This window comes from Strix uralensis, chromosome Z (assembly GCF_047716275.1).
Source record: "Strix uralensis isolate ZFMK-TIS-50842 chromosome Z, bStrUra1, whole genome shotgun sequence".
Taxonomy (NCBI): domain Eukaryota; kingdom Metazoa; phylum Chordata; class Aves; order Strigiformes; family Strigidae; genus Strix; species Strix uralensis.
The window spans coordinates 85,938,099-86,082,277 of NC_134012.1; the positions used below are offsets into that span (position 1 = coordinate 85,938,099).

General features: G+C 41.3%; 2 protein-coding genes across 3 annotated transcripts in view; both read left to right on the forward strand.

Moving 5' to 3' along the window:
* The first annotated feature begins 2,629 nt into the window (after positions 1 to 2,629).
* On the forward strand, positions 2,630 to 104,074 carry PLCXD3 (phosphatidylinositol specific phospholipase C X domain containing 3). Of its 2 annotated transcripts, XM_074856409.1 has the most exons (4): positions 2,630 to 2,868; positions 59,400 to 60,108; positions 84,459 to 84,595; positions 104,009 to 104,074. In XM_074856409.1, the coding sequence occupies exons 1-4, from the start codon at positions 2,766 to 2,768 to the stop codon at positions 104,056 to 104,058; spliced, it is 999 nt and encodes a 332-aa protein (XP_074712510.1). In that variant the 5' UTR covers positions 2,630 to 2,765; the 3' UTR covers positions 104,059 to 104,074. The 2 variants fall into 2 exon arrangements, with proteins under 2 accessions (XP_074712510.1, XP_074712511.1); XM_074856410.1 differs by lacking the exon at positions 104,009 to 104,074 and having other exon boundaries at positions 84,459 to 90,739.
* A 13,763-nt stretch (positions 104,075 to 117,837) lies between these two features.
* C6 (complement C6) overlaps positions 117,838 to 144,179 on the forward strand; it is a 26,661-nt gene continuing 319 nt past the window's right edge. Inside the window, exons 1-18 of the mRNA XM_074855414.1 lie at positions 117,838 to 118,170; positions 119,404 to 119,561; positions 120,271 to 120,427; positions 122,751 to 122,895; positions 123,542 to 123,683; positions 124,533 to 124,671; positions 126,652 to 126,852; positions 130,987 to 131,227; positions 131,932 to 132,054; positions 133,017 to 133,183; positions 134,092 to 134,317; positions 135,534 to 135,705; positions 136,785 to 136,896; positions 137,319 to 137,451; positions 138,420 to 138,611; positions 139,142 to 139,232; positions 140,607 to 140,848; positions 142,770 to 144,179. The exon at positions 142,770 to 144,179 is cut by the window's right edge and continues 319 nt beyond it. Of these exons, the coding sequence (XP_074711515.1) occupies positions 119,404 to 119,561; positions 120,271 to 120,427; positions 122,751 to 122,895; positions 123,542 to 123,683; positions 124,533 to 124,671; positions 126,652 to 126,852; positions 130,987 to 131,227; positions 131,932 to 132,054; positions 133,017 to 133,183; positions 134,092 to 134,317; positions 135,534 to 135,705; positions 136,785 to 136,896; positions 137,319 to 137,451; positions 138,420 to 138,611; positions 139,142 to 139,232; positions 140,607 to 140,848; positions 142,770 to 142,951 (2,823 nt within the window). The 5' untranslated portion in view covers positions 117,838 to 118,170 and the 3' untranslated portion in view covers positions 142,952 to 144,179. The remainder of the gene's footprint in view (positions 118,171 to 119,403; positions 119,562 to 120,270; positions 120,428 to 122,750; positions 122,896 to 123,541; positions 123,684 to 124,532; positions 124,672 to 126,651; positions 126,853 to 130,986; positions 131,228 to 131,931; positions 132,055 to 133,016; positions 133,184 to 134,091; positions 134,318 to 135,533; positions 135,706 to 136,784; positions 136,897 to 137,318; positions 137,452 to 138,419; positions 138,612 to 139,141; positions 139,233 to 140,606; positions 140,849 to 142,769) is intronic.

The following is a 144,179-nucleotide window of genomic DNA, read 5'->3' on the forward strand; positions in this document are numbered from 1 at the left end:
ATAGTTTAGGCATTATTACATATAATAACACATTTTTAAATTACAGGGTTTTGCAGGTATTTGTTTTATTGTGCTCTGAGCTACACCCCAAAGCTTTAGAGAATGGAAGAGATCAACAGAGTATTAGCAACATGTTTAACCTTTCAAAAAACTGTATACTTCAGTTTTATCTCAGAAAAGATAGAACACATAGTGGAGTGGATAAAAGTTCAGCAGCAGTTTTGCAGGTAACCAGTGAAATCCATTAATAACTTAACTTAAACTGATTTGATCCAATCATGTTGATAAAAACAGTCATTACTCCTTACTTGAATGTTCTTCAGAAATCTTGAATGTTTTTTACTATAATTCCCTCCTGTCCTTTGAAGATGATGTAAAGTGACATCTTCCATGTTTAGGTCATTAGTGGGTTTTATGTCTTTCTATCCAAATTGTGGATTTTTTTTTTTAAGTTTCTAATACCAGTGATTTTGGAAGGGTAGATTATCATCCTAATAGGCAGGAAGAAACACTGTGAAAATTAAACATGTCTCAGTGACTGTTTGCTTACTCCTTCCCCTTTTCCATGTACTACTCAACTCAGATTCAACATCTCCCCTGAGGTCAACCATCTGTTCATATTTCCCCAGTCAAATCCCACCTCAAGAGCTATTTCTATTACAAAATGTGAGTCAGCAAAATTTCATTTATTTAAATACCTCAGAAATATTCACTCATTTTCCAAGAAATCGTTCCATTATTTTGTAGCTGAAGGACAAGTTTTTCTTCATACTTGCTCTGGAAACCTGGACAGAAAGAGAAAAGAGGGTTACTATTAGTTGTTTTCTGCATTTTTATTTCCAAAGACAGCTGTTACAGAAAATGACTTGGGGTTGTTCGTTGACAAGAAGCTCAACATGACCCAACAATGTACATTTGCAGCCCAGAAAGCCAACCGCATCCTTGGCTGCACCAGGAGAATTGTGACCAGCAGGCAGAGAGAGGGGATTCTCCCCCTCTACTCCGCTCTTGTGAGATCCCACCTGCAGTGCTGTGTCCAGCTCTGGGGCCTCCAAAATAAGAAGGACATGGACCTACTCAAGCAGGTCCAGAGGAGGCCATGGAGATGATCAGGGGGCTGGAGCACCTCCCCTATGAGGACAGGCTGAGAGAGTTGGGGTTGTTCAGCCTGGAGAAGAGAAGGCTCCAAAGAGACCTTATAGGGGCCTTAAAGGGGGCTACAGGAAAGATGGGGAGGGACTCTTTATCAGGGAGTGTAGGGATAGGATGAGGAGTAATAGCTCTAAACTGAAAGAAGGTAGATTTAGATTAGGTATAAGGAATAAATTCTTTAATGTAAGGATGGTGAGACACTGGAACAGGTTGCCCAGAGAAGCTGTGGCTGCCCCCTCCCTGGCAGTGTCCAAGGCCAGGCTGGACCGGGCTTTGAGCAACCTGGTCTAGTGGAAGGTGTCCCTGCCCATGGCAGGGGGGTTGGAACTAGATGATCTTTAAGGTCCCTTCCAACCCAAACCATTCTGTGAGTCTATGATTCTATGCTGAGTGAGAACACAAGCTACAGGACCACAGCTGACCCTCCTAGGAATTCAAGGTGGACTGATAACTGATCCTGGCTCAGGCACGGCTCTCTCCAGGCACTGTTTTTGACAGATCCACCAGGTGAATTTCAACACGTGTATCAACAACTTCGGTAAAAAACAAACAGTCATGCTGACGTCAGAAGATCAGTCTTGTTATAATAGTTCAAGGTGGCTCACAAACCTTTATCAGGTTCATTCATTCATTGATCTGGAGGCAGTAATGTAAATGCTTTGTTAATGCCAACACTTAATATGTGTCTCCAAAGACAGATAGGTTGGGAATGAGAATGGAAGATACTACTTTGGATCGTCCTCAAAGGACAATAAAAATTTATTGCCAAAAATATTACAGATCTCCAAGGAATGTTCAAGTAAGGAGCAATTCTTTTTTTTTTAATGTGAGTAACCCACTGGAAAGGGAGAAGTGTGTACCAGAGGCAGACAAGCTTGCCACAGGAATCTGCCGTGAGAGGTGCCCAACTCCTACCCCAGAATTGATCACCAAGGTCAGGAAGGTTATTGCAAAGTCTCAGGGCTACGCGGGGAACACAAGCCAGCCAGTGCCCCTGAACGCCATCGCCGGAGCGGAGCCTTGTCGGCTACAGCTCCGCGGCCCCGGCCGAGCTCTCGGGGGGCTCCGCTGACTGCACCCGACCCGGGGGGACGGCGACGGGCTGAGCCGGCCGCCTGGAGAGCTGCATGTCGGCGGGGGCCGGGGGCCGGTGCAGCTGCGGGTCCCCGCCAGGGCCCGGGCCGTGACCCTGCTCCCCGCCTCACACCCGCTCAGTTATTTCGGGTGGGCTCGCCCTGCCGAGCACCCCGGGCCGCGCCGCCGGTGATGCCGCCCGGCCCCGCCGCTGAGAGGGCACACGGCGGCGCCGGCGGGGAGCGCGGCGGCCGTTCCCAGGGCTCTCAGAGCAGGGCCCGGCGCTGCGCCGCGGGGAGGCGGCCGGGGGCAGCGCCCGGGCTCGGCGGGGCGGGGGTAGGCGGCGAGAGGCGGCGCCGGGCGGGGCTGGGCCAGGGCCAGGCGGGTAGAAGCGAGCGGCGGCGGCGGGAGAGCGGCAGAGGCGCGGCGGCGGCAGCGGCAGCGGCGGCGGCAGCGGCAGCGGCAGCGGCAGCAGCAGCAGCAGCAGCAGCAGCAGCAGCAGCAGCAGCGGCGGCGGCGGCGGCGGCGGCGGCAGCAGCATGGCTTCGTCGCAAGGGAAGAACGAGTTGCGGTTCGCCGACTGGATGGCAGCTCTGCCCGGCAGCATCCACCGCATCCCGCTCACCAACCTGGCCATCCCGGGTAGGTGCTCCCGCCTCGCCGCCGGGGCGCGCAGCCTTGAGCGCCTTTCGCTGCCTCACGCGCTGCCCTGGCTCTCCTCTGGAGATGCCTCGTCGTGCTCAGGCATGAGCGGGAGGGGCGGGGGGGTGCCCGCAGGACGCGGCTCCTGCGGCCCCAAACTGTAAGGAACTTGGAGGCGATGGGTAGCGGAGCGCACGGGCTGCGCCTGCTGTGTGCGGGAGGAGCGCCTTCCCGCACCGCTTTACTGGACCTCATGTACGACCAAAATGCCATGAATTGCCTGTTCCCTCGTAAACTTGTGCCGCGAGGCCGGGTCCGAGCTCGGGGGGGGGGCGGGGCGGTGGGGTGCAGGGCTGTCGGCTGTCGTGAGGGTAGACAGATCGCGCCGGTGTGCGACTTCATCTCGGGTCGCCTTCAGAAAACATCCGATCTCACCGTGAGAAATGGCAGGTCATGGTACTCTATGAACTCTTTCACTGCTGCACTCTCTGCATTTTTTTAGTAAGGTATTAACTGTAACTGTTTAGACTTACACAAAATACATATCAGAATCCAAAACTGTAATTGATTCAGATGAGCCCTGGTTTGAGGGAGCACCTCATTTTACAAGACATCTTTATCAGCATCCTGACCCCTTTGAGATGAGGTTTCAGAGATGCTGAAGCTGTAACATCTCTTAAGCCCCTTATGAGAAATGCTCACTTCTTGCAAGTTTTGTGTAGCAGCTGCTCATGTTACAGCAATTTTTATAACACTAGTCAAAGATATTTTTTTAAGACAATGTAATTGCAGCAGCTATTTGCTAGAATGTGTTTTCTATAGTTCCGTTTAAACACCGGTGTGTCCTTTTAAAACCATGTCTCTTAGTTTTTTACAGCTTACACAAGCTATGTCTGGTATTTTACTTGCTACACTGGTTTTTGCTATTGGTTGAATGTATCCTGTATAAATTTGTGTCCCTCCAGGGCACAGGAATCCAGCATCTGTAACTGTTAATGTCAAAGTATGTTTGGTGTTAGTAACTTTTCATTAACCCACAAGCTGTGGAATGTTCTTGCAGAATGTTGGCTATGATGAGAAATGAGACTGCAATTCATTGGTCCTTTGCAGGTTAAATCTATTATTTTAGAGACTTCCTCTTGGTTTTGAGGACATTGTGATCAAATTTACTTGCTTCCAGATGCAAGAAATTGCCTTTGATATGCATTCCCTTTAACTGGCTTTCCTGACTGAAGCACCATGAGGCCATTACTGGTGCATCTATCTCACCAAGATCTCTTAGTTACTTTCTCATAGCCTCTTTGTAAAATATTTACAAACTGAAAAAACAGTTTTTCACAGTGGATGTTCTTCAGTGCTTTGGCAGTAATAATACAAGCTTTCACTATTTGTTAACATGTTTAAATTTTTGACAAATACATAACCTACTGTGGGCTGTAAATTCCAGTTAATCCCAGTACAGCATTAAGCAGCGGGCAAATTCTGCAGCCTGTAAGTGCAGAGAATGACCCCTTACATTGGCAGAAGGGTTTTGTTCATGTAACAGCCATGCACACAGTCTTGCTTTTTGTGAAATTAACAGCAAAACTTACATGACTTGAGTGGCATGGGGTTAAGAGCTTTGAAATTTGCCGTTCTGTTATTGTACATTGACACGAACTTCACTTAACTGCCTATCTCACTTTTAAAATGTCAACTTTGGCAAATAGAGCCTTATGGGGAGGGGGGCAATATATTTCATATGAATTAGTCAGTTATGGAGCATGGCACACAGGCTGTTATTATCTTCTAACAGCAGATTTATTATATTCAACATACAGTATGGAAATACACAATATTAGTACAAAGGCAAACATGGGATTGGTTTCATCCTTTAAGAAGAAATAACCTTTGAGACATTCATGTCTCATGTAAGTTTCCTCCTATATGACCACAGCTAAACATTAATGCTAGGTGTGCGTGACAGCTATTAACATGTAACTGCTATTCAAGTAATTAATGCAAGGAACGTGTAGAATCCAAAACCTCGTATGTCAAATAGTTTTAACTTGTGAATTTTCAACTGTTTTGGAAACTAACATTTAATTACTAATGTATTCATACAATTACTGCTATATCTTCTAAATAGCATTTTGTTTACATTGCTTTTTTTTTGTTTCCTTGCCAAAATAAGTTAACAGTACTTTTTTTTTTTTTTTTCCTTTTCCCCCAGCAGGATGTAAGCTTCCCTTGCGCAGTAGGAATACTGATTTTGACCTTAATTCAGCAGGATAGAATTCAGTTCTGGAGCCAGCGTAACAGTCCGGTGCTAATGTTGAAGAAAACTATTAGCTTGAAAATGTTAGAATGAATTTTCCAAATGAATGTATCATCACTTAACCAATACAGAGGATGTTCCACTATATTAGAGGAAAAATGTTTTATTAGAAATAATCAGTACATTTCTCACTGTTTAGAAGGAGTTCTTGGAACTCAGATGATACACTGGTTTTGCACAGACATGCATGTAATATTTTAACTGTTGCAAAGAGAAGCAGAAAACCCATAGTATTCTGTCATTATTATATTTAAATGATACTGTTGAAGGTATGTTATGTTCGTATTATATTTAAAAACATGAGCAATCACACATTTTTCTTTTTTTTTTTCCTAATTGGTCAGTTTTTAAGCTTATGCAGACACAAATTTATACTATATATCACCAATTATGTTTCCATAGTCAGTGCTGAATTTTGTTAGTATTCCAATAAATTCATTTACTCATTTCATTCTCTACAGTTCAAGCCAGGTACTATTATTTTCCTAAGACCAGGAATCCAGTAGATGAGGCAGAGTTATTTAATATAACTTGTGCCAGCTTTGTTAATCAGAAACTTTTCCATTTGGATTTCTTCCAAATATGAGGATGATGTGTTATACCATGACATTTTCTTCTTTTCTTGTGCTGTCTATGTCCGTGTTCTCTTGCACTGCAAATGGCAGATTTTCCTCAAGTGAAGGATACCATTAGCAAATAATAGTATACAGTATTTGGAAATAAAAGAATCTCTTCGATTCCAGAAAATACCATGCATATTTAGTCTTCTATTGCCATGACAATTAGAGCAATGACAGGATATATTCTTAGGATTACAGCCCAAGGTGTGTGTCTCCTAGCATTTGTAAACTGCCTTTTATGTTAAAAGATCTGCCTAGCTAAACTGACAACAGTCTGGTGAAGAAAAAAAAGTGGAGGATTGTGGATTGGTTTTGTTGATGGTTGGGGGTGGGGAATATCTTTTGGTACTTGGTAAAATGTAGTTTTGTTCAAAGCCTGTGCCTCTTTGATCAGGGTAAGAAGTAGTTTTTTGTTGATAATGTATGTTTATAGAACTGAAATCTTTGTGCTCTGAGATCAAGGCTAGAAGGTGACGTATAGAGAGCCTATGTATTCTGCTGTGTTAATGCCCTCTTCTTAATCCGGGTTGAGCATATAAACTATGTGCAATGCAGTAAAGTAGACATCAGTAGGCAGCATTTCCTTATGAATTGAGACCCACTTACTGATCAATTAACTTTCTTACTGACAATCTGTAAATATGTATCTAGTTTTACATCAGTGTGAGTTTTTGTACAAATAATAAGTGTTATACATGTTGCCTTTTCCCCTGATGTTAGTATTCCAAACTTCTGAGAAGTCTAGAAGAATAATTTGTGATAGAAAAGAGTATTTTCCTCCCCAAGTAACTAATCCCTCCACCAAAATTTGTGCTAGCCTAAGATCTGCCATATGAGCAATCCTGATGTGTGCTAGGGACATGTCTGTCCTTCATATAATGTAGAAAAAATCTTCTGAATGAGTTTGAGGCCCAAAATATTCCTTGAGTGCATAATTTTGAGAGTTGGGACTCCAGGTTTTTGTTTCATAGGAAAGTCTTCTACTGTCTTTGAGCAGATAAAACCTTTGGCCTCAGTATTTGCTCTTGTCACTGGAGGATTCACTGTGAGCAATACAACCCTCAGTGAAAATTATTTTCACAATGATACCAGCTTGGCAGCTATGTTTGCTTAATGTTCCTTAAGAGGAATGCACAGGACCTGACTGGCTTCTTTTGTTTCTCAGATGAGATTTTTTTTTAAATTTTATTTTGACCTATAAATTTCTTTGTCCATCAGCCAGAAAACAATTACTAGACACAGCAGAGCTAAAGTTGGCTCATTTTAAATGAGAAGCTGTTGGCAGGTGGAATTTTTTTATGCTACCCATCTTTAGAAAGAGACTCTGAGACTTGAAATTTGTATTTTTCACTATCCCACTATCATCATGCTTTGAAAAGAAAGAGCAAGACTTCACAGAGAATTAGTTTGCAAAAAGAGAGGATGTGTGATAGTGTCAAAGGTGTATTAAGAGATGATAGATGATACAGGGAGACTTGGGAAAAGCATGCATGTGACTGTATTTTATATTTTAGTAATTTTGTGAATGACAGCACTGCTGAAGTAAAATAACACCATTTCAAATATTTTAAATTCCTGTCTTCTGTTGTAATAACTTGCAACTGTTTAAGTGATTGCTTCTTGGGTGGACACTTCTCATTCTCAGCCCCAAGGGCTAGAAATACTTCTTTGTTGGTTATATAGATAGGCAACACTCACTGTTTAAATGTTATTAGGGAGCTCTTTAATTTTGAGCTTGAATAGCTGATAAATTGGATGTTCTTAGAGTGAAGAGTGATTGTCTTTGGGAAGCAAGTGGGACCTGTTTCATCCTTGTCTGTCCACTAGTGATCAACAGGGTACCTCCACTTCACTTGCCAGGTCCGATTCTGTACAAAGTTAGCTCCTCCTAGAACCATAAACTGATGATGTGGGTAAACTTATACATAAACCTATAATGCAGGTTGCCCATTCGCTTCTGACATGCATGTAAGTATCTAGAACTGTTTCTTTTTCCTGTGCACCCTTTACTCTATTTCAGTGTTCTACCTGAAATAAGTACTTTATTTTCTGCTCAGAAAATGAGCAAAGATCTTCATAACTGGCCTCCCTAACTTTTTTAGGCTAGCTCTCTTCTTCCTTATTGAGGGTCGTCTTTTTACATAATTTTTATCCACAAAACAGTCTCTCACTGGCCCTGCACATGCTAATGTGTCATTTCCAACCCTTTCAGAAATATTTCTGTGGATACAGTTTCCTGTGTCATTCAGCACTTATTTCCCCTGCCATCATGTGTTTCTAGCATGCACAAAATTAAGCTGTTTGGTTCCTTGCACTGCTGTAAAAATCTAACAGTTCAAGCCCTTCAGTTACTTGCCCATCTGCTACGAGAAGTAATTTGAAACTGCTTTTGCTTGGTTTCCCAACAGGAGCTGTTTATTTAATCCCTCAGTCTCTGTCCACTCTGTCTCCTGTGGCTTAGTTCCAGCAGAGCTGGCTTCTTCTCTGACCTGCCTTGCATCCCACCACCATGGCAGGTGCGGCAGAGGGAATGGCTTTATTGCCATCTGGAATTATTCCTCTGTTTCCACCTCATTGAATTTCTGTTTCATTTCATCTCTTGGCTGAAAACTTCTTAACTGTTCTCTGCATCTAGACTGCCCTTCTGACAATTTTTAGCTTTGTGTTTGGTATGTGTTTTATGTTTGGTAGCATACTACAGTTCTTACCATAGTGCAACTTGTACTGTGTCTTTCACACAAAATGACACTTGATTTGAAGATGCTCAGACACACTCAATTGTGCAAGTAATTAAAAATGCAGGTGCAAAGTAGACAAAGTTATGGAGACTATAACTTTAAGACCCCTAAGAGGGTTATGTAGTTTCTTCTACTAGAAATTGATTACATATCTTTAATAAATACTTTTCAGATTTAGTAAACAGATTCATGTTTAACAGTTCTGCTCTTCAAAGAGCAGCCAGTTCCAGGGAGAATAACCTTCATGCCCATCTTTTCCTTTCTTCAAAATAGGTACAAATTATGGATGCCTAATTTGTGAACAGATCTGCTTGTACAGTTCTTAGAGAAAAGCCCATGGGACACTGCAAGCATATAATTTGGAAGAAAAATTGTTCAAAATCTGAAAGTTTGTATTTTAATCTAAACTTTTGCAAGGTTGAATGTTTTTTGTGTTTGACCTACTGTAGCATACCTTGGTTTAATCTTATCTTTTCCATTATTTTGAAGAGCTGTGTGGTTATCAGCTAAGAACTGTACAGAAACAGTGAAATGCTGGGGTAAGTCAATGTAAGCAAAAGTAACAAAGCACTTCTTTTCCCCTCTCAAGTAACCTGCCAGAAATGGGAATCACTAGTGATTTCCTCCAGGGGACACCCATCTGCAATAAGGGCTGGAAGGAGGATATGGGAAACTATAGGCCTGTCAGTCTGACCTTGGTGCTGGGGAAGGTTATGGAGCAGATCATCTTGAGTGCCATCACATGTACAGGACAACAAGGTGATCAGGCCCAGCATGGAAAGGCAGGTTCTGCTTGACTAACCTGATGTCCTTCTATGATATCGAGTGCACCCTCAGTAAGTTTGCAGATGACACCAAGTTGGGTGGGAGTGTTGCTCTGCTCGAGGGTAGGGAGGCTCTGCAGAGAGATCTGGACAGGCTGGAGCGATGGGCTAAGGCCAACTGTAGGAGTTTCAATAAGGCCAAATGCCGGGTGCTGCACTTCAGCCACAACAACCCCCAGCAGCGCTACAGGCTTGGGGAGGAGTGGCTGGAGAGCTGCCAGTCAGAGAGGGACCTGGGGGTGTTGATTGACAGCCGGCTGAACATGAGCCAGCAGTGTGCCCAGGTGGCCAGGAAGGCCAATGGTATCCTGGCTTGCATCAGCAATAGCGTGGCCAGCAGGGATAGGAAAGTGATCTTACCCCTGTACTCGGCACTGGTGAGGCCACACCTTGATTCCTGTGTTCAGTTTTGGGCCCCTCACTACAAAAAGGACATTGAATTACTTGAGCGTGTCCAGAGAAGGGCAACGAAGCTGGTGAAGGGTCTGGAGCACATGTCGTATGAGGAGCGGCTGAGGGAACTGGGGTTGTTTAGCCTGGAGAAGAGGAGGCTGAGGGGAGACCTCATTGCCCTCTACAACTACCTGAAAGGAGGTTGCAGAGATCCGGGGATGAGCCTCTTTAACCACGTAATAAGTGATAGGACAAGAGGGAATGGCCTCAAGTTGTGCCAGGGAAGGTTTAGACTAGATATTAGGAAGCATTTCTTTACAGAACAGGTAGTTAGGTGTTGGAATGGGCTGCCCGGGGAGGTGGTGGAGTCCCCATCCCTGGAGGTGTTCAAGAGGCGGGTTGACACAGCGCTGAGGGATATGATGTAGTTGAGAACTGTCAGTGTTAGGTTAACGGTTGGACTAGATGATCTTCAAGGTCCCTTCCAACCTAGATGATTCTGTGATTCTGTGATTCTCTGATAGGGTGGCCTGCTCAGTAGATGAGGGAGAGGCCATGAATGTTGTTTACCTTGACTTTAGTAAAGCTTTTGACACTGTTTCCCACAGACTTCTCCTGGAGAAACTGACGGCTCATGGCTTGGACAGGCATATGCTTCTCTGGGTAAAAAACTGTCTGGATGGCCAGGCCTAAAGACTGGTGGTGAATGGGGTTAAATCCAATTGGTAGGCGGTCACAAGTGGTGTTCCTAAGGGCTCAGTATTGGGGCCAGTTCTGTTTAACACCTTTATCAATGATCTGGACGAGGGTATCCAGTGCATCCTCAGTAAATTTGCAGAGTGTTGATCTTCTTGAGGGTAGGAAGGCTTCTCAGAGGGATCTGGACAGGCTGGAGCGATGGGCTGAGGCCAACTGTATTGAAATTCAACAATTGTGACCCCTGCACTTGGGTCACAACAACCTCCTGCAATGCTACAGGCTTAGAGAAGAGTGGCTGGAGAGCTGCCTGGCGGAAAAGGTCCTGGGGGTGTTGGTCAACAGCCGTCTGAATATCAGCTGGCAGTGTGCCTGGGTGTCTAAGAAGGCCAACAGCATCCTGGCTTGTATCAGAAATAGCGTGGCCAGCAGGACTAGGGAAGTAATTGTCCCCTTGTACTTGACACTGGTGAGGCCGCACCTCGAGTACTATGTTCAGTTTTGGGCCCCTCACTACAAGAAAGACATTGAGGTGCCGGAGCGTCTCCAAAGAAGAGCAACAAAGCTCGTGAAGGGTCTAGAGCACAAGTCTTACCAGGAGCGGCTGAGGGAACTGGGGTTGTTTAGTCTGGAGAAGAGGAGGCTGAGAGGAGACCTCATCACCCTCTACAACTACCTGAAAGGAGTGTGTAGCAGGGTGGATGTCAGTCTCTTCTCCCAAGTAACGAAGGATAGGACGAGAGGATTTAGGCTCAGGTTGCACCAGGGGAGGTTTAGATTAGGTATTAGGAAAAATTTCTTCACTGAAAGAGTTATTAAGCATTGAAACACTCTGTCCAGGGAAATGGTTGAGTCACCATCCCTGGAGGTATTTAAAAGATGTGTAGATGTGGCCCTTAGGGACATGGTTTAGTGGTGGACTTGGCACTGTTAGGTTAACAGTTGGACTCAATGATCTTAAAGGTCTTTTCCAACCTAGATCATTCTATGATTTCAGTGATGAATAGTTTCTGCACTTTCATGTATTTGTGCTTCTGATAGAAAACTCTGCCGGTGCTGTGTATGTTTGCACAGCTATTCCACTTGTGGTCATATTTCACATTTTAATAGTGAGGGTTCAGTTTCCTTACTGGATATAGATAAATAGCAAAGAAATAATTTGTGCCAAGAAGTGGTTGGTTAATCTGAAGTTCTGAAATAATTTTGTTCTACCATTTTTTCACATGGAAGAACAGCTAAACAACAAAACTGTTAAATTGCAGTTTATAATACCAATAGTAACCCCTCCTTAAATTGTCATTTGTCCAAAATGCTTGAGGCAAAGCTGAAGATCATTGTTCCCTCGTAGATTAGTGCCTGGTAGATGAGGACTAAATGTTGAAAGGTACTGAGGACTGCCAGCTTCCTTGGAAGCTGATGTGCCTCAGTCTTCCATTAGCTCAGGTTCAGGTATCCAAAGAGAATCTTCACTGAAATGTTCGTACTGTAGCGAAATGTCATAACTACTTAAAAGTTGGTTTTCTTTAGGTGAAATGGAATATATTGTTTTCCCTGTTTGGAAGTACAGATTTGGTCTTTTTCTGTCTGTTCTAAAACCATCTCACAGTTTTCACTGTGATCTAATTTTTAAGAAAATTTCTAGAACAGTTTTTAAATGTTTGCCACCTTTTAAAACTTCTCTGTTCATATTAGATAAAGTTTAATCTTTGCTTTGTCTAATCTCTTATCTGGTTAGATTGCATACCTCATGCATAAATACTTCATCTTAGTGTTTCAACTATGAAATAAAATATCGCAGAATATCTTGAAAAAGAGAAAGGGAGGAAAGAAAAAATGGATTTCCTTAGTTGTGGTTTCAGTCTTCACTCCCATCTGTGTGTGACGCTTACGATGTTTCAGATGACTGGAGATGTATGACATGCTGCAGCTATGAAGGTGAAAGCCAATCCACAAAGTTTATTGGATTATAAATTTTTGCTTCTGATTTTTAAAAGCCAGAATAAAGGGCACTGAACTAACCTGCTCTTTAAATAAATTCTGCAGCTTTATTTTTTTTTTTTTCCAAAAAAATGAAAGTGTTGGCTTAGGGCCTCAAAGTGTATTAGTTTGTTGGTTTTGCTAAACCCTTTTGTTAAAACTTCCTATTCTTCAAAAATACACACTTCAGACTAGTCTGGATGTTCACACCAAAGCCAAATGACATGTTTGTAAATCTTCTGAACCAGCATGTGAGTGGAATTGTCTTCTGATGTTTCACTTGGATGCCTGCTATTAAAGGGTAGAAAAGAAATGGAGAAGTTTTAGTAATTTTCATTATCTGTGAAGCTGCTGTATGATCTTTAGAAAGCTGTTAGAAATCTCTGCCATTTTTTCATCTTTGTAGACTGCAGCTGGTAATCTCAAGAAGACTACTGATACTGAGGCTGGTCTTGTTCTTAGGAGGATAACTGGGTCAGGAAGTGTGCTCCATGGGTTGTGGAACATTTCACTGACCCCTAGGCAGTGCTTTGGGAGAAAGGCCATTTGTCTGTTTCACACTGCAAAGCTCACACAAGCTTTTGATGGAGTGCTGCTCTTCAGCCATGTGAATAATACCCAGAAGTTGCTTTGTCAGCAGAGAAGAAGTTTGAGTAGATACTGATTCTAGTTGCTAGTGCAGGAATCCCAACTTGTTTGCTATTTTAGGATCAGTCTTGTTTCTGTTGAAGCCCTTAAATTTTGCAAGACTGTTCTAACTATATAGATTATGTTCATAAGTACTGTCTCAGAAGCCATGGCAAGCTGGGGAGGTGGCGTTCCTTAAATATTGTGTGTGTACATGCATGTTCTCATCATGTGATCCAAAAAACTGAGTATTTTGCATTGGTTCCCTCAGACTTAAACTGTCTGCTTTGACATCTCAAAAGTGGCTTGTCTATGTATGATGGACGGATCAGGACATCACTTTGAAGCTACTGCAGAAGACATCTGCTAGTTGCTTTTTCCACTGCTGGAAAGCAAGGAGGACTACATTTGCACTCTGTATTGCAGTGCAGTAGGAAAGAATCATTAGTGCACTGAGGTGAGCTGCGTTTGAACAGAAACTCCCAAGTTATCCTCAAAAAGGAGGAAGGTGTTGACTAGAAGTTCTCCTGGAGGTAAAGATCTAACCTGGACATTGAATAACAGATGCTGTGGGTTTGCCTGTGTTCATCTTTGTATCCTCATTGCACTGCTTTTAGGGAGTTGCATCACTGGATCTCCAGAACCTGTTCTCAGCAGGTGCATGCTGGAATTAGCTGTGCTTGCGTATACATATTGGGCCTCAGAGCACACCACAGCAGTCAGCAGTGCATTTTTTTGGTCAACAGATTGCATGTTTAAAGTCAGAAGTACTTAGACCATGTAAGTATGTGAACCCAAGTCTGGAATTTTCTGTTTTGGCAGTGTTTGTGGGTTGTTTTGTTTTTTTAATGCTTCAGATTTTTCCCCAAGTTGATATAGTTCTCTCACTATCTCCAGGACTGAAGTTCAGGCTTTTCCAATGGCACAGAGATGCTCAGTTTTGATAAACTTTAATCTTCAAAGCATTGCTCGGTTGGAGTTCTGACTTAGTCTGCCTCTGAAGCAAAATTGACAGCCTTTATGCTTTTCAGTAGGAGAGTTTGCCTCAAAAGAGTCCTGTGTGGGATGGGAATGGGGAGCCTATGTATTTTGTCCTTCTAGTCATGCTTCAAGGCTTATCTAGTAGTGTAGGCTCTTGCTGCAATAGGGAGCTGGACTCATGCTGCTAGCCAAGTGTTATTTAGTGCATGTGCCTAGTGAATGTTTTGAGAAACATTTTATAAATTGACAATAAAGAAGGAGAAATGAAGCCAGCTTCAGTAATTTTTGGATGTAGTTGTCTTATAGGGGAAACAAGCCAAGAGACTGTGAAAGACATAAACAGTGCATATACATATGAATGCTGTTGCTTCTAGTGTGCAGAGGCAGGAATCTCTTTAGATTGGTATATGGAGAAAACTGGGATTTCTAAGATCAGTTTGAATGAACTGACTGTCAGTGATGGAGGGTCTTCTGGCTGGAAACGATGTGAATATGAACTGATAAAACCAGACACTGACTTATTTAAGAGCTTGGGATGATATGGTGGTGGTACTGAGGAGAAATGGTTTGCTTTTGTGCCATTATGTATTTGGCCCTGTCAAATCCTCCTGCTCTGCATGGGTCAGAGCAAGTCACTGAAAGGTTGGCTGGTCTGGTCCACCTTATGATTTCAATTTCTAGCTGTTTTGTTAATGTAATTCCTACACCACAAAATTCTTTGAGGTTGCATCCTTTACACAAGACAGTAGTAATCTCTGCTGTGGGAGAGTGACTTCAGTTTTGCAGGAGAGCCGTGTAGGTAAATGGACAAATAAACATAATGAGTATTGAAGTGAGCCAGGTTACGTGGTGTGGGAGATGCAAGGGTGGAGATCTAAGGCTAGGGTGAGAAGTAGTGTGCTGAAGGACATCGAAGGTGCCACTGGTTTAGTGCCCTGACTCTGGTGTCTTCTCTGGTCTGTGTCAGGGAAAGGGCTTAAGGATGAGGTGAGAATAAAGGGATATTCCCACACACATATATCCCCTTACTCTTCTAGCCCGTGGATTTCTTGAGCCAGAAGGTTGCATCCAAACTATTATGTTGTACAACCTCTGATGGACTGCTTTTCCATTGGCTTTCAAGACAGCTGTGTTCATTAGTCTGTAAGGCTGGAGTAGGGACTTTCCCTGTTCCCCTTGGCTGTTGGAGACTGTGAGGTTTGTACAGTTGTGGGGAGAGGGCACAAGGGTTTGTGACACTTGCTCAGTGATGGGAGAATGTGACTGGGACAAGAGAGGACTGAGACAAGTTTGGATCCCTGCCTCTGGAACAGCTTAGTTTTTTGACACTGAATAGATACTGGATAGAACTACAGAACCTCCGCTGGGAGCAGTGGATGCAGCCTGAATGCCTCCTTCCTAGCTGAGCATGGTAGCTTGTCTTGTGGTCTCCTGGGTCCTGTGAATCTCACCCACTGCTGTGGAGATGTAGGGGCATGACTGGAGGACATCCTCTTCATTTTCCCAATGCTCAGTAGTTTCTGGCTATTCATGATCCATATAAATCAACATTTCTTTGCCCTGGAGGAAACATATATCGCTCTGACATGCATGCATTGTGCCACCTACCCTAGAGGAACTAACACTTGTGGTGGCCTCTTTCCAGTCCAGCCTGCTTCTCAAGTAAGTCTTCAGGCAACAATAAGCCACCAGTGTAATTTTCAGACTGGATTTTATCTTTGTTTGGCATTGCTTTCCCAGATGTGCCAAGAGAGATAAGATTTCTTAATCTTTAAACTACCTTTCTAGGCTGTGAATTAGCTTGAATTTTATCAGAGAGAGGGGAGGTGATGGTCTTTTGTTGTCATTTTAAGGTTTTAATAATAGATGTTTTCATATTTTGAATGGTATTCAGAAGTGCCGATAAACAAACTTAATGCCTTGAAAGCAACTTCTCCAACTCAAGAGATAATGCCCTTTCCTTTTGAAATTGCTATTGTCTACAAGACTATGCTGTTCCTGGAACACAGAAGTGAAGAAACTAAATGCAATCCCTTTCACATCACACTTTCCTTCAGGTGTCATTTTAACTCTGTCTTAAGTGTGGGATACAGGCCGGAGATACTTAGTTAGAGATTATTTAAAGCCATATGGAGAAGTATTCTTCTAACATGGAAATCACATTTAAAAGTAAGTGAGGATAGGCTAGCAATTATGTCACTCTGTCTCAGATAGTAATTTGTGAGCTCTGTTTTAATCTAAGAGACAAAGTAATGTGTTTTCAAAACCCACTAGCTTTTGGACAAACCAGGAAAGATCCAGGAGGCAGAGAAGGCAACCTTATGCTTGAACATCATGCTTTTTTGCATGAGTTCAACCCAGTTCGCAGTTAAGTTTGGGTGGGTTTTTTGTTTGATTTCATTTTGGACAGTTTATTGGATAATAGAATTCACTGACTGCCAGGAGAAATTTTGACATTAGTCTCACTGGGCCTGGTTTTCCACTGCCTTGTACCACATGTAAATGCAGATCTGTATGAAGTGTTACTAAATCAGAGCAGTAACTGTGTAGTTTTACTTTGTGCAGCGTGGAACTGAGTCTGTCTTGGTTAGCTCTTGATGAATAAATTGCTCAGAGCAGTTGAAGAAGGCAATGCTGATTAGATGGTGGACTTAAATATGGCCCTCTAAAATACCCAATGCAACCCATTTGTCAGAAAGATAAGTACCATCTTGTGTTGCTTCCAGTCTTTAAGTGAACCATTATTAAATAGCTACATGAAAGAAAAAATAATCTGTCTTCAAAGTGAAAAAATCGCAAGCTTTACAATTCAGCCTTATTCAAATATTCCATTGTCTTTGATTATGACTTAAATATAAATTAGGGAGCAACTACAGAAAAGCAGGATTTGAGATTTTACCTATTGCATTTTGAAGTCAACTGACAGACACACTGATGACTAATAGTGCTAGATCAGGCCCTCAGTTATTGTACTGAGTTAAGGAACATGCAGAATAGGAGGAAATAGCATATAATCTAATCTGTTTTGAGATAGTGTGCTATGAAATACCACTAAGTAATATTTTGGTTTTGGTCTGCATTATAATGATACTGAAGCCAGCTGGCCTTTCACAGACTTGCTCTTTACTGTAAAATTAAGAAAATATAAGAGGCTTTCAAATGTATTAACATTTATCTATAATAATATGTTTTAATATTTAGGCAGCAGTGTTTCAAAAACAAGCTAGCTTATTTTCAAAGTCTTAGCATATCTTTTAAGATGTTTATATAATTGAAGTCTGGAGAACTCTTGGGACAAGTAAAGGGTGTAATTTCTGGGTTTTGTCTCCCAGTTCAAATGTAGTGATCTGTTCCTGGAATTGCTATGGAATTGAGATACACATAGAAACAGAAAATATTCTCCAAAAGAGGGCTTTAAAATGTCCATGGTGTATTTAAGACCATGTATGGGTGTTTCATGACAGAAGTATTGGTTTGTTTTCTGAAGCCTTGGAGCACCAAGGCTCTCTATCCCTTTTGAACAGCTTCTTACAAAAGACTTGCTTTAGTCTCTGATCTCGGCTGGATTTTCATGTCATATTACTAACTGTGGCATAGTCTGAAAATAAGTAGTTTAAACAATACTGAGGTGCAAGGGGAGAGCAGAAGAGCAGCTGTCAGAAACACAGCATAGATTTGTGTATCACATTAAAAATAAGGATTTACAGAGTTTTTGATGCCTGGACTGGGTGCTGAGAAGAGCAGTAAAGCTGGGGATCCTTGAGATATCATAGAACAAGTGACCAGACTGGGTGACTTTGATACCAGCCCAGCTGAAGTGCAGCAGACACATCTCTCTAGTGATGTGTAAAAACACTGATGATTGGTAGTATCACTGAGCTAGGACAGAGCTTCTGACTTCCAGCTTTTGCTGATGCTTCCAGAGGGAGATGTGAGATCAGATTCAGTACAGTGGTCTTACAGCCAAAGACACGTACTTAAAGCTTGTCTAAAAGAAACAGTCAGAGCATGGAAAGCATGTGCATCATTTAACCATCTCCATAGCTTCTGTACTGAACACAAAGTGTAAAGGATTCATATTCTGTATTACGATAAAATGTTTTCTGTGTTTCATGGACCAGAAAACTAAATGGCTTGCTTGAAATGGGGGAGGCTGAGGCAGGAGTATGAACCCAAGTGTTATAGATCTTAATTTAGTGACTTAGCCTTTGAACCATGCTTTTTCCTAAACAGTAGTGTAGTTTAGAATTTATGTATTCTGCTCTGACAGTGAATTACAGTGTTGTATAATAGAGGACAAAGAGGGTATCCAAAGCTTCTCATGACAGCTGACATGTTAGATTTTGATGTCTTGTATGTGAGACTTCTGTGGTTTGCACTTTGTCATACCACCAGCGAAAGGAAACATTTCCCACAGGAAAGCAATACAAGTTCATTAGTCATCAGCGGGTGTGACGGCATATGGAGTGCTAGATTATATCGCCCACCTCTGAGGTGGTTTCTGAAGAGCAGGATCACTCAGAGGCGAGATCAGATCATAAGCAATTGTGGCAGATCCCTGCAGGTTAGAGAGCGAGCCCCAGGAGACTGGGTTTCTGGCCTTGTTTGAAAATCAAAGAAAGTGTTACAGCAGCATCAGTTACATGGGACATTTGCAAGGTCTGCAGAGGAAGGTCTGCCCGGTTAGCAACAAATTCTGAGTTACGTTAAGGGTTGTGCATGTTGTCCAGTAGAGTTACATGCAAACACTGCCTTGCTGTTGCACTGGATGTTTCCTGGTGCCATCCAGCAGCACTTCTTCCCCTCTCAGTGGTTGAACCACCAGAGTGTGGGGTTTATTTCCTAAAGTGAAGATGGTTGAGCAAGTTGTGTATCACTGTATTCTTTAATATATGCTAGTGGGGAGTGGGACAAGGTGTGAGCACTCAAAAGCCTCCTCTAGCACTGTCTGAAAGCTTGAAGGAACCAGTAGTTTCATCCATTCACCCAAAATCATGTGAGAGAGAGAATATAGTAAGTTAAAAGGGGAATAAATATACTGAAGGCTGGAGGGATGAGGACAAGCCATTTAGGTTACTACCGTAAATCCCTGCCTGCAGATTAGAGGGTGAGCACTGACAGATTTAGCTCCCATCTCTTTGCAACGCATTGCTTCAGAAAGCATCTGAAGTGAAGCCCAGGAGTGGTTTGCTGACTGATTTCACTTCTAAGACTTGAGCAAAAGTGAACACATGCTTTCAGAAAGAGGAGGCACAGATATTATGCTGCTATTGGGAAAATAAGTGAAATTTACAGTAACAAAAAACACATTTTACTGCTAAATAAAAGGATATACCCAGGCACTTCACCAGCTGCTAAGTTCATTTGCGGGCTCTAAAAAGACTGCTTTGCTCTGTCATTCTTACGTATGTTCTGAAAATATGTATCACTGCAATATCCCTATCTATTAAATTTTGTCCTCAGGACCTCTGTTCAGAAAGAACTGTCTGTATACCATTGCAGCTCAGGCCTTTCTTTAAAAAAATGTGAAACAGAATTTGTTGTGGAGAAGTTCAAAATGAATGTTAAACCATACAAGAAAAAGGTTTCTGTGAGCTCCCAGCAGAATGGGGCTGTGTTCTGATGACTGGGCGCTGAGATCAAGCTATTTTGCAGTATTGAAGTATTCCACAAGTGCCAAGCTAGGATATTTAAAGTGAAAACTGTTGATGGAAGATTTTTTTATAGCTCCCAAATTTAAATCAGGATATGGAATTGCTGAAGGCCTAAAATGATGTTTGCCAGTAGGCCTGTGCCTGCTGTTACACTCTTCTTGCTGCTCTCCTTGACAGTGAATTCATGTTGACTTCAGAGAAATAAGCTTCAAGTAATTTCTTCGGGTGGGGGGGAGCTGATGAATGAAAACCACAGGTTAAAACTTCTTTACAATTGTCTGTTGTGTATGATACTAAAAAAAAATATAAAATCTTCATAGTAGTGTTTGCATCCAATCAATCTGAATGGCTTTCAGGTGAGGACAGCACTAAATGGGTAAAACTGGGTTCTGGGCAGCGTGTTTTTTCACTGCTACAATGTTTGGGTCCTATTTAATTTAATGTTTTTTGTTAATAACCTAGATGAGAACAAGCTCATTATGGAAATATATGAGTAATAACAACTGAAAGGAGCACATGAGGAAAACAGTAGCCTGTATTGTACCACAGTGAAATGAACTTCATTTGGATAAAAATAAACTAATCCGCTGGGGCAGAACTGTAGAATTATTCAAGAGGCAGTTGTTTTTTCAGAAGAGGGATTTAAAACATGGTAATTCAGGAAGAGACCTGGAGAGTAGCAGTGGCTGGGATTTTGGCAGGTGAGGCAGCTGGGAAGAAATCGCCACTGCAGGCTTCAGCTGCATGCTCAGAGGCACAGTGTGTAATGTAGAGATATGGTAGTCTGGTGTGGCCACAAATGAGGTACGGTATTCATCGTAACTCGAAATACAGACAGAAATGGAAGCTGAAAGTGAAGTGACAAAGCCCTTTGAAGTAGTATGTCAGTGTGAGGAGTAGTGAAGCACCCAGGTACAACTCTGGAAGTTGGGCTGAGATCATCAAGAGGTGACAACAACAGGAAAATGTATCAATGATTGATTAACTTGCTATGTGATTCAAAGAAAATAAATGAGGTATGATCCTTTTGAGCTCCTTTAAACATGGATTAGAAGGATGCCTTTGTTGTAAAACAAAGTTACCATGTTAACAGGTGGGTGCCCAGCCTGACCTCAGAAACCCTCTCTTCCCATCCTTGACTCATCGTCAGGCAACGTAAGTTGAAATGTGGTATTTTTCAGTCAGCCTCAGTTGTAGTAATGAGCTATAATTCACAATAGTTCATGTGTAAAAATGTGAGGGCTCCTGGGGGATCAGGCTTATGCAATCTTCTTGAAGCTGCAGCTTGGCACATCTTCACCATCACTTGTATCTATCTTCAAATCTCCCTTCTCTTCCAGCAGCTTTAGCTGTGGGGCATCTTAGGGAAGTTACGCTGCAAGTGGATGAGGTCAGATGGGTTCCACCAAGCACTGGTCATCAGCTGTGCAGGGGACTTTCTGCTGCAGGTTGGCAGCACGTCAGTGATGGTTTACTCATGAAGTAACCTTCCATGGAACACTTCCAGAAACTTCTTAAGAGGTGAAGAATGTTCAGCCATGTCTCATTGATTTCTCTTGAATTGAGATTACCTTCTGGCAAAAATATTTAGGACAAATAGTTTAGAGAGTAACAATTAGATGCTTTTACAGTTTTTCATCAGGCACAAGCTTGGATGGGTGCTATAAATTCAGAAAATTTGCTGCTAGTGCACACTGCGGTTGAGTTACTGGAACTGTTGCTCTATAAAGATTGATGCTGCTAATGCCTTGGTAAGGTTGTTCTTGCCATGCTGTGTAAAAAGCCTGGGCAACCACTGGAAGAGTGAATTTTCTTAAATGACTTGACCTGCTCTCTGAGCTCTTCTCTGCAAGGGGGCATCTTAAACTCTGTCAAAATGCAGTGCTCCTTTTCAGTGAAGTTTTGTGCTGAGTAGCTCTATCTGGTAAAGAGCCAAGATCTGTGACCTTGGAGCCTCTCTCTAGATGGTTGTGTGTGTGCCAGAGCCTAGCCAATTGAATTACATACTGATAATTATGCAGAAATCACTCCTCATCAAGAAACAAATTTTGAATTCTTTTTCTCTTACCAGTGAGGCTTTCTACATGAAGAAGCCTACTGGTAGGACTGCATATACCTTAAGAAACCTTTTACAAGTTGGAGGATGACAACTGCAGCTGAGCCTTAACTAGTCATGGGTGTAATTCAGGTGAGAATTAAATTCATGCCTTAATGCTTTGCTGGAATCAAAGCATGTTCTGTCTTAGAAGAAAATCTAAAGCAGGGAAGATGTCAGGAAATATGTTAACAATTAAATGTAGTATTACCTTCCAAGGTACAGTGATACTTTGAGGTTAGCTGTCCCTGAGCCATGAGGACACACCCGGCCAAACACTGTACCAGGGCAGTTGCCTGACAGCCATGCTGCCTGTTCATCAGTCTTGAGCTAGCTGAACCATTATTTCTGGCTACTGCCTACCTGTCCTTACTGCTCTGCCAGAATTTCAGCCTTAACCACATGGAAAAACTTCTGCAAGATCCAGGCAAAGAGACAACCGGGCCTCTCCATGTGTGTTTCTGGGGTGCTAGTCATGTCCTGTGTTGCAGAACTACTTCCATAAGATGAAGGTAAACCAGAGGTTTGGTGATGTGGAAAAAAATGACTAGTGTCTCCCTATCTGAAGCTTATCTTGTAAAAATGTATACTTAAAAAGAATTCTTGTTAGTTTTAACTTACACAGTTTCTGAATGTGTGTGTTTAAAATGCTGTGATGCCTAGCAGGTAGCCCACATGGTATCAAAGTAGCCTCTTCTTGAGACAATGATGCTGATTTTCTGAGCTGTCACTGTATCTGCAGAGGAAAGGAAGAACCAAGCCAAAACCCACACAATTACCACAGTATTTGTTACTCTGTTCATACTACTTGAAGAGCCCTTCCGTCCCTAATAGTCCTCTTTTTACCCTTGTAAAGACTTTGTGCCTTTCAAAGAGTATTTGAGATTCAGGTGTGTGGCAGTGTCATTCTGTATAAAAGTGTGTTTCTGACTGTGCTGCATTCCATAATCACAGTTCTCTGGTTGCCTAAGAAGAGGGTATTGCTGTATAGTATGTTGCAGTAGGATTTCAAAGCCTCAAGAGCAAACAGTGAGGAATTACTTACCTCAGACAAAGAGAGGAGGGGGAAGCTGGTGATATCAGAAGAGGCTGAAGTCTTTGCAGCTCCTGTACATTTCAGTCTCAGTATCCTCGGTACCAGCTGAAGATGATGTCCCGTAAATTATTTAATGAGCTGCCCTTTTAAAGCTTTTAATGACACATTTTACTCCGACACTAGAAATCATGAAATCCTGAGGAGACTGTTTGCTACATGAAGAAGTTGATGTTAGAGACCCTGTGAGATTCATATTTTTGATGGAACTGTCTCTTCCTACAGAGTATGAAAATGTTTCTAAGTCTGATTAAAGAATATGAGCAATGTTTTTTCAGGATGGCTCTCTGGTAGGAGCATAACTATCATAGCATGCTCTAGGGGTAGTCAAGAAGTGAAATATAAATGTCATTTTTACTCCATATGTATTCAGCTTGGAATTAAACTGTGCATTTTTACCAATGAGACTGCTAGCATAACTGATAGATTGAGAAGTTAAATCTGTTAAAGTGAGATTAGAGTTCTTTCCAGAAAAAACACTCTATTTCAGCACAAGGCTTTGGGGTTGCTATTGAATGGAATTATTCTGTGTCTTGAACAGACTTCTTCTTCTGTGCTATGTAACACTCCAACATAAAGAACCATTCCCTATTGCTGCCTCAGAGGTCTGTAAAGAGACCCTGATCTGAAATCCCCTGTCATCATCTACTTTCCAGTAAATTCCATGCTATCAGTAAAAGAACTTGGCAAGTAACAGATGCTTTTCTTCATTAGCAGTTGACAAAAGCCAGTGAAAAAATAATATTTTATTTTGGATGAAAAAATACGCATTTTCTAATTGGAAAATAAGTTTTACTTCAGTCATGAGCCAAATTAATGGTATCATAGAATGGGTTGGGTTGGAAGTCACCTTAAATATTATCTAGTTCCAACCCCCCTGCCATGGGCAGGGACACCTTCCACTAGACCAGGTTGCTCAAAGCCCCGTCCAACCTGGCCTTGGACACTGCCAGGGAGGGGGCAGCCACAGCTTCTCTGGGCAACCTGTGCCAGTGTTTCATCACCCTCACAGGAAAGAATTTCTTCCTTACATCTAGTCTAAGTCTACCTTCCTTCAGTTTAAAATTGTTACCCCTTGTCCTAATGGTACACTCCCTGATAAAGAATCTCACCCCATCTTTCCTGTAGCCCCCTTTAAGTACTGGAAGGCCCCTATAAGGTCTCCTGAGAGCCTTCTCTTCTCCAGGCTGAACAACCTCAACTCTCTCAGCCTGTCCTCAAAGGGGAGGTGCTCCAGCCCCCTGATCATCTCCATGGCCTCCTCTGGACCTGCTTGAGTACATCTATGTCCTTCTTATTTTGGGGGCCCCAGAGGTGGACACAGTACTCCAGGGGGAGTCTCACAAGAGCAGAGCAGAGGAGGAAAATGACTTCCCTCGACCTGCTGGCCACGTTTATTTTCATGCAGCCCCGGATACAGTTGGCTTTCTGGGATGCAAGTGCACATTGTCAGCTCATAGTCAGTTTTCCATCCACTATTACTCCTAAGTCCTTCTCCACAGGGCTGCCTGTATTTGTGCTTGGGATTGCCCTGACCCATGCGCAGGACCTTGCACTTGGTCTTGTTGAACGTCATGAGGTTTCCACGGGCCCACCTGTCCAGCCTGTCCAGGTCCCTCTGGATGGCACATCCCTTCCCTCCAGTGTGTTGACCACACCACACAGCTTGGTGTCATCAGCAAACTTGCTGAGGGTGCACTCAGTCCCACTGTCCATGTTACCAAGAAAGATGTTAAACAGCTCTCTTCCATTACCAACCCCTGAGGAATGCCATGTGTCACTGCTGTCCACTTGGACATCAAGCTGTTGGCCGCAACTCTTTGAGTGCAACCATACAGCCAATTCCTTATCCACCAAGTGGTCCGTCCATCAAACCCATGTTTCTCCAGTTTAGAGACAAGGATGTCATGTGGGAGAGTGTCATATGCTTTGCACAAATCCAGGTAGATGATGTCAATTGCTCTTCCATTATCTGCCAACGCTGTACCCCTATTGCAGAAGGCCACCAAATTCATCAGGCACAATTTATCCTTAGTGAAGCCATGTTGGTGTCACAAATCACCTCCTTATTTTCCATGTGCCCTCACATATTTTCCAGGAGGATCCACTCCATGATCTTGCTGGGTACAGAGGTTAGACTGGCTGTCTGTACTTCCCTGGGTCTTCTTTATTTCCCTTTTTAAAAATGGGAGTTATGTTTCCCCTCTACCAGTCAGGAGGAACTTCACCGGACTGCCATGACTTCTCAAGTATAATGGATAGTGACTTAGCCAGTTCATCTGCCAATTCCTTCAGGACCCGCAGACATATCAGGTCCCATGGACTTGTGCACCTTCAGGTTCCTTAGATAGTCTTGAACCTGATCATCTCTTACAGTGGGCAGTTCTTCACTCTTCCAGTTCCTGCCTTTGCCTTCTACATCTTGGACAGTGTGGTTGGAGCCCTTGCCAGTGAAGACTGAGGCAAAAAAGTCACAGAGTACCTCAACCTTCACCATATCCCGGGTAGCCTGGCCTCCTGTTTCCTTTCAGAGATGTCCCTGGCCAGATTTAATTCTATCAGGGCTTTAACCTTCCTAACCTTAGTCCTGGCTGCTTGGACAGTTTCTCTGTATTCCTCCCAAGCTACCTGTCCTTGCTTCCACCTCTGTAGGCTTCCTTTTTGTGTTTGAGCTTGTCCAGGTGCTCCTTGTTCATCCATGCAGGCCTCCTGGTGTTCTTACCTGGCTTCCTCTTTGTTGAGATGCCTTGCTCCTGAACTTGGAGGTGATCCTTGAATATCAACCACCTCCGTGGGCTGCTCTTCCCTCCAGGGCTTTACCCCATGCTACTCTGCCAGTCAGATCCCTGAAGAGGCCAAAGTCTGCTCTCCTGTAGTCCAGGGTAGCGAGCTTGCTGTTTGCCCTCCTCACCGCCCTAAGGAACTTGAACTCCACCATTTCATGGTCACTGCAGCCAAGGCTGCCCTTGAGCTTCACACTCCCCTCCAGCCCCTCCTTTTTTTGAGAACAAGGTCCAGCATAGCACCTCTCCTTGTATTAAGTCAGTAATGACAGGATATATATCAAACCCAAAGGATTTAGTTCAAACCAAGATGTTATGTTTAAAGCACCATATAAATAGCTGTACCGCCATCTCCCCATTGTTCTGCTCTCCAGCAGTGACTGTAAGCAGAGTAGTAGGGAAGAGCAAGAACAGGAAGGGACAAGTAGAGCTGCTGCTTCCCTTGTATACTCCTGCAGTTTCCAGCCACTAAAAATGGCATAATCTCTGCTTTTGTTTCACTGAACTACTTGTTCATCTTCTAAATCTTTTGATGACGCTGGATGGAGAGGTGCATGGTTTTTCAAGACCGTGAAAAATGTTCAGCTAGTTCTATTCAGAAGGCCTCTCAGGTCAAAGTAGCCTTTCATTCTGTGAGTTTTTTCAGATCTTCAGGGTTTCTAACTTCTGACTGGGTCATTTTACAAATAGGCCATTTCTTGTAAAGGATTCATTTCCAGGAGCTGAATGCCCTGTACAGAATGCTGTACTTCACTGAAACTATGCATATTAAGCTCCTATTTTAAAGCTGTTTCAAAAAATGAACAGATTTCTTGTTGAAAGCTTTCCTTCTGTGACATCTGTAATATAGACCTATTTTTTTTTAAAAAAAAAACCACACTTATTTTTCATATTTCAGTTTTTGGTGAGTGTGGACTTAGATCAGAAGTAGGATTCATAGGATGGCAGCTCTTGGCAAAGAGCCAAGATGAGCGGGCAATACTCAAGAATTAAGTATGTTTCTCCCTCCAGTGTTTTAAATCCACTTCTCTTGTGGACCTGGCAGTTGTAGGCAGTTTTTGTTGAACAGCCTATGAGCTGTAATATAATTTCAGTGTGAATCTGTAGATATTGTCTGTTAATTCCCTTGGGTGTTTCTGTTCTGTAAACCAACCATGTAAGATTACTTTCCTCTAAAATAATACCTTGCAGGCATTCTTGAACAATAAAATGTGTAAGTTTTGATTGACAGGTGATCACATGTGAAAAATTAATGCTATCTCTTACTGATTTAAGTAATAGAAAATATTTTATGAAATGGACAGCATGTCTTGTTAGTTTAGGTCTGACAAAAATAATCCTTTTTCTATTACCTGCAAGACCTGGAAAGTGTGGTAAGTATCACCTCTTTGCAGAGGATTCTGAGATCTCTGTCAGAAGCCAAACCATTATCACTTCTTTTTATTTAATTAAAAAAAAAAAAAAAAAAAAAGGACTGCAAGAGGTAGAGGCTACTCCTGACAAAGTCCTGAAAGAATATTTCACTGCAATGCCAGTGTTGCTGTCTGCTTAAGGAGGAATTTTATCTGGATGCCTAAAAGACTGGTTTATTTGCACATGCCCTTAAGCACTGAGTCTTTTAGGAGCAAAAGTTTGCTTTTTGGGAGCCAGTAATAGGCAGTGATATCTGAAAAATAATCACTTAGACAATATGCTGAGAGTACATGGGATGACACAGTATTGTGCTCTGGATTGAACAAGCAGTAATAATTGTGGCATAGTTAATCAAGGGCATTTAATCATGGCTACAACAATTTACTATAACTAGATTTTTTTGTCACTTTATTTCTTCCTTCATAGCCATTAGACTTACTTAATTGACTTATACAACAGATAGTGCGTTCCTTTGACTTGTAGAATTTTTGCTTTCCTTACTCCTACTGTCTTTTGACATTACAAAATTTTTCATCTTCAATATTTAAAAAACCAAACCATTATTTTGCAGGATTGGAATTAGGTAGTTTCTTTTGTCCTTTCATCCTTTTTTAGCAGAAAAAAAGTAATGTTTGGTCAGAGTGTTCCTTTGAATGTTTATTTTTCCTGCAGCAGAGTAAGATCTCAAATATGGAGATCTCAAATCATATTTGAGATCTTCCATCTCAAATATGGAAGTTTAGAATGAATTTATAAACAGACTGTTTTGGAGTAGATTGGGGTAGACAGAGCAGGGTGTAGCAATGAAAAACATGTTTTCACCTGTAACTTGTATTCAGTTTTTCTGGCTAAAGTACAATCCTTCCAGTATCAGAGTTGCTTAGGTAGAGTTTTGTTCTCAGGATGTTTTATAAAAGCTGAAATTCTAAAAGTTTGCTTGTAACCTCAAAACAGAGAAAGTCATAATGTGAACAGGGTACAATGTGGATGTGATCCTGATTCAGTAAGTTAAAAACATTTGGGATATAGTAAATTAAAAGTATGAAAAAGTACTTCTTGAATCCAGTGACCCTATGAACTTTCCTGAACGTTTGCATAACCTTTCTTACAAGAAGCAATTATGTGCGGGAAAATTTGAGGGACTTTACTCACCACTAGTCATAGGAGAATAAACTGATGAATCTGACTGATTAGTAGGCTGCAAAATGCAGACAGTATTATTAGTCCCAGCCAAATTCACTGTTTCAAAGCAAACTGTGGACTAAGCTACATAATATGAAGAGTGAATCTATGCTTGAAATATGTGTAAGGACTGAGCTACAAAATAATGAAAAAAACCCCTGTAAGCCACATAAAGGCGGTGAACCTTCTTGACAGGTGATCAGCAAAAGGTAAAGGTAATGTACATGCAAACATTTTTTTAATTCCTTGTTTATGACACAAGTATTGGACTCCCGGGAAGCAAATGATACCTGTATATACTTTTTCAGGTTTCCAGGTGCTTAATATCAGGTGAAGATTTACAGAATAAGTATGTTTTTCTGAGGTGTTTAACATTTAGCAAGTACATATCTGCCAATTTGGGATTTTTGCTCACACATGCTCAGGTGACATATATATATGAGTTTACTTTCACAGGAACTGGTAAAAGTTTAAATGTGGATTTTCAAATGCACCTGGAATTCACAAAACCACACTTTCGAGAATTCAGAATTAGGTCAGTGCTGAGGTCCATGTACATGTTGCCCTAAACCAACCCGTCTGAACCTTAAGTAAATGCATGTGAGTTCCCCTGACAACAGCAAGTTTTTATGTTTTCAAGGCATTTTGAAAGTGACCCCGTTGTGTGTCTGTGTTCGTGATGCTTGCCCCTTCCCTAACACAGGGCAGACTACTGTCTGTCTCTGTCTGAGTGTCCTAATTTCACCACATGTTCTTGAATTCCTGGAGAGGACAGTGAGTAGGATTAGGATGTAAGAAATGATTGCAAGGATCCATCACAGCCTTTTAAAGGTGGCTGCACACATTGCAGGGTAACTCTTCTGGTTCCTGTTCAAAAGAGTCCTGCACACTTTTTTCATGTGTGTGTGTATATGTGTGTATATATATGTATATTTATATATGTGTGTGTTTATATTATAAATGTATGTATATAATTCATCCATTCATGTTTTTTTTCCAACTGTTGAGCTAGGCTTTCACCTGTAGTGATCTTCTCAATTAATTATCCTCCTTGTACAGGTCTTCAGGGTAAAGAGGTAAAAATGCAGTATGAGTTTTTTGCGCAAAGTTCATCACTACTTAATTGGTACTCTGAAGCTGGCAATATTCAGTGTCCTTAGCTCTGTGTTGGACACCAGCTGTGCCACTGATTTGAGGGTGGTTATTAAAAGTACCTGAAAGACTACATTCTCTTCACCAAATATTGTAACCAGCTGAACACACGGCTTTGTAGCTAACTTACCTCCTCAAAGCTGAGCAAAAGTAGTAGTATCACTCGTAACTGGACTTCAAGACTACTTGCTCACCTTTCCTCCAGAGAGACTGAGGTTTCTTTTTTAAATGCTAGAAGTGAGCTCTTTGAAACACATTGTTAAAAATGGACTCCCAGGGGCAGGTTGGTTCAACCTGTCCCTCTCCCTGCTGTGCATACTCAAAGGGCTTGAAGATTAAAGAGCCTAGGCTTGCTCTGCACTGTACTTGGGCACAGGCCTCACATGCTGAAAGAAGTAGTTAGGAGATGTGTTCTTTTAAATGTTGTTGAATTTGTACAGTTACAGAAAATCATAGAATCACAGATTAGTTTGGGTTTAAAGGTCATCTAGTCCACCCCCCCAGCAATAAGGAGGGAGATGATCAAACGCTTGCTAGAGACCAATGCAATGTTACTTTTGACTCAGCTCCTCGTTAGACCAACCCTCCAGGTAGGAGAGCTGAGGGTGTCCTTGGCAGTAGCTGTGTTACTTTTCCTGCACCGGGAACAAGTATGCAAACCCAGCATAAACATGAACAGGGAGTTTAAGAATTAATTTTCTCTCTATTTATGGCTGCCACCAGTAGTGTTAGGCAGATTTGGCTTTTTCTTCCTTTTCCCTCTTTTGTCTCTCCATCTCTTGTCCCTGTTCTAGATTGTACAATGTCCAGGGCAGAGGCTGCACATGACTTAGCCTGCTTAAGTTCTACACAGGGGTAACTTTTTAGTAAAATCTTATATTCTTAAAAAAAAGTAAAAAAACAAATCACAAACCAAAAAACTCAGGGTAAAGGATCACGCTTGGTAGTGCAGTGGCTTCTGGGGTTTTTTGATGAGTGAGTGAGAATAGAAGTCTCAAGAACTGAAAAACTATCCTGGGCCAAATCCCGATTGTTTTGAAGTCCGTCTTTTTGAAGACAAGGCAAAATTTTTCCTCTGCAGGAAAGCAGATTACCCCTTCAAAGGATAAAGAGCTAGGTTTCACATGATGTTAATCACTTCATTAACAGAATAGTTTGGACATGCAATAATCAAATAATTTGGACATGCATTAATCATTGCATTGACTCCAATACATATGTGTGTATGTGTGTGTTTGTATATGTGTAAATATATTTTTCTGTGTTCATTCATGTGACCACTCCATGTTGAAAGTTCATAATGAAATTAGAATTTATTTTGCTAGTGGCACAAAGTATATGGGACAAATCAAGTGACAGATGAACAAGCTAGAAAAGGAAAACGTCTTTAGAAAGTTCTTATGTCTTTGTAGGTAACCCTCAAAATCTGAACAATCCTTTTTCAGAGTAAACATTGCCACCATCTTCTCCAGTTCTCTGTTCCTCTGTTCTTCATGGGTGTGGCACTGCTGAACACATGGGCACCCTACACCAGGTGGTGCAGAAGCAGTTGAGCAGCAATACCTGCCTTGCTCTAACAAGAATCCATGTGGGAACTCTCACAGAACATACATAAGTTGTGTCTGCTTAGGCACTTCATAATAGTGATTGCTGTACAGTTTGACAAAGAAAAAGAGTGTGTTTGTAAAGGCAAATTATTTTTATTTACTAGATAGTTCATATCTTTACCTTTAGTAAAAGAAAGTACCCCAGAGAAGTTAGATTCAATTACCAGCACAGACACTCTACTGTAGTATCTGGACATCTGCCAGGTTTTTAAAAGATAAATGACAATTATTTCCTGTCTCTCAATTTATTTTTTTCCCCAACACCCATACATGATCTGTCTGCTTTGGCTGTAAAAAGCCATTGGGGGGGAAGCAAACTTGAAGAAGTGGGGACTGTGTTCTGGTGTGGGGTGGCTTTAATCTCCCAGCTTCTCTCTGTGTGAGAGCTGCAGCCCATCTTCCTGCTGCAGGTGTCTACCAGCCTTGCCTTGATCTGGTGTGTTTGCAAGGTTACACTTAGGCTCAGTAGCCCTGTTTTGGGGGCATGTTTCCTGTGAATAAGTCAGTGTTGATACTTCCTCTTAGGTTACAAAACTATAGAATTTAGGGCCACAGGTCAAGTGCCATCTCTCTGCCTTGAAGCCTTCTTAGTAGCTTAATCATGCCTTTGGCAAAGGTCAGTCTGTGTGTGGATGGCAGCACAGAGTGGGCTCCCTCAGGACTCTGACCATTAACAGCAACTTTACACAAAGCCTCCCTGGAACACACGTATTTCACCTGTAGACTAAAACCATGGGTCATCTGAAGCAAGATAACAAAAGCCTATATGCAAAACCTCCTCTACATTTCCTTGGCTCTGCTGAAAATCTCCCGCAGTATAGGCAAGGTTACTATGATTCTGCTTCTATTTCTGTTCCCTTGCACAAGCTTTTCTTCTGTTCTTGTCTGGTCTTTTCTGATATAGATGATGTGCTTTATTGCATCGTCTCTTCCTGTCTTTTCTTTGAGGTTTTTTCATTTTCCATTTATGAGTTCTGATTTTCAATATCTTCTCTCTCAGCTCCCTCCCATCCCACTGACGGCTGCTGAATATTTGTGTTTGGTACAGTGGTTAGGAACCATTAGCAAGACAGTCATCTTTGGCCAGGAGTTATCATTGCCAACGACCAGTAATTACTTTCTCTGGACAGACATAAAGAACTTTCAACTCCCTTCTTGAGAAAAGAGGCATGGAGTAAAAGTTAAAAGCAATTCAGAGAGCTGCTACAGTGAGATTGGAATTTGTAAAATGATGTGGTCAGATTACTCACATTCACCTGGTGCCACAGGTTTTTTTTCCAGTTCTAGTGTTATTCTGGTGGGTTTTAAGGGCTTCAGAAATGGTGATGGTCTTGGAGAGAGCAGTCACCTCTCCAGAGACAATATCATGATGAATGTGTGCCAGGTCAGAAGTCTGCAAAGGATATATGGACTACATTTTCAAGCTGAAATGGATGCTATCTCTGTAACTGCACATATCAGTTGTACTGAAGGAGGAGTCTTTCTTACTTTCACTGTGATGCTGCTTTTGAAGTGAAAGTTTTACATCTGTTGACCCAAGAAAATAAGACACGGGAATCTTGTTTACTAAGACTCATTAGAGGTAAGAAAATTTGTCAAAGTGTGGAATACAGAGGTAGAATTAAACTTTTGGCAGTGAAATGGGTACTGGATTTGGAGGCTTTAGGCAAACCCCATGTCCTTCTTTCTGCAGTTAAATGCTTGTCATTGTCCCCAGCTTTGCTGTGGTTGTTCTATGGAATGCTGCTGGATGCGTGCTAAGGACATTCTCCACTGAATGGAACCTAATAGGGCTTTTAAATATTGATGAATAAAAGGTTAATTTTTAATTCCCTATCAATCTGAACTAATTGAAATTCAACATGCTTTTCTCCAAGAGACTTTTTGACATTATATGGTTTAATGCATCTGCACACTTAAATAAACATGGAGCTACAGGATTTTACTTTCCTGGAGGCCAAGGTGTTAGGTTTAATAGAAGAAAATGGTTTTGTGTGCTTCTATTTATAGTTATGCCAATGGCCCAAATTCTTCACTTGCATATTCTTTGGCTGTCGTCACATAATGCCACTTCCATTGAGCTAAATCGAGCCATAAGGTCTTCAGGAGTTCATGCCACAGATCATATACTAGTAAATTAATATTGAGCCCATCTGAACAATGATATCCTGCAAAAACCGATATAAAACTTGTTGCTGTATATTAATGTGTTCCTTCCTTGTGCTAGATCACTGATCTGCTGTGGCTTCAGTCTTGAATGCCTGCATTTGTGCTTGTGGCTTGGAAGACCTGATACAGCTGGAGTGATGGTTGTCTCATTTCTGTCCTCATTCATGTTTTGGTTGTCTGATGGTTTTGCCTAATTAGAATTAAGTAACTTCTATTATGTCTCTATTTGGAGATATAGAATGATGGTCACAAATCCTGAGTTTCATTAGTGGGATAGAACTTAACTTTAAGTACAATGGAAAAGAAATGTTAATCCCTGTTTTTCATAGTCAAATGTTTCATTTGAAATGTATGAAATACAACTAACATGTTATAGTCTTTTTATGCTGCCAGGATAAAGAAGCTTAATAACACTACAAGAAATAGTGGCAAAGAACTGAAGAAGATGGGGGAAATGTTTCCTTCTGACCCAGGAAAACACATTCAGTGACTGCCACTGTGATATGTACCTGACTGAACCAAAACCTAACATAGTTGGTGCTCAGATTGCATTTCTGTTTGAGTGAGCATGAACTACATTTGTATAAGCAACAGACACTCAGTAGGTATGGCCACAAGGAGAAGCTGCTAATGGTAGGTCACCAAAATATCTGCTTCACTGGTGGTTGTCCAAAAGATTGATTCCATTTGTGTATTTGCCATCGAAGCATTTCTGTGAGGCCATTTCTGGCACTACAAGTTTAGCCACTCCACTGCCAGAGAAGATAAACTTGGACTCTTTTGCTCTTGCCTCCTTAATGGTTTTTTCCTTGCAAAACTGGGGAGATGATTGCTGTTATATGCACAGTAATAAAGCTTGTCAGACACAGCCAGCCAGAATTCTTCTGCATTCACTTTTAATTTATTCACAGCACAGCATGCAGCAGAGCTGATGGCTGCAAGTTAATGTGCTGCACTTTAATGAGATAACCGTTTGCCTCCCAGGTTTTGAGGTTTATGCTAGTTTTGTCAACCTGGGCAAAGCCAGAGCCATAAGGAATCACATCTCTACACTGAAATATTTTATTTACTTAGCTGATGCTTTTGCCAGAAGAGAAATCGGTGAAGTAATTAAATAGTGCTGCTTCTATTTTAGAACAGGAACTGTTTTTTGGAGCCTGCCGTTTACAGTATGTCCTTGTCAGTGTTCTGGCTCACGAGTTAGATAAAAAATATTCTATTCACAATTTCTCTGTACTTGTGGAATTAAATTTCCACCTGTCTTTGAAAACTGATCCCCTCTTCTTGTTTCCTTTAGAGGTGTGTATTACTGGGGAGGAGGGGTAGGGGGGGAAATGTAGGAACTCTGTAATATCAAATGCAAATGCAGAAATTTCAGTGTGACAAAGAGCTGCAAAGTCTCCTGTTAAACAGCAGATTATAAGGCTCCACTCAGGTATTGAAATCCAATTCATGCCAATTGAGTCCTTGCATTACAACTCAGTCTTTTAACAGTGGCAGTTCCTCCTCATGAACTAATTACTGCATCTGTAATGAAAAGAAGATTAACTCTAGTCAAGAAAAATGAGGGTATGATGCATCACTAATGAGACCATTTCTGTTGCATGGTGGGAACACGCTGGGGTCAGGAGACCCCTGGGAGCATCACCCCTGCAGACGGCTGTCAAGTGCCAGCCCTTGCAGGTCTGCTGTCTGAGCCAGACCCCCCCACCCAGGGTGGGTGGAGAAGAGCACAGTGTGTGGACACGGTGTCTCTTACACCAATCTTGCAGTCTGAACTGCTTAAATCAATGTAAGTGTCCTCTGAGAGACTTGCATTAATTTATCTAAAGCTAGTTAAAATATAATTTGAGTCTCACTTGTGCTCATGCCAGTCTTTGGTGGACTTGACAGTGTTAGGTTAATGGTTGGACCTGATGATCTTAAAGGTCTTTTCCAACCTAAATGATTCTATGATCAATGCAGAAACGTTTCTGTACACAGAAGAGTGCTTCGAAAGGAATCTTTGAGATGGAGCTAACATTTTTTGTGTGTGTTAACCTTTAATGTCTCAAATCTGTCAAAGTGAAGGTCAGACTGACCTTTCACTTCACCATTGTACCCTTGCATTATGTTTTCTGCAAAACCAAAGCCTGTTAGACTTGCCACCTTTTGCAGCAGGAATACAGCCATGTAAAGAAACTGTAGTTCTGTCAGTTTTATGCACCATTTGTGCCACAAGCTATTATCTGTTTGGATACAAATGCATAAATAAATAATTATTAGGAAATAACTGATAGATTTATGTGAAAATAGTACAGCAGGCTTCAGCTGAGATGTGCCTGGTGTTAGTTATAATTTCATCTCCTCTTGTTTTCTTTGCTGCTAAAAGAAGATTGAGGGGAGTGGAGAGGGATGGAGAGGGAATGTATAGGAGGCGATGTGCCACTGAAAATAATTGGGTTTGGGAACAGGGACAACAAAACTGGTGTCCAGCCCTTTGCTGAGAGACTTCAGAAAAAGACATACAGGGGCTGTATTATTAAACAGTGTTTATAACCAGCAGCCAAACACCAGCAGCCGCTTGTTCACCCTCCCCCACTGGGGGGTGGAGAAGAGAATTGGAGGGGTAAAGGTAGGGAGAATCATAGATTGAGGTAAAAACAGTTTAACACTTGAAATAAAATAAAACACTAATAACAATAATAGAAAGTACAAACGGGTAATGCACAGTGCAATTGCTCACCACCTGCCAACTGGTATCCAGCCTGTTCCTGGCTAGTGATCCTGGAGAAGCCAAGATCCCAAAACCACAATCCCAGAAGTGAGAGAGAACCCCCTCCTTCCCGGCCAACCCTCCTCTATATACTGAGCATGACCTTATATGATATGGAATATTCCATTGGCTGATTTGGGTCCAGTGCTCTGGTTCTGCTCCGTCCCAGCTTCCTGTGCACCTGCACATGGACAGGATATGGGAAGTTGAAAAGTCCTTGATCTCTTAGCAACAACTGAAAACATGAGTGTGTTATCAACATTCTTCTCATAGCAAATCCCATCCTGAATCCAAAGTATATCCCTATTCTGAATCCAAAGTATATCACTATTCTAGATACTAAGAAGAAAAACTAACTCTATCCCAGACGAAACAGGACAGTTTGACCACCGAGTCAGGTAATGTAACCCATAGAAAGCACAAGATTAAACCAACCTTCTATGCATTTCTTCAAATTAAAAAAAACTTGATTTCCAATGCTATCCAAGTGGAAAGAAGCACATAGACAAATTATCAGCAGATTTGATTATGTGTAATGCTTTTTATTTATAGGCATATTTCCTTTCTCTTGGACCATGAAGTGCCTGTCAACATGTGTGTCTTCCCCAGATGCCAATAGCATGTCAAAAGGAAAATTTGTGCATGTGTGCAGGGAGGGGTTGTGGAGGTGGCTAGGGAAGAGGGGGCTTTGCCTCTGAGCAAGTGCTACATCTATAGCAAGGTGGTTCACACAGCTTCTGGGGTTTCTCTCTCATCTTAATGATGCAGCCTTAGATATTAGAGCAGTCTGAGATTAATAGTTATTTACTTGGCAGAGGAAGAGGTAAATTACTTCCATGGATTGCCAAGTGCCTCTTCCTGTATTGTCAAGGGCTGGAAGCTGAGTTTGTAACCCGTTGATCAGGAGTTAATGGGACTAGTTTAATGAAGAAACTTAGGGTTCATAAAAATATTTAAAGTTTAAGAGGTTTGGATTTTTATTAGCCTCCTGGTGTTCAAGAAATAGTCTTTTTAAGGACTTCTCTCCAAATTTTTGTCCAAGGGTATCCAATCTGATGTTATTGTTATTTTTCTTGATGCTTTCATAGGGTTTCCAGGTCAATTGTTGCTGGCAGTGGGTGTTTTCATCATGTTATTGAGATTTCTTTTTTTTCTTGTTTTGTCTGTTATCAGATTATTTTGTCAGCAGTTTAGGGTTTGCCTTATAATGCTTGGTTTTGTTTACGGAATGTTTTTTTTTAGTGCATTGGAGCACGTTTCTTGTTTCAGTTACTTCCTGTGGAGTTGAGTAGCTGAGTGAAAGAGATGATTTCTCGGTGTTTGAAATTCTCTACCTACCTGTATGTAGTAATTAAAAATGAGTAATACTTAGAGATTTGGGGGTATAGGTCTTCTGGGTATGGTGTGTAAATCTGAGAACTAAATGGTAATGTGGCTTCATTTTTCTTCATTTTGGGCAATCTCCACTCAGACACCAAATTCAGTATCTTCCCTTATTGCAGTACTTTCCTTACAGCTGTGATAATCCCAGGTACATAGAAAAGACAGCATCTTTTGAGGACCAGTAGCTATAATTGGAAAAAACTGGATAAACTTTTAGGTGTAGAAACCTTTCTCCAGTCCTGAAATGGAAGCAGCAGACTTCAAACTAAGTACAAAAATACCACCTGACACTAATGCTAGTGCCATCTAAGAATAAACACAGTCAGAGTAGCTCAATCTGTGAAACATGAAAGTGTTACTGTCTGGATATCAAATGGAGTCCAGCCTGGGTTTTGCTGAGTGTATCCTGAAAGACGCTTTCCCTTGGACTGCCAAGGACTGACCATCTGGGCACTGTTCTCATGTCATGGGAAGAGAAATACCAGGATAGCTTGTGTAACTTCAGTTTGTCCAACACAAAGTGTTACAGGATGATATGCTGTTTCTCTCGGTAGGATGTCTGTCTCGTAGCTTATAGACAGCACTCAGGTAGGGTTTGTGGTGGTTCTCTCTGGGCTGTGTTTGGTTACGTACCTTCCTCTCCACAGGTCACGTAGAGCAAATGCATAAAGAGAACGGTACATTTCACTACAGATGTTTCTGCAGGACTCGTAACAGCAACTCTGGTCGTGCAGGCTCTCCTTCCTTTTTTTCTTGTCCACCACTCCCTCTCCCTACCCGTCACATCAAACACAGGGTGCTCATCTCTGGTTTCAGAGCCCAGCTTGCCTCAGCCCAACCAGTGAGTCCTGGGAGCCATGGAGGGTTGGTTCTTCCCTGCATTCCTGTAGTAATGGCCCTTTCTCTTGAACCTGAGTCAGCATTTCCTACAAGCACTATCACCTTTTCTCTTATGCTTTTTTTCTGTACTTCTGTGGGAGAGAAACACTGATTCAAAATGGGAATCTTATTCCAGTCTTTCCCTAAAATTGAGCTCTACCATGATGTAAAAACTTGAAGCACTTAGCAAGCAATTGATGAGTTCTGACTTTGTTTTATGCTGTTAGTTATTATCTTAGTGTTTCTTTGAGCTTTCATCTTTTGATTTTTATTTCTAATTTATGCATTTCTTTTTATCCTTAGATCCTTGCAAAGATACAGGCTGTCTGTGATGTGTCTCTGTAGGAATTTCTCCAACTTCTCCACAGCAAAAGAAACTGAACATTTCTGGTGCTTAGTCTGAAATACTGTGGGCCTCAATTTTGCAGACTTCTTTCACTCTCAACTGTTTTCACCGCCCTACAACCCCCCCCCCCCCCCCCCCCCCCTTATCTCTTAACCATACTCCTTCCTCTCAACCACGTGACCTGATGTCTGGAGTTACTGAGCACCTTCAGGTCTTTCTGATGTTCTGTTGCATATGCTCACAGCTTAGTTCCTAAATAGGGATTTAGGGCAAGGACACTTTAAGTTTGTGCCTCCAAATGGGGATTATATGCCATTGGGACATTGAGCTGTTCATCCATGAAACTGACTCATTTCTGGGCAACTCTAATTGCTTGGGAAATGCTGTGTAAGAAGACTTTTTACTCTTTGCCTGTCCGCCACAGAGGGGTTTTCAGGGTCACAGTTTTAGACTTTAAACTTCTAAATTCCATGCAGATGGACTTTAAATTCTTTTACGGTATGACTTTCAGGCTCTCAAGACCCTAACTAGGAATACAGGGGTAATATTTTCCTCCCCTTAAAGATGCATTCATTAATAGCAGAGGTGTGTATGCTGGGATTCATCTCACCTAATTTTAGCTGCCTGAAGTGAGCTGTTTGTCTCATTTAAGGAGTGGAGAAAAAGAATAACCTCCACTGATGAATTATCCTAACATATTAGACACCTATATCTGGACAAAGTAAGTACACACCAGAACTCTTGTCTCTTTCTGTCTTACCTCTGCAGGAATTTAGATGACCGTACCAGTTTAGATGGGAGGCTTAATTTTAAGCAGCTACAATTGCGTGAGGTGTTCGGGGTGATAAATATGGATCAGCTAAGGGGATGTTAATCTGTGTGATGAAATTAAATACCCAACACATTGCTGCTCCTGCAAACAGCATGTGTTCAGCTGGGGGCGGTTTTACTCCTAGATTTTGTAGAGTTTTCCCCAAATTTTTAATTTTTAATGCTGAGGATTCAAATCCACCTATACTGATATCCTGGAAATCTCTTATGTCTAAATATCACTGTACAGTTGCAGGAGCGAGATCATAAAAACATTTCTTTCCTTTGGCTTGGTTTCAAACAGGGTGACATCATTTTTATCAAACTGCTTCTATTAGTGCTTTAATTCAGCAAATGGAGATTGCTAAGTAAGGTTCCTTTTACAGCCAAAACGTCAATCAAAACTGCACGCTCCACAGAGTACTGTACAAATTAACATTTTAACATCGCTATTGTAGTAATTATTCTGAGCATCTTTCTTGTATGACACTCACAAGAAAAGATGGCTTGTCGCTGAGTTCCCAGACTCTAATTTTCTCCCTATATAAGTGTGCTCTGCCGGCATCTCTTTCCCCTCTGGCTGTGCAGTGTTTCTCCACTACTCATACCCAGCTGGGAGCTCCCTGTCGTAGTTATTGAGCTGCCACAATAGAGGGCAGGAAGGATCCAAACAGCCTTTGTGTATGTGAACAGGTGGTTTGAATGTTCAGAGGATCTGATGAATAGACAAACATATGATTTGACTGCTAGGGAGATGATTTGATGGCAAACAAAAGGTCACACACCAGCAAAACTGTTACTGGTGGCATGAGGGTGGGGACTGCTGTTCTCACTATTCATTTTCCTCCTACACTGAGGGGCAGATTCTGCCTCCATTGCAGCTGCTTTTGCTGCACAGGATGAGCAAGCTTTTTGGGTGACATGCCTGGGTGCAACCACTAAATAGAGCATGCAGTGGACAGGGATGGTTTTCAGCACAGATTGGTTGCCATATGTCTCCTATTCCTCTTTATGGGTTGTTTGTATGTGGCACCATACACAAACCCATGCCTGGCACCTGAATTCACACTTGCCTCGTCATCCTTGAACGCTTCATTTACTGTCCATAGTGCAATGCCCTTGCATGCCTCTTTGTTGATGCTTGACTGGTGAAAATCAATCGGTGCCATGAAATCTGGCTTTCTGTATGCAAATAATTGAACTATTTTGTTTCTGGAGTTCTTCAAATGAGGCTCACTTGTGGAAGAAGGAAACAGTTAGTGTTTAATGTGGATTTGTACCTCTGCACAGAGAGAGGTATGTTAGTGAAATAAGGCAAAGTATATCTTTTGCTTGGTGAATGGGTGCAATTCTGGCTTTGAGGGTTTTTTTTGGACAGCTAAGCACCTGGAGTGAGACCTACCTGTGCTTAAAGTGCACTGCAGCAGATAAAGAAGCCATTGGATTGCCAGTCTCTGCTGAGACAAAATAGGTTGCAATTCAAAAGCTTTTCTTCTCAAGGTTTTGTGCTGATTATTCCTTTGGCTTTCATTCACCTGTACCAGGTTTGCTTTTTATTCTTACTGCTTAGGAGAAATTACAGTTCACCTAGCAGATACAGCAAATTTGTAAAACTCCACACTTGATAACTGAGCTGCATTAAACCTGCCTGGAACAATGCTCGGAAATCAACTGTGGATGCTGAAGAACTGTATAGTAGTAAGAGCTGAACTCTAGTAACACCAACAGTTACATCACTATTATAAAGGGTAGAAATGTTTAATTTAATTTTTAAATTTCCACCTCTTCAGTAGCAATGATACTGCATGTTGTAGTTAAGCACTGCCAGGCTTAAAACTGCCTCACTGTTCAATGTAGAGAGATTTTAATCCTTTTACCTATTATTTTGCAAGTGGCTTTCAAAAAACCAGTACTTAATTGGAAGGCAGATATGTCATAATTCATGATGCGAAAAGAGATCTTTTTTGTTGCATTAGTGACTTCTGTAAGATTAAAGCAACTGAGTGTTGATAAAGATGCAAAACTGCTTCATAACAAGTGCATCACAAATCTTCTAGACAGTGATTATAATGTGTGAATTAGAGCTAATTAAAGTATGTCAGTAACATCATGTACAAAATGGCTGATTGCTAGTTGCAGGAACAGATTTAGGAGCTTCCTGCAAATTTCAATTTTTTGATGAATATGTTTAGATTTCAAAACATGCCCTCCGATAAGAGGTATTTATACTTTGTTTATATGTCAGTGCTGTTGCTAGTAACAGAAGATTACAGACTAGGTGTTTGTCATAGGTGAGAAATAATTTGCCATGCAATTATTTTGATACTTTTTTTTTAAAGCAGTGAACATTTTCACCATATGCAAGGGTGAACGCTTTATGGTCATGAGCACAGCACAAAACCAAACTTCTGCAGAAAGGCCTCTTGTGTTGTATGTGGGATCTGTCCAATCAATGATGATGATACTCGGGCAGAAGGGGAGGATGAACTCTTCCTCGTGGCACTACCTGGAGCACTGTGTGCCTCCGAGGATGAAATACAGGCTCTCTGGCTGCTGAACTGTCTGCCCGTCTCCCTGTGGTGTGTGGGTTTGCGGGGTGGAGGGCGGCAGTGCAGCAAGGTGGCTCTTGTGGGTGAGAGGGATATCCATATGGTCTGTGACGGGCATTAACAAGAATATTGTTAAGCTGTTAACTGAGTGTCTACTTGCCCCAGGTACTGTCTCAACTAAAAATTCAGCAATGCCTAGTTCCTATGCAGCACTTTTTACTAGGAGACTTTTAATGGGAGTGAGTGTATTAACATCCTTAGTTTTGCAGAAATGACAATTGAGTGATGAAGAGATTTCCACCAAAGCTAAGGGCTGAATCTGTCTTCCACACCACTCTCTAGGTCACAACTGTGTGTCAGCGGGGTAGGGGTCCTGGAAACTATGGCTCCATATGCTCCACAGCTTCAGTGATGTTGTGACAGGAGAGTGGCTCTGCATCCAACAGAAAGGTTCAGGTTGTGAAAAAGCTTTTTAAACAAAGTTAAATGTTATGATCTAGTCTCTATCCAACTTGATCTGCTTGTAGATAATTACAAGTGATTTGCTGGATTGTTTTTTTCCCAGTACAGCTGTTCCTCAAAGAAGTAACAAGGATTTTATTTTTTGAAAGATCTCAGTTACTCAAAATTTGTCAAATTTCTGAGTTAATATATATGTCTTTAACTGGAAGAAAGGCAGAGAGAAAAAAAAAAAGACACTGATAAAGACTCAGCTTTGACAGTCTCCTTGAAATATGGCAATAATAGCAGTATGGAACAGCTGCTATTGTGTTTGGCTGTGGAGTGGGACTGTCAAACTGAGTCGCTGTCTGCCAGTGTCATTTTATTAAAGAATTACTTAATGATTTAAACCAAAGGGTCTCCTTTCTCACAAGCCACTCACATCCTCTCACAAATGGATCAGAAATGGGCCATCTTGAGCAAGTCCTTGCCAATGTCTTGGAATAATAAATATTCAGAATGGCATAGAGCTAGAGAGTGGTGGGGAAGAGGATGTTAAGGCAGTTTGGTCTGTGATATTCCTTCCTGAGTAATAAGGGCAACCTCTACCCAGAAGAAAAGGGTGACACAGAAGTTACTAAAGAATTCAAAGGAAGCACGAAAGAATTTGTGCTGGCATCATCACTGCACTGTGTCAGATTCACCAATATCATCAGTTTTACCAGTATCACCAGCTGTAGGATTATTGCAGATAACAATATTTTGACTTTTAAGCTGAGGAGGTGTCATGTTAAAGCCAAAACATGGTCAGTCTAGGTGGACTGCAGTCATTGCCATGATGTTCAGATGAAATATGGCTTTTTTGGGGCATATTTCAAGACTGAAACATTCCATGTTCAGATGCTTTGAAATGTCCTTAAAACACATTTACTAATTTGTAAGTTTAACGTGTCAAAGTTAACTTTTGAACCACAGGGATGAAACCAGTTGAAATGAGTTAGAGGAAGAATGAGGATAGTATCCAGTTACATGTTAGGAAATTACTACGAAATGTTGTATTTATGTAGTGTTAGCATGAAAAGGCTAAACCATTGTTTTTAAAGACATGAGCATATCCACTGTAAATTAGATGTATCCTGAGCCTAGACAAAGTGCAGATCAGCTGACTGTTCATTCAGTTAATCAATAGTACTGCCTGTGCTTTTTCATTGACTTCTTAATGCTAAATGGTAAACACTAACAGCCAGATCTGCAGCAGTCTAAATTGGCCTAATAGGTCGTTAGAGCTATACTGATAAATACCAACTGGGAATCTGGTGTGGACTATAGACTGGAAATTTAGGAAATGGAATACTGCTATTTTATAACTTGTTTCATTCATTTCTTGTAGTCCTCTGTATTGTATAGTGGCTTGTTTGATTGCTGTATTGAATCAAGCAGGGATGCTGTTAGCAACAAATAATGCAAGAGGAACTGGATTGAAATTGGATTGCTACACGCAGTGTGTTTGATGGGACTCTAGGCTGATCGATCGTGCATGGCTTTAAATTGCCTGTTCAGTGATGGTAGAAGAGATAAGTAAAAAGTAGGCACTGATAGTTTGAATCCTCTCTATTCTGTGTGTCTTTACTTGTTGCCATTATGTTTGCAAAATGAAATTATTAGTCTCTTTATGTTCCTGGACCAGAGAGGATGTGCACCAGGTGATGTGGCTGATGATAGACATATTTTGCAATCCTAGCTAAGACTCTTCCAACAGTGGCACTTGCAATGCTTACCTGTATTACAGTGTGGGTTTTTTTTTTTATTTGATCTACCAGCTAAAATAGCATCCAGGTGAGTCACATTTCCTGCCTATTCGTTGAGATTGAGATTGAGACCTTTCTTTAGGCCTCTGGTGTTTTGCTGTGTTTTCGGTTCTTTTGTGATATCCCATGTCTTCAAGGTCAAAAATGAAACCAGTCCCTTGTGTGGCTAGGAAGATTATTCAGAGTTATAATTAAAAGCATGAAAACTTTGGAAGGGGTATTATTAAACTTCATATTCTGGGGTTTAACTTTATTCAGAAGTCAGGTGGTGGGGAATAGAAGGTGTCAGATTACCTCTGTCTGGAGGGTTCTTAAACCTCTGCTGAAGGGTAGCCCCTGGCAGAAAGGGGGATACCACCTCATCACAGTGTGACTGGTCTGACAATGCTTACCTGAACCACATTGGGCTGCAAACTTACCTGCACCCAGCTTGCATAGGTTTTATTTTTAAATGGCCCTGTTTGGTTGCAGAGAGGTCTCCTGTCTATCCACACCTCACAGCCAAGGAATAAAAATGCAGCTCATCTTTGCTTATGTTTCCATTTAGTAGTGACCAAATAAATAGTTTTATTTAAATTCATTCTCTGGATTCTCCTTTTCCAACTGGGTGCATCTTTCCACTCTTTTACTCTATAAAGCCTCTTGGCTCATTGTCTTCTAGTCTTGGTGTTGTCTCACTGCAAGAGGCTATTTTTCTGGCATTGATCTAGGGTTTTACAGGTGGTGTAGTTGCTTTTCTTCACTCAGCATGCAGCCAGTCACATTTTTATCTTCTGTACGTGCTCCTAGAAAGGATAGTTGACAGTGGCTACATATGACTGTGAGAACCCATGAGCATCTGAGCAGCAAAGCGTGGTGCAAGAAGGTGGTGAAAGACATGAGGGCAGCATTGGCTGTGAGGAGGATGTGGTCTGACACCTGCCACAGACTCTGGGTGCCAGCAAGCTTGGAGTGTGTGGTTGTCTGATTTTTCATGATGCCTCACAGCCAACGTTTTATGAAAGCCAAAACCGTCTTGATCTCTCTTACGCAAAAATCTTTGAATGAGATTTTCCTTGTTTTGCAGTTAGATGTAGAAGTCAAATACTGACTATGTTGAGGACACAGTGAGGCCTCCTAGAAAGGTTTTTTCCTCTGTAGTACTCTGCCAGGGGGTCATGTTATAAAGCAGTGGTTGTACAAAGTAAAGCAGAACTGTGCTGTATTTGCAGACCTCTGGGCTTGAGAAGGCCAGTGACACCATGGTGTGGTAACTTGGTGGAGGGGTTATGTTTATGGCCAGCTGAGTGAGCCTGTGTGCTTCCTCATGGTGATGCTGCTCCAGTTGCCCATTCTCATGCACCCAGTTGAGTTACAGCAAAGCAAACTGACTGCAGGGGACCCCCTGGGCTGGAGGGATACTCCATTTGTATGTGTGTAGCTGGTGACTTCCTAAGTTCAGGCTTCAAGTGTTTAGGGCTGTTTTTCTGTATTTTTGGAGTAAAAAAATGCTTTGGCAAAGATGACATAGTGTTCTCCATTCACATCTCAGGGCCTGAGAGAAAATATGTCATTATTTCCCTCTAGTGAACATGAAGTCAAACATTACAGTGTCTTTGCTTATAGTTGAGGAGACCTTGCATGAGAGAGACTTCTTCTAGAACACCTTGTCTTGGGAGACATGTCTTGCATTCAGTGCAGTGGCTAAGGGAGTTATTTTGTTTGTAGTAGTTTGTCAGATGTGCCAGGCAATACACAAAAGTAGAACAATGTCTAATGTGAAGATCTGAGGCAACCAAAGGATAAGGAAAGGTGTAGAGCAAGGGGAACAGTCAAAATATAACATCTTACATGTTTCCCTCTTCCTCCCCTTCCTTTGCAGTATTTTACATCCTTTTGTTATCTCTCAGCCTTGGCGTGGTCTTCAGCTAAGTTTATATGCACCACTTATTAAAAGTGGTCTTTTAAATGTGTTTGTATGTGAAAGCATTTGTAAACTGACTCAGAAAAGGGAGTATTATTTCTCCCACCTGTTTTCCCAGCTTTCTCCCACAAGAATCAGATGAACTGCTCAGATTTGCCCCAGCTTTTCAAGCTCAGTGACTGAGAAAATGAAAAAGAATCTAGCCTGGATTTCTTGCATGGTAATAGAAAACTCTATCAGTATTGTCCCTAGGACAGCCCATCCTGGAGTGCTGATAAACTGACTGTCAAGGTACTCATTATAGTGCAGGAGGAGTCCTTATTCTCTGTGTTGCAGGTGTCCTTGCGCCAGAGTTTGATGCTTGTACAAACAAATGAAAAATCATGCCTTTTAACGTTTTTGTGGAGATCCATTTCAGATGGCAGTGACTTCTTGTAGGTATCTTAAAAGTAACAGAGGCATCGTTCTTCCACTGGATTTGCAATGTAATCTTATTTTATCCCCTACACTTCCTGATTTTCCTTTTCTTGCCTTAAAATAATGGGTAAAGATGCAGAAACTGCATATGCTGTGCAAGTAATTTCTGTCAGCTGTAAGATCACTAGAACTGTTCAGCAGTTATGCTCAGATTTAATAGAAAATACTGCACTGTGGTAAGAGAAGAGAAGAGAAGAGAAAGCACAATGAAGAACTATACTGAGGCTAATACAAGCGTCAATGCAGCCATGAATTAGGAAGGGTCTATACTGTATATGCCAGAGAAAATGTAGATCAAAGAAGAGGGGAGAGGCAAGAAATGGGGGAAATGCAAAATCAAGCATCCAACGCATTCTGTGTTGCTGAAGTGGCAAGAGAGGTATCTGTGTAACCAGAAGCAATTATTTCAAGGGAAATTTCTCTTGTTATTAAGAGTATTAAAAGACGTTTTCCCTGAAAAGAAATCAGACAACTTCTGCTTCTTGTGCTTTTATTTGTCTGATTTGATCCTATTTTAGAGTGTAAATATTGAATTACTTGTGGCTATACATAACAAGTAGTGCTGTATGTGTGCATGGAGAGGAAAAGATACAAACAGATCAATGGCCTGCTCTCTTTTTTATAAGCCTCCTCAGTTGCATGCTGCCCTTCAAGGCTGTCCTGTCAATAGTAGCATTAGGGTTATAGCAAGAATTATGATCAGAAGGCACTCACTGTGGGGAGATGCCATTTTACATGCTCGGCAGAGCTGCCTGGGGTCATCACAGTTTCTCACTAGTCCCAGAGCTATTGGCTCACAATTCAAGTGCTGCTGATTGCCCAGGAAATAAGACTTGGGTGTGGATGACATACTCTGCCAGACTGAGCTGGTGCTGGAATAAAATAAGTCCCAAACTATTCCTGGCACATTCATTTTGTGCTTAGAATCAGATAAACCTCGTGCTATTTTTTCCTCCCTGAAATGTTCACATTCTTGTACATTAGTCCCTGAATTAAAAAGAAAAATAGCTAATATAGTACTTCTGAGACTAGCGTTTAACTAAAATGTCAGATCTGATGGAGATCTTTGATGCATCTGAACACGCAGCAGTGAACTTGCAGAGCAGAAAGAAAAAATAGCATCGTAGATTTGTTTGCAGTGTTCCCAAAAAAGCAAAAACTTGTAAGTATTGTCATTTGTGGTGTGCTGGTGATAGACAGTAGCTACAGCTCTAACTCCAAGTATTTTATTTCCAAGTGATTAGACAGCTAATTTGTCTTCAGATTATAGTTGTCCATAAAATACAAGATTGTATGTGATGCTTATTAATGTGATACAGAATATTCTATTCAATCTTCATATATGCAGTCAAATTCATGAACGAGAAGGCTATGTCAGTCTGCCTATCTGAGCCCTTGACCTGCATCATGCGAGCTGTAGTGTTGTGTCTAGTCTGCTGTTGAAGTTGTAACTTTTGATGATCTTAAACCGTATGTTTTAGATGCTTGGTCAATCCTGATGTAGAGATTCTTTTAAAAAATTGGGTCAGAAATAAGAGCTAATTTACTAATTTTTGTAGGTTTGAGTTGAAGTTCTTGTTCCACGAATCCTACTGGTTTTATCCTGATAGGTGAAGGGAGCTGCCTTCTATTAAAGAATTTGTGCTATGTGTTTACAGTTTCACTTGACTGAACAAATAAAAATAACTTTTTTAGTGGCTTATTATAGGGCAGGTTTTAAAAGTTTTAAGGCTGTTGCACCTTTAAAAATTTTCAGTGCAGTGCGCAAACATCCAACAGGGTTTTTTTTCACATTTGGTATACGCACAGGCGATATTACTGCCTTCCTCCTCCACCTTTTCTTCTGCCTACAGCCGAGGTTTAGATCACATTTTGAAAAAATAGTGTGGAAGTCACACCAACTAATTCATTCAGTCCTCAACATGATCATTTCCACTTATACATCTATAATGCAGAGATGTTCTCCTCATTGTTTGCGTTTAGATGTCTGCAGGAAATCTGGTGGCCTGACTTGCTCTTGGCAGAGCACAAGGGGCCGTAGAGATGGGAGAGGTTGTGAGCAGTGATGCTGCCCAGAGCTTGCCCTGCTGCTACTGTGTTGTTGGGTGAGGTGTCTCCACTGAGCTGATTAAACATGAGAATTAGCATGCTCCACTCTGCACCATGGCCTGATCTTACAGCCCTTTTCCAGGTTTCCAGTGGTGTTAATCTTACATTTGTCCGAGTAAAGACTGGCTTGTTTAGAACCTACATTTGATGAAACTAATAATTCGTGTAATGGTGAGCTTTTAGAGTACAGTGATCTGGGGCTTTTGGAAAGCCCCTGCCATTCGCATACTGCTCCACCGTGCTGTCTTCTGTGTACTGTTTGTTCTGCAAGGAAATCTGTCTGGAGGTGGTTTGACTGAGAAGAGGTAGGAGGTTATCTACAGTTAGCAGTGTCTCAGAAAACATTATAACACCTCCTCCTACACAAATAATTACAGGACAGTAAAGAAGTTACTAAATGAGAGGGGAAACATGCTCTTAGGAGGGCAGCATGTGCTAATTTTCTGTTGAAGAGTAATTTCTTTAGAATTGGCCTTGTGATGTCCATAGTTGTGAACATGCTCACACTGTTTGGAGAGCTAGAAATACAATTACAGTTTGTTTTTTCTTATTTCTTTACTTTTCAACAGAGTATTGAAAATTTGAAATGTGGAATTAACTGATGTAGTGTTCTAAGAGCAACAGTAGCTGATCTTCGCATTTGCAGGAGGGAGCTATAAAGAGACTGAATGTGGGTACTTTTATGGACAGTAAATATATTGTGTCCATAAATGGAATAATGAGTGACCTAATTCAGTTTTTTAGCCAAGCTTGGCTGTTGTACTGTGATAATTGCCAATTATCTTGGGCCCTAAAACCAAGTAGATCCTTCCAACCTGTTTGATTTTAGAAGTGAGTTCCTCAGAGGAAGGAAGCAGTGCTTAAGTGAGGCACTGGTCTTGGCCCAGTCTTCCCCAGTGCAGTCACTGCCATGGTCCACCAACTATCTCTTAAAAAACAACTTAAAATGGTAACAGCAGTTCATCATGGTCATGGAGATAACTGGCAATGTCAACAGTTGTAGGCTCCCCTTGGAGCCAGTTGTAGCCATGTTCAAAAGCACAAAACAAAATGATCCCCAGGATTATTTCACAGGTGATAAGATGCCAGAGGAACAGGAGTAAGTAGTTGCTTAAAATTCTTTCTTGTGTGTGAAAATTTTATTTGTTTATACGGAGAACAAAAACATATAGTCATTCTAGGTCTGAAAGTTGGTCACTAGATATGGGATGCCATTTCCAGACTGATGGACTACCAGTTGTTCTTTCTTCCTAGCTAAGAAGCTGGTTCAGACAGGTCTTTTTGGTCAGTCTTCAATGGATTGTTGTAATCTGTGCAAACATTTTTCTTTCACTTCTCTTTGGACTCAGGAGAAGGAGGGGAGGTGGACCAGATGACCTCCAGAGGTCTCTTCCAAACCACTATTCTGTGATTCTCTGAATAATAAACTCTCTGTTCTGTATTACATTGATCAAAGAGCAGTTGCTTTGTGCTGGGTTTTGAATGTCTTGTACTTTGCCATGTGCAGCTTTAGGCCGTGTCCATTGATCCAGTAGCTGGTGTGTCTGTTGCAGTTCTGCTGTGACATTCCATGTGGATTAAGGTGCTCCAGCTGAGACGTTTTGTTCGAGAAATGCATAGTTGTATTATGCAGACGTTTTGGTTGAGAAATGCAGAGCACCTATGGCAAAAGTAGTATTAGAAACCATGTCTGGCAGAGGTTGACCAAATATGACTTTGAAGTGGGTTTAATACAGAGTAGTTCTGCTCACCCTTGCAAGCAAAGCTATCTGGTTTCTCAGATTGTCCCTTTGCCACACAACTTTGCCTGCAATAACACCTGACAAGGCAGCACAGTACAGACTCCTGATGCTGTGTCCCTAGGCACAGGACCAAGGTCTGAGTTATGGTTATGTGCAGTTCCGATAGCTGGTCCAGGACTAACCTGGTGGTAAGGGGAAAATGCACCTTTGTCTCCTGCAGGAGGAGAGTGGGGGTGGAGGAGGAGGCTACTAGTTCTGGGAAGAAACAGCTCAGGAAGGAAGCAAACATTTCCTTTCCTTTTCCCACATTATCACCGAGGTCTTCCAGGCAGAAGGGAATACAAGCAGAGGAGGAGCAGAGTTTGTTGGAGGCAATAGGATTGGCTGAGAGGACGTGGGCAGACTGGGGAGTCCATATCTGATGGGAAAATTGCAATGGTGCTGTATTTGCAGCAGCATCTAAATTCTTGTGAAGTTAATAGTAATGTAACAAATGTTGCTTTAACAGCTTCATTTTCTGTCATTCCTGTCACCTTTTTTGCTTACATTCTCTAACATGACCAGAATACATTTTCTCTTTTGTCACTGCCTGACTCTTATTGCTCCCTAATATTTGACGACTTCAATTTATCTGTTGTTAATGTAATGCCAAAGCAATTTGGAATTCTATTCTTCTGAAAGAAGCTAAAGCAAAATGGGGCTCTTTCAGACATTGGGGCAGACATTCATGCACATAATTAAAATAATTCAAATAGTTAAGTGTGCTTAGAATTGGGCTCTGGATTTGTATTTTATCGGTAATCTGCCATTGAAAACCGTTAATTCATTCACGTAGTTATAGTTTGAAAGCATTAACATGCTTACTTAAGAGGTTAAAACTGGTGACTTTGGAAGATTTAACTGTCTGGATATAAAGTTGTTTGTGCTGTATGACTTGGAAAAAGATTTGATTTTAAAAGTGGAATGATTTGTTTTCATGTTACCTCACAGACATTTAAAGTTTGTTTAATGGGTTTATTTTTAAAAAGTCTTAGTTTTGGTTTATGTCTCTTTTTCAATAGAAACTTCAGAGCTTTATATACAAAAAGTGAAATAGCTCTTCTGTTTTCACTGCTTGAGGGGGTGATTCAGTTTGATTACAGTTATGTATGGGCTAGCTCACCACCTACAAAATGCAGGCTTATAAAATATTTTTTTCCTTACTTTCTGATCACATAATTCACTTGAATAAAACCCAGATATTCTTACATATTAAAAAATATTCCTCTCATGTAAAGAAAGGTGCAACTTTTTATTTTTAATGAAAATCCTAATTCCCATGCTGAGACCAAGTTACAAGTATATGTGGTTGATTGTAGGCCAGGACTCTGGGAACAGCACCCACTGCTCTGTCTTTCCATTGAGAAGGTTTTCCGAGCCTTCAGAAAGCCAAAAGGTAGGCATGATCCTGTTGGTGCTGCAGGCAACCTTGCCTGAAAAGCTTGACTAATTTATGGCCAGTGCAGGAACTCACAGGTGGAGTGCTGCAGAAATCCCAGGTGACTGTTGGAGGTTGAACAGGACTGTGGATGACCTTCCTTGCGCCCTTAGCTAACTGTGGCGGTTTGGCAGGTTGTAACCATGGGATTTGGGTGGGTGAGACCTTGGAGGTGGCCAGCTCAGTCTCTGCAGGCTTCTTAATTCAGACACGGAACAAAACAAAAATTTTGGAGATTTCAGGGAGAAAGCTGGTCTCTCTGCAGAGGGTCAGTTTATGCTTCCCAGTTCCTCTTCACCAGATCTAAGTTGGCTTGCATGAGGCTGTCTGTGTATCTTTACCTGGTTTACCTAGGAACAGCTGCATGGTGCTTGGAGAACCAAGTTGTTTCTCGTAGGGTTTTAACAGAGTTTATAAGCCTTGAAAGAGATTTTATGGGTAGCAGAGTGTTGTCTGTATACATTACATCATAACTTAATGTGATCAGATACATAGCCAGTGGGCCTGTGTAGACAAGAATGGGTCATCCACGTACTCTCGTTCTGACTCGTTCATTATCTGGGTTTTTGCATTACGTGAGGTAGTGTCTGCCTCTCTTCCGATGCCTTTGGATTGTGGAGTGCTGAGTGTGTATAGATGGCTAAGCCCTGTGACCTTCAGTTGGTGTCAGGGATGCACAACTCCTGACAAACACTGGCTTCAAGAACAGCTGATAAGCGACGCAGTTACCGGTGGGGAAGCTGAGTCACTGCACAATCTATAATCTCTTTTTTTCCCGGTTGTTTTTGTTTTGCTCTCCTAGGTAATCTTTTTATCAGACAAATCTTGTATCACCCAAGCAGTTTGAATGCTAAAAGTAACTGAACTGTGAAGTCTGAATTGCATTGCTCTTGGCAGCACCTTTTGACTTCCTGAGATGTGCTGTGACTTTGATGGAGAGAACAGTGCTCAGCCATCTTAAACAGAAGCTGAAACACAATATTAAGGTGTACCAACTCTAGTGTTCATGACTAGGCTTTGTTATTCCTTGAAATTGCAGTGTGGCTAGGTAAAGATTCATAGGGCTTTTTCCATGTTTGATTGTTTTTTCAGGCCAAACAGGACAGTGACAACAGACCAAATGAGATTGTGAGAACATCTGCATTGGTCTCCTTTGTACCAGAGGTCATGGAATTTGTCCTAGCTGTTCTCCACAACACCCAAGAAACATGTTGTGATTTGCTGTCAGTCACTGTAGAGCCCTCACTGTCAAGGATGTTTTTGAAAAAGTTAGACTGCACCACATGACCTTTCAGGAATAGTCACCAAGGGATGTCATCTCCTAAATACAGGAAGACAACAGCAGGTAAAGCTTTTAATGACACCCAGAGCAGTAGTAAAAGATTCCAATTCCAACAGCTGTTGGATAACTCCCAACACAGAGACAAGAGGAGCTTGAGATCTGTGGGAGAAGGGGAAGAGAGTAAAACATGCCAAAAACTCTGAAACTTTGCTTCTATCTGTTTGTGGTTTTTCTGACTTGTCGATCTTCAGGGTGTGATTGCTGCTGTCAGGAGCATGTTGGGAAGCACCCTTCGATTCAATAACTCTATTTTAGGTGCTGTTTGTTATGAGGGATGGCCAGACCTGACAGTGAGGCAAGGGGAGGGCAGAGCAAAATTCAGCTAGACTTGCTGGCTTTATGAATGATATGTTAAAGCTTAGCCACCAAAAATAGTAGCTTCTCTGTGCCTCTGTGTAAATCTCTGTGGGACTGAAGAAATGATTCCGAACTGAAACACAGTCTCCCTGAGGGACTTTTTTTCAGCAGTGAGCCCAATTATTTTTTAAATGGGGAGTTTAGCCCTCCAGGGAAGCCCTAAATATGTCCATAGCTGAGCTATAATGGGTTATATATTCCTGATTGTCCTCTTACGGGAATTCAGTAAAGAAAACAGGAGACTGTTCTCCATAGTAAAAGTACTAGTAGCTGATTTCTTGCAATCCAAGTGATACTGCACATTTTACTCTTGAATGTCTAAATAGTATTTGGCCACATCTAAGTTCATGAAAATTTAACATCTTGGTGATTGAAACTGACCACTTTTGGTTTTTGGATCTCGGCCGGTGCAGACATTTTAAGTGTCTCTTGATAATTGCTTCGAATGTTGAGAGAGAGGGACCAAATCTTGGTTTATCTTAGCAGAGAGGGGAATAAGCAGACACAGAATAATTTATGTTGGAAAGTAGCTCCACAAGTCATTGGGTACATCCCCTGCTCAAGGCAGAGCTAACTCCAAGTTAGATGAGGCTGTTGAGCCAAGAGTTGAGAATCAGGGATACAGAGTCCAGCCCTGCTGGGCTCCCAGTCCAGGGCTTAACTGGGCTTCTGGAGAAGTTGTTTTTTCCTTATGTCCAAACGAACAAGTCTTTCTGCAGAGCTGCTTTATAGCCAGTTGGTCCCCAGCTGTGCTACTGAATGGGGTTGTTTGTCCTGGGTCTATCTTGCCTTTGAACTTCTTAAGGTTCCTGTCATCCTGCTTCTCTGCTGGGCTGAAGTTTCTCTGAATACCAACTTCCCTCTCCAGAGCATTAACCACTTGCCCCAACTCGGTTTCACCTGCAAATTTGCTGAGAGTGCTCCCCATCACGTTGTCTCTGTCACTGATGATGTTAAACAGAATTGGCTTGTAATCAGCTGCGAGTTAGACTTTGAACCTTCAGCCACAACCTTTGGAGCCTGATGGTTCAGGCAGTTTTTCACGTACCTTACAGTCCACTTGTCTAGCTTTTGTCTTCACAGTTAGACTACAAGCATATTAAAGGAGACTGTGGTCTCCCTTTAAAAGGAAAAATTTGTTTTCCCCAAAGCCAGTCATTCCATCCTAGAAGGCAATCAAGTTGGTTAGTCATGATTTGCTCTTCCAAAATCCGTGGTAGATGTTCCCAGTCACCTTTTTAATGTTCATGAACTGGAAATAGTTTCCATGAGGACTTGCTCTGTGATCTTCCCTGGGACTGAAATTAATCTGACAGACTGTTGTTCCCTGGACTGTTCTGCTTTCCTGTTTTGAAGATGAATGTAACTTTTGCCTCCTCCAGTCAACTTGACCTGTCAAAGGTGAGAGAGGGCAGTCTACAGTGATCTTGGCCTGCGCCTTCTGCATGTTCAGATGAATCCTGTCTTGTCCCATCTACTTATACATGTTTCTCTGTATAAGTAGTCCTTAATTCACTCACCTGTTACTAATGAGAAGCAGTCTGAAAAAGAAAGTACTAGGCAGAGAGGGATGGGATGCTTGAGAGCAGACCTTGCCAGTGAAGACTAAGGCAAGGAAGATAACCAGGTACTTCAGTAGTTTCCTTGTCCTGTATTATGAGGTCTCCTGCCCTGTCAAGTAGTGGGCCAGCATTCTCCTTGTTCCCTTTTGCTGCTGACCTATCTGCAGGAGCTCCCTGTTGCCTTTCCCGTCCCTTGCAGGTTTCCCATCCCTTGCAGGAACTCCAGCCAAACTGTGCCCTTCCTAACTCCTCCCTGCATGCCTCCTCTGTTGCTCCCAGGCAGTCTATCCCTGCTTACACCTTCTGTACACGGTGCTTTAAGTTTGAGCTCACTCAGAAGTTATCCATTCAGCCAAGCTTGCTTCCTGCCTTACCTCCTTGTTTTCTTGCACACTGATCGTATGCTTTAGAGAGGTTGTCTTTTAAGTTAAAGCATTTTTCCTGAGTCCTTTGGCATTTAAGGTAATTCTCCCACAGGCTACCACTTACCAATTTCCTGGACAAGCTAAGACTGCTGCTCTGAAATCCAGGATCTATAGTCTGCTATTTGCCTTTCTCACTGTCCTCAGTATTTTAAATTCTTATATCACCTCATAGTCACTCTGGCTAAGGCTGCCATCAGCCTTCATGCTCCTAGCCATTTCTTCCTTAATTCGTACCATGTCCAGCAGTGCGCCTTGTCTATGTAAAGGAGTGCCTGTGGAAAAAAAGTCTTTGATGCTCTCCAGATTGCTTGTGCCCTACTGTTCTGCTCTTCCAGCAAATGTCTTAAAGTTCCCCATGAAAACAAGCATTGTAATTATGAGGCTTCTTCCAGTTGTTTAAAGAAATCTTTGTCTACTTTCTCCTTCTTGACTGGGCAGTGAGTAGCATATGCATATCATGTTTACCCCTTCTTTGCCACACCCCTGATCGTGATCCACGAGCCTTCATCCTTGATTCCTTGGATCAACAAAATGGTGTGTTGTTGAAATAGTGGGAAAACTGTGCAATATTTTTAAAAAGTGCTAGACACTTAGTAAACTGTTCAGAAAACATGTTTGCACACAAAAGGAGTGTCAGCTTAGTCCTCCTCCCTGTGTGACTTGGGATGAGTATTTCCCCTCTTTTTGCTACCTTGTGTCTCAGACTGTGAAGTCTCTGTGGGTAGAGATTGTCCCATCCATCAGGTCAGTGTGTCCCCTCCCCTACTATAATAAAGGTAGCTGATGTGCAGGCATCGCTACCTTCCAAAGATTGAAGGCATCACTGCATTAGTATTTCTGAATGTACCCTGTGTCCTGTCTTCATATGGGAGCTGATACTTGGTGATACAGAGCATATGCAAGCCAACTTCCTAATGGCAAAGTAATATGGGAATGTCCCCATGCACCAAAGCAAGGTTGGAAGGAAACCTGGTTGCTAAAAACAAGTGTATGTTTATACAGGATTCTCTCATTACCAGGAACATAGTGATTTTCCATGACAGTGGAAAAGATCATACTCTAATTTGCTCTGCCAAGTGCAAGGATTTTGAATTTCTACAAGTTACATAAGTAAGCTGGTTAGCAGAATGAAGGCAAAAGGAAATGTAGATGAGAGAACAGGGCAGAATGAAGGCAAAAGGAAATGTAGATGAGTGCATGATGAAAATAAATATTTAAACGACCTATTCAAATTACTTATACATGTGGAAAGACAAAACATTTGCTTAATTTTTTCAAGAGCAATCTTTACATACTCTTGAATAGCTGACATATTCTTCGTTCAGTGTCAATCAAGTTAAGTCAAGCCTTATTTTCTTTTTGTAGTATTTAATAGGGCTCCCTTGTTTGGGTTAGAAAACATGAAGGTTCTCAGTGCACTGTCCACTTTTCTCTGTACCTTCCACATTAGAATCCCCATTTTTAGGCTCAAAATGTGCATGAAGACCTTAATTAAGAAAAAATATTTTTCTAAACTATCCTGCTTCTAACGTTCAGTTGTTTCTAACTGTTGTGTTCTCACCACCACCAGTCTCTTTTCTGTGTTTTGCATTACCAGTAGCTAAAAGCTACCTGCTGACAAGTTGTTCACCTTGGTGTTCTGTTCTGAGAATAGAACACTGTTCTGTGCTTCCCCTCTCAAGTATTTTTAAGTAGTGTTTGGCACTATGTTTCATATTGGCCATGGTGGTCAAGTTTAGCTACCTCTTCTGCAACTTCAGGGTGCCAGTGGCTGTAGAGCAGACAATAAAGGACAAATGGTTTAATTAATCTTAATACCATTTTGAGCCTACTGCTGCAATCAGTTGATCATGTTTATACATGTACTTACTCTGACATAAAATCCTGATGAAATATAAGGGACTTCAGTGGACAAAGTGAGGGTTTGCTAAGATCAGTAGCAATGCCTTGTTTTAAACAAGACTGGATTTACTTTGATTTCTAGATTAGTGCAGGTTACAATGAGCAGAACATTTAATATATCTCATTGATTTTCCCTGTAATACTGTTGAAACACAAATCACTGCTCTAATAATTTGTTTTACCATTAAAATTCTGTATGCAGATCTGGTCCCCTGGGATATCAGTGTGTAACCAGATACTCTATGATCTAATCAGGTTCTGCAAGGAATATGCTATTGCTTCAGCACTTAGCAGTCGAAAGCTTCATCAAAATGGAAAATTTATCTACTACTTAAAGTAAAATGCAGTTCAAAGAGACAACCATGAAAAGCAGGGGTGTACAAAATTTTAAGACATTTTTCAGATTAAACAAAGCCAAATCCAAGCCAGAGTCTACGATGATTTGTCGTGACTCCATTTATTGTTAAAGAAGAGAATATTATAGCTGTCACTTCAGTTTATAGGGTTTGTTCCAGTTCACTTAAAATAGCATCACCATCAGAAATGACTGACTAGCAGGATTTCATTAATGTGATATTTACTTGCCACAGTATGCGTGCTTTGGAAAGTAATTTTGAAGAGCACCTACAAAAATGTCAGTAGCAGGCAAGACTTGTGCTCTGAATGCATTTTGATGCTAGGATTTAGATCTCTGAGGAATCCAGTCCCTCAGAGTAGATCCCTCAGAGTGCTACAGTCCATTGCAGAAATACAATGCCTGCTGACCTTGAAGGAGTTTTGCAAGCAGTGTGACATAGGTTGAGAAGCAGACCCACTTGCCACAGTGAGTCTGACCAGAAGCATCCCCTCCGGCTGGGACAGCAGGAGTGCAGCTCTGCCTGGAGTCAGACAGCATTTCTCTATAAACTGCCAGATTTCACCACCAGGTATTCAGAAGGCTAGTGGTTGACAAGGGTGATGAGCATCTCCTAGGGCCAGCTCATCTCACCATAAAGCAAGACAAAGTCCCTTACAGAGGAATGATCTGTTTGCAGATGTCCTTAGCTTTATCAGCTAATTTCATGTAAATGTCTAAATACTGAGCAAAATAAGTTGTGGCTTTTTTTTGTTTTTGTTTTTGTTGGTTTTTTTAGTGAATGTACCTTGAGACAGAGAATTTTGCATAGCTCGTGTCTTACATATTTGTATTCAACTTTGTTATGTTGTGGAAAATGGTAACTTCTGTATATAAGCATGTTAAGTAATACATCTCATTCTTGTCAAGAGCATGCAGTGGAGTTTCTGTATTTTATCAGTAGAATGCAATGTTATCCTTGGCTCTATCTGTTGTACTTATGTAGCAAAGGAAAGCAAAGAATTTTAGAGGTAAATTTAAGAAAGAAAACAGCATTCAGTAACCTTGTTGGTGACCAGATGAGACTTGAAATAAGGAAAAGTTCAGAAAGATTATATGTCATTGGCATTTTTCAACTCGTATTTTAGTTGGCTATAAAAGTGTGCATGGGATGCTGTTGGTTTGGTTTGGTTTTTTCTTTGGTACTGCAAGCTAGGCAGTGTACCATTCAGTGTGCAGGGTCAGACTGTCCTTGTTGGCTCTAGGGATTTATTTTGTGACTGGCTTTGCTGGAGTTACACCAGGATCGCTTTGACGTTCAGAGCCCACTGACTTCAGTGAGCTTAAAGGCATAAGTAAGATCTAGAAGAGAGTGAGGGAGTGTCCAGACAAACAGTGAAACAGGCACTACATTTCCTTCAACTTCTTGCAAGCTGCCGGTGGGGTAAATGCTGCCAGACAAATGTAATTTATTGAGAAAAAGGACAAGGGAGGAGTCCATTGGTGAGAGTTGGTACAGGTCAGAAGATTACGTTTATTAATAAAGAATCACTAATGACTTTTAATAAATAAATACAATATTGATCATTTTCCTCTGTTGTGTTTTTAGGCTCTCATGACTCATTTAGTTTCTACATCGATGAAGCCTCTCCAGTTGGGCCTGAACAGCCAGAGACGGTCCAGAATTTTGTGTCTGTTTTTGGGACTGTGGCTAAAAAGCTGATGAGGAAGTGGTTGGCTACACAAACCATGAACTTCTCCAGCCAGCTGGGAGCAGGTATACGGTATTTTGATCTGAGAATTTCCACCAAGCCTAGAGACCCAGACAATGAACTCTACTTTGCTCATGGTTTATTCAGTGCCAAAGTCAAGGAGGGTCTGGAAGAGATCAATGCGTTTCTCACTGACCACCCAAAAGAAGTGGTCTTCTTGGACTTCAATCACTTCTACGGGATGCAGAAATATCATCATGAAAAGCTTGTCCAAATGCTCAAAGATACGTATGGAAACAAAATGTGTCCTGCTATATTCGCCCATGAAGTCAGCCTCCAGTACCTGTGGGAAAAGGAACACCAAGTGCTGGTTTTCTACCACAGTCCAGTGGCTCTCGAGGTACCATTTCTTTGGCCAGGCCAGATGATGCCAGCTCCCTGGGCAAACACCACAGATCCGGAAAAACTGATTCAATTCCTCCAGGCATCAATCACCGAAAGAAGAAAGAAGGGCTCGTTTTTTATATCTCAAGTAGTGCTGACGCCAAAGGCTAGTACAGTGGTGAAAGGGGTTGCTAGTGGTCTCAGAGAAACGATCACAGAAAGGTAAGTTTCTGGCAGGTAATGTGCTGACTGTGCTGAATGTGTGTATTGGTAATGATGCTTTTCTAATTCCTTTTAAAGAAACTCCAGCAGATGTCTTTCTTGCATGCTACTGTGGGTTAGTCAGAACTTGGGCATCATCCCAAAATATTTAAAGATAAGAACACATTGAAGGAGAAGCTTTCATATCTTGAAAGATAATCTGGCACCGAAGCCTAGTGGGATCTTATGGGATTGGCTTGGCCTTTTTTTTTTCTGAACGCAGGTTTTTCCATTTGTCTTATTTTACAGATGTGGTTTCTTACCACATACACTGAACATCTTGCCTTGGATTTCCTTAATGGATGTGGACAAATCTATCTGAATGATCTAGATCATTTAAGTTTTTATTTATGTATCAGGCTTCATGTATTGTGTAAATAATTTTTTCATTTTGGCTCATCAGCAAAGCCTGACACTGCAGAATTTGCATCCTTAACTACCTTTACACACCTTAAAGAGGAGTGTTTTTTCTTTCTGCATACCATTACACATTCTATCAAAGATATCAGGAGACCATTAGAGAGAATTTGCCTCCTAACAGGCCTTCATTTATCATACAGGAAAGAGACTGCAGACCATTGTAGAGGTTCTGTATATGGAATCCTGTGTTGACAGGCCATTAGTTGCTACATTACGAAAAAAGCCATCTGTGCAATACATGCATTATTTATACCATTCTGACTTTGATAAATCACAGCCAGTTCTCAGCTTAAAGGCATGTATGTATGACTGTGTTCTTGACAACTTGATAGGAAACCTAAAATTTAATGCCAAGACAAAAGAGCTATTTATTTTTTCCCTTAAAAAATGGAAGGGTTGCAGAGTGTAAAGAGTTTATAATGGGGGTCAGTGGCCTGCTACTATTCTGCTCTCTGCATGGATGTGCCTGTGCCAGGAAGGTCTACTGGGAACGCTGTCCCCTTCTATGAGATGAATGATGCAGTGCCTGTGACACTACATCCTGCAAGTAAAACACGCCTCATTTTTGGGAAAGGTTGAGCCGTTTTTATGGCAGCTTTCCCAAGTGACTGTTAAATTGAAAAAAACAGGGAAAAACTTTACCTGAAATGGTAAAATACTGACACAGAAGGTTTTATAAACAGTGGAATATGATTCAGAAGTGCTTGTACAACTGCACTTGCAGCTGTTTGTATATCCTCCACATATGTTTTTATAGGCTCCATTGGACTAGGGATTTCCCTTTCTGCTGAGTCTGAAGGGCACTGCTCTGTACTGAAATCCTACTTTGTTGATGGATTTTACTGCTAAACACTCACCTTGGTGTTCAGGGATTTTTTTTCCTGGTAAACATCCTTCTGAGTGTTCTTTAGAACATTAAATAACACAATCAAGAAACTACCAGGTTCTTCTTAAAACCTGCTGCATCAAAAAAATATCCATTAAAAAACCTTTTCTTCTTCTCTGGCTCAAAATGTGCTTCCTTGAAGCTGTTTGGAAAAATAAAAACTTCAAATGGATCCTGGATATGTTTGACTGAGCTCTGAAAGACTTGAGCCTTTGAACTCTTAGTATGCCTTTCTCTACAGCAAATTTTGAGACAATAACTAACTTGAAATGTCAGTAAATAATTGGGCAGGAATACCTGGAAATGTTGTTTCTTTAAATTGCAGCTGAGATTTTTCACGAGTCACAAGTGTGTAATCACAGCTGCTGCATGAATACTTTTTTTCTCCTTTGCGTAACTCTTTTAACCACTTGAAAAGAGATGGACCTTTAAAATTATCTCCAAAGCTAGTATTTAGTCTTCCAAGTGTGACATCTCATTTTGAATTTTTATTTGTACTTTTATTACAAAAATACACTGCAGGAAGACACAGGCTTGGAATATGTGTTAATCTACATAGAAAATAACTTGTATATTGAGTTAACTGCTCTAAAAGTAAACTAACTCAGAACGCTCACCATTTGATGATGATCCTGTTAAAAAATAAATAGATTAACAATTAAAGGATGAAGAACAATTAGTAGAATTTATAGAATTATCTTCAATCTTGCTGCACGAATATTTCAGTAACTTAAAAGTATGCAATTCATACTAAAGGAGCTGGGGCCTATGTTCCAGTTGGGCTGTGTTTGCTACTTTGAACCATCTCATAATTATTTGTAAAAAGAGTGCTTTTGTTGCTAGTTGCTGCATAGATTTATACACTTTATATTATTTTCTGCTTATTAATAAATGCTGGTGAAGAGCTTTGCATTAAGAATGTGGTATTTTGCCTTTGGCAGCAGTTTTGTAACCATACTTAGGTGGGGTTTTCCCCTCACATTGAACTTTGAAAGATCTGAATGCAAATGTGGACTAAGGTTGACTTTTTCAAATAATTCTGGTGTGGGTTTTTTTTCCCCTAAATTAAATGCTACTTTTAAGAAAGGTTCCTTTGGCATTTTCAAATAAAACTTGTAGATGTCTCTTTCTCCCCCCATCTGGACAGTGGCCATTTTCATTTACATATTGACTTAATTCTGAAAACAGAGCAAAGTTTAGATCCTTTCAGATCCAATAAAACATACCAGGTTTTGATCTCTGAAGTTGTTTGTTAGTCATGAGATTATTTACGATTTGAGGAGCAGTGTCCACCTTAGAGGGAGAACCTGGTTTCTCTCAGTTGCAGCATCCATCAGACCAGGAAAACGTCAGGGAGACACCATGCAGCAATCCATGCTCCTTTCTGATACTTTGTAGCTCATGTTGAGGCTCCTTAGCCAAGATGGTTGGTTTTCCCTCCTGGCTGCTTGTGGTGGTGGAGGTCCACATGTTCAAACCTCAGTAGAGCAGTCTCCTAAGGCAATACGTTTCAGAAGGAGAAGTGATGTTATTCCTCAGCCAGTTCCCCACAGCACAGATATGCAAGATGGGAGGCGATGGTAACCTTGAGTAAAAAAACCCAGTTTCATCCTCCTAACACTGAATTCAGTAGAAGATATACCAGGACTGGTTTTTACCGATAATGCTTGCTCACAGGCTTTGCTGTCATCACAGGTAATGCCCTGTGGGACAATAATTTGGAAGGAGAAATTATAAAGTCATCAAGCTTTCTATCCTGCACAAATGCAAGAGGGAAAAACCATTTCTCCCAAGCTCTTCCTAGGACCACAGCTCAGTGTTACACAACATTGTAACACAGCTTTCATCTTCATTACTTGAATGAGGAGAATCACTCGCATGCATGCACATTATGTTTCTCGGATTTGATGAAAAACTTTGAGGACTAACAATATGTTTTCAGGCTTAACATTCTGTCACGCACAGTTTAGATGCCAAGAAATACTCTTTGATTAGCAAACAGTACTTACCAAATAAATTATGTTCTCTGCTTATTGAATTAACTTCACAGTGAGGCAGCTGCCTTTAGTACATCTGAAAGACAGTTGTGAAACAACCTTTTGATGAGTGTAGAGCTGTTCTTCATAATAATCTAGTTTGTTTTCTGATTTGCAGTGAAATTACTAATTTTATGTCTGACACTGGAGATGAGCATGATACCTCTTTGTTGTCTTCGAGGCTGAATAATACAGAAGAAGAATAGATCTCCTTCAGAGGATGCAAAAATCCTGTGGTACTAATAAACACATACCCAGCCGATTCTCACTTGATTTCCAAATTAATCTCAAAGGATAATGTTCCCTGTAGCTCGTGTGTCACTAAATCCTTGCCTATCATGCTAAAGCTTCCCCCTTAGCAACCAAAGCAAATAAAAAAAAAAAATCCTGCACATGAGAATGAACCTTTGAAGTGGAGGCAAAGCAGCCATACTATTAACAAAAGGGGTGGTAAGTAGGCCACAGAAGCTGTCTGGAAAAAAGCCATCTCTGGGTTCAGTCATAAACTAAGCAGGGTCAGATTTAGCTAGCAAATAGGTGGATATTATATGAAAAATAATCCCTGGAGTTTCAAGAAGTGGGAATTTTGAGTCAGTTACTGAGGGTGCACTCCTCCAAACCATATCTCAGCCAGCTGAATTTTTTGAAAGTTTCTGTGTTGCTGGAGGAGTGGAATTTGATAATATTTTGATCCACACGTGGTACTGACGGATGCCACTCTTAAAATAGTTTATGTGAAAAAGAAAAACAACAACAGGAACAGCAACTGTGGCAACTGTATTTTGCTAATTGTCTGGACATCCCTCTTGCTTGTAACCTTGATGTCTGTCTCCATTGTGCACTGCAGGAAAGCAGCAGGCTCTGGCTGGCTGGTTTGCGTTTAGAACTCCGCAACCCCATAGCAGCACAGGTGGTGTGTGAGCTCTTGAAACGCCAAGAGGCAACTGTAGACTCGTTCCCTCACCAATGTGTATGGTACAAACAACGCTTGCCCTCCCTGCGTTTGACTTTGGAGGTGGATGTCTTTTTTTGTCTTTTTTTGTTTGTTTGTTTTTGACCCCAGAAGGCACAAACTATCATTCTGGTATATTAGTAGGGAATTCAAAAGTACTCTGGGGAATTCAGCCAAATCCTTAGTATTTCTATTCTTCCTCAAACGATCCATAATTACTTTTCTAGTCTTTCTACACCAGAGGCAATCTCCATGTTTGCACACAGAGCAGCATAGGGAGACCTTGGTTTCATTTGAAGCATCTAGCTGCCACGTCAGCAGGCCTGCACAGTAAAATCCTGAATGGGCTGTGTATGTTCAGGCTGATTTTGCTGGCAGGCATTTTAGTGGCATTTCATCATCCGAGCATCTGTCTGCACAAGGATTGCAGTATCGCGTTCCCTTGGGAAGTGCTGGGTGGTTGTGTCTGATGGCTTTGGTCATGAACCTGGAATAGTATTAAAATGCCACAAAATACAAGAGCACAGGATTTTTAAGAACTTTGTTAGGGGAAAGTATTTGTCTACATACCTACTAGTACTCTGTGGGATTTAGTCCAGAAAGGAAGTTGGCATGGTGATCACCAGCTCTGTGACCACCAGTGTTTTTGGAGGCGTAGCTTTGGGGTGTTCGTTTGGGGTAGTTGGTTTGGTGTTTTCTGGGGGTGTGTGAGGGTGTCTCACAGTCTTTTCATCTATTAGGCCTGCTTACAACTTTCATCATGTTATGCTCGAAAACACCTGCTTGCAGTTACATATGCTGTGTGACTACTTGTAAAGATACTTTATGTGATCCCATCATCGTGCTCTGAGCACAGTCTGACCCTGTGTATACAGAAAGTAGCAAGCGTTTTCATCATGAAAAGGAAATGTTCATTCCCCCAACTAGGCTGCTGTAAGCTGTCACTAATGTCTACTTGTCTCAGAGATTTCATGCTTCAGTCTGCAGGGCTGCTGTAGTGAAATTGCAAATGGCTCATTAAGTCAGTTGGGTTTTCTTTGATCTTTTTGACATTACTTAAATCACTAGGGAAACTCTACAGCTAATAGATGCTAACAAGTGCTGACCCCAGGGGAAATGCCTTTGTTGATGCTGGGCCTGGGTCTACTTGGGCTGCTTTTACCTCATTGTGAAGGGAACAGTTCCCTGATGGGTTGGTCCTTCTCTTCATTTATAAGGTACAAAATGAGCACAGAGATTTACTCAAACAAGCCATTGCAGATTTATTCACAAGGTGGCTTTCAAGCTGATGATGATTTTCTGTAATACAAAGACATTTAATACAGACTCAAGCAAATACAAACTCAGCAGGTATGACAACATGCATGTCTGTGTTGTATTAGCACTTGCATGCTGCAAACCATTGCTTTCAGGACTATATGAGTAGAGTAGATTTATAAGCACATCCTTGTCAGTTTTTAAGTAGAGAACTGGGCAGTCCTGGACTAACTAGCATGCAGTTATTATATGTTTGGAAGTTTGAATTTTTAATCTCCTGTAGCTGCTCGATGGTCTCAGAGTGGTAGGATGTGGATAGAAATTGTCAGAAAATTCCTGTCACCTCTTAAAACCCTGTTGCACATGCTGTAACATTCCTGATGGGTTTGGGCAGTTCTCAACATCGTCCAAAGCCTTAGAGGGCTTTCAGTTGTAATCTAGGGAGAATGCATCCACAGTTTCCCTAGAGAAGTCACCTGCATATCCTCAACTTCTGCAGTGGCTATCTCCACTTGGACGGTAGGCTAAGGAAGCCTTAGCTACAGAAAGCCAGTGGGATCCATTGTCGGAAGGTATACCAAGCTTGCAAGTAATTTTATTAAATGCTTCCCTGTGCTTACAAACAAGTAGTCTTTGTGGACTAAATGAGCAGTTAGGCATGTAGGCTATAGCCAGAGTTATGTTGGGGCAAAGCATATAGAGGAAACAGTAAAGGATCCTGGCACCCTGGTGCCACATTTGTACAAAAGAAACAGCTGGAAGAGGGGAAGTGGAAAAGGACTTGTAAATAGGGAAGGCAGCCAGGCCAAAGGTTCTGGTGATGTATGGCGCACCTTCCATATCATGCAGAACTTTTATAGGCTATAAAAATGCTGATGTTTTTCTTCTATTAAAACAGAGATGATGAAATTTTTTCCCTAGGAATGCAGTAATATCTGTGGGATGCAATGCAATTCTTTCTTAGGGAGCCACTGTCATTGTGAAAGATGCTGATTTGATACAATATAAAGCTTTTATTTCTTTTGTTCTTAAAGCCTGGAAATGTTTAACGTCATTGTATTGATCTTTTTTTTTACAACTTTACTTATAGACAAAAGTTTCATAATTCCATTTTCTTCCAGGATTGACTATTTTCAGGGGGAGGAGGGGGGCTAAGTATAAGTCACACGTTATAATAGACTTTGTCTATAATTATAACATTGCATGTATTGTCCCAGGATGTACAGTTGCTTCAACAAAGCACAGCCTATTATAGTAAAATGTCCTTCAGTATTTATCTCAGACACTAAGAAAAATAATAAAAGACACGTCTTTAAGACACTGAATGATCATACAGTGGGATTTGACCTTTGGCAAGATTTTAATACTGTAGCTGTTGATCTGAGAGTTTTTGTAACTAAGCAACTGTCATCCAGAATGTAGTATATCATAAAATAGTATTAAAATATGAAGGAGAATGAGTGGTTAGAGTGGAGTAGGAGTCATGGTGAGATGCAGGCACTTTCCCATTGAAATTTTTTTTTTGTTTTCTGAGCTATATCACAAAGGAGGAACCTTACCATCATTTGTTTCATGGTGTGGTACTGAAACCTGCTTAACTTTTCAGACAGCACCATGGTGCTCACAGTTGTGCCAGCAAGCACTGTTATGTAGTAAATCAGGAACGAAATCAGATGTTGGATGATGGGCCCCTTAATTTTGCTGCTGGACAGCGAAGGGGGACAGCCATAGACCTTTATTCCCTTCCTACTTGGATTTACATACTCTGAAGTTTGAAGCTGGGTTGTCTCCTTTTCCAGTTAGACCCATTCAAATTACAGCTCTGACACAATGCTGTAATCCAGAGAATTCCTACAGGTATGTGTGTGTTGCTTGAGTAACTCAGAAGGGATGATTTTAGCCAGCACATTTGTTGCCTTGTTTCCCAAAGTTTGAGTGGATATTGCAAAGAAACTTGCCTCCTTGTGAGCAGGCTTTTCCTCAGAGCTAAGTAAGTTCATTATGGCTTGCCTTGGTTTTGCTGCTTACCAGAGGAAAGTAACAACAGGGCCACCCCTCCATTCCCTGCTTTTGATTGAGGAAAAAGCTGAAGCAGTGAGCATTCAACTCCTATTACCCTTCCCTGCTGTCTCAACTGAGCCATTGGCTCTGCAGGGTTCGTGACCGCTGTCCCTGTGTCAGGTAGAGGATCTGCCTCTGCTCAGGAGCACTGTTACTCCATCCTTTCTTTAGCCACCTTTTGTCATCTCTGGCCTCCCATGTACACTCTTTTTACTTTGTTTTCATTTCTTCCTCTAGGCTGTTGCAAGCAGTCAGTCAGCAAGTTTCATTTCTACTTCAGCTGCATGCATGGTGATGGTCAGGATTTGAACAATTAAGATGAAATAATTAAATATGAAGCCATCAGTCTGTAAAGTTGCCACTGGGAGGAATTAGGAAAGGATGTTTTGTACCCAGAGATGCTGTTTCAGGCTGTCATCGGGTGCTAGGTGGGTGGTCCTGAAGCTCATTGCTGGAAGGTCATCAAGATACTTGTATGTTGTCTAAGACTGGTGCTGTTTCTCGGAAGAGTATAAGCATGTGGCATGGCACGTGACTGCGCCCGGTTTGGTCCATCTGTTAACCATCCTTCTGCAGAAGGTAAGGACAGGGCTCAGCCAAGAAGGTTGAGTAAGGTCACTGCTGCAGCACTGGAAATGAGAGCCATGCTCTTGCCCTGCTCTCACACCAGGCACAGTAAATTCTGAGCCCATTGCTAATCTCAGCTCAGAGAGCATTTGGCAGATAATGATCTGTCTCACCTAGTGGCGTTTGCTGCTGGCTCCCTCTCTCCATCAGACAGCGTTTCAGTGCTATTACTGTCTGGCTGCGCTAGAACAGAAGAGACATAAATCCAACTGAACAGTTTTCTCTTGGTGGAAAGCTCCTTCCTTTGAGCTCTGCAGTCTGAGGAACATTTGTGGAAGTAGTAATCAATATGATGAACATCTGGGTGTTTTTTCTTCTAAGGTATTTCTCATGAGAATTATAGGTGGGCTGTTGCTTGAAAAATATTTTCCAGCTCAGGCAAGACTTTTCTTTATTCTCTAGTAGCTGAAAATAATGCATTGGATGGACTGACCACAAGGCTCAGTTACTGTAATTCCCTTTCAGTAACCTTCTGGGCTTCTATTCTGCTTGCAGCCAGCATCAACCATACCGGCTGTGCAACTCTTCAGGGTACATCTCTTCTGAGATGCAGACTCAGATCTGCTTTTTTCTTTTTAAGTGGTGTGTATTTTTCTCCAGGCCCATGCTTCTGCACTCTTGTAATCTTTTATATAACATGTCCGCTGATGCACAATATACCAGCATGTTGGATCACACTTGCAGAGGCTGTTCTATCTAGCACATCTCCCTCCACGTCACTGCTGGGTGGAGGGGTGCAAGGTCTCTGTGGCTAGTCTTTGACGCTTGATATGAAGCAGATGCTCAGTTGAGGCTGACCACCATTAGCATGTGTTGTGAGAGCTTTTTAGGAAGAAGGAGACTGCAGCAGCTCTGTGGTGAATGTGCAGCTTGATCTGTATCCCACAAGAGGAGCATGAGCCACTGCAGGGACTCTCACGCTCAGTGCATGGCTGACACGACAGGTCTGCGTTGCCTGGTGCCAGTGAAGCAGAGTGGTCCAGCAAAACTCTTGTGTCGTGCTGAAGAAGGAGGGAATGACCTGTATTGGCAATCTCTCTTACTACACCTTTTGAGTGGATGGACCTCAAGTCAGGGACTAGAGGAGCAAAGTCTCTCCCACGGTAAGAGAAGATCAGGTCTGAGACTGCCTGAGGAACCTGAACGTACAGAAGTCTAGGGGACCTGACGAGATGCATCCCAGAATCCTGAGGGAATTAGTTGTTGTAGTTGCCAAGCCACTCTCCATCATATTTGAAAAGTCACGTCAGTCAGGTGAAGTCCCTGGTGACTGGAAAAAGGGAAACATTGCACCCATTTTTACAAAGGGTAGAAAGGAGGACCCTGGGAACTACTGACCTGTCAGCCTCCCCTCTGTGCCTGGGAAGATCGTGGAACTGATCCTCAGAGAAGCTATGCTAAGGCTCATGGAAGACTGGGAGGTGATCTGAGACAACCAGCAGAGCTTCACCAAGAGCAAGTCCTGTCTGACCAACTTTGTGGCCTTCTCTGATGCAGCAACTACATCTGCAGACCAGGGAAGACCTACAGATGTAGCATCTTACAGATGTTGTAAGGGGGCTTATAAGAAAGATGGGGACAGACTTTTTAGCAGGACCTGTTGTGATAGGACAAGGGGTAATGGTTTTAAACTAAAAGAGGGTAGATTCAGAATAGATATAAAAAGGAAATTTTTTACGATGAGGGTGGTGAAACACTGGAACAGGTTGCCCGGATAGTAGATGCCCCATCCCTGGAAACGTTTAAGGTCAGGTTGGATGGGGCTCTGAGCAACCTGATCTAATTGAAGATGCCCCTGCTTGTTGCAGGGGATTGGACTTGATGACCTTTACAGGTCCCTTCCAACCCAAACTATTCTGTGATTCTATGACCTCTTTGTTATGGCGTGTCTCAATCAAATATCTATCCTGGCTTCACTCCAGGAGGACTTGACTTTATTGTTGATGTGTCCTCTGCAATCCCTTGCTATATTTTTACAAGCTATATAATGTATTTTTTAGTCTACCTTTTCCCTGATGGTCTGTGATGTGGTTTGCTTCATCTGTGGTATAACAACCGTAGTTCATCAATGTGGAGTTCTCATTAAATAAAATATGAGATCAATTCAGAAGTTACCAGAATTACTGGAAGCATGAGACTTCTTACAATGTCTGCCTATTTTTAGTGCTGATCAGAACCAGTAAGAGCTCTCAAAATCATGAAAACATTTTTGTTTTTAAAGCTAATTTGAGTCCATATCAGTGGTATATTGGTTAATACTTTATTTCCTTTTTTAAGAGTTTGATCTACAGTTGTTAGTTTGTTAGATGTGGTAGTGAGTGCCTGTTTGTGTAAATTGTTTGAACCCAGTGATTACAAAACCATTTGTTCTTTTTCGCATTGGTGCAGCTTTTTATTGAAAACTGCAGGTATCTTAAAGTCTGCTTTTTTTCAGGAACTCATCTTTCAGTGGTTTTCTCCAGGGAGAAGTCTATTTTAGCAAAATAGTTTATGTCAAAACATTTCAACTTTGTACTTCTATTAATTCTGTCTTGTCTTCAGATATATGTTAGGGTGTTAATTACAATATTTAATGCTGTTTCTATATTCACAGATTTTCATTTTTGTATTTAGAAATAGGTCCTGAACTTTATTTGATGGGAAAGGCCAACATTTTGTATTTTCTTTCTAATTTGAATAAAAATCACATTTTTAAATGTTGGAGTTTCTCATAGAACAGTATTTCTTGGTTTTGGGCTAGATCTATTTAATACCGCAATGGGTGTCTAGCACTGTACTACTCAGCCTTTACTTGTCCCTTGATATCAGTGTTGTTCAAGTGTCAGTCTGGGGACAATATCATACTTTTTCCCTCATTCCTAATGTCCATTTTAATTTTGCTCATGACTATTGGAAATTACTTTTTGAAATCAAGGTGGACAGCATGATGATAGATGTAGTCTAGAGTTAGTGATTCAGGACCATGCAATGTAGAAGAGTCTGACTCAGCTTTGACTGCTCTGAATTTTGCTGTCAGTCATGTTATGTTGTCATTGATTGCATCATCTAGACATTTCAAGACTGTTGGCTATAAGTTTGAGTTAAAAGAAAAGATGACTATTAGCAGTTGATTACAAAATCTGCCAGTAATGAATGCTAAAAAGGTCAGCAGAAATGTCTACCAGACAGAATTTATTCCTTCTAGTGGATTCCTTTGCACACTGCAATCAGTAAACTGTACCACTGTTAACTTAATGATAGGCCCTTGTGAGTTGGTTAAACTAACTCTATTAATCCTGTTTATCTTCATGTTAAGTTCTGCTATATTCAGTGTGGAGCTTGGAAGTTAGTTTTTCATCCGGTGTTTGAACAGGATTCCTCTTGGAGCCTTCTGTGCAACTCCTGATATTACTGGTGAAGATGTTTTATAATGGCTGTAAGAAGTGAATACATTCAAGTAGAGAACACCATGATCTGTCTAATGTCCATAGCAGAATTGCTGAAGGACTAGCATGAGCATTGCACACATTAAAGCAGACCTATGAAGTGGTTTAGAGTGGACAGCAGCAAACATAATGCTCTTATCTAAAATTGTCAAGGGTATGGTGTGAGCCCCCACAAGCTTTCAGGAGAAGACTTTCAGGAGGCTGAAGAGCTTAACTGGAAAGAAGTAATAATTAAAGATACAGAGGTTAATGGAAGGTAAGATAACTGTTGATGAGGTTTTGCCAAAGGTGGATGGTGTCAAATGATCTTCATTTGTTTTTGTAACTAATTCTATGGAAATTTTACAGGAAAATTTAGGGATTTCAGTAATGCAGCTGGTGAAGTGTTAAGTAGGATATAATCAATCGAAATGGAATTTGGGAATCAGAAATGGAGTTGGGACTGGTTGGAAGTACCAGTCTGAAGACAAGGTAATGGTAGCATTCCTCAATGAGCTTGCATCTTTAATATTTCCATGAAGGACCTTGGATTCAGCTGTAGGAGACTGCTGATGGAGTTTGCTGATAACACAAAGTAAGAGGCTATCATCATAACAGAGGAAAACTGAGGGGTAACATACAGCAAGAACTGGATGCCTGCAGTATTTAGAAATGAGCTGGAATTCAGTAGTATAAGATGGAAGGTCATAATGATGGGAGCATCTCTGGTAAGATAGGATCTCATCAGCTGGGGAAGCCAGGCAAGGCAGATGCTGGAGTGTCACCCATGACTGGCTAAAGCTGAGCCCCTCAGTGGAAAGCAGATGGGAAAAAGAATGGTGTCATCCTGATATGTACCAAGGCATTTCCAGCATGCACAGAAAGGTGGTGATATTACTGCCCAAGGTGTGGGTGGGATATCTTTTTGGATAGCCGGTACAATTCTGATCATCAGTGTTCTGGGGAGTAGATTAAAATTGGCACAGATGCAGAGAGGGACTACTAACTAGGATAATCAGGGAATAAATTGCTGAAGACATTGAGACAGCTTGTCTTGTTTATCCTAGCACAATGAAGCCTGAGAGGCTATGTGATTACTGTCTATAAATATCACAGGGAATAAATACCAGGGAGGGAAAAGAACAGTTTAGGCTAAAGGCCGGTGTTCTCATAAGAGCAACAGTTATACAGTGACTAAATAAATTCAGGCTGAGTGTGAGAGAAGGACTCCCTGCCATCAGAGCAAGGAAGTTTTCCAACAGTCTTACAGCTGGAAAAGCAGGAGTGAGAAAGCTGACTGCTGTTAAGATGAGCTCTATTGGTTTTTGAAAGAGGAACAGAGATCATTAGCAGACTCCTCCCAGGTCCCCTTCTATGGGAGAATGTCATGGCTGCTAACCTGCCTTTTCAAAAGCAGCTGTGCACAGTCTTATCCATGCCACTTGCTTTGTCACTGGAGATGGGAGGACAGTACCACACAGTGCAGTGTTCCTCTCCATGCTCAGCTGCTTGTGGGAGCCCTGGGAGCAGCCTGGTCTCAAGGCATGTCTGGGGATGGGGAAGCAGGTTCTCTTGCAGTAATTTTTCATAGCCCCACCGGTTATTGAAGATTCAGAGAAGTCTGTGTTAGGGGGACAAATCCTTGGCAAGAAGGTAGCCCCGGTGGGCATGTCTGCCCCAGCTGTAGCCAGAACAAAGATTTCTAACTGTGAAAGAGCAGTGGCTATTCCGTAATATCTCCTAGCTACTGTATTTGGCATAATCGGCATAATACAGGGTTTATCATATGAATGCTTTGGGCTTGTTAATACTGGGTTGTGAGGAAAGCAGGTGGAAGGGATGAGGAGTAGCTCAGGGAAGACTGTTCCTGGTAAATGATTCACAGCAATGCCCAGGATGCTGTTTCTGGGATCCAGCTGATTAACAAAGCTGGTTTAGCTGTGTGAGGCCAGAGCTAGAAGCCAGAAAGTGTATAAAGGATAATAAGTAGCTTAGTGTCCCTCTCTGGTGATATGAAGCAGTTGTTGTGGAGGAGCTAGTGGGGGTGTGACCACCGTAGACCCCCACAGCCTGCAGCCTGGGTGCTGGGCTGGGGTGCTGGGTGGCAAAACCCAAGGTGGTAATGACAGCAGCTTAATAAGGATCCTTGATGCTGTGTATTTGATACACACCTTGCAAGGGAAATGATAAAACTAGCTTTGCACATGAAGGCTTGGTGGAGGAAGAGGTGGAGGAAGTTCAGTCCATGCAAAAAGGCAGTCACTAATATAATCAAAGGAAACGGCAGCAGGAAGCAGAAGAGGGGGTGCCTCAGATGGAGAGAGGTACAGCAGGGAGGAATTTTGATGCTAAACAGAAATTTGCTGGAAAAACAGGTTTGTGAACACCATTGATACTACTTGTGAAATTGGGTCAAATTCAATGACTAATTGTATTTGAGAAAAATATGTAGGAAAACATTCATCTTGAATGTTTCAGCAATACTGAAGTGTTTTGACAGTTTCAAAATAACTTTATTTTAAAATGACACCTAATTTAAAATTATTTAAAATTTAAAAGACCAAAATGTAATAAAATAATGTTTAATTGGCTATGTTGAACATTAACTAGACATTTAATCTTTTTAATTAACTGAAAAAATGTACGTTCTTATATAATTTTGTCCCCCACCATCTCATTTCCTGACTTGTTTTAATCACAACATCATTCAAATCAGAGCTGTAATTATGCAAAATTTCTGTTACTTGGAGTAACAGCCTGAAGTAACAGTACTGCAGCCTGAAGCTCTTACTATATTCTCTGCTTCTTCTTGCTGTCCAGATAGCAGCAGTGATGAAAAATGACCCTGTACCTTTTTTCAAGGGCAATTATTTTTGTCATAATTTTCCATTTAAACTTGGTTGGGTGGATTGCTTCATTGTAATCTACTCGATGATGTTTCATGAACGAAGCAGATTTCCACCTTCTCTGAAGAATCAGAAAGTGTTAAATTCCTGGGAATGCTGCAAGACTCATCTCTTTACCGCAACTTTCTCTGATTTGAGTATGGTTATTTTCCTTACATTTTTCAACATTACATTCGGTATGAATTGTTCTACAGTATGTCTGTCTGAGTAACATATTGTGAAATACACTGATCAACATACTATGGCAAACAGCTACATGCAGTTTCCTATAGTTTGGTTGTCTGTTCTCTGCCACCACAGACTGACTTTATATCTCCACATAATGGAACAAAAAAATTAGAACCACTTAGAGCTGTTTATCTAAAAGAAAATAGAAATTGCTTTGCTCTGTATTCAATAGCAAAGGATTCAAATATAGGTGAGATTCAGTTTAATTTCGAAGCACCTGCAGAATGAAAACATTAATTTTTCTGGTTATGCTATTAGAATAAAAAAACTCCAACTTATTTTACCTATTTAATTAAGTAATTTAGATTTATTGTAGTATCTATTTCAGTGAAAACTGTGCAATGATGTGTGAAATTCTGTTACAGGTCATAGAGCAGAGTGATAGTGCTGGCAGTCAGAAGTTTCTTAAATAAAGTCTGCCTTCCACCTAGCTGCTCTCCTTTCCCTGATAGTGATACATACCTTTTTACTAACTTTTCCAGTTACTCAAATGTGGGATTTTTGGAATCACTCTGTTAATTCATCTGTCTTCCAAGGTTCTGGGCAAGATTAAACACTGGTGAAAAACACCCCTTCTTATTCACTCAGGTAGACCCTATTTCATTGTTCTCCACATTCAGAGGATTTCCTCCATGCAAAATCTTTTTTTTATTATTATTATTTATTGCCTTTTAATCTCTATTTTCTTTCTTACATCATTCAAATTTTACAAGCTCAAGAATGTGAGTTTTGTAACAAGGGGCTGATCTATCAGCAGCAAGTGAAACTGTGAGCTGCGGAGTAGCTGGGCAGCTCCGTACCTGAGTCCCCTACCAAGTTATTCAGCAGGAGAGCTCTTTGAAAGGTCCCCAGGTGACACATGGTGGCAACCCTTGGAGAAAACAAAGCCCTTGGCTGAGTCTGGTGGAAGAAAACTTGACCATGAATGATCTGGTACGGGCTACAACATACAGCTGTGACAAAGCAGTTCCCACTCTGCAGACAACTCTAACACCTGATTTGAATGGTTTGATACAGTGATTCAAGTGTAATGAGTGTATGAATAAATCATAACTCTTTTTTTAAACAGCTAGAAAAAAGCCCCAAACCTGTAGTTGTTCCCTTGATGGGTGACAGATGTTTTCTTATGTAAAGCACAAGTTTTCTCTGTTTCACAGGCAATGAAGTAAGTTCCTATTTCCATAGTCCATGCTTACTGTCATTTCTGTGAATTTCTTGGCACTTCTTGAATACCCAGATTTCTATGTGCAAGTGGGACCAGGACCAACTATCTGAAGCAGATAAATAAGCCACATGCAGGCATCTGTGTAAATGAGTGTTCTGGCTTATCTCTGTTTGGGCCACAGAAGGTTGAAAGGAATGACATCTGAACAGCACTCAGATCTCTCTGTTCCCCTCCATTTTCATAGCTTAAGACTTGCACCACTGTTATGAAAGTGGGAGATGTTTCTCCCCTATGTGATCTCTAAAGAGATAACCAATTATCATAGAATCATAGAATGATTTGAGTTGGAAGGGCCCATAAAGATCTAGTTCCAACCCCCCTGCCATGGGCAGGGACACCTTCCACTAGACCAGGTTGCTCAAAGCCCCATCCAGCCTGGCCTTGAACACTGCCAGGGAGGGGGCAGCCACAGCTTCTCTGGGCAACCTGTGCCAGTGCCTCACCACCCACTTATCTTGATGCAGTCTAGGGTACAGTTGGTTTTCTGGGCTGCCAGTGCACATTGCCAGGTCATGTTGAACTTCTTGTCAGCCAAGACCCCCAGGTACTCTTTTCAGGGCTGTTCTCAATCCACTCATTGCCCAGCCTGTATTTGTGCTTGGGATTGCCCTGATGCATGTGCAGGACCTTGCACTTGGTCTTGTTGGACTTCATGAGGTTTGCACGGGCCCACCTCTCCAGCCTGTCCAGGTCCCTCTAGATGGCACATCCCTTCCCTCCAGCGTGTTGACCACACCACACAGCTTGGTGTCATCGGCAAACTTGCTGAGGGTGCAGTCAATCCCACTCTCCATGTCACCAACAAAGATGTCAAACAGCACTAGTCCCAACACCAACCCCTGAAGAATACCACTCATCACTGCTCTCCACTTGGACACTGAGCCGTTGACCACAACTCTTTGAATGCGACCATCCAGCCAACTCTTTATCCACTGAGTGATCCCCCTGTCAAATCCATGTCTCTCCCATTTAGAGACAAGGATGTCATGCGGGAGAGTGTCAAATGCTTTGCACAAATCCAGATTAGAAGAGCAGTTGAGCTTGTATAACTTGATCTGCTGGATCACTGAGAAAAGCCAGCCTTTGAACACAGCAGGCAGTAGTTTTCCTGGTAATGCATGGACTATCATGTGTTTGTCCATACTCGCTTAACTATATCTGTTACAAGACCTTCTTCAGTCATGATGTAAAAGCCAAGTGCCTCACTTTGTGTGGTAGCAGTTCAAGCTTTTAGCTCTGGCATTGGCCACTTCAGTTCCCCACTACATTGTCCAAGAGGCTAACCAAAATACTAGGGTTGTCTCATTAATGAGATCTTTTATACTACAGGCTCCACTAAGTCCTTTCTCAGCTGTCCACATACCTAATACTATTAGTTAAAACCTTAGGTGCAATGGCTAAAATCACAGAAATAGGGAAAAATAGGATGTTTTTCCTATTAATCACCTCCAGAACCACCGTTTGCTATTAAATATCCCATTGCATTTTTGCACAAGCGTAGAACTGTAGGTTCAATAAATTCAGCTGAAATGTTCTTTGAAGGGAGGGCAGGAAATGCCCTTCTGAGCTCGTTTCTGCCCCCCCCTTAAAAATGAAACCCAGAAAGTCAACAACAGTTCAATAGGAGAGTGAGGACATCTGGCCCCTGCTAACTGTGCAGAGTACAGTGCTATGATCAACTACATTGAAATATTCATCTGACCCCAGCACAGCAGTCTGTGTTATCTGATTAGATGTGTTTCCAAACTGCATAAAGCAGTAGGACTGAATGATAGATTTATAGATAAGCATTTCAGAAGAATAAATTCAGGGCTGTTGGACATTAACGTAGGTACTTCTTGCAACATGACAGCTCGTGGGCAGTGTAACATCCATTCAGGATCCAGGGAAAGGAATTCCCACCTGTGTGCCTTGGAGACTATTAATAGTAAAATTTCACCCAGCATTACCCAAATTTTCTGGTTCTAGTCAGTCTGGTCTTGGTAGTGCCGATTTTATGGCCACACTACTAGAGAGGATCTGAGGAGTTAGGAAGTGAATCTAAAGAGTTCCTTCCCAGCCTGTTCATGCTGAGCTCGTGTAAATCTCTGTGCTTCAGTTCATTTGTTCCTTGGATTTGTCAGTTCAACAATTTGGGAGGTCTCGTTACAGATCCAATCTCATCAATGAATGGGGCCATTTGGGACAGAGGGAGAGCAAAAATGGTTGATTTGTTTCTGTTAATCCAGACCATTTCTGTGGGCTGGTTTTTATTTTGTTCCTACAGGTCTATTAGCACAACTGAGACAATAGTAAATTTTGATCAGGGAGCAGAAACAAGCAGTTGGCATGTAAAAGAAGAGGACCTTTTAAACTAGTTTTGCCACAGAGAAAATTATGGTAGAATGATGTACTGTGGAATGGTACCTTAGGTTCATGTTCTGCAGGGAAGCTTATTTACTGATGAACAGTAAATCTTTAGTGGGAGCAGAGTGAGGACACAGTGAACACTCTTGAGCAGCACACCATAATGCCATTATTTGTGGCATCTATTTGTGGGTAATCCAGTTGAAGGTAATGAGGATGTATAAGGTTATTTACATAGGGATGCTCTGAATACAGAGGAAGGTTGTGAAATGTCCACCACTGGGGACTTGTAAGTACTGATTAAATTGAACATTTGCCAGGATTGGTTTGTATCGTTGATCTTTGTTAGTTGATCCTGCCCAGGATGGGCTGGATGAACTTGAATGACTTTTCAAGGTTTTTTCCAGTCCTGATTTTTATGATTCAGTGACACATAAGCCATCCACAGCTCCCACTGGAGCTATGAATTCTCAGCATCCTTGAAAAGCCAAAGTCAGCATGTGCTGAATTACTGCTCCAGAATTAATCAGTGTTCTTTCAGACATGGGTAAAATTGGATGGAGGGGAGAAAAGTTAAAGAGTATAGGGATTTAGACTCAGGCTTCTGTGAGTACATCCTCCTGCTGTTTTTCTTGAACAATAACACCTAGTTGTATAAGGCTGCAGGGAGCCAGGGTGTGTGCTTTGCCAGAGAGGGAAGAAATGCCACATGTCACTTTGCCCTGAGCAAGTGGACCTGCTTCAGTTCTTGCTCATGTTACTGACAATGGGAGCTTAATGCTAGGCAGCATCGCACTCTGTAAATGAGACCAGTTTCTCACTCTGGATTAGGTTGTACTGACTCCCTGCACTCCAGAAGAAAACCTGTTCTCTGCCTTTAGTGATCAGTCTCATTAAACAGTGAACAGGCCTTTTATTTTGTGTTTACAAAGTTGCTTTTCCTCCTCCTCTCCCTTGAAAGCTCTGCAGAGAGGAACGCTGTTTCGCCATGGGAGGTCCTCTCTTAGAGCACTGCTGTCGTTAGTCTTCTGTCACATTGTCAGGATTTGATGACTCAGGCATTAAAAAAAACCCCACCACCCCTCTTTCTGAACTAAAATAGCCTAAGAGCAAATTTTTTAAAGCAAATTTTAATGTAATTAGTTAGGTCATATTTTCTTTCTGGGACTCACAGTTTTGCTGCTTGAACTGAAGCTATTTGAATGTTTATTATTTTTTAAACAAAATTCAATACCGTTGGAGTCCACTTGAGATCTTTGATAGGTTAAAAAAAAAAAGTTCTTGAATATTCAATAACTTTGAAAAGGGCTATGCCTGTTTTGTAGTTCAGGACAGCATTTCTCAGCTGAGTTCTTTAGTGCATCAGAAAATGGTTCCTGAAAGAAGTGAAAAACTTAAAAAGAAATCTGCACACATTTCTGTTTATATAAGCAAGCAAACAGAACAGGGAAGATAGATGTAATAAAATAACTGTCAAAGCTGAGCCAAGATTTTACTGAGTTGTAAATTAAAATCTCTGTAGCAAGTGCATGGCTCCTCAACAAAAAAAAGGGCTGGAAACGGTGATTTAGGGCATGTCTGCATGCATGATGTAAGCCATCCTGGTATCCAAGCCATACGCAAATGATTCGTACTCTGACTGACCTAGTGATGTGCCACTTAGAGATAAAAGCTTTGGTTTCAGAAAAAATTAAATATCTCTGCATGAAACTGCATAGTCCAGCATAGGTAGGTCCCTGCTGCCCAGATCTTCTCTGCTCTCCCCCTTCTCATGCAGACTTTTTGGCAGGTCTGAGAGCCCCTGCAGTAGGCTGCTGGGCAGTGTGGGTGGCAGGGTGGATCTGGCTGCTAGTGCTGAGGTGCAGCGGTGGTGGGCTGGGACTGGTCCACAGCCCTTCCCACAAGGTCCTTCCACATCTGCATCCATTCACATCACTGTCATCCTCCTGCTCTCTCACCCTCCTGGGAGTGGGGGGCAGCAGTCTGGTACCTCCTAGTTCCCAGTCAGTGCAAATAAATGATATATTATTCTATGTATTCCTTCAGGACAGAAAATTTGTCACCAAGATTACTGATCTCAATCCATAGTCAAACCCAGGTAATGTGCCATTCCCCTCCTTTCCCGCCACTGCTCCTGTGGCTTTCCCCTCCTTGCCCTGTTCATGCCCTCCCCTTGTGCTGGGGATGTGGAAAAGGGAGTTGACTTCAGATACTGTTTGTGGGGCAGTGCTGCACTGGCCTGCCAGGGTCAGATCCAGCCAGCCCCGGCCCAGATCGGTGGAGCTGCAGCAGGATGAAAACAGTACCCCAGGTAGTGGGGCAAGAGGAGGAGACTCATCTCTTTCTCCCCACACAGGTTTTGCTGACAAGCAGACCTCTCTCTTCCCTGGCTCTAGGCTAAGGCAAGCAGCACCTTTCTGTGAGTGTGGCTCAGCATTACACGGTAGCTTTTGCAACCCTTAGGAATTAGAAGTGATTCCTTCCAAGAACTGGGATTGTGGCTGCAAGGGCTGGACTGCACATCTGCGGGATGCAGCTGACTCAGTAAGTTTAAGGGCTGCAAGTATTCTTCATCTGTCAGCTTTTCCAGCCTGTCTCTTAGTTTGTAGTATGTTAATAGAAAACTTTTCATCTTTTATGCCCTTCAGAACATTTACTTAACAGCACTGAAACCTCACAACACATCTCTGAGGCCAGTAGGACTCCTGATCAACTCATCCAGCTTTCACTGCATCATTTACAGCAGGGACAGCTGAGGCACAGGAGGGCTGAAAGACTTGAGGTTGCCCTCAGAAGAGCTAGAGCCTGTCCTGCATGCAGTTTCAATAGTGCCATTGCTGTCATTATTGCCAGCATGACACTGTTTTTTTAGGAAAAATCATTACACTAGCACAATGGAGTTGTGGATGTAGTTACAGTATGACTACACCTATGTAGTTAGTGGGATAACAGCAGAGATTACTACGCTTGCAGAGTTGGGATCTGAACCATTGGTGCCAGAGCTCCAGTGAGACCCTTAAACATGGACATCCATATCCTCCACAGGAGAGCCAGGACCTGCCTAACACAGAGGCAGTGATGTTATCAGGGTTTGCAGGCTGAGAGACTTGCATACGCTCATGAGCAAAATAATTTCTTATCAACATTGCAAGAATATCTACGAAGAGCATGGTACGTACTGGGTTTCTGTGAGCACAATCATGTAGGTGGCTGCCACACAGCATGGTTTGTTCCTCTGACTAAAACCCTTAATGAGAACAATTACTAGTTTGAGGCATGCAGAGACGAAATTACAAGGAAGGGTGAACAAGGTTTGTGCTGCTATCAGAAAGGCACCCTGAGGAATGTTAAAGCAGGCTTATTCTAATAATTATTGTGAGCATGTGAGAGATTTGTACTGAAACTGAGCAACATGTGGTTTCTTACAGTCATTGATGTAATGCACTTTCAAGATGGGACTATCAGAGGAAGGTGATCTGTATGGTTTTTTTCTATGATTTTCTATGATAAGCAGAGTTGCATAGCCTAGATCAAATCTTTAAAGTCAGTGGAATCTTTTGTTCAGGCTTGTGGTTTTTTTACAGGATTATGTTCTTTGGCTTTGCTATGCAAATAAGCTTTTTGTTGGATGATCTGATTCACTTCTTGACTTACCTTTAACTGCTCTCTAGTTTCATGAGCAAAAGATTTCTGTGACTTTAACAATTTGTGTATGAACAAAGGGTCATGTAACTGTGTCCTGTGTGAAATAAGAGTAAAATGTAAATAACCATTTAACTATGAAGCCTAACTGGAGATGAAATGGCAGGGCAAACTGAGTTTAAGACAGAGCACTGATCAATAGGAGGCATGACTGTCTGTTAAAGGCTGGCTTAATAAGAACACAGTAGGAAAAAGAAAACAGTGTTTCAGTATATATGGCTAAGTGCATAGACAGCAAACTCTATGGTCTGAAGACAGAATTACATCAGAACCAGCTTCAGAAAAAGTAAAGGACACCAAAAGAAGTTAATTATGCCTCAAGGGGGAGTAAAATATCAAGGGTATCAACTTATGCAGAAGGAAGGAAGAAAAAATCTGTGCCTGCCTACAATCAATCAGTTCACCTTCAAACCTGAAACTCTTTGAGCTTAAATAGGATAATATTAAAGACAAAGGCAACATACTGCTATCTTAGAAGTTCAGCCTTATGTCTTTGTCCAGTGTTCAGCAGTATCTCTTGCATGTGAAGATGCAGTGGAGTTTTCAACTTCTCTGAGCTGCCTTTTATCACCTTGGTGGTCCATGCTGTTCTGCTGAGATCTGTCCTGGTTCTGGTTGCTCACAGATCTTTTCAAACATTCCAGGTATTGCTGGATGTTTAACACCTGACCTGTGCCTGTTGTTACAGATCCACAGAGTGCAGCTTTTCAGGATTACATAAACTTAAATCTAAAGCTGGCTGGATTCTTATATAGCAGAATTCTTAAGCTCAGTTTTATGAGCTGGTGTGCATACATTCATGTGATTCAGTCATACTGAATCAACGAGTGAAATAAAATGTGCTGCTGGGCTTAAATGTGGATCTTACAGTGGATTTAAGCACATATTGCTGAAGCAAAAACTTAGTGTTGTGCATTCTCCTGTAAAATCATAGAGGGGGCTAATTATAACTGGTTTTTTTTCTGTACTAAATTGTTTTTAAAAATGACTAATTCTGGTGGCCACCAACAAGTACAATCTGTGTCTGCTAATAGTTCTGTTTTCTTCACATCTGTTTTCCTAAAGCTTTTGAGAGCAGATTTAGGTTCAGCATGTTCAGCTGATTTAAATTACTGCCAGACCAACATTTTACATGTACCTTGCCTCTGTGAAAAAGGCTGTACAACCTGCTGGCTGAGGGGCAATCACAGATTTATAGATTTTAGAGCAATAGCAGTGTTCACAATGTTCACCTAAACTGACTGTGGCCCTGCCCAGTCCTTGGGTTCTTTTTTATTTAACTCAGCAGCTTGATGTTGACCGAGAGTGTATTTTTGGAATGACATCCAGGCTTGATTTAAAGACTCCCAAGTGCAGAGTTTGTCACAGTCATTGGGGAGTTTGTACCAATGGTCAATTACCATTTCTCTGAAAAATACCCTTTCTCTGAAAAATCTGTACCTTATTTTTTTGGAACTCTGTTAAATTCTGCCTTCTGGAAACTGGATCTTGCTGCTTGACTTACTCAGCTGGACTGGGGACCCCTTTACTTTCCCATAGATATTTCTTGTGATTGTTAGCTTATATTTTCACGGTGTCAGAAAAATTTCTTTATGCTCACAAACACAGGCAGATATCTTTTACACCCCAGTATTCCTGTGCTAAGGGTCTGATATGAAAAAAATATGCCATCTTGGAAAAGAGTCGATATGGCTGTGGTACCTTCTGTTTCAGTTACTGACCACTGGTTTATGATTAAATATAATTCATGGCTAGGATATTAATATGGGAAAAAAAGGGTATTCAGTATATGCTGTACTTATACTGCAGTAATCATAGTTGCTCCAGTGTCCCCCAAAATACTATTTTCAGTATTTTCTTGAATGTGTACAACATGCTTTGCAAATGGCACAAGTTCTCTGTTAATTCTTTTACCATAAACAATTCCCATGGAGTCATATGGCCAGATGATATAAAAAAGTTATCTAGTTATCTAGTCCATGCCCTGGGTCATAGGCAAGATCAATAATTACTGTGAGCCTGTATGATCTTCTTTCTATTCTTTTCCACTGAGAAGTTGAAATGCAATCAACGTATTTTCACAGAGAATCAAAATTATAAAAAGAAGAGTTTTCAAAAAGCCTGAGCAGTATCCTTTGTCCTTTCTCACATGGTTCCCTTAGAAACCAAGTAAGATCAATGGGAGTCGCTGTAGGTAAATCCTGCCTCGATGCATTTGTCTCACTGCTTTACGAGTAATTATTGTTGTGTTTTCTCCTTAGAGCTCTTCCTGCAATGATGCAGTGGGTCCGAACTCAGAAACCAGGAGAAAGTGGTGTGAATATTATCACTGCAGATTTTGTAGAACTTGGTGAATTTATCAGCACAGTCATAAAGCTCAACTATGCCCTGGATGAAGGTGAAGATGACACTACTTGATAGTACTGTAATGTATGTTGTTGCATTATTTAGAATTTAAAAAGAAAGATTGCATTTTAAAAGAATTATCTTGTAAAACAGTAATGTTCTTATAAACGCTGAGGTGTTTAGGGCTTTAGTGGGTGGGTGTAGGGGAAATGTTTTAATCATTTATGATCATTTTTTACATTTGTGTTTCATGTGAAAAGGAAAACTAAACATGTTTACAGTGTTTGATAAAAGAAGGCCATTTACATGTTTTCCATGACATATCATATGTGATTCATGTGTCTTCTATGGTTATGAAGAGTGCCAAGAAATCTGCTTTCAGCACAATGGGATGTATATTGCCCTCTGCCTGCCCATGGCAGGATTCCCTGACGGTGTGTTACACCGAAAGAGGACAGTATATCTAGCCCAAAAATTTTAAGCTGCTATGCTTCATCTGTTAGGTGGTTTAACTGATAGTACTTATCAGTGAGCTACAGGTTTAAATGCCTTTGTGAAGTGAATCCAAAGTCATGCCTCTAACACGCGCATAATCAGTGAACTGTAAACATGATGTATTACATAGCTTGCACAGAGCACAGATTAAATCCTGCTTGCTTTTCATTCTCAAAATGGGCTTTTCCAATGTCTCTGCCCCAGGTCAAGTCAGCAGATATGTGATGCTGGCCTCACCCTGTACTAGGAGCTGCCAGTGCGTTTTTTCCCTGGTTTTAGCAGAGAAAAAATTAGGCCAGCTTGGAGAACCACTTCCTCCTAGGATTAATCTTATGTGACTAAAACTGCACTTAAAAAAATAGGGACAGTTTAAGCTTCTCTTTAAGGCAGCTATGAACTTCTCTGCTGATTACCATAAAATCAGTGCCAGTTTCATCAGTGAAAAATTCCTGTATTACAGGGTGTAAGATCAATTTCTAGCAAATAACAATACTCTGTAGTCCTTAAATTGTTTGTGGGATATTATACTGCATAACACAAGGTTAGAATTCTACTGAATGGCACTGTTCTAGCAGCAAAGGCGCTGATCATCCTACTTTTAATGAAACATACATAAAATTCAAATGTATGGAAAACTTAGTGATTTATAAAATGAGAGCATTGCCACTGTATGACACCTAACTGGATACAATGCAATCAATCATATCTCCTGGACCCATCAATGCACAGGCATACAACTTTGTAAAGCAAAACATTTCATTTGTGCAAAACAATAGATGCTACAATGTCTTACAAGGAAAATACTCTTTGAAATATTGCAGGGCTTTATGGGATAAGACTAAGGTCAAATTTCCATTGATATTACTAGAACTTCTGGTTGTGTGAGAAAAGACAATAGCATCATACGGTCCTTTGCTATTTTCTGTCAGATGATAAGGAGTACCATCTACCATCAGAGTTTAGAAAAACAAAAATGGTCTTACAAAACAGGTGGGTTACGGGGGATTATAGTGGTTTTGTGGGGTTTTTTTAGTTTGGGAAGAAGTGGAATAAAATGAACACTTGCTGCTATTTTGTACTGAGAGGGTGCCTTGGAAAAAGTGTGTGTGTGTGTGTGTACTGTAAAGAAACATTTAAGTGTGTGCATAGTATAATGACACATTTAAGTGTATGTATATGACACAAAGACATCCATGCACACTTGGATAATGATATTCAGGTTTTTGGACAGGATAATTATAAATTTGGTTGAAAAAATTTATGATGCCTCCTTCAGTAGCAATTTTTTCTATATAGGTTAGGACTGCAAGGGTCATCCCCAGTGAAATCTATGATCTAAGCCAGTTAGGTTTTTTACAGCATTAAAACAGCCTCAAAAATTTACCAAGAGTCACAGCCCATCTTTGCATTGAACAAGGTTTACTCTAGTGCTTTCACCCACAACTAAGCAAGATACGAGGTGGGTTGATGCATTTTGTTTCCATTTTCCACAAGCTCTCCAAGCAAAATTACTGTAATGAACACATAAAATGAAACATAAGCGTATGCTGGTTTTGAACTCACCCTATGTGGATGTCCCACATAGAAGCATGGAAATGTTTGCTTATTTATTGCTGATGTGGTGTGAAATGCTCTTTTCATTTTTCTGTTTGGCTGGATTTGTTTGCTTCCAGACTCTTCCTGTCATCTTTCAGCTGCTTAAGTATAGTCAAAAGAGTTAACCTATCCTTTTAATATAGTAAAGTAATCTGAATCCTTGGGTGGAGAAAAAAATAGGTTTCTTTTTTTTGGATTTTGATTGAAATTCTGTTGAATCTGAGAGCATCAACACCACTGAGTTCCTCCTGGGACCCCTGCTCAAACACACACCAGGCACACCAAGCCTTTAGCTTACACAGAAGTGTACTCAAAGCAAATGTTCTGCTGTATTTAAGAAAAGTGTGTGTGTGTGCCTGTATTTATGAATAAATATAGTGCTATCTTGAGCTTGTTAGCATTGTTATGAAATGTTCGCTTAGCGTCAGTTTTATTCTAATTGTCATTTGGGTACTGGAAAATAAAAGCAAAGAAAAAAAACCCTCTGACAAGAAGGATAATAGATAAATCATATAGTTTCTCCATTAATAGGAGAAAAAAATCTTAGCAGAATGTTAAATTTTGGTCAGAAAAATTATGTTATTTAGCTGTCAATCTCCTTTCTGTTGGAGAAGCACAGCACTTTATGTTAGGGACAGATAAACTTGCCTTAATTACTAAAATAAAAAAGTGTGGGGGGGGCCATACTACCCATGCTTTTCTGGGGATTTCATCTGCAAGGCCCCAAAACTCTTAAGTCCTGATGGGGATGCACTTCTTGTTGATACTGTTTGGCAGATCTTGCCAGAAAAGAACAAGCCAGAAGGCACTATGCAGCACAATTGGACCATTCAGGAGCCCAGCTTTGTCATCCATATGCAGCTAAAACTCTGATTTCAACCAGAAATGTGGTTGCAGGGTTGGGTCAGATAAGTTGTTCTGACCTGATTTATTTGGGAGGTTTCTGCACATGTATTATGAGGAATCTTGCATGGGAAATGAGATAACATCAGAAGAAAAATACCTGTCTACACTAATGATCTTCATAAGCATCTATTTACACAAACTGTCATGTCATTCTCCATCAAAACATTTCTTTTCTTCCTGTGCTCATTTTCCCCCTTGGTATGTTCATTGTATACACATCAAGTAGTATTGTTTTCTGACATTTTCACATGGTTACTCGATCCTTTCTTTTCAGTCGTATTTGAAAAAATGCAACTGCGCTGCACAATACATGCAGTGTCTCAGCTGGTGTAAACCTACTTGGCTCCACTTTCCAGTTTACACAAGCTGAGTTATCTTTCTTTGGTACTGATCCAACCTGCAGTGATTTGGACCAAATAAGCAGCTGGTCCCTGGGTCTGATACCTGCCTTGTATAGAGGGTGGTAGGATCAGAATCACACCACAGGAGCCTAGTTTTAAAATCAGTGGGTTATTTGCATTCCTTTGCTGTTGATTACTTCAGTGGTTCTGTAGGTCCTGCCATTTCAAGCCATTCTTTTAAACATGACATGTGTGTGTATATATATGCATACGTGCATGAGAGAGAATGTATGATCCTGTATGCTGGGCTTTCTGTCATACTGATACAAATCTAGACCATTTCTACTAACTTCAAAGTAGTTACCAAACCTTTATCCTGGGATGAGAGGGAGCAGATAGTCAATGTGTAGTAAGTATATGCTGTGTTGCGATGGAAATTTAAAATTGTGGAGCTTAACTCCACAATATCAAAAAAATGGAGTGTCCTGAAAACACAGCTCCAGTGCTGTTTATCCTGAATATAGTATATGGAGCACTAGGTATTAGCAACTGAGTAGGCTATTTGGTGATTTCAGGAGTTCAGTTAACACCATTCTAAACTTCTAAACTTTTCAGTGAAGTAAAAGCTAATAGTGTATATGATGTATTTGCCATATGTCAGTGGTAGCTTCTGTGTTATGTGCAGTCAACATTGTTGTGAATTGTGTATGTTTACCCAATGATGAGGTTAAAATATGCTGTATAGTATGTGCAATGTATTGATTAGAAGTATGTTGGAGTTCAGTGATCTATTTATTTTTTACTGTGCTGCTGTTTTGTAGGTGTGTGTGTATGGGAGTATGGATTGTCTACAATGTATGAGGAAATTACAATTAATCCTAAAGGAAAAGGGCAGTTGTGTAACCTGCCTTAATACATTCACATAATACTCTCTAAATCCCATAATTATCAGTTCTGATTTCAAACATTACTGAGGACTGTCCATAGGGCTGACTCCCTCACTTTTCGGCACTAAGGAGTTAAACTTGAAGTTACTTGGAGCTCACTTACATATTGGTAAATAAAGAATAGGATGTTTGTCTGATTCACTATCTTGATGGTTCAAGGTGGCAAAGACATGTTTTCCAATGTGATACAGATCAAATCACTTCTGTGCACACACAGCTCCTGCTGATGCTAGCAGGAATTGTGATCATGTAATTGAATGGCCTAAAATTCATCTTCTAGGATACAATCATGACAGAAGGGTGGTGATAGCCTGGCTTTGAGGAAGTACCTGGATGCTATGCAGTACTGCTCATGTCACATGCTGGAATGTAGCTGTAAATTCGCAAGAAGACCTTTGAACTCAGCTCCAGTCCAGGCTGGACTGCAAAAATCCTTATGTAAAAATAACAGATGTCAGAGGCTGAGCAGCCTGGCCTGGCCAGCCCACATACAGCATTCTGCTTTCAGGAGCCGTGGCAACTTTAATTTAGAAAGCTATAATAATTTCCCAGTGTCTCACAGGATCTAGTGCTTTAGTTAGGAATCTCTACATTGCCCACAGGTATGACCTCTCCACCATTCCCCCAGCCAGGTCTAGCTCTCCCTTCATGGTTTCTGTCTGAGATAGCTCTGGCTGATGCCAAGGGTAATTCTGAAACATGTACTGAACACATAGAGGGTCCATCTCGTGCCTCGCCAGTTGGACAGGAGTAGGAAGAGTGTGCCTGCCCTTCAGTACATTTGGTGTGAAGTCAGCTTCAGTCAGACCCACCTAAACAGTGCTTGAGGGAAGGCAGAAGTCTGATTTCAGACACTTTTCTATTATCTTTGTCTAGTTAAAAAGCAGCATCTTCCCACTCTTCTCTTTTGCCTCTGCTCAGTGCTCCTTATCTCAACTTCTGCATACACATCCCTTTAACTGCCAGCTGTGAGCAACACTGCTCAAAGTGAGTGTTAGAGGTTTGTCATCCTCAGTGCACCATAGCAATCCACAAGTTCTTATAAGATGTTAAGTATGGGGCTAAAAGATGTCCTACATCTGATGTCCTGGGATGGTTTATCTCCACACTCCAAGTTATGCACACTTGTCCTCTTAGACCAGCCTCACCTTAGATGATGAGAATTCAGTTATAAAATTTCTCCTTCCAAATTAAAAACAGATTGGATGATATGCCAATGAGTATCTCTTAAGATGGAGGTACACTTAGGCTTTTTTTCTTTCTGCAGTGAGATGACATGTACTAATCTCTTCCCTCAGCTCTGGGTCCTACAAAAGTCAATTTGATCAAGAGAGATTTCTTGAGTAGCTGAAATCAGTTTTGATGTGAAGCTGGGATCCTTAAGGTAGAATCCTGAGTTAATGTGTAATTATTATGATTGAAAATAAACATACGTGGTTAAAACTATAATTTTAAAAAGAAAAGAAGAAATATCTGGGCTGGCCAGGACAGTTGATAAGTTTTTGACTGCCTCAGTCATCAGTAGCTTTAGGATCATGTAGGTGATGATTAGGATGTTACTGCCACACTGCCTCCTGACACTGTTCGGGGTCTCTGTACAGAAGCCTTATTATTCCCAGTGAGCATTAATGCATTTGAATGACTTCTCCATTTTGGTGGGAAGGACGATTGTGTAACACTGAGGACATGGAGCTCCCTGTGTGTTGTGCCCACAAAGGTTCACAGAGCTGCACCTTCTCTTTTTAGGATCTATTCAATGGTACTTTAATGTTGTGTAAAAAATGCCTACAGTTCTGTATAGCAAATGTGAATTTTTATGACAAGAGTGTGTATTCAATGTAAAAAAAGAGTAACATAAAATCCTGTTTCTTTGTATCTGGTGAAACATCTAATAAAGCTCTGGTACCTGTACTGGTTTATGGCTTCATTGCTGCATTCAAGACTTTACATGTAGGAGGCTTCTTAAACACAGTTTTGCATTATGGGGTGGAGTCAGATGTTAGACCCAGGCTGTGCTATTATCTTAGGGGCATACGTAGACTGCCCCATGAGTGCGTTGCAGTAGGAGGATGGTTTCCATATGGTTACTGTGGGACCCTTGAATACCACAGGGCACTGTGATGTGTTTGTGCTGCTCGGGATACAGCAGGCTCTTGGCTGCCCCTTTCCCTGGCAGGGCTTTCCAACCCCAGTTTGCCTCAAGCACCAAAGCGTATGACCCAACTCTAGCCTCCATGAGCCCATGCTGCCACTTTTGCCATTGGTGGTATCTTGTAAGAAGGAGGGAGATGGAAAGCAGGGACTAGACCTCTGAAATGTTAGTCTGTCTCATTGCTCCCTTGGGCCCGCTCAGCATTGCTGCCAGCAGCTCAGGAAGACAAGGTGAGGAGCGCCCACCACTGATGCAAACTCAGCTTGCCTGCAGGTGCTGGTGGAGCAGGCTAGACTGCCTCACACCTGCCTCACGCTCTGCCAGCCACCAGGTGAGTTCCCTCCATCATCTCCCTGGTGATTTCTGTGGGGTTTGGGGACCTGTTCCTCAGAGTGGGATGCAGGCAAGTCCCCACCAAGAGTGCTCTGCACCAGGGAGCATGGCCAGCAAGGCTGGGCTTTGCAGCGTCCTGCAAAGGTGAAGTGCAGCATGTTAGAAGCTAAGGCCTTTCTACATGACAACAGCTTGGACTTTAAGGTCTGTATTACTTTTTCTTCCTAAGAAGGCCTGAAGTGGTGTTTTCCAGGACAGACCTGTTTTGCTCACCTCTCCTACTGAGTCACAGGCAAACCAGCCCGAGTACTCTGCTCCCACACTCTTCATGCCCTCTCAGTTGGCCCAGTTTGAAGCCAAGGAGCCAGGTGCAGGCTGCCAGGGTTGCAGAAGAAGATGCCATGGAAGATGAGCAATGCCAAGGAGGCCTCTCTGTCAGTGCCTCCCTGCAGAAACCCATGAATTAAATTTGCCTGCTGCTTAAAATGACTCCCCTCCTCTTCCTATCCCACAGGTACTGTCTTACCAACAGGAACATATGGGTTGCTCATTGCAAAAGTGGTTCTGTTCTGTCTTCTCTTTTTTTCCTATACGCCAATAAAAGAATCAGTAGGCCAACTTTATCCTGCTATTTCAATAGCTACTTTATTCCAAATATGGGTTTCCTCTGTCCTAACTCTTAATATAGTGGTCTGATGATATGTGAGGACACAACTAGCTGAGTTGCTGTTGCCTTTAAGAAAATATGTGTAACACTAGGTGAGACAGGTATTTAGTAAATGGTTCTGATTCCAGAAAATAATTGTATATTAAATGACTGGATTTGAGAGGAGGGGGGAAAAAAAAGAAGTTTTATATGTTTTTAATTTTATAAGAGAGTTCAGTTGAAATGCAACTATTCTCTTGGAAGGTCAATTTTAAAGTGGTTTTATGGAAATAGGCAGTTTATGGGCATAGGCACAGGACTTCCACATTATTGGCTCAGTTTCTAGCTCCTTAGTGCCCTAGCTGCAATTCCTGGCATTATCCCTTTATTTTTCTTTTTTCTCCCAGCAACTGTGACATTTCTGAGGAAAAAATAATTGTATTGCAAATGTGTTGATTGAAATCAAAGTAATTTAAATAACTGGTCTTAATCAGGTTTAAATCTTCAAGTACAAAATAGTGATTTAGATATAATGAATTTTAGTCTTGCTTTCCCTTTTTTCATCAGAGTTTTTCATTGTCTAAAGACAGGTTAATCCTTGAAGATAACCATTAAGACCTGATTTAGCAACTAAGTGGAATAGCATATTAGATTTGGAATGTCTTTGCTAAACAGGAGAGTAAGCTGTACACATAGGTAAACAAGTATCTGTTTTAACGTACATTCATGTAGATTGTTATTTCTTCTTTTAGTTTACTTTATGAGGAAACGGCAAAAGGCATTTCTAATTTATTAAATTTTTTTTTCTGAGTTTTTTTCATACTATGTCCTGAAGATGATTAGAGCAAATTAACACGTATCAGTGTTAGCACTATGGCTAATAACAAAGGAGTTATAAAGAAAATGGAGCTAAACATGCTGGATCCCAAAGAAAATCTATATCAAAACAAAGCTATGGGAAGTCATTTACTAAATGAAAAAAAGTTTGGTGTAGAGTTAAGGATTTAAGTAGGATTTTTTAATATATATAGATATATATATAATTATAAAATTCTCTTGGTTTTTTAGGACCAAAAGGCCCCAAAAGTGTGCATATACTTTTTGTTCATAGATGTGCAGAAAAGGGAAGCCTTCCTAGCTTCTATGTCAATTTTTTTCAGCTTTGAAAGAGCTAATTATTGAATTGAGAGAGGAAAGTTTATTAATTTCTGCTGCAGAGATCCCATATGCCAAAAAAGTCAGTCACTTCAGGAAACTTTATTCCTCTATGTTTAGACCTGGGGACCTCACCCGTTTCAGCTTTTTACATTTGTCTGTGTTTCAGTGTGAACAAAGTGGAAATTATTTTACAGTACTAAATAGTAAATGTAAACTTTAATTTGGATCAGTATGGATCAACAAAGTTTCCATCTCTCCTTTTAAAATGGTGGAAGTGATACCCAATTTTCATATAGTCATTAATAGCTAACAAGCCTGCTCAGAAATGAGGGCAGCTGGAATAGAATCTGCAGCTCTTTGTTGAGAGGGAGAATTTGACTCTTGTGCTGGTAGAGAGGAACACAGCGGGGGTGGCACAAACTGCAGAAGAAGCTCTAAAGGAGTTCTAAATGGGATGTCCTGGGGGACTGTGTTATGGAAAAAGAAACTCATTTTGGGGAGAGTCAGTGAGAAAGTGGGAAAATCGAAGAACATGGGGGACTTTGTTCACCTGAGGGGGGAATTATTGCCTTAGGAGGCATTGCATGGGAAAGGACTAGGTTTGCTGCTTTGTGAAATGCAACAGTAAATACTCCAGGTGTTTTGTTTTGCTGGGAGATGCAGATGTAAATACCCTGCCTGGTCGATCACACAGATTCAGCCCAGCCAATATGGCCTGAAAGACAAACATGAGCACCTTCACCATCACATAAGCATATTTGAGCCAGACTGAGCCATGGAAATAGCAAAACAGTAAGACTGATCAATGAGCTGCAGGCAGATAGGAGGTCACAGGACTTTGGCTTTGGGAGAGCCATTGCTCCCTCACAGCATACAGATTAAAAGGAAGAGAGCTTTAAAAAACTCCTGTGCTTGATTTACATGATGCACAGAGCCCTTGCTCATTAATGCCATGCAATCTATGCAGATATATGCACAGGTGAGGAAGCATCATCCTCATTAGCAAAACTATTGTCTGACCAAACTGCTTCCATTCCCCAGGTAGCTGTCATATTTCTGAAAATCATAATCATCTTAAAGCTTGTAAAATTTGCAAGAAAGAATTGGAGGGCATGAGCTGGGCTGTATTTTAGATATGTGGGCACATGAATGAAACAGCCAGAATAGATCTTACCTTGGAGTACAAGAGGCTGTTATTAGCCAATTGTCTAAGTCCTCTGGCTTTGCTCTTCTAGTAACTCAGAAAAAATGTGAAACCCATCTATCAGCTTGCATTCAAATCGAAGAGGATGGAGCATTATGTTACTGGGTGATACCTGAACAAATTGCTTATGCCTGAGCTTCCAAGCCTGGCCTGCTCCTGTGCGGATCTATCCTCTAGACAGGGCACTGCAGGTGAAAGCAGTGACAGCAGCCAGGGTTTAGCACTTCCATCTTTCTATACTGCTGTACTTGTCAACCTGGCAGTGATCTGACCCAAGTCATCTAAGATCTTGCAAAAGGTTTTTGAGGGCTGCTTTCTTGATAACAAATCATTTATTTCCCTGCAGTAATGGGAAGATTTGCCCATTGTCATTAAAACACTTGACCCAAAATCTGAGTGAACTCCTTTTCCACCGTGTTATGTATCTGCTACCCCATAAATTCACCTTTGCTCTTCCTCTAATTACAGCATTAAAAACCAGAAAACGTGAGAAGTTGCCAGAAAAAAAGAACACTGGATGTACTTCTACATGCTCAAGCGTTGTAGCTCCTATAGTCACTGCAAGTTCCCCAAGGAGCCAATACATTTCAATAATCCCATTGGCATTGGATTGTTTAAAGAATAAGTGTCTGGTTTTATATTTTAACTGAAATTAAATATGCAATTTGCAGTGAATATGGACAGTGAATGGTGTAGCCTGTTCTCTAGGATATTGAGAAACATGTATTTGTCATCTGTCTACCTTTCGATCCTCTAATGACTGTTAGCATCACCACTGAAACAAACTGTAAATTAATTTGCTTTGGTGATCAAAAAAGCAAATCACAGTAGGGATCATGAGGAAAGAAACAGGAACAAACCAGAGCACATCATTATGTGTTCATCTAAACACATCTGCATCTTGAGTACTGAGTGCAGTTTAGCTAGCCAGTCTTAAGGAGCATATGACAGATCTGAAAAAGACTCAGAGAAGGGCAATAAGGATGAGGAAAGTTGTGGCTAACTTCCACCTCAGGATTCTTCAGAATGGTGAAGAGGCTGATACGAAGAGGTATGATAGATGGCTATGAAACCATGAGTGGAAAAGGTGGGCTGCAACTGGTGGTCCACAAGCAGGAGGAGGCATCAACTGAATCTTTGTGGAGGCATGTTCAGAGTAAACAAAAGGAGGGGGTTTCACCTGTTGTGTAATTACACCAGGGATCTCCTTGCTGCAGGATGCTGGGGTTGAATATTTTCATCAACCCAAAGGGAGACTAGGCAAGTTCATGAAAAGTTTATTGCAGGTTACTAAATACACAGACAGGGGATTAATCTCAGGAAGTTCCTAAACTGTGAATAGTTGGGGGCTGGGAAGGTGCTTCAGAGCTGTTTCATAACAGAAAGAAAAATTGTTACTTTTGAAGGTAAATATAGCATAATCTTTCACACAAATCAAAATCTGATAGCACTTGTCTAGTGATGAATAGGAAAAAAGTTAATTCATGTACACGGATGTGAAGGTAAACTCTGCTTGGATAGCTCACCCTTGAGCACCCCACTGATTAGTTACTATAGGGTCACAGAATAATTCAGGTTCATTGATTTCCATAATTAATCCTTCCTATTACTCTTGGTTAGACAGGATTATCAGATGCTGAAAACACTGTCTTGGAGAAAAAGATCCTGCTCTGCCTTCGTTCGTATGTGCTGATTTTCATAAGACTGCCTGGCTATTCACCCAACCCGTGTTTGTGTACCAGTATTGTTGTGGGCTAAAGATTTGCGCCTACAATTTACAGCAGAGTGGAGAGCCAGGAGTACTTTATTAGCTGTAGTCACAGCTTGTCACAAGACCTAGTATCAAACTGACCTGCATGCCTTGTCTCCATAGTTCAATCTAACAAGCTATTCTGTCTTCATGCTTTGTGTTCAATGAAATAAAGACTGCAATAGACTTTTCCAGATAAAAAGCAAGCTTCCACATTGAATGCTTTGGGATGGCTAACTCCATAGTTATACAAATAGGTACTCATACCCACAATTCATGGACTTGCACAAAATAGCAGTGCTCCAATTAATCAAACCTTTTAGAGATGAGTGTGTCGTCTGCTTGAATTACTGCATTGCTAAAGCTCTAATATGGTCAGATCAGGTGCTTTTTTGTAATATGAGGATTATTAGTCTGTACATCTGTTTGTGCAGACAATGTACTCTACAAGAAAATCAGGTAATCTGTATTCTCCTTACTAGAACAGTTAACTGTGCAAGCTAAACTTGCTGAACCTTTTTGTACCTGTGCATAATTGACCTGCATGTAATGGTGAAGGGAGGGGGAACTTCTTTCAAAAAGCTGCTTGCAAAATCCGACAGCACCACTGTAAGTACCAACTACATAGTCTGAACACTGGGATTTTAGCTTGCACAAAGCAAAAACAAACTTGAAAGCGAGAGAATGGTTGGAGCAATTAGCTGCCTCCTCTTTTAAATGCAGCAGGGAAAAGCTGGTGTATCTCAAAGCTATTGAAAATTGATTGGACTGTTATACATCACCAGCTAGTACTGGAAGTATACTTGCTTTTTTAGTGAGGACTAAGGCTCCTTGCATTTACTGCAGAAGAGGAGCATGGACCACCCAGCCAACCATTATGGACCACTTAAGATACAAGAAATTTAGGCTTCAGGTTTTATTTGCAATAACTTTTTAAGAGCTGGTGCCCTTGGATACCCCATAAGTCTGTCCAGAGGAAAGCACATCAGGTAGCATCTCAGCTTTCTAAGTGTTCAACAACACCATTCTGGTTTTATAAAATTTGGCTGCAATTTAGCCTGATGATGACAAATTGGCAATTTAAAACCAGAAATAGGAGCAGATGAAAGCAAATGCAACCCCACCCTTCCTGGAGCCGTGCAAGTGGAGGCTGTTTGCTGGTGAAGGGAATAAACACGGCTGCTGCTGTTCTAAAATGTTTGTCATCTTCCCTCTGCTTTCTTTTTAATAAACCCTGAGTCCTGAATTAGACCTTGCTAAAAAGACTTGACAAAGAGAAATGTAGATAAACAATTTCTGATGAAGCTTCTTTTCAACTTTCAGGACTGCTCTGTCTTTACCTTGAAAGTGTCAGTTGTGCAAAGGCTGCAGTTAACAAATATCTGTAAAGTGTGTTAATTTCCCTGTCACCATAATGTCTAACACAGTAGAGCTCTGAGGAGCTTTCTCCCTCATGTTCTCTTTGTGAAATTAGATTTTGGTTTAAATAAATACAACTTTTAGAGTACAAAAGGAGCTTAATTTAAAAGACCAAGTTACTGATGTGAATACTTGAATATAAGTTACTAATTTATTCAGTGAACTTCCTGCTACCTTTTTTTTTTTTTTTCTTTAATTTGCCCTCTTCCAGACATTCAGAAAAAGCTCTTGACCTTCTAGAATAATTAAATAAATAGCTTGGAGAATTGCACTGACAATTTTGTAGTAACTTTCAGTCCCATAGCATTGTGCGGAAGAATAGAGAATTGGACTGGAATGTCTCACTTTTCATATCAAACCAAACACTTGTCTTGCTACTGCTGCAAGGAGCTCTTTTTTTTCTCTTTCTTGGGCATTGCGGACAAAACCAGGACAAAACCATGATACTGTTAAGCAGTGATGTTTAATGCCAATGTCCTGCAGCTCCTATTACAGTCTTTGCTGCATCAATAGGATCAGGTGAGTGAAAGAAAATGGTTTAGTGGAACTTTTGTGGGAGAAAAATACCAGTGGTACCTTGGCCTTGTGTGTCTTGTGGGACCCAATGCATGCTCAGAAATAATTTGTTAATAAATATAAATAGGATTTATTTGAGAGTCTGTACAAGTTCTCTCTTACTTCAAAGCAAGTGATAAATATTGTAGCATTAATGATCTGAGTGTTATTTTGGTGCATTGAGAATTTATGATACTGAGTTATAAGAACTTTGTCAATTTTTTTGAAAGGCCATGTGGAAGACCTGAGCAAACTATGTTTATAAAGATTGGTCAGTAAATCTATATATTTTTATCCTCTACAAAAAAATAAACAGTGATTCTGCCTGGTAAACATCGTACATACATACGTGTGAGTGCTTGCCTGTGAGTATGCACTTAAAGTGGAGAGAGGTGGCTTCCTCCAAAGAGGAATTGCCCTGTGTTTTTATATTTTACAGGCTTGCCTATGGGTTTGACTTTGGTTCTTTTTTCCCTTTTGAAGTTTGTTTCCTGAAACATACATTTTTTCAACGCAGAATTATTAATCTCTATCTGGTTAGCCAGATATTTTGGTGGTGCGGGAGCCCTGGGCTCCAGTCCCAGGCAGCTCCCCAGGACCAGGTCCATCTGCCTGCTGGTCTGCAGCTCTTCCATTCTCTTCTCCTGGGGCAATTTTATGTTGCATAGACCATTTAAATACCAAAAGACATGGTAAATAGAATATCTTGACTCAAGTCCACACTCCCCGAATAATTGGACAAGATGGAAAGGAATTAAATAGTTTGGGGACCTTTCTGTCACTATTTTTGTGATTATAAAGGGGATGAGTAGCTTCAGAAGAGAAGACAAAACATATTTATCTCCTGTTGTTTCTCATGCATCTTTTCTCGAATTGCTATACAAAACCTTTGTAGTGGATGGTTCAGAGCACTTTGACTTTCCAAACAGAAAACCTTTTTACACTCTGAGTAAAAACCGATGTTGATTCTCCCTGGCTGTGTTATATGTATTTGCATACGTACAGCTGTTTGGGGGTCAGGTGACATCTTTTAACATGCTATTGCCTTGTGCTTGCCTCTTACAGCGTTTCTGGTGTGAGGATGTGCCCAGGTTTTGCTCTGTTTTGCTTGCTCTCAGATTATTTGCTCCACTACCTTGGAGCTTGCCTGACATTTATACCTCTACAAAGTGAGGGTAGGATATTAGCTCTAATTCGCTAGCTCTTTATATTCACTTGTCAAAAGCATAAGGCCTTGGGAATGAGAGCTTCTATGTGGATTTTGCATACAGCCGGTGTATGCAAACACTGCCTACACTGGTAGGAGTCTTGGGGTCTGGCACGTGCTTAGCTGCCCATGGGTGAGCAGAAAGAGCCTTCCCATCCGCTGGGAAATGTAAACTCCACTATATCATGTTGCAAAGGATTCCCTTTTAAACTACAGTAGGACTGCCAGTTTCTATACCTTCAAACTCTTCTTAAACAATGGCATTCTCTTTGTCTGTCTGACTGTAGTATCCAAGCTGTGTTATTTGAGATCCCAGTAATTGCATTTCTATACTAGATGCCTTCTGTTTCTTTGCTGTATCTCAAAGTTTGCCTTCAAAGATGCAGCTGGCTCTCCTGTATGGGTAACACCTCCCTGATAGTTCCTGGGCATGTCAGGATGGCTTCCTAACATGTCCAGGTGCCTCTATGTTGCAGCTGTGTGTCCAGATGGCAGATAGAATACTTTCTTTAAAACACTGTCTGCGAGCTACACTAATTCTATTGCTTTGAAGGTGATGAACTGTGCAATTCTGAGTGTATTTGCATATTGGTGAAAGAAGGAATGATTTTCAGAAAATTCTGGAGAGACATGTGGCTCTGAAATGACCTCTTTCTTTAGACCAGACCTGGGGCTTGGATAAACCTCAGCCTTTAAGGGTCTGGTTTTTGGTTACTATAAATCCGTGTGGTCCTGTTGCAGTTACTAAAGCATCATAGGTACCAGGTTATTGCCTGGCTCTTATCTATGTTTATGTCTTGTTTATGTTTAATCACACTGAATCCAGGCCGCTGTGAATCATCAAGGATTCAAAATACTGCCACTCAGGTTGACCTGCACGTCCCATGCAAAGAATGTTGCAGTGGTATTGGGGGTTTTACAGGAATTTTGCAGTGGCTAATTGTGAACTAAGCTATCCCCAGGCACCTCTACTGGTTCTTCTGTTTTCAAACCCAAAAGTCTAGCACGGACTTTTTCTGTTGGGAAAGGGGACAAGAAAACATCCACTTTCAGTACAGTGTCCTCCCCCCCTTCCCCATGCCCTCTCTGCCCAAAATACAGTGAAGTTTGATAGGATTTAGAGGATCTCTGTTGTATCAGTCCGTGATAATTCCTTTCACAGTGTTGCTCAAGGACCAAATCGGATGAAAATGGGCTGTTGCAAAACAAACAATGAATATGCAATGTGGGCAGCTGTGAGGCTGGGGGGACAATTTACCTTAGTGTCAGCAGCCAAACACTTAAGTGTGTTTGTGTGGTACTTCGAACAATTCAAGATTTAAATCAAGAAGAGTGCTTTACAGCAGTTTAGCAACCTATAAAACCCTACCTTAAGGAGCTAAAGACATGTAATATGAGAGATGCTTGTTTTGTCCTGAAGTCTGTAACTGTTGCTCTGCAACTGCTCAGCTGCTTTTTCCAGTGCCAGCTACTGTTAAGGGTGGCACGACTGTTTTGTAAGTCTCTGCTGCTTGATTAAGTAATGTTGTGATCTAAAAGTTACATTGCTATGAATTATAAAACACAGTAATTCTTACTGCAACACTGATCCATACTGTCTCAGTGTATGTTAGCCCTGGACTTAGCACTGAATACTAAGACATTAAATGGCAGTGTTTGCTTCCCGTTACAAGGGGTGATGGTGCGGCTGCAAATCATTCACCTGAATGCAGATAACAAGGTTGTGCTGTGACTTAATTAATACAGATCTACTTTTTATGGCTATCCCTGAGGACTTGAAAAAAATCAGTTATTGCTTATGTTTGTAAATTCTCAAGCGAATAGTGCAATTAGGCTTCCAGTGATATTTAAAAAATTAAATCAATATTTTAATAGCACCTCTTCAGCATTCTTGCCTTGCATTTGGCAGAAAACAGTAAGCCTAGCTATAATAAACTCACATGCATGCACATATACACGAGGCAATATTTGTATTAAGTTGTGATTGCTCTTGGGAGGGAATTCAGTGCAAGCTTCCTGTTGTACAGCACTGTTCTCTCGCTTCACCTGTCCTATAAATCCATTGTGTATAGTTTTGGTACTATTTTGCTTTATTTAATTTAGTAACCCTAAAAATTGCCTCTGGATCACATCATCTTTCATTTTACTTAGATTGCGAGGATTCCGGAACCAGGAAGTCTTTATGCACAGCTGCTATGAGGTATCAGCTGGATCATGTCTAATTAGTGCACACTCTGGATAATTATTTTTTTTTTTAGGCAATGGATTCTTCTTTTCTGCAACTGTTCTAATTCTTCCACAAGACCTTTACAATCATCAAAACAATAAAACCAAATTCCTGTCAGTGTAGCTGAATCTCACCTCGCTCATTCATAAGAAAAATGAAGCTGAGTTAATGGGGTGATACCAAAACCCTAATTTTTTTATTTAAGTATCTTGTTCAAAAACAATTAAAATTCCTTCATGGGCTTGGTCATACAGAACATGATCCTCTTTGCTATCATCTTTCCAGACTTCCAGCTCTAGTCACAATACTAATCCCTCCTCCACATACCTTCTCTTACACTCATTGAGTCTCTCTGACATTGCATCTAAGAGAAACTTCTCACCTGACTTGCTCTTATTTTTTTTTTTTAAAGTAAAAAAATCTCCAGCCACTATGATTACAAAATATCAAAAGAATTTCAAAATGAAGAGTCCTTTACTGTTCTTCCCAATGCTACGCTTATGACCTAGTTTGACCTTTTCTAATCTTTGTCCGAAAGAATAGACTGTTTATACCTAGAGATAGAGCTAACCATGGCTGTAGCATTGTAATTGCACTGTGCTGTTTCTATGCAGCTTAAAAAATTCAGGTCACTGACCATTTTCTTACCTCTGTAGAGCAGAATTAACACTACAGTGTCAGCTGGACATTAATGACTTAAGTTGCCTTTAATGAATTGAAAGATATTTTGCATGACCTTCTTGGCTGGCTTGAAGAGCCAAAAAAAGAAAGCTAATCTCTGATATATGTTGCTTAATTTGTTTCTACAGGTTCCCTTGGGCTAAATTACTGCAGTGGTGCAGTCAGCTTTCTTCACAAGGCCTACCATCATTAGCAGTGCTGAAAAACCTCTCATTATGAGTATCTTTACAGGGCAAATGTGTTAAGCAAGTGTTCATGTAATATAGGGTGAGTCTGGTGATTGCAATATGCTGATGCTGCACTAAGTGTTCAGCTCATTCCAGGTTCTTTCACCAAGACTGATTTCAAATGTCAAAATGGGAAATTGTACAACCAAAACCAGGATCTTGGAATATCCCTTTCACAGTCACCAGAAGGCCTACATGCCCCTCTGGTTGGCTGTGAAGCAGCTTGCGGTGCTTCAGCAGAAAAGGATATGATGGTAGTCTGGAGCAGCCTGTGGAGGAGAAACCATAACCAGGGCAACCTAGAGTGCTGCCAATCCTTTGTGCAAACAGGGTGGGTGGGCGGGCGGATGGATGGATGGATGGATGGATGGATGGATGGATGGACGGACAGAATGGGACCAGTGAAGGACAGTGGCAGCAGGCCATTGCTGCACTGTAAACTGGACAAGCATAGATGAGTGTTACAGCTGGAGTGGTTATGTACTGGGAACTGTCCATGCCCAAGCACTGGGAATAGGAGGATTTAGTGGAGAAAAAGTGGGTAGGAAAGCAAGCCTCGAAATGCCTGTAGTTAGCAATGTTGACACATCAGGGGACCAAGAGTGATGCGATAGTCATGAGACCTCCTTCCTGTGGAATTAAATCATGGAGGGCAGCACGGGCTTGCATCTTCACCAGCTTTCTCCATCAGCAGCCTCTTTGCATTCTGCATCCTTGTGGGTCACAAGTGCAGAACAAAAATCCTTCTGGTATGTTCCCCTCCTCTGAATAGTGTTGTCTTCTCTCTCCAGTATAAGTTCATGCAGCTGACAGGGAGCAGAGTGGGGAGTCCAGGCTGAGCTTGGCTGCGCTGCAATGTGTGATGAGAAGCAGAGCTGGATGTCAGTGATGTCTTTATCTAAGAAAATTAATAACTTGAAGATCATGTAGTGGATTTAGAGGTGAACAAATCTTTTTTTAAATAGGTGAATAAACGCCAGAGTTTAAAAATAGATGAGGAAAAGGGCAAGAAAAGTAAGTGACTCAGCATAATCCACAGAAATGAAGGCATGGAGCTGGGTGTTGTAATTTCTAGTTCCTAACTTTGTGTTTGGCTCTCTGGACTATACTTCCCTCTGATGCCCTGTGTTGAATTTCATTAATTTAATTACTTCAGTGGGAACAGGAGCAAGACCTTAGGCTGGGATTTTCAAGGACAGTTGAGGGAGTCAGAGACTCACTGCTGGTTTCCAGAGTGATTTTGTTGGTTTTAAAGCCTATTGGAAAGCCAAGATCTCAGTTACTTGTAAATGGTGGCTTAGGGAATTTGAAATTCTTTTATTCATCTCCTGCTTGCAAAGATGAAGGTCAAACTGCTGACCTACCTGCAAAGCAGGAGGTCAGAGGAATTATGTGGACTCTGGTAGAGCCATAAGTTGATTGTTGTATTTGCCAGCCATTGCACGTAGCCATTATGCTCCTTGACAGGTAAGTATTTATATATGCTTTCTACAGTACATTTTAAAGACAATTACAAAAAATGTAAAACTAGGAGTTGTGTGACAAGGAGACTTAAAACAACAAAATCACAGTATGACCTAGAGGATCCACTTCTTAAATGCCTCAAAATGTGTTAATACAGGTAAGGCTGAAGATCATAAACTCAAAAATGGCTCACTGAGGACCTACTGACACCTTGGGTAGAGGAAGAGACAGCCTGTGACTGCATCGACATCCACAGCAGGGAGCAAGGAAGGAGTCAGTTTTCCCTCTTCAGTCTAACTGTGTGAGTTCCCACCCATGTCTGCTACAGACGACTTAGCAGCGTGAGTAGATCTAGGCATAATGGAGATCCCCCTTTATTTTCCTGGATATGTAAGGTTTTATAGTACAGGTCAGGAGATTAAGGCTGCCAGATGTGGCTGAGCTGGGAGTCGGGTCAGACTGAGGGTCTCATCATGCACTCTGAAGGAGCTCAGTGGGAAGAGCAAGAAGGAGGGTGTCTGGCAGAATGACTGCCTGAGCCATATGACATAACATATAATTTTTCTCCCGTCTTCATACAGGTATTCAAGGAGTCATGCACACAGTCATCCTTGGATACAGAGGCACGCACATTTAAGTTTGCATAGTCAGCTGCACTCCGTGCAGGTCACATGCAGGTAAATGCACATGCAGCAAGTCTGACATGCAACTATCCTTCAGACACACAAATGTCAGCATAAGGCATGAGAATTAGAGACCCACAGCTGAAAACCTAGCCATTAGCATGCAAAGGAGTTTCAGTATCATCAGAGTCCCCTGTGCTTTGTCTTGCCATAAATGGATCATGAATAAAACATTCTGAGTCATGGAGAAAAACACAGTTCCCATAATTGCAGGTGAGTGCTATAAAGATGGCATGGCAACACCACCAACTCCATCCTACTGTAGGACACAGGGATGACAGAGAAACAGTCATCTTGTCTCCATCAGCAGAGCCATTTCAGGAGCCTGTCTGCCTGCCACAGAGGCACGTGTGCACCTGCAAATTGTCATTATATAAATTTACAACCACAACTCCTGGCTCTGCTGCTGGGATGCTGGACTGGAAGTTTAGGTCCATCCCAAGGCTTGAGGGAAGAGCTGAGAGCATGACTTTCTAATGCAACACCTCTACTGACTTTTGGATTTGATCAGTAAATACCACAAAAAAGCACACATGTAAATGTTTATTCATGTTTGCAGAACTGTAACTAAAAAGGGGACAGAGCTGATTTTGAGACAAAATTCCTTTCAGGATTTGCGGAAAGCTGTAGCAACATACAACTCTCATTGTGCTCATGGCAAAGATGTTACCATCCAGCAGGAACTGTGGTGTAATTGTCTCTAAAGCCTTTCTATAGGAGTAGGGACACTAATGGCAGAAGATAGAGGTGATGTTTAGTCTCAGGGAAAGGAAAGCAAAGCACCATTTCCAGATTTGCTTTTTTTCTGGGAATACTTTGTATAGGGTTTTCTATGTGAAGAAGGACGGTTGCTTGCTTCTCTACTTCTGCTGGTGGTCTGTAAAGCAAGCACATAAATACACATGCACACGTCTGTCATTCCAGCTGTGGCTCTGCTTAGAAAGATCTAACCATAGACTTGTTCAAGTTACTTTCTAAATCCGTCGTGACTGGTAGTGTGTCATGTTTCTTGGAAGCAGACTGTTTCAGGTCACGGAGTGTAATTAAAGGCAATTAATGCAATTACACACAACTGTGCTACTGATAATACTCCAGATGCCATTATGTCACTGTGCTTCCTGCTGCTGGCCCTCACAGGCTGTGCCTTTATGTTCTCCTAGTGTTGTCACTGTGGTTAAGCCAGGGGGCTGGAAATGGGAGAAAATGTACAATTTATTGTTCCTAACTCCCCTCACTCTGAAAATTTCAAGAGTGCTAAGCAGATGTCAAACCCATTTGTCTATTCTCTTTTCTATCCACTGACTGATGAAGAGTAAGAAGGAGACAAGGGTGAAGACTGCCATGGAAAATGGTCATAGTTTAAATGTTATAAAGCACTTATATATAAATAATATATTTTATAGTAGTCCATTCTACAATTAAGCATGTACTAAATGTGTTGATTTCCACTAATGAGTTACATAGTTATGGAATAACTATTCAAGGGGACTAAAGTTTAGGCAGTAAAATCTGAAGGACTTGAATTAGCTGTGAACTTCAAACTTTACATTTGGAATCCAGCCCTGTCTTTCCCTTTTGTCTCAGTCTGCCAAGTAATTTACAGTTCAAGAAAGGCTAATGGAGCTATAAACAAAGCACAGATGCCTCTCACATTTCCTTTATTGGGCCGTGGTATGAAAATAGCCACTGCTTCCAGAAGAGAGCGCATGTGTAATTACAGAAGTGTCTCAAGTCTCTTGCTTATCTGCAGAACAGGTACATCGTAAATCATCTTTCATTTTCAGTGGGGCGAGCTTAAGGGGCTGAAACCTACCTGAATTCACTTTATGTCCTCTGGGTTTATTTTTGTAAAGTGAGCGTTGGCCCTACTGGAATGATCATTAAACTCATTAGGTTTCTAAAGAAGGACTGACTGCTATAAGCTTGGTTTTAAAAGCTGTCTCAGATAGATAGTGGGATAACTTTGGATCACCACGTGAGCCTGTCAATCACTCTACGCACATTAAAGTTCAACATTTCCCACTCGCACCAGCATGAAGATGGAAAGATGTAGTAGGATTCGTCCAACATTTCCTTTGTAGAAGGCTGATTGTTAGCAGATGCCGGAAGCTGATGGTCAGCTGACGGTATTAGCGCATACATGGATATTTCAGGACATGAGTCCAAATGAGCAGAGATAAGCTAGCCTGCACATGCAGCTTGCAGTTCACTCCCCAGTTTGCTGAACCTGGGTTTGCTGGCTCTGGGACCTTGCAGGGCAAGCAGTCCTGTCAGATACAGATGGGCTCTGTGCAAAGCTCTTTAGCAGTCAGCATTGCCCTGTAATGAAAAGGCAAAGAGGCTCAGTCGAGTATGTATCAGCCAGCCAGAGGAAAAGCTTTCCATACTGACAGTTTTCATGAGTCTTGATGTTAAGCATTTGTTTCACATCTGACAAGAGCCATGGTTTGATTTTTGGGTCTGCTCAGAACTATCATTGGTCAAAGCATGAGAGAGTTGCAGCAGAGTTGGTTAGTCTCACAGTTTAGGGCCCTTTTCAGGCACCTCTGCCTCCCCAACAAACTTTGGCTGTTCCACTGAGTGTGTGGCTAGCAAGACATTTCAGAGCCATCCCTTAGATGGGTAATATGACTGTAAAGGGAGGTCAGAAACTGGGTCTCTAAGCTATGATATTTAAGATGTTCTGATAGTGAACGGGAAACAGGTTCTACCTGCATAGGGCATTATTTCTGTACTGCATTGTAAAGTCCATACAATGCCCAGCAACCCTCAAGACTTTCACCCTCTCTATGGTTTCTCCTATCCAGCTTTGCAGAGTGTATCAAGCATAACTCAGGAACATACCTACTGTTCTCAGTTCAAATTCATCTCAGCTGCCCCACTTCTGCTCCCATCCCCATTGCCCTCAAACACACAGTGCCCAGGTAGGCTAAGGAGGCCCCAGCTGAGGTTCAGCATCCTTGGCCAGCCCAGCAGCACCACGGCACAGAAGCCATCCCTCTCTGCATGGTCAGGAATGTTACCTTAAATGTCATTGCAATGTATAAGTGAACAGGAGCTTTCCCACTGAACTACACCTTCTCTTGATATTTAGAGCACATTTACTACAGTGGTATGACTATTGGGAAGAACAAGATATGAAATAACATGCTATCAGGGAAGGCGAGAGCCTTAATCCAACTGGAAGTGGGCTACCATGGCAGGAAAATAAACTGTATTTTCCATACAATAACCAAAAGGGTTTCTGTAAGAGTGGTCAGCGTGCCATCATTCACTGCAATAGGTTTGTAGAGCTTTGCATCTTGCATCTTTCGACAGCTATGGCATGTGCATGTTTGCTTGGAGAAATTCCTTGCAATCACAGCTCCAGACATGGAGGAGAGCCCCTATGAACAGTGGCTATAGACTACTCTTCAGTCAAACCTCCTCTGTTTCGTGGGTATCAGCGTGAGGTAGGCCAAGGCTGCTTTCCAAATGGATGGCACTGTCATGAGTGCACATCATGGTTGTTGGGGAAAATGAAGACTAGGAAGAGCTGCAATTTGGGTGGCTCCTGAGTCTCTGAATAATCAAGGCTAATCCCATCCTCTAGTGTTAGAAGCAGGAGATAGAATGTGAAATCTTACATTAATAATCAGTTTATTATACACTTTGGTCTGTACCCTCAAAGCCATTTACAAATCGAGGTTGTATTGCTTTGAGCCTTGCCTTCATTTCAATATCCTGAGGCTCCTGAACATCCCCTCGGAACCCAGCCGATGGAGCATAAAGCTAAAACCATGAAGGCCAGAGAGTTTCACAGTGCAGTCTGACACTGTCCTTAATTCATCCCGCTCTACACAGACATGACAACATGATGATGTTTTGTGTCCAGCTCAGACAGAAAGAGAGGGTAAGGAGGACATATAGTTGTCTTCTGGCAAAAGGAAGAGGAATTGAAGATGTACAGGGTGAGCTGTTAGCAACCATTTCTGGTCAGTCAGTTCTGCTGTGTAAACTGGGATTTGAGCTACAGCTCTGAATTTTCTGTCTGCCTCTGAATCACTGCCAAACACCGTCAGGAGCTACTGATCCTGATTTGCCACAGAAAAGAACAAGCTGTTTGTTCTCTTGGCTCTGTAATTTGCTTTGGATTTGACCTAGAAGGTTCACATCTGGTGGAGAAATACTCATTCGGTGCCTGGTATTTGTCTTTTGTTATCATGATAAAGTTACCAATCATACAGAAACTCAGAGAAAAATATCCACAAGTTTCAGAGATGAATCAGCAGAGCTCTTGATTAGTATCAATTTACAGACCTTGACTAGTGATCAAATAAATTAAAATACCTTGCCCCATTTCTCCTGATTCATCTAGTTTCTCAATGGGCAATTTTAAAAAATCGCAATTTAAAATTTTTATTGTGTCAATGTTAAATGTATTTTGTATTTTATATTTGTAGTTTGATTTTAACAAGAAAAGGTCTAAGAAACTTTGTCTGTTGGTGCTCCCTAGTGGTGAAATTTGCCTGCAGTAAAGTTGCAGGAATTTTGCTAATGACTCTGCACTTCCATATCTTAATTGCTTTAAATTTAAGTCCCTCAGCCTGTTTGGGGGTATAAAGTCATTCACACATATCAGTGCTTTCAGGACTGCTCCTTCATTTAGCACAGGGCCCTTATGATGTGAAAAATGTACACAGCAGCAAAGAAAATAATTTTTCCTTCCTAGGCTTTGTTAATTTCTGTCCTTAGTGTTAATGTGCTACATAAACTTTCCTTAATAAGATGAGACATACCACTCTTGTTTCTGTTCTCATTCTGTATCAGGCAGAAATCCAGGTACCAACACAGTCAGAAAGACACACACACAGAGGCATGGGGAGTATTTCTGCTCTCAAACCCATCCCTGGGATCTCTTTCCAGCAGCAAGTGATACAGTTCCCAGGTGGTCACTCCCATGCTGGGCTCCATGGCTCTCCCTCCCAATAACTGTGACAGGCTGGTGACAAAACATTGGCAAAAAGGACTGTGATGAATGCCAAACTGGCATCAACTCATGCCTCTCACTTGGGCTGAACTTTACCAGCTTGAGAAATATCTGAGAGAGGAGGAAACCCCACAGCCATGAGTCTACTCTTCCCTGAAAAATAGCTGTAAGCAGCCAAGTGCCACATCTCTCTAGTGCAGTAGGAGCCAAGCATAACCATGTTGCCCCTGAGCAGTGGAGTAAAGCCAAAAAAAGTCTCTTCAACCCTCATCCACTGCCAGCTCTGGTATAGGAATTACTCTGAGCCTGAGCTGAAGGGCAAAGCCTTGCAGACTGGATTTGCACTGGTAAATCGTCATTGTCAATCTCCTCCAGCATGAAACCTCTAAAGCCTTTGGGTTTCCTCACCATATGCTGGGATTTATGGCTACATAAAGGCAAACAAAGGAACAAAAGGAGAAGTTGGTGCAATCTGTATATCCAAATCTGGTATCTTTTAAACACATGTATGTAATATATATATATAAGCATATAAAACATGTATATACCATTTAAATTACACGACTCTCAAAGACTCAAGCCCAGCACAATAGCGTTGGCTCAGGCTCATCTATGTGGAAGGTTGCTAAGACTGTATTGCGGGAAAAGGAGTACCACACCACCACATAATCAGAGGCAGTGGAATGCTTCTGCCCCAAGAAAACTGTCACCAATCCTGATCCAGTAAAGGACAAGCCTGGCTGTGATGGTTTAGATTCTGCTGAGAAATGGAAATTGACCCAGGACTTCAAAAGATCCCAGAGAAAACAGCGGAGTCAGAGAATCATCTCTTTTTCAGAGAGGCAGTGAATCTGAGCAGGGAATGGAAGTGCTAGGACAGGAGTGGTGATTAAGGATGCACCCATTCCCTTCATGTCTTCTCTGTGGACTGGCTTTCAGGTGCTGGTTTAATCAAACAAGGTGATTATCAGATGCTTTGACTGATGATTTTCAAACCTTTTTGATAGTAAATACCATTGTTTATCAAGGATCCTTATTGCTTCACATTGTTCCTTTTGAAGCTTTTTTTACCCTTTTTTCTATCAGGCAGGATCTTATCTTCCTGCCTTCAGCCTTTTCAGCACCATGTTATCTCTTTCAGGAAGTTGAGACCTACCAGCAAACCGGCTGGAAGTCGGCTGAAGTAATTCTGTGGAACCTGTAAAGGAGAATTTCAGTTTCTAGTATTCAATGTATGTATGCACATTATTAGACCTTCCATCCCGATGCAAGAAAGCCCAGTACAGCAGATGGTTCTCACAGTTGCAAAATGTATTTCCAGTGGCCTGGAACAGAGCCTTTCCATGACTTGGATCAGCTTTTGAGAGTTGATTCCCTGGGAGTTTCCAAAGCCCATAGGCAGGTTATGTGCACCCCGGCTCCCTTGTTGCAGATGGGGAGCCGTTGGCCTTGTAAATGTTGGGAAAATCAGATGTGACACAAGCTGCTGTCTCCTGAACTCCAGGTATGGTCACAGGTACTCATGGTACCAGCATCTGTGTCGAGCATTGATACAGCTGCAGAATTATTTGTTAGATGAAATTAAAGGTATTTTTGCCTGTCTTTTGTTTAGAATATCTGATCAACTATGGGATTCAAATGCCTCACAGCTCTGTTGTCCCTCCTGTTTGCTAGCACTCCAGAAGTGCTATCATTTCTCATAGAAGAACTAAATACAGATGCAGCTTCCAGCATGACTTGCTGGGTGATATTTCAGGGATCTTGAATCTCCAGTCCTATTTGCTGTCTCAGACCTCAGCATCCATCTCTCACTCCAGTGCTCCAGTGCCTATGAGTACCAAGAGAGAATTAATTTGCTCAATGACTTAAACAGTAACTGGCAGTAATTTAGGAGGCAACTGCAAACAGGGACACTGTGGTCTCACATTGCCACGTGATAGATGACCAGTGTAGGACAAAGTGGTGGTGCCAGCTCATGTGCAGCAATGCCCATGGTTCAGCCACGAACCAGGCTGATGAAGCAGAACAAGAGCCTGGGGCTGAAAGCCTGCCATCCCTCTCCTGCATTCACCCTTCTGCAGGCTAGAGGTTCCTGTGGTAATCCTGTGGTAATCTGGGTGGTCCTTAAAAGCCTCGATGGAGCAAAAACCATTCACTTTTGTGAAGGTGGAAGTCACATATCTCCTTTGGATTGCATGGGTAAAACTTGCCCTTTACAGCTCTTCAGTGAAAAAGGGCACACAGTCACGTTTTGTAACTTGTGTTATTCACTGGGACATAAGCCCCTCTTTGACTTGTCCTCAACAGAGCAATCTTACGAAGTAAATTGTGTTCTTATAGAAATCAGAAATTACATAAAATATATATTGCAATTATATTTTAATATAATTATAAATTAAATTATAAATTATATAAATTATAGATTGGTCCAGGCAGCCCATGCAGGGTTTGTGGAAAGGGACTCCCCTAAGATACTACCTGTATTTGTGGGCCCAAACTGTCCTGGGGTGCCTACTCTGCACCTAAAATGGGGATACCATGAACAGAAAATGTTGTTCTCCCCATGGATAGGCCTCAGGGGATGTGTATATGTTTCTGACTGCAGGAGGGAAAAACAGCATTGCAGACTGCCTGGCCCATGAGCAGGGGACCCCAGAACTGGCAGCCAACTATTACAACCAGTGTGGGGAAGGGGCATATTTTTGGCATTGGAAGAGGCTAATGGGTTTCAGTTTTGGCAGTTCCAGCTGATTTCCAACCCCTTTAAGGCAAGAAGAGACCACTCCTGGTGCATGTTTTAGGAGATAATTTTTTCTCAAGGTTCTTGCAGGTTTGCTTTAAGTCTTCTTTGATTCAGATGCACGAAAAACTGAGCAATAACTCTACTGAGGAAATCCTCCTTTGTGATTTGTTCTTGTCAAGCTTAATCACCCTGATTTAAGCACTCATAGGGTTGTAGGAAGGGGGCTGTGTAGATGTATGATTCAGGTTTTTCTGGGCATACCACAGATTAGATCTATTTAGCAGAGAGAACTGTGGGGAAAAATTGCAAGACAATGGAAAAATATGTCAAATCTTTCAAATTAATTTCAAGAATTTTTCAAGTGAAAATTTCTACTTTATCTTGAGGAGAAAAATAAAGGAAAAACCTCCTCCCCTTTTAAAAGGGGTTGTCAGCCATCATAAACGCAAGTTTTCACATTTAAAAAAAAATAGGGGAATGTAGGTATTTTCTATCAAAAATGTTAAAAAGGCAATTTCCATTAATGTTTTGACAAACATTTCAACTGGTCTCTTATAAAAATAATGATCAGATTATGTTTTACTGATCACTAATGATGACATCTCATTAGTACTTATGAATAGTTAACCAGGAAAAAAACCAGTTAAATGACTAACTTGTTTCATATAGTAGACATGCTTTAGATGCAAAATTCTCAACATACAAACAGCTTGAATAGTAGCTACTTAATGATAGCTTTTATTTATTCTGAAAAATGTTATAAGGTAAGGTCACATTCACCTGGGCTAATACAAGGTGTGGGTCAAGCAGCCCAGCTCATACATCATCCTTCCAGCTGTGTACTCAAATCATTGGCTAGCACCAGACACTTTCTGACCTCCTTCCTTCCCCATAAACCTTGCAGTGGCAGCTGCTTCAGGCTCCTTGCTGTGGTGCAGGAGGGATCCTGGTGCTCTGTGTTGCAGCTCATGCAGTGGAGGATGCGTGACTCTGCTGAGGTAGACCAGCTCAGACTCCCTTCATTCAGATGCTGCTTCCTCCTTCCTTGGTGGGTGGTTTGGCCAGCAGTGCATTGTGTAAAGGGTGGCTAGCTTTCCATCCACCTTCCATGAGGAGGTGAGGTGGCTGAGTGCTGAGTGAATGCCTGTATGCAATGTTTTTGGGTGGTTCCCTGTTCTCTCCTCTGCTGGTGAGATGCCTTAACAAGCATGGACACTGGGGTTTAGTTCCCCCAGAATATTGTTTTTCCACTGTGTGGTAGATGAAACCTCCTTTAAGCATTTCAGCCCCTGGCAGAAGGGGTGCTTTTGCTGCTTTGGGAGAATGCACCTGTGCTGTGTTTGTGCTTGAGTTATCCTGTGGTCGTGCTTCAGTCTATCAGAATAGTTGCTGGGTGTTAATGGGGATGAAATCCAATGTGGCTTCTAAAGGTGAAAAGTCTTAATTTAATTTGCAGATGATCTGTGGAATGAAGACGTGACAAAACAGTAGCCTGAAAGCATGGAAACGAAGGAAGGTGCTGAGCTGGGGTTTCCCTCCTTGGCTCCAGCCCACCCATTACCATGGGGTGCAAGCAACAGGGATGAGGCTCAGCAAGCAAGGCTTGTGCTGGGTCTTCCTGGTGATGCAAGCAATGAATGTGCTTTTCAGAGCTAAACACCCTCAACTGTTCCTGATCCAGGCCAAGGCTACCTGAACACATTTTCAGCAGCAGTGACCAGTTTTGCTGCCCTGGAGTGATGTTGGTGCTGACCCCCACCATGATGAAGTCCTGAGTCCTGGGCTACTGCTTATGCACCAAATACTTCCAGCTTGTTAATTAAAGTCAAAGAGCAGCAACTTCTGTATAAGAGAGGTAATTCAGGACTCTTCGTTTGACAAAGCAGCCAGAGAGGGCAGATGCAATTCAATGCTTTCAAATCCAAAGCATAAAATCTGAATCTGCTAACAAAATCCTTGGACAGAAATTGTTTTTCTCCACAGGTGCTGCTGTTTCACAGCATCCTCTGTGCTGATACAACTCCTCTTCTCAAAGCCTTTGCCTCTGCTCTTCACTCCCACACCTCCTTCAGATCAGCGGTGGCAGTCAGGGAGGAGGCAGTGGCGCAGGTTTCACGGTGAAGCAGAGCACAAGCGATGGGCGTCTGGCTGCAGGCAAGGCTGCCTGCCACCTCTGTGCCATGCCGAGGGCAGTACCACTCCTATCATCAGACAGCCTGATGATGGACAGAGTAAATAAGATTTTTTTTATGGTTCGCTTTTCTTATTGCCATGGGATATGTCAAAACAACTCAGTATTGAAGCGATTCAGATGGCCTTTCATGCTTAAAGGTGCCTTCATTTTTTTGTTTCAATATCCCTTCTCATGGGGGCCATATAGGTTGATAAAAGTTTAAAGAGGAAGAAAAATACCTCACTAAATTATTGAATTAAGTGCAAAGCGTATTTTCCTTCCAGTCCAGCCTGATATTAAATTTTAATCTGCCATGTAGGGATGAGAGATTTCTCTTGTACTTTGTTTTCAGGAAGATTTTGATGGGAAAAAAGTGTCTAGTGAATAGTATCAGTTTATGCTCTTAAAACTCCAGACTTTGTCAGAGAGTAGACAGCTGAAGCCATGTCTGCAAGATCTCTGTGAGATGAGGGGTGCACTTCAGTAAACTCTTGCTATTCATCATCCAAAGAACTGGAGGTAGGTGGTAACAGTCCACAGTTGTGAATTTTATGGGACAGGATGAATGTTTTTTCCTGTGTCTGCACCAGGTGGTCACTTAAATTGAAGAGCTGTTTGACTTCTGTTTTGCTTACCTCCCAGAAAATGTTATGGTGTTTGCCCGCTTCCTTCTGCTCTTTTGCCTTTACAGTTCTGGGTTTTATCCCTTGAGCAGAGCTTTGGGGTGAGAACATAGGCTGCTCTCAGAGAGGGGTTAGTGGTTGACTTGGGAGGATAATATCATTTTTCTGAGTAGGACAAATTAGGTATAGGATGAAATAGATGAGGTGTGACCTTGTGAAACCCAGCTAGAAACACTACAATCTTAGGCAGAATAATCATTGGATTTCTCCACTCCCTTTGAGATAACATTTTCCCATTCTTTGAAAAATGATCTTTTATAAACACATTGCAGCAGAGATGAAGGGATGTTAGGTTTGTTTTGCTGGAGAAATATTTCTTGTAGAAATAATAAAACTGGGGCCATGGATATGTGCATAGACACTCCCAAAGTCTGAGCCCTGTAACATGGCATGCATCTATACACTGACCTCTCTGGGTTGCTCCAAATTTTATTACAGTGATAGTGCTTTGGTCTTTGCGGAATACTGCACCAAAGCTTGAGACCAGAGACTTGTTAAGGCACAGCACCATATGAATGTGAAATCCTGCAGGACTGCAGTCCAGAGGAAGAGCATCTTTTGGTGCTGATGCTTTTCCATGTGAAAATGAGCCATCACTTGTCATACTGCTGACTAAATTTCTAAGTGCCTGTAAGCAGACTTGATTTCTCATACTTTTAAGAGGTCATGATGAAACCCTGCAACTAGCTGACGGTGGGGATAGAAAGTGAACATTTAGTGAAGTGTCAGCACTAGTGTATTGCCTGATGTTCAGATGCCCTAACACATCCTATGGTATAAGGGAAGGATGCTCATATGCAAGCGCTGATCTCCAGCTAGGGCAGAGGAGAGTGAGATTGCTCTGAGGGTATCCTATAGACAAAGCCTGTGAGGAACTGAGATATATACATGGAGAGCAGTTCTGCAGTTTCACAAGGTGAGCTGCCACACTTGGGAAAAGTGCCTTTCTCATGAGAGCTTTGCGGTCCCAGACCCTTCATTCCTCTGATCAGCTTGCCTGTTTGCAGATGAGCTGACAACCTCCTGAGGCACATCAGCAGTTCCATGCAGCTTTGCCAAAATGTGAGCCTTAGCAGTGCTCTTTGCTGCTGTGTCCCATCAGCTTCAGGAAACTGAGTTATGTTCACATGAATCCCCATCTAAGGATTCAATATGGATGTCCTCATGTGTCCTCAAGGCCTGACTTTGGTGTGAAGTCTACCAGTGTCAGTCTCCACCTAATATTTCTGTTAATGCTAACTGTGGTGATGTCTGCTAGCTTGTTCTCTGATTATGAATGGCACAGACTGCTTGTAGACTATGTGAAGCGCCCTTTCATTGTAATAATTTTAAAATTTATGAACTTTTTTAGTAATTCCTTGTTTTCCTGTTAAGAAAAAGTGTAAAAGTAGTTTCTCAGCTAGAAAATTTTAGCCATCTGCATTCTACTACTATAAACACTGACTTGCAGCTCACAGCTGTTGTTTCTACAAGCCTGGGAGAAGCCAGGCATCTCTTGTTTGAGGTCCCACTGAGGGTGGAGGGGCTGCCCTCAGTGAGCTGGAAGTGCTGAGGGTTAGGAGGTGGTCTCTGAAAGGTAGAAGCCAGTATTTTTCACATAAGTTTACAAATCACACTCAGCAGCAACCATGGAGCTAGAGTGATGACTATTTTGATTTTTTATGACAAGTTTACACAATGTAGTAGGGATCTGGCAGAACATCAGTTTTCTAATTGTGTCCTCAAGTTGTGTAACAACACTTCCTTGGACAAACTCAGAATTAAAAAGAAAAAACTTGCAAAGGCAGCTGGAAAATGAAGCAAGAAGCTCTGAGGTTTTTTCTTTTTCAAGGATATATATGACCTTGAGTCCAAACAAATTGGGAAATATATTTTGAGGACTCTGAAATCTTGACAAGTTTCTGCCAGTCTGCTGGAGTGAAAGGGGATTCAATGCAGCATTGCCGTCTGGGTGGGACCCATGCTGGGTATTTGGGAGGTTTTGGGTTCTGTTCCAGACTTTGATTATTTTTTTTTAGGGCAAATTACTTCCTTGGTTTGTGGTTCTCATTGCTGTTTCAGTTCTGTGCGGGTGTATTCTCTTGCTTCCCATTTTAATTCCTGCCCTGGCACCTCAGCCTCGGGATGGTGCCCGTGTTGCGGGGAAGAGGCTCTCAGCATCTCTTTTCTGCTGGCTGCACTTCCCTGGGGTCACTGTGTGCCTGAAGCTCACCATGGAGGATAAAAGGCAAAGAGTTGTAAATAACCTCAAATGTATTTTGATTTTTGCTTTCTCTGAGAGCAGAGAAGGTGCAGCAGCAGACAGGTATTTTGCCCTGGCCTGGACTCTGTCTCCTGTTTGCCAGTGAAAGCAATAATGAATTATGATCATGTGCCATTTTACCATATTCTCACTCTCTTGCCGTCAAACTGAGAGCAGAGAGGTTGTGCAGCTCTATTGGGCAGCACAAAGAGACCTGCAGTGCATTGAGCCGTTATAACCTAATGCAAAGGTATTTTTATTCCTCTGAGCTCATATTGTGCAGCTACATTTGTACAAAGAGCTGTTCCTTCATAATTCTCTATAACATGTCTCTCTAGGGGTGCTGGTGGAGAGGTCATTTTGTTCTGACCATTTCTGCCACCAGACCAGATCTGCCTTTATTAACGGATAACCAAATCAAACAAAACCTCCAACCTTTCATTTATGACACTGCAGCAAACCATGCCAAGGTCACACCAGTCTGCAAATTTGACTGACTTTGCAGCTAACAGTCTTACAGCAAGTTAATAATGAAGCTTTTCTGTTGGCTTCAGTGTACACAGGTTACAAGACATACAGGGAAGTGTTTTGTGGTGTTTTTTTTTTTTTTCTCTTTCAAGTGTTGAATTAATCTCTCATGTACTTACATTTATATGGCTGTTGATATGCTTCTGATGTATTGATTGGTTCGCGTTTTGCTCACAGACAAGAATAAACAGTGGTTTTCTATGTACAGTACAGTGAAGGAATGAACAAAGTAATTGTTCTGTAGGGTTTCATCTCTTTTCTAAGCCAGCACCATTGGTGCAAGGAGCCAGGAACTCAGGTAAGAAGAAAGATGTAATACCTGTTCTCTTGGTTCATTGGCAAGAGTGCTGATTTCTCTGTCTTCAGTTATCATATTTTGTTTGATTATACTTAAATCTCTCTGAAAAGCTTATTCATTGATGAGTTATTGTGTAAAAAGTGCTCACTATGACAGCTGTGTGAAGATTTACTGTTGTTCTTTACTAAAGGAGGAAGCAATGTTTTGACTTGACGCAATTTCATTTTTTCTCAGCAAGGTATAAAAATCATAATAGCATATGCAGCTAAAAAACTAAAATAGAAAGCAATTGCACATTTCATTTCAAACTTTTCAAAATGGAATCTTTTGCTGTACTGCTTTAAAATAAATACTTTGCTTTTAAAACTTCCTATTAGGTTTGGTTTTTTGAGGCAAAATAAAATTATAATATTCTACTGTAACAGCCTATCGAATTTACTGTTGATTGATGAGATTCATGATGAGGGGGAAAATCTTTTGCACTTTTCAATGCATAAATAGTTTGTCTAGAAAAAGTTTTTCAAGTTTACTAAGCATTATTACTTCCTAAAGACTGTCTATAACCTTCTGTCTCCTCAAATAAAGTTTGATTGACCCCTGGAATGAGAAATAGTCTAGCTGTTCTGTCTTATGCTGTTGGTAGAAGATTTGGATGAAGTTTGGATAGTGATGGCTTGTGGTTTAGACAGGCTAGTCAAAACTAAGAACAAGATAAAGCTGAAGGAAGGATTCACTGCAGCAAAATGCTTGTGCAAAGAGGGGATATAGGCATGTGAAAATAAATTGGTTACAGGGTAACAGATGGGGCTGCTTACTCTTTGTTGTTTTACATGTTTTATAGGAAGATCTGTCTCATGCTTTTATTCTTATTCCTACAAAATATTTTTGAGAATACTTCTAAGCAATGAAGAGCAATAGCAGGTCTTTATTTATCACATTCCAAATTATTTATAAATAACTTCTTAAATAGAAATAATCCACGGTCGTGATTAGTATTCCTGACAAGTAAGTAGCCGAAAAAGCCATTGTGAATTCTGGTCCTTAAAGTATTAACTAAAATACTGATGAATGTGTATCATGCATTACTACCCCTTCCTAGGTACATTGTTTAGCAGCTTTGTATTGTAAAGCAGGTTTGTAGACTGCAAATTAGAAGAGATGTCTCTCTAAGGATACAGGCACAACTGTAAGTGATAGTTTCTTGAGCTTTTCTTACCTGTCCATGTGCTGTAGATGGACAACTTCGCTACAGACAAGACTATGTTAATGTACCTGATCCTGCTGAACCTGGCAATTCGCAACAGCCAGGGGTGCTACTGTGAACATTACCCATGGGGGTCGTGGTCTGCCTGTTCACAAACCTGCAATTATGGCACACAGACCAGGCACAGGTAGAGTCAAACTATCTCACTACTTCTATGTTTCTATTTATTCCCTGAGAAAATACCACTTCTGGGGAAGGGTACCTGTGTCTGAAGCTTCAGCTTCCATAATATACAGAGAAAAATTACAAAATTTTGTATAAAGACAATTACAGTGCCTCCAAACAAACCTATGTCTGCCAACACATGTAGTGAGGAGAGAACAGCCAGGTCCTGCAATGGCCTTGCCAGCAGCATGCCTTGAGCAACCAGCCCCTGTGAGCACACAGGGCTGGAGATCAGTGACCCGCTCCAGGAGCTCTGCCCAGTGCAGAGCAATGCCATGGGAGGAGTGAGCTCCAGTGCGGCAAGCCTGCGGAAAGTTCCTGCCTGTATGATTAATTTTATGACAACAGTTAAAGTCAAATAAAGATTCAGCAGCACCAAATCAGATGCAATTCAGTGGCATACTCTAAACTTGTGAAAAATCCCCTCTTTTCCTCCTGGCTCTTTCTGTAGTTATTCTCTGAGACATCTGAAGTGACATGAATCAAAAACAATTGCTCTTAAACTTAAGGCATATTTGGGGTTTTTTTCAATCAACATTCTGCAACTATCTATTACCTCTCAAATTTTTTTCACTGGGCTCAAATAATTTTATCAGCCTTCACCCACAATTAGAGAACATCTGCAATCTGTCTATGATTCCTTCCTAGCATAACTTGTTAAATTTTTGTAGGCAAATAAGAATGGATGAATATTATAGCCAAAACTTCTGTGACCAGCTCTGCACAAAGCAGGAATCTCGTGCATGTAACCAGCAAACATGTCCTATCAACTGTCGTCTTGGAGACTTTGGCCCTTGGTCAGAATGTGACCCATGCATTAAAAAACAAGTAGGTAGAAAATATATTATGTGGGTTAAATGCAAGAAATTATGCTTAAGAGATCTATTTGTTTTAGACATTCAAATTTATGGCAATTGATCTGTAAAATGACAGTTTAAGTTAACAAGGGAAATTGGTTATGAATTATAAAAGTAGAAGATGGAGAGAACAAGTTAAAATAAGCAGAGCAAAACAGAAAGGGCTGAGTTAGTAGCATAAATCCATTTATTGTCACAATAAAAGATGAGTTTTCCACATAAAAGATAAATTAAGCTGTAGAGTTTGCATGTCTGTTTAAGCAGGAGAAAGCCATGGAATCTTTAGCTTATCCATAGCATTCTGTATGTTCTAAAGACAAGAAAAATAGGATCAAATAATCTGTTAAAAAGAGTTGATCAGCAAATCCTAACGAGCACTGGCTAGAAATGCTTAGGTTATATCTTGCACTGATAGTCAGGATCAGTTTGAGATAGCTGTTAAGAAAACCAGAGCACCATTTCCCCAACCTTTACAGCCTACACAAAAACCATGTGGATGTGCTTAATATCTGTGAAACAAGGCCCAAAGATTGTGTTTTTACCTCTTGGACTTGTGTCTGTTGACTGATGGTACACTTAGATGTGTGATAACAGAGAAGGACGAGGTGAAAAGTCAGGTTCAAGTGGGTTTGACCTAAAGCAAACAAGCCCTGTCAAATGTAAAGTTGTAGAGAGTGGTAAGGGAACAGAATGCAGATTATTTGGGCTAGTTGTTTGGCTGGTAGGTCTGAGCTTTGAGGTTGACCGTGATAGCAGCCCTGAGTTTCTGTGCAGACACAGCCTTCAGGTGTCTGAATGTCCTGCTCAGCTTCAGAAATCCATGCCTGAAAAGCTATTTTGAAAACGCTGTCAGATATCATAAGTATATCTTTACATACATATATAACTTTCTGATGCCTGTGCAGGATGAGGGAGACATGAAGTTGTTCTAAGCATAAAATGTGAATCACCCTGTGGGTTTCCACCCTGCAACTGGGATGGAGAGTATGAGAACAGAGCAGGGAGAAACAGTGAGAGAGTGGGAGACAGCAAACAAGCTGCAAGAGCTGAAAGAAGCATTGCTCTCAACTGAACTGAGTTTTTTGTCATCAATACACCTTAAATGGCTGAGTTTATTGTTTCTTCTTCTTCTATGCATTCATATATAGAAACATTGTTCATTTTTATTAACTTTAAATACCGATGCAACGTATTTTCTGCTTCAAGCAAAAAAGCTGCTTTTCTGGACTGTGGTCCATTTTTCCTATATAAGCTATAAAGATCACTGTTTGTGATCTTTATAAATATAAACAACCATCAGAATGCAGGGCGTGACTTCCAGGGTAAGTGTGAAGATTAGTGTAAGCAAGCTTCCAGTGGCAGGGGGGGTGGTGGTGAAGAGGTCAAACCTCACACAAATAATATAGTTAAGTGTTATGGATACCATCTCGAGCTCAAAAGCTTTCAGATGGTCTGGTGTTGCGCCTCACACTCTCCCTTCATAGTCACATGGTTACTGATTTTTACTAGACATCTTCCTGCATTGTTTGACTTCAGGGTATGTCTACAGGGAGGGAAGTAACAGAAGCCTGCAAAGAATTGTGCTTTTCCAGTGGGGAAAAATTCTTAGAGAAGGAACTGTTCAGTCACATGCAGACAGGTCTCACCAGCAGTCCCTTGAAGTGGAGTGGAAAACATACCTGGAGTGATTTGTCTAGCAGAACTTCACCTTTGTTATTCTGCATGGAAGGTACTGACTTGGGGAGAGAAAAACCAGTCAGCTCCAGATTTTGGTCCCAAATCTCCTTTAGTAACAGAAACTTTCAGGAAAACCATTTTTGTTCTCCCCAGTCAACCAGTGCTCTTCAGACAAGATGCCTCATGTGTAGGAGCCAAGCCAGCTGGTTTGGGGATGGAGATACATGGCACTGTCAGAGTATATCAACAGAGATCATAAAGAACAGGAAAATTCTCCGTAAGCCTGTTCACACACTATTTCCTACTGTACCTTTAAAACTGAAGGTACAGGAACTGAACTGTTGATTCCTCCAATGATGTGGACCAGGTTGTCAAGTGTTTAATCATGTATGCTCCATCAGGGCTATTGAGGTTTTTGGATTTCAGCTCCCTGCCTGCCTTACCTGGGATGATGGTGCAATAGGATGTAAGGACAAAAATAACTGATTATATCCTTCAGGGTTCTGGTTTTGCTAAAGTTTCAGCAGCACTGAGGCATGTAGCTCTGCCTTGGGGGGCACTTAGCTACAAAAACAACTCACACAAACAACCCTGGTTTTATTTCTTCTGCCTTTCAGTTTCGTGTCCGGACACTTCTGCGACCATCCCAATTTGGGGGTCAGGCCTGTACTGAGCCACTGGTGGATTCCCGCCCATGCTTCCCAGCTAAGCTCTGCAACATAGTGGAAGTTGATTGCAAGAATAAATTTCAGTGTGAAAGTGGTAATGATAATCTTCATTGCATAACTTCTGCATTATGAAATAGTCAAAAGATTAGACACGGAGACATAAAAGATCTAGATCTTGTATATTCCATGCACAAATTCCAGGAAAAAAAAGCAAAGACAAAGTCTACTTAAGGATTTCATATGTATTAGTAGCACCTTATCTTTGAAGTTTCTTCTGTAACTAAAAGTAATTCAAATGCAATTTCTAGCCTGGGATGTCAGTATGACCATGATAGCTAGACAGTGGCACTGTTCCAGTAATAACTCTTTGCACAAATACTTTATGGACAAACATATCCATAGTTAATATGAACATAAACTCACATTACTTTTAATAAATTTGTGGGTATTTCTTCTTTGCTTCAATTTAAATATACTTGATTAGCCTCCAAATAACTTTATCTACATATCCTTTTGCTAAACCTTAAATTAAGCCTTTGCAGCTTCAAAGCAAGGCAAAACTGGCAGAACTGAAACAACCATTTCTTATTGAAATAATCCAGGCTTTATACTGCCTCACTGTTAATTCCTATGGCAATTTACTTCCTTTACTAGGGAAAAAGACAGACTGCCCTTTTCTGCATTCAGACATGACTAATCTTTGCATAAAGTTTCTTGCTGCCGCTGTTTCTCCGGTACAGGTCGCTGCATTGCAAAAAAATTGGAATGTAATGGAGAAAATGACTGTGGGGACAACTCTGATGAAATAAATTGTGGGAGAAAAAAGACTGTGTGTAACAGAAAGTATGAGAGCATCCCAGGTGTGCACTTAATAGGCAGTGGGTAAGCCAGCTTTACTTATTTTTTGTAAACTTGAGATTGTTTTATCAGTAATTTACACAAACAAAATAATCCCCAATTAGCATGTGAGAGTATCCCATTAAAACACATAAACTCTCAAATTAATATTAACAAGAAACTATAAAAATGCAGCCAAACCGTCAGGCTAGGACTTGCCCACTGCATCTGCCAGTCCTGCTCTGCACCGCTCGTGCACAAGATAAAGAGCTGTCAGGGAGCACTGCTGTCTGAATGACCCTTCCTGCCTCACAGCAACACAAGCATCATGTACTGGCAACTTCCAGCTCAGTTATGGCAAGTGCTTCAGAAATTTTGAGGATGTTCCTCTATAGATGTTTGTTTGTCTATGATATATTTCACATGATACCAACCATCACCTCTTCCAGGCTACTAACTGTGAAACCTAAATGTAAACCTATATAATGTGTAAAACCTAAACATGGGATGCCTGTCCCAGGTGGTCTTGCATTTTTTAACTTGATTTTGAATTCAGTGCACTCTGGTAACATCACTTATTGTAGAATTGAGAACTGCTTGTTCATTTTCCTACACCATTTTTAGGCGATTTTCATGCTGACATTGGGATTATCTAGATGGTTAGGCACTGCTGGAAAGTAGGAAATGGGATTGCTACTACAGCAGTTTTCAGGTGAATTCTGTATGAATAAGTTCTTGTAGAGGAACTTCTTTCAAAGCAGTAACATATCCCAGGTGCTCATACCATTTCATTCAAATCTACAAAATCTTCAATGCAGCTATATACCACTAAATGTTTCAAGTCTGTATGTCTTTCTGGGATTGTTTAATCTCTGGAAATAATTTTTTTGTTAGATTTCATATTCTGGCAGGAGAGAGCCGAGGTGAAGTCCTTGGCAACTCATTCAATGGAGGACAATGCACAACAGTGAAGCACAATGAGAAAAGGAAATCGTACCGTGTTCCTGCGAACCTGGAGGCTGTCAGCTTTCAGGTATTCTCAAGCAGCAACTCCTAGCTGAAAAAGCATTGCCATAATCACAATGCAAGTTATGCACTCAAGTCTTAGGCAGTAATGTGTGTTTTAGAACAAGATTTCTCAACCTGGTGAGGCCTGAACATGCTTCAGCTGATGTGTGGAAATGGGTTAAATTGAGCAGTTGGGTGGCTCTGTTCTAGCCATTCAGATCTTACTCACTGCATCATATATCAGAGTCAACATGATTGATTTGGGCTTCTCTCCTGCTTCCTCATGGCTGTGTCTTTGTTCTGAGTTGTTACCAAGGGCAGGGCCTTCTAACCCTGACATAATCTGGCCAGAGGCTTATTCAAGTCCAAAGCTCATTTCAGCATCACTGCTGTATCCTCGCAGTACCAATGGCTGTCCTAACTCCAGCTTCCTTCTAGTCATCTGCAGTCTTGGGACATAGCCATTTCAGCCCCTCAGTCCTGTCTGTTCCCTTCCCAGCCCCTCCAAAGAGCAGCAAGGAGAGGAGGCAGACATCGAGGCTGGGAGGTAGGAGGAGAAGAAGTACACAGTCTGGGGAAGAGTCTTGCAGAACAGGCCAAGGACCAAATGAACCTGGCTTGTATCTTATCAAAAATATGGGAATCACTGATCTTTTTTAGACCTGATATTTTAGACTTTCATACACTGATATTTAGAAAATACTTTAAATACCATGGTTAGGGCACAACATCTGGATGTGCACATATCAGCATGCCCTGTCTGAAGCCCACAGATACTGCATGGGGAAGAAAAGAATGCAGGATGTAAAAAAAGCTCAACTAATATATTAAATCTGAACTGCTGATTTTTGCTATGAGTGCTGTGAGTTTTTAGTATTACTTTAACAAGAGCAACTCAAGAAAGAACACTCTAATACATTCCATGGAAACTGCAACTGGATTAGCCATGACATGTAGGTTTTGTCAATAATGATGAAAAATTGCCATGTGCAGAAATATTCAATGGGGAAAACAAGCCTTGGTTTGCCCAGGTCTCTTTAAAGCTGTGTGGTTTATTAAGTTACTGATGCCCATTTGCAGAACTGTTAAGGGTTTGTGAATCTCACCTTTGAGAGTGCATCTATATCTTTTAACATTTAGAGCAGCCCTTGGTATAGAAGGGTCACTGGATCAGGCTTTCTTTTTGGAACTCCAGTGTGTTTTCATGGTAAAGCATATGACTTCTTGGAGAATGGAAGTGGACTGGGGAAATGGACCACCTCATCTCCTAAGGTCATTAGCAGCCCTATTAATTAAACAAGTCTAGAGAAGGGAAAAAATTGAATCTTTCAAACACCCACAGGGTTTTGCCTGAGTTTTGGGAAATGTGTAATTTCTGAAGTGATGCTGAAGTTGTTTTGATGCTTTGCACAACAGCCCCACTGAGGTTTACCAACTTGATCATGCAGGTTTTCTCCTGGTTCCTCTCCACCTACCCTTAGTCCATCATGCAGTATGGGTGCTAACACTGCAAGTATGCTATAAGACTCTCCTCTGGAAGCCTGTTCATTCCTCTAGCTGGGAATTAAGAAGAAAGGACAGAAAACATCAAGATCTTTCCCTTGCAGAGTATAGAAGACATGGTGGGACTGGGCCTTAGTCATAGTGTGGACATAGCATGAAGATCTGAGATTCTTTGAAAAGTGTGCTGAAATGCTTGTTGAAAATTATTCCTAAGCTTTGGGGCATGGGGGTGGGGAATTTTAGAAGCTTTACATGCTTTTTTTTTTTTTTTTCCCTGTCTAAATGTCTATTAGTAAGCCTACTTCTTATTTTGTATTCATCTCACCTATTAACATTTCTCAGCCTCATCTGTTGTGTTGATAACAGTTTTTTCATTTATTGCCATGTCTCAAATAATTGGGCATGTTTCTTTCATTAAAAAAACCAAGAATTCATTGCTTAGTAGATTTCTGTTTCAGATTATTATTTTGGGCAAATGCATTTTGCTTTACTGAATCTCCAGGTAATAGATGAAGAGGATGATGTAACATCAGATTTCTACAATGATTTAACTCCCCTGAGTGACAGTGCTCATAGAAGTAGTTCATCCACTCATGGTGCCCGAAGATCTTCTGGTATCCCATTTTTATTCTCAAGAAAGACACGGGTTAAAGTCACATCATCTTCCTCCTTCAAGAAAGCCATTGAAGCCTCATATGAAAAGGTAATTGAATGTTGCCTCCAATTTCTTCATTTCAATTTGTTTCTGTATGCTCATTTCAGAATTGAGTTACCTTATCAAGGCATTGGCATTACATTTTTTTTTAAAAAAGGCTAGAATTATGCATTTAAAAGTTCCTCTTCTGTTACTACAGGATGTTCCTTGTTGTAACATATCTTCTGTAATGCAGTGTACTTTTCTGGTTTTAGTACAGAAATCACAAGCTTATTCCATTTAAAAAAGCATAGATTTGACATAGATTTGAGATTATCAGATTGGGTAAACCACTGCTTTCCCTATTCTAGTAATAGATTTGAGAAGGCAGAATGCCATGTAGTAGCAGTAGCAGACAGCTATAAAAAAAATTGAAGTGCACTCAGGAATGTTATACATATGCATATAGTGGGAATTAGTCTGCATTAGTTATTGATTTGGTAACTAACTTGCATATTGGAGTTTCATGGCTGCCAAAATGATAAGGATATCATAAGGATAATCTCAGAAATAACACATCCACAGAAACGTTTCTGAGAACAGAAAACCTTTTTCCCATAAAATTGTGCACCGCTAATGCAGATGAATACTGTGGGATATAAGATTATGTACTTTTATAGTTTAATGGCAGTAAAGGATGGGCTAGTAAAGGATGGGATAGTATGTCTTCTTGGTTTCTGATCTTTTGATCATAGAATCATAGAATCATAGAACTATAGAACAGTTTGGGCTGCAAAGTCCATTTAAAGATCATCTGGTTCAAAGCCCTGCAATGAGCAGGGCCATCTTCAATTAGATCAGGTTGCTCAGAGCCATATCCAAGAGAAGGATGTTGTGGGGGACCATGACAAAGGCCTTACAGAAGTCCAGATAGATGACATCCATAGCTCTTCCATGGCCCAATGATGTAGTCACACCATCAGAGTAGGCCACAAGGTTGGTTGGGCAGGACTTGCCCTTGGTGAAGCCATGCTGGCTGTCTCAGATCACCTCCACGTGCTCCATGTGCCTTAGCATAGCTTCTCTTAGGATCTGTTCCGTGATCTTCTAAGGCTGACAGGTCAGTAGTTCCCAGGGTGCTCCTGCCTACCCTTTGTAAAAATGGGTGCAACGTTTCCCTTTTTCCAGTCATCAGGGACTTCACCTGACTGACGTGACTTTTTAAATATGATGGAGAGTGGCTTGGCAACTACATCAATCAATTCCCTCAGGATTCTGGGATGCATCTCATCAGGTCCCCTAAACTTCTGTATGTTCAGGTTCCTCAGGCAGTCTCAGACCTGATCTTCTCTTACCATGGGAGGGACTTTGCTCCCCTAGTCCCTGTCTTGAGGTCCATCCACTTGAGAGGTATGGGAGGAGAGATTGCCCATGAAGACTGAGGCAAAATGTTATTGAGTACCTCAGCCTTCTCCTCATCCATTGTTACCAGTTTGTCAGTTGTGTTCACTGATGGGGTGTACAGTTTCTTTGCCCTTTCTTTTCTGGCTGACATACCTACAGAGGCACTTCCTATTGTTCTTCGCATCCCTTGCCAAGTTCAGCTCCAGCTGTGCCTTGGCCTTCCTGACCCCATCCCTACACAACCAGCAATGTCCCTATGCTCTTCCCAGGATACCTGTCCCTGCTTCCGCTGCCTGTGCATTTCCTTCTTGCCCTTTGGTTTGACCATGAGGTCTTGACTCAGCCATGCCGGTCTCTTGCCTTCCTTTCCTGATTTCTTACTCATGGAGAATCTCTTGTGCTCTATGGAAAGCACCCTAAATATCATCCTCCTGACCCCCTTGATGTCTTCTGCTTGCATCATGGTAACCTCTAGGGCAGGATTCAGCTTGTACTTCCATAGGCAACAGCAGTTCCACAGGGATCTGCATCTCAACTAATCACCCTCCTTTTGTGTTGATGAAGACAAATTGGATGGGTTTGTACGTAAATGCCTGTTAAGTGAATTGTGCCCTAGCAGGGCTGTAGAGGGAGCCCAGGTAACCACCTCTCACTCTTCTCTGTACCAAATATAAGGAAAGATTCTTAAAGTGAGACTCAATGTTATGTAATGCATTTCATTATCAACTACTTTACTAATCTTGCACATCCTGCTCCATGTTGTTATTTTTAGATACTATTTTATTTGTCACTGAATTCCCGTACTGTGACATCAAAGGACTTCTGAAGGTTTTGTATCAGAATTTGTGCCCACTCCCCTAGTCCATGTTCCTAGTATTTCTGGCAGCAGTTAATTGAGTTGGACTGCTTGAACTACAATTCAAAAATTGAGAGCTCAAAGATAGGAAGCTATCTCCACCCCTGGGGATGTCAGGCAGGGACAGACATGAATTTGTGGCAATTTTGCTTATGATATTTGAGAGGAAAGATTACTTAACCTGCATGTTCAGGTGAAACCCTGCTTTGTTAGAAAAATTCCAATTAAAACTATTGTTTTGAATGTCAGTCCAGCTCAGCTTGTGTTTGGTTGCTTTTGTCAATGAAGTAGTTTGTACGATAAAACTGAACTTGAATACTCACGTTTGATTTAGACCAGACATTCTTTGGGAATAATCATCCCTGATCTACTAATATTTTGTATTAATATCTGGTACTCATGGGTCAAGCTTGCTACAGGCACAAGGGTTTACCACTATGATTAAACATGTGTCCAGAAATGACTGCAGACTTTGGAATCCAGTTTCCTGGGATTGTTCTACAAGTGAGTTTTCCAATATTGTGCGTGCCTCAGGGATTTAACATAGAAATCACTGGGTTTGACAACTGTAAGGTAAATTGCTAGTAATAAAAGCACTTAATTGCTAGTAATAAAAGCACTTAAAATACTTTTACTAGCAGAGAGTACAAATGTGAGATGCATGTCAAGCAGAAATTCATATTAAGCATGCAAGTTCATGCTAAAACCAACTAGGGTTTTAGAATTAAAAATTTGCCAAAGTGGCTTGAAATTTTGGTGTCATAACTGAAATGTTAGCTGGCACAGCTGAAAATTGAGGATCAGATCCTAAATCATCTGAAAATCCTAAAAAAGATATTACCAGGAGCTGAATATAATCTGGCAATTGTTACATGCCCTATTTCTTCCATTCTTATTCTCACTGCAACAGAAAGCTGAGTATCCTCAGATTATTTTCCAATGAGCAAATAAGAGCACTGAAATGAGCAGTGTTGTGCAGAACTGAGTTGAGGTCCAGCTTGCACGTTACGTTGCTCAATCGTGGCTGGGAGAACTCCCTGTCTAGATGCATCCTTGTGTCTTCTAAGCCAAGTGACCTTGGAGACAGAAGTAGAGCAGATCCAGCTTATCAGCAGCAAAATTCAGCAGAAGAACTGATGTATAAATCAGTAACAAATTATTTTATAATAATCTTTCCTATCTGCCAGTTGGTCATTTGCTTCAGTTTGCCCTTCCTTTTGCTCCTGATCTCTTTGCTTCAGCCTTGTGCCATTAGTTGCCCTTGTCATTTTATAAATCCCTTCTTTCAGTATTTTCTATAACTCTCCTTCCTATTTAGTTAAACTCCCACATAAACAGTCTCTAGCACTGCAAAAATGTATGAATTAATTATTTCAAAAACATCCGTTTTTTCTAAGTGTAAAAGAAGCTTCCAGTTTTTGAGCTTACTTTTATTTTTTTTTTCCTCTCACATTAACAGCCTGACACTTGAACTTAATGACATCTTTATTCCTGTGGTTTAGTTTTAGATTTAGCAGACTGATAAATTGTGAAACTTCAAAACAGTGACTTAGTATCCAAAATACCCACTCACCAGGTCAGTTGACCCGTGGATGCTTATAAACTGAAACCTTTCCTCTGAAACTTTTGGTTGTCTTATCAATTGCTGGTGTATCTGTTACAGCAAGAGTCCTTTTGCTTTCTGTTTGGCAGGTGCTCAGGGAGTCCTAATTTTTGTTGGAATGCTATATACTCCCACAATATAAAGGAGCAATAAACATTGTCCTCAAGAACCTCGAAGGACTCTTGGAAATTCCAGGGCTAATTTGTTCATGGTTAAAGCAGCATGACACACAGTATTAATTAGTTCTTGCAATGTATCTCAGGACATACTCTTGTCAACTCTACTTTTTGCAATTAACTACCCATGAAGGTGCTAAGACTCCCCTTTTTCTTATTTCTAGAATTCCAAATTTATTAGAGTCCATAAAGTCATTTCTGTTGCAAACTTCACAATGAAACAGTCAGATCTGCAGCTCTCAGATGTCTTTATAAAAGCACTTAACCACCTGCCCCTGGAGTACAACTACGCTTTATACAGCAGAATATTTGATGACTTTGGCACTCATTACTACACCTCTGGGAAGATGGGTGGTTCCTATGACATTCTTTACCAGTACAGCTCTGAGGAACTGAAGAACTCAGGTATGTAATCTTTCAGAAGAAAATTTGTTTACCAGCTTTTTTTATCCCTGTTTTAAGGTCTTACACCACACAGTAAGTTCTCCAACAGCAAAAAATACTTTAGACTTGCATAGACCCAGGAATTACTTACACTGCCTAAATATAGAGCAAGAGGATATTTTTGCTCTACACTGTTTTAATTTGAAAAGTTCAACAGGTTCCTTACTTGCTAAAGGTCATTGTGTTCAGGGAAATCTCTTAAGAGCTTCAGATCAAGACCAGGTGCCACTAGGAAAAGGTGTTCCAGCATATTTCAGTGTGGGACTGAGGTCTGAGAGGTGTAAGTGGTACTTTTTTGGAAACAGTCATTAAAGTTGCTGTTATTGATTAGAAATTGCTCTAAAAACATTCCCATGACTGCCAGGCTGTCAAAATGAAAAGACAGTAATACTGAAGTGGAAGTCTAAGGTTAAAAGCTGTGATCCTTAATGCCACTGCTGTAACTTGCATGGGTATGGGAGGGTACCTAAAGGGGATCATAAGGATGGCTCAGTCCAATGCTGTTTGTACCTGGGGAAGCAGGTGCCTACAGTAGTGAAATCTCCAGTGGTGGGAGAAGAACAGGGAGACCTGCGATGGCTTACCTCGGTGTGGGAGCCTGGGGGCATGGTGTCATCATGTGACATGGTTATGGTGATGAATCTGCTGCTCTGTGGTATTTCTAGGCCTGGCAGTGGATGAATCAATGGAGTGTGTCCGAACAGAAACAACAAGGCGTGTGTTCTTCCGGAAGAAAAAGAAAGTCAGTACCAGATGCACCACAAACAGGATGACTGTGAAACACGAAGGTGATGATGATGAGGACAGGGCCCATGTCCTGTTACTTACCCTGAGAGATACTGTTCCCCTCAGCTAGGTGCCCCAGGTGATCTCCCAGCTTTGTTGAACTACAGGTGCTCTTCCACCACTGTCAGAGGAGCCAATGTTTCACTGTTTGTCTACGAAGCAAGCACTGCAAACATCCTCTCACTTGCAAAAGAAATTATGATGTAGGACCACTCCTCCTCTGCTCTGGAGCACCATCACTGGGGACTCGGTGGCACTGGCTCTTCCAGTCAGTTACAGATCTGACATATTCCCCATGGTACTGGGTCCAGGGTCAGGCATGCTGGGAAATGGGCACAACTAGAAACTTGTGATCATGACTGAGTCCCTGATCTTTAAGGCTTGCTCAAGACTCACTGAGAGAGTTGGGCAGCAATAACATACTCCCAGACCTTCCCCTCCCATCTTCCTCATGCCAGGCAGACAGATGCAGGAGTTCCCTGGCAATGCCAGAAATCCGTCTCAGGAACTGCAGAACATTGCTACATTTTCTGCAAGAATGGCAAGAATCATGTTCTGCCTCATTAAAACAGGGATTACAACACCTCCAGCATGTTTTTGACCTCATTTAATGATCAGTTTCCATTACTCAGGTGTTTACAGCTGGAACTAAAGATCTTGCCTTGCAGTGTGTTCTTCTAGAGGAGCCTGCTGTATCCCCTGCATTTTCCAGAAGTGTCTTGTGTAGTTCTGAATATCTCCATGGCTGAGGTCTCAGACACCTTCATTTGGAAGACTATGACAGGCTGTTATATCAGGGATTGTTTTTCTGAGCTTAGACTTCATTCTTCCAAGAGTAGCTTCAAAAAAGTAATCTTAGTATATTCTTTTATTTCCTCTTACACTTTTTCTTAGAACTCTGTTGTTACATCTGCTGTCTTTGGAAGCCTTTGTCTGACAATACTGTGATGCAATCCCATTTCAGGTTCCATTTTGGAGTCAGCCGAACGGTCAGTCTCCCTGGTAAAAGGTGGCAGGTCAGAGTATGCAGCAGCTCTGGCCTGGGAGAAAATGGGGGCTTTTCCAGGACACACAGTCTTCACAAACTGGCTGGAATCAACAAAGGACAATCCAGTGGTTATTGACTTTGAGGTAAGAGAATAACAAGAAAAACACTGAAATAGTAAAGCATTCACCAGTTAGCAGCTCTTCAGAGAGCTCTGCAGGTGTTTTGTCTTTTAAATTGGGATGATGCTGTCTGTGATATGAATGCACATATATATGGGCACTAGTTCTTTTGCATGTTGGTTTGTAAGCCACACCAGGTTTGCATCCTCCACAGACAGTAGGAGTAAGAGGGAGTAATGTGAATGATTTACTCTGGCACCAGCAGGAGCTCAGGCATGGGCAAGGTTTAGTTACTGTGCAGGAAAGCAGCGCATGGTGCTGGGAACACTTTTTTTCCCTGTGTTCTTTTCCTTGTCAGGCCTATGTTGCAAGGTATGGTGTATAGCTAAACTGAAACAAAACAGCAGTCCCCTGGTATCTCTGTCCTGCTCATTTAATGCAGCATGCTGGCACTGTTGTGAGTGCACTGAGCTGCCTCCCTCCCTGCCTGGAACAGCAGCCGCTCAGCAGCAACGGCAAAGCACTCAAGGCAAACAGCAAAACCTGCCTGAACGCAGCATGCAGTGATCTTTCTCCCAATGCAGCTGCTGAGCTCCTGAAGGCAATGTAGGGATCCCTCACATGGTAGGGATGGGGTGTAAGTAAACCCCACGTCATCTATGGTGTCCTGAATTTTTAGACATGATATCCCACTTGGCTGGTTTTCCACAGTCTCACAAAGCCAAAAATCGGGGAAATAAAAGCAATATAAAAGGATAATATTGATGTATAGCACTCTCATACTCCTTTAAATCATCCATAACTTCCAACACACTTGATTCCTGTGTGATATAGCTTCATATGTAGGCTCTAGTGCCTTCAAAATCCTGCGGCTACGCCCAGCAGGACCCTGCTGTGTCTAGGTAACTGCTTACTGAATGGCTGTCTACCAGGTGTCACCCATCCTGGATTTGGTGAAGAATGTGCCATGTTCTGTGACCAAACGTCGCAACCTGGGGAGAGCCTTGAGAGAATACGTGGGCAGGTTTGACCCTTGCCAGTGTGCCCCATGCCCCAACAACGGCAGGCCTGTGCTTTCTGGGACAGAGTGCCTCTGCCTGTGCCAGGCTGGTACCTATGGCAAAAACTGTGAGACACGAGCTCCAGGTTACAAATCAGGTATTTGGGGTGATACTGTCATGATATAAATATGGTCCTTCTGGTATCTATTTGTCAAAGATGAACCTGACATAACCTTCCCTTACTAAATCCATAGCACTTCTAACCATATGGCGATGGTCCGAAAGTACAAGAATAAAGGTAGGATTTAAAATAAAAAATCAAACTGAATAGGCACAGCTCAGAAAAAATTGTAAGACATGGTAAAAGATTCCTTAACTACATAATTAAGATAATAGGAAATGAGCTGTTCAGCAATAAGGATGAAGTTGAGATCAAATATAATTGATGCAAAAATTAAGAAACCCATTCCTTAGTTTTCCCTATAGCCTATTACACTTAAGACTAAATGGGTAATGGAGATAAAAACTGTTAATTATAATGTGGAAGGAAAACTCAGTTGTCTTAAGGAGAGGGAACATAATCGTCCTTCTGAAGAATTTAAAGAGCAATTTCATGAAAACTGGTTTTTGAATTAAATTTGAACTAGTGCCATACCTGTGGGAAACAGAAGAGACTTACAGTATTATATTTATTATTACATATATATATATTCCAGGACCAAAAGGGGACAGAAAGGAAAGTCACTTATGCAGCTACATGTCTCATTATCTGACCTGGATAAAGAAATATTTTGAAAGAAATAAACAATTGAAGATATGCAGATAGACATGAATGTAGAAAGTGTATTTCATGCAGAAAAGAAAGGGTGTGTAAATAAAAATTTTTATATTTGCTTCATGGTGGCACAGACAAAATACCTTAGGGATTAAGAAAAGACAATAGTGTTTTAATTTAGCTTGCATGGGATGTAGATTTGGGATTTAGACGTGGTGTTAGAGCACAGATTTATTTAATTTAAACTCATTAAATACTGAGCTATCTAAAAAGACTGTCAAGACCATGAAAACTCAAACATCTGTGTGTGCAACAGAAGTAGAAATTAAGCTGCTTCTGGGTTTGAATGTTACTTGCAATCAAAAGTAGAAAAGAAGATATATTTTAGGTTTTCATGAAGCAGCTGGAATTTGACCAACCATCTCTTTGGAAAACTTCACATTCTAGATACAATCTATTCCTTTAACAGTAACAATTTTAAATCCTCTGAAAACAGCTGTTACGAATTAACCACCATCCCTCTCATATGTGGCCTTAAGAGAAATACTATATATGGTATAGATCTACCAAAAGATGGGATTTGTTTTATTTCTTGCAGTTGCTGTAGATGGTCGCTGGAGTTGCTGGTCTGAATGGAGTTCATGTGATGCCTCCTTCAAAACAAGAAGAACCCGGGAGTGTAATAACCCCTCACCAATGAACGGTGGGAAGCCCTGTGAAGGTGAACGGGAAGAAGAAGAGGACTGTTATGTCTCTGTGTTTGTGGATGGGTAAGAAGGTGGTAGCTCAAAAGATCTCCATAGTCATGGGGCAGAATTAAGGAAGCTTCCAGAATGGCTTTGTGACTACCAAGGAGAAATAGCAGACAACTCTCCTGTCTGAACTTCTGTGGTGAGGCTGAGAGAAGGAAATGTCTGAAAATCTTCGCAACTTGCTTCAAGTTTGGATTTATTCATTGGTTATTCCTAGAAAATGGCTGATGAATTACATTCTAAAGTATGCCTGTAGATCTCTTACATTGTTTTGCATGGCTTCTTGTCTAAAGCCATGGAGAACTCATCTGTTTCTGTTCATAGGAGTTCACAGTTTCCGTTTTTTTAATATCACATCCTTTTCTCTTAGAGGTTTATGTCAGAGCTCAGTCTCAGAGACAATTCCACTGAATCTACCAAGATTTTCATGTTCCCACTTTGAGTATGTCTAATGTACTGGTTTTGTATGGTTTCAACCTAAAATCCTAACTCCAACCCCAAACTGGCTCGGTTCCTTGCATCTTCAAGAGCAAGGCTTTGTACAGATTCAGTTTTTCTAGTGGAACCAAGACCTGAAGCAGGATTTTCATCATTCGTGCTGTAATGACTACAGAGGATATTCTGGAGCGGATAGGAGAGGATTAAAAGCAATGGGCTCTATAGTTCTTTGTTACTCAACTCAGACACCACGGATATACAGCTCCACGCTCACAGAGCCACTGCCTAATGGCAACAGGAGGGTTTTGACTACACTCTTAAACCCAACCAAATCACATGAACTCCTTAGAGACTTTCTCCATATGCCATTCTTTGCCTCTTTTTTATTACTCTATAAAATATTTTATGAGTTATCTCGATAGAAATCATACCCCTGTATCTATCAATTTTTAGTGCTCTCACAATCTCCCTCCTATCAAGACCTGCAACTTTTGATGTCTACCACCTTTTATTTAAGAGAATAAAGTTTTTTCACCATGGGGGGTGGGGTCGGGACACACATGCAGCATTCCTGTTCAAAGCTCCTGACATTCTGCCATTGTTATTTGGTGATATCAATGCTTAAGATACAGCCTTACCAGGAAATTTTTACTTTTCAGAGGTGCTCCTTGTATAAATGATGATGAAGCCAGGAGAGAAGAGGATGTCTTGATTGGTGAACCTGAGTCTGGGTGCTCCAGGCCAGACCCACCAGAAAATGGCTTTATTAGGGTGAGCATAAAAAATGAGTGATACATAAGGAAAGCGTAGTAGTTGCAGAGCTGGGAAATTTTACAGCTTCTTTGCTACATGTGCCTGATATCCAAGCTAGCTAGTGTGCTAGTGAGCAAGTTGCTGTGTATGTGGCATGCTGTGGGACTCTAGTCCACCAAAGTCCACCAGCAACAGAAGCAAAGGTAAGGTAAAATCTATTTCAAACAGTGGTCCTTGAATTCTTGTATCATAACCATGACTTCAGTTAGTGTAGCTGGACAAACTTATCATTATATGGGTGAGTGGATGACTCATATTTCAGAGTAAGAAAAGTACACATTTATTACATAATATCACCAGGCCTTTATAATTGTTTCTTTTCATAATGTTGTCTCATTACCATAGATTCTTGAGGGGCTTTTTGGTTTCTTTTTTTGTAGAATGAAAAGAACCAGTATGCTGTGGGAGAAGAAGCTGAAATTGTCTGTGTGAGTGGTCATATCCTCAGTGGCTATCAATTCCTTCAGTGTCTGCCAGATCAAACCTGGACACAGCAACATGTTGAATGTCAACGTAAGAAAGAGAAAACTAATTTAGCCCAGCAACAAAATTGAAGTGGAAGAAAAAGACACAAAATAGATTTTAATACAGGTTTTAGCAAAAGAATCTGTAATGATATTTGAAAAGATAGCATATTAAGAAGGTATTTCATGTAGAGATGGCAAAAACCTGCTGAGTCACTACATCACTCCTTTCAATTCAGAAGTGTAACTATTATGTGCTTTGCAAGGATATTGTAATCTTCAGTGCTTTAGAAAACTCTCAGATGGATACTGTGAGGTCCTTCTCTTCTATCTTTAACAGAAGGACTCATCTCTTGTTTCCAGACTTACATAGATATCTTTAAGTTGATGACGGTTATGCTGAAGAAAGCATTCTTAGAGGAATCTGTCTACCACTTTTTATATTAAATGGATGATGTGTCTCTAACCACCACCCCCCCCTCCAGGCTGCCTTGAAAATCCCCACAATAAATCAATGCCTTGAAGTATTTATAGTCCAATTAAGAATTAAGGATCAGAACTGACCTGGGTTTGCTAACAGGAGACATTCCAGTAGTGTCCTAGAACTCAGTGTGATTTCACTGACTTAGTGTTCATTTTATCAAAAAAATTTACCTGAATATACTTACGAGATTTCTACTGCCATTTATTTTAATTGTTTGTTAATAGCTTCATTTAATAAAGTATGCTGTTAATGCCATTCTTATTATTTTTAAACTGTAAAATTAAATTGCTCATACTAGCATACATTAGAAACACTGTAATTAGTTATTAATTGAAAAACATTTTTAAAGACTATGACTGCACTAAAAATTTCTAGACTTAATTATGTTAAATATTTATTAGTTTTGAATGTCAGTCAAATGTTCAGTGTTATTGAGTGTCTTTATGGCTTTTCAAATGAAACATTATGACTTGCTGTAAGTATCTGCACACCATAAAACCAACAAGAATTATACTTTTTTCTTGTTTTTATAGCCTCGGTATGCCTCAGGCCACCAACATCTGACAGTGTGACAATTTCCCCATTTAAACAACAGTACAACATTGGTGAAACCATGAAGCTGAGCTGCCCAGCTGGGTTTATAGTCACTGGTCAAACACAGTACACCTGTGGGAAAGACCTGACCTGGATACCTCCTATTTTGAAATCTATTACGTGTGAAAAAGGTTAGTATGCCTGCAGATACTTTACTGTTTCTATACTGCTGGTATTAACAGCACAGTTTATTTTAGCTACCTAGAACTAGGAGGCAGATGACTGGTTTTAAGACACATAGCAACGGTTCATTAATTTTGGTTTTACTTTGTGCCTAACACAGTGCCATATAATTTTGGCCCCAAGCTTCTGCATTCAGTTCAGAATTTTTGGGTGCAAGGTACTGTACACTTTAATTATGAAACTGAGATACTGAAACTGTTTTCTTAAAAACAAAACAAAACCCAGCTGTATTAGTAAGGCTTTGTGAAAGCAAAGTAGGAGAATGCATTCTATTGAAATTTCAGCTTCTCTCCTTGTACAGGGTTTTCCAGTGATTTTTGCAAAGACTGATGGGTACTTGTGGAATCCCAACCACAGCAGCTTTTGAAGAGAGAAATATGTGATAAACAGAAATAAATATATTGTGGGTTTTACGGCAGGAGTCTAAGGTATGTTCACTTTGTTACTAGTTACAGTAACTCTCACTCTTTTGTTTCAGATGTGCAGACTGAAATCAGAGGTGTTTGCAATCCAGGACAAAAGCAGGTTGGATCTCGGTGTGTTTGTATGTCTCCAGAAGAAGACTGTGGGTAAGTTATGTACTTCAATTAGAAAAAGCCAAAGTTTCTCCGCTGGTAGACCAAGAGTACATTATGACAAAAACCAGGAAGAGTAAAAAAAGACAACAGCAATTCAGGGATACTCTCTCTTCAGAAATTAGCCAGCTATGCCTCTATATCCAAATTACAGCCCCATTTATAACATATGAAATAAACGATCAATGACATTATCTAATGGCACACAATGTCTCATCCTTCTAATCTACTTTACCATCTGCTACTGGGGATCCCAACTCTTTCTTTTCTTATCTTTATTCCTCCAATTTCTATATTTTCACTGTCATCATCTCACTATAATAGCTCATGTTTCTTGTGTTTGAGGTTTACCTTTTTCAGATGAACATGCTGCAAAATATACTCTATGTTTCAGTCTCCAGAGCATATAAAAAAAAGTAAGACTTGGATTTACTGTCTCTTTACACAGCATGACCTGCACAGACCACTGAGCCTTCAAGTGAATAGAGGGTTATTCTAGAGGATTTTTAGTGAATGACTGGTCAGAGTAGAGGTGTGGTGTGGGGCTGGAGATAAGAAAGATGAGCACAGACTGAATATGAGCTCTGCAGCTGTAGGGCTGAGATCAACACACATTCCACCACAGGGCTCCTGTGTGACCACAGGCAAGTGCCTTGGCATGGGATTCATCTCATTCATGCTAATGCCCAAATAACCAGGTATCTTCTCTCTCAAGAGTTCTTGGGTAGAGAGAGAGCATGTTCAGAGGGTGATAAACATTGTCAAAGGTGCATAGGCCAAATCCTCTGAAAACTAGAGAGGTTTTGTTGACTAAAGCTATAAGCTTAACTCAGGAACATAAACAAGGTGAAGCTGTATTTCTCCATCACTTTGGGAAATGACTAAGCTCCACAAAATGATGCTGCTTGGAAATGGCTGCACTTGCTGTGAATGGCTCCACTCAGGAACCATGAGCAATACAGAAACTACAAGCAGCTTGGCTGGGTTTGCATGCCATTGGTCCCAAACTAACTGCCTCAGAGGCAGACTTGCACACACAGCTGTAGGGCTGCATTAACTCAGACAAGCCACTCCAGCGTCTGTGGAAATTTCACATGCCTTGTGGAGGTAACAGCACCTCCTGTTTTCTTGTGCAGGCACATGTCCCTCACCTCCCACCTGTTGGACAGGACCAAAGCTTCCTCATTTCACAGCACTATGCCGCATCAGGCCCAGGTCCTGCAGTAGCTGGGACAGCCTTAGGTCTTTAGACAGATATCCAACCTGAACATGGCTTTGCTGTGTTTCATCCAATGCTGGTGGAGCATTTAGAATCATGAATTTGTTTCACAGCCAACTAAAATAATTCTTCTTTTTTCCTTGGGGCAGTCACTTCTCAGAAGACATCTGTGTGCTACATGCTGTTTCTGAACAGAATGTGACCAAGACCAGCTGTCAGTATTCAGCTGAAATGTGCCTTGGAGAGCAGTCATTTCATTTCTTGCATGCTGGCCCTTGCCATGGTGATTCCAACCTGGACTGGGCTATTGAAAGGGCAAAGCTCTCTACAAAGAGCTTGAAGAAAGTGCCCTGTGGCTATGACACCTGCTATGACTGGGAGGAGTGTCCAGGTATGATTTCTGAACAGTGGGATTTGTCCAGCCCTTTGGATCTAAAAATAAAATGTGCTGACTCCACTGCTCCAGGAATGGGATTTACAGGCATTGTGGTCCATATGAGCAATTTGAGCAATATGAGCACACAGTCCTGTGTCCCTGCTATCAAGCATTACACTTAGATGTGTGCCTTTTCACTTAGGCACAAGTTGTGTAGCATTGCCACTTTCCATTAGTAAGGCACAAAAGGAACTTGGAGATTAATGGGTCTTTTTCAGGAGAATTAACATTTGAATCTTTAATCACAAAAACATAGTCGGCAATGTTATTGCCCATTCCCCATGAGGCTACTATAACCACTAGTTCGTACTTCAGGAGTTAATTTGGGCCACACCCTCTATAGCATCTAATTAAATTATGAAATTAAATCATGATACTACTTAGAAAGCAAGGCTGGGACCATCAAGATTAATGGGATTTTAATGGTAAAATTTGCAAATACGTATTTGTGAAAACTCTGTTTTGTTAGGAGTTTTAATGAACTAGCTAAGCTGGTGAAATCCCTAAGAGGATTATTTTATAAACACTGTTGTGCAGCTTGGCTATTTACTGTGTAACTTAGTGATAAGAGCAGTGGGTTTTCCCGTAAATGTCTGAGGTGCTGGCCGGCTCCATGCACATCAAGCATTTGCCAGGAAAAGGCTGAGTGGCAGCCACACTCATTCCTTCACTTGCTTTCAGAGACAAATATGATCCTTATCACACCTCGTCTACTTATGGTAAATAAAGCAACAGCAGTGTGCAGTAATCCTAAAACCCTGTTTGGAAGATGCAAGATTTATGCAGCACAGGATTTGAAGTAGGTGGCTGTAAAATTACTCCATGAGATGTTGTTCTTTGTGGGGCTTAAGCACAGGGTATGACCAGGTGTGCCCCTTGAGGGACATGCTGTGGTGGAGCCTCTAGGCACCTAGGACTCCTGAGAAGGTGGTTGATTTAAAAAAACATTGGGCTTATTTATTCCAGAGCCCCTAAGAAGCCTAAATCTGCTCCCAGGGTGGAAGTGGCTTAAAGCTGGATCCTGTGCCAGCACCCTACTGTTTTTCTCTCAAAAGCCTACAGAGCAGCCCTGTTCAGTGAGGAAAAATGAGAGAGAGAGGAGAAAAATACCTTAAATAAAGTAAGTTTTCGTTGTGGTGCTCAAGATGTTTGAATTGGACTTTCTTCCTCACCATCTCCAGAGAAGTCTTCTTTCTCATGGGTATGCATAAACATTTAGGAAATGGAAGTTTTGGTTTTCCTGAGAACGAGTAGTTGGTATCAACACAGAGGCAGAAGATACTGCAATATCATGGAAAGTAGCTAAATGGAGGAAAACACATATTTTTCATATGTTTTAAGAAAGGGAAGGCAGAAACCTGGTTTCCTGCCTAGGGAATTTCTGGGAAAGAATACAAAGAGTCAGAATCTGATTAGATCAGAAATGGGTAATGAAATAACCAGCAAGACTGAGCTTTACCACAGGCCAGCAGCAGGTAGCTTAGCATTCATAAAGGGAGCTTTAATGAAATAGGAGCTGACACAAAATGGACCTTAAGACTCCATTTCACAGCAACATTGTGTGCAAGGATAATTGGGAACAGAAAGTCAACTTAAAAAAGGTCAGGGAAAGACAGTGACTAAAAATAGTTAGATACTTCATTTCTGCTTCTGTATGGGCCACTGCTGCAAAAACTGATATTTAAAGCTCCTTTTGTCTCTATTCCTATTCCTAATAACCTACCATCTAGTGTATGCACTGTAGTCTTTTGTAGTCTAATGTATTGCAAACCTCCAATAGTGTTTTTCCCTGTTGAACTTTGAAACGTTGTCAAACTATAAAATATGTTTTTAGTCATGACATTTGCGGCTAAAATTCCAACACGTTCATTCTCAGGGACACAGACCCAGTGCTTCTGCCTGATGCCTTACCAGTGTCCCAAAGAAGAGAGCCGCCTTCACTGCATCCAAATGGAGTCGACAGGGAGGAGGAGGACAGTCAGTCATTGCACGCTGGCAGCCATGAAGTGTGCTGGCATCAAACTGGAGGTTCTGGATCAGGGGACCTGCCTGGTGTAACCTGTCAGCTCTCCTGACAGCCACCATGATCATCCCACCATGCGCAGGCTGAGCCATCCTGGGAAAAATTTGGCTGGTTATAAAAGAACAAGTAGATAAAAAAAAAAGGATGAAAAACAAAATTAGAGATAACTTAACAGATTTCTGGGAGAAGGGTGGTGGTGGGCTGTTTTTGGTCTGAAAATTACCTGGAGTCTGGTAACTCTCACTGCTCTCACTGCTGGTAACTGTGGATGTGCAGAGGAAGGGAGGGAAGCCGATGGAAAGGGAGAAAGAGGAGCATTGCCTCTGGTCTCGCCTGGTGCTGGATGAGGCATTTCCTTGCTTCAGCCATTCGAGGCTTTGTCCCTTTGTGACTGCTGTGCACCCTAGTTGCCTCACTGGCTGAGTACCTGCTGTATCATCCAGGAAGGCAGACCAGGCACTTCAGCATCATTGCATGTTCCCTCTGACACCTAACAGGGTCATGAAGGAGTCTATCTGTACAAATTCAGGAATGGTACAAATTCAGGAATGGTACAAATTCAGGAAGCAATACAAAATACTGAAAAACCACAAATATGCAATGATTGAGTGAAATCTTCAAAATCGTGTGATTTTTAATCAGAATAACTGAAGGGAGGAAGCATTTGCTTTCTGGGTCGGTTTGCTGGTTTTGAGCCTTGGACACTGTTGGGGAATTTTTATGGTACCTCTCGAGGTGAATTAAATACAGGTTTGTGCTCAAATATAAAAGAAAAACTTAATGAACAATGCATTGGGCAGAGTCCTACCACAATACACAATTCTACATGGTGTCTGCAAAGATGTGTCACAAGCAGATTCTTTATATACACTTTCGCCAGCACCAATCCTGAGAGCAGTTACATGGGGCACCTCAGCCTGCCTGTGGGCCCACCTCCCAGCCCAGCTCTGCTGCCCAGTGTTGGCCCCTGAGTTTGGGTCCCTGAGCACTCCCATTCCAGTATGGCTACAAGACAATGCTGAGTCTGTTTCTTATCTCATCACCAAGGGAAATTTCACTCCCTTGCAAGGAGTCCTTCTTTCTCTGGCATTTCTGCTTCCAGCCACTTTAACTCCTTCTTGTAGGTGGGCCTTCTTGCCCTCCATGCCAGATCATTCCTTGGCCACAGATTACCACTGCTGAGCAGTTACAATTAGAATTTCCCCTTCAACACTCAGAATTTTACAAAACTGAGGATTAGAAACCTGCCTTCCAACAAGGGGA

What these genes read in the sequence shown, in the direction of transcription:
- PLCXD3 (XM_074856409.1), top strand. Translation starts at nt 2,766, where the DNA reads ATGGCTTCGTCGCAAGGGAAGAACGAGTTGCGGTTCGCCGACTGGATG. An exon ending in AGAGAAACGATCACAGAAAG is followed by an intron (nt 60,109 to 84,458) that starts GTAAGTTTCTGG and finishes TTTTCTCCTTAG; the next exon opens with AGCTCTTCCTGCAATGATGC. An exon ending in CAACTATGCCCTGGATGAAG is followed by an intron (nt 84,596 to 104,008) that starts GTGAAGATGACA and finishes GTGTTAATACAG; the next exon opens with GTAAGGCTGAAGATCATAAA.